Raw genomic sequence first — 136,402 nt, 5'->3', positions numbered from 1 at the left:
TCACAAAGTCTTTGTTCTACCTGCGTGTCACAAACTCTTTTTCCCACGTGCGTGTCACAAAGTCTTTGTTCTGCCTGCGTGTCACAAAGTCTTTGTTCTGCCTGGTTGTCACAAAGTCTTTTTCCCGCGTGCGTGTCACACAGTCTTTGTTCTGCCTGCGTGTCCCAAACTCTTTTTCCCGCGTGCGTGTCACAAAGTCTTTTTCCGCACGCGTGTCACAAAGTCTTTGTTCAGCCTGCGTGTCACAAAGTCTTTCTTCTACCTGCGTGTCACAAAGTCTTTTTCCCGCGCGCATGTCACAAAGTCTTTGTTCTGCCTGCGTGTCACAAAGTCTTTGTTCTGCCTACGTGTCACAAAGTCTTTTTTACCGTGCGTGTCACAAAGTCTTTTTCCCGCGCGCATGTCACAAAGTCTTTCTTCTGCCTGCGTGTCACAAAGTCTTTTTCCCGCGCGCGTGTCACATAGTCTTTTTCCCGCGCGCGTGTCACAAAGTCTTTGTTCTGCATGCGTGTCACAAAGTCTTTGTTCTGCCTGCGTGTTACAAAGTCTTTGTTCAACCTGCGTGTCACAAAGTCTTTGTTCTGCCTGCTTGTAACAAAGTCTTTTTCCCGCGCGCATGTCACAAAGTCTTTGTTCTGCCTGCGTGTCACAAAGTCTTTGTTCTGCCTACGTGTCACAAAGTCTTTTTTACCGTGCGTGTCACAAAGTCTTTTTCCCGCGCGCATGTCACAAAGTCTTTCTTCTGCCTGCGTGTCACAAAGTCTTTTTCCCGCGCGCGTGTCACAAAGTCTTTTTCCCGCGCGCGTGTCACAAAGTCTTTGTTCTGCCTGCGTGTCACAAAGTCTTTGTTCTTCCTAGTTGTAAAAAAAGTCTTTTTCCCGCGCGCGTCACAGTCTTATTCTGCCTGCGTGTCACAAAGTCTTGTTCTGCCTGCGTGTCACAACGTCTTTGTTCTGCCTGCGTGTCCCAAACTCTTTTTCCCGCGTGCGTGTCACAAAGTCTTTGTTCTGCCTGCGTGTCACAAAGTCTTTGTTCTGCCTGCGTGTCACAAAGTCTTTTTACCGTGCGTGTCACAAAGTCTTTGTTCTGCCTGTGTTTCACACAGTCTTTGTTCTGCCTGCATGTCCCAAACTCTTTTTCCCGCGTGCGTGTCACAAAGTCTTTGTTCTGCCTGCGTGTCACAAAGTCTTTGTTCTGCCTGCGTGTCACAAAGTCTTTTTGCCGCGCGCATTTCACAAAGTCTTTGTTCTGCCTGCGTGTCACAAAGTCTTTTTACTGCGTGCGTGTCACAAAGTCTTTGTTCTGCCTGCGTGTCACAAAGTCTTTGTTCTGCCTGCGTGTCACAAACTCTTTTTACTGCGTGCGTGTCACAAAGTCTTTGTTCTGCCTGCGTGTCACAAAGTCTTTGTTCTGCCTGCGTGTCACAAAGTCTTTTTCCCACACGCGTGTCACAAAGTCTTTGTTCAGCCTGCGTGTCACAAAGTCTTTGTTGTGCCTGCGTGTCACAAAGTCTTTGTTGTGCCTGCGTGTCACAAAGTCTTTGTTCTACCTGCGTGTCACAAAGTCTTTTTCCGCACGCGTGTCACAAAGTCTTTGTTGTGCCTGCGTGTCACAAAGTCTTTGTTCTACCTGCGTGTCACAAAGTCTTTTTCCCGCGCGCATGTCACAAAGTCTTTGTTCTGCCTGCGTGTCACAAAGTCTTTGTTCTGCCTACGTGTCACAAAGTCTTTTTTACCGTGCGTGTCACAAAGTCTTTTTCCCGCGCGCATGTCACAAAGTCTTTCTTCTGCCTGCGTGTCACAAAGTCTTTTTCCCGCGCGCGTGTCACATAGTCTTTTTCCCGCGCGCGTGTCACAAAGTCTTTGTTCTGCATGCGTGTCACAAAGTCTTTGTTCTGCCTGCGTGTTACAAAGTCTTTGTTCAACCTGCGTGTCACAAAGTCTTTGTTCTGCCTGCTTGTAACAAAGTCTTTTTCCCGCGCGCATGTCACAAAGTCTTTGTTCTGCCTGCGTGTCACAAAGTCTTTGTTCTGCCTACGTGTCACAAAGTCTTTTTTACCGTGCGTGTCACAAAGTCTTTTTCCCGCGCGCATGTCACAAAGTCTTTCTTCTGCCTGCGTGTCACAAAGTCTTTTTCCCGCGCGCGTGTCACAAAGTCTTTTTCCCGCGCGCATATCACAAAGTCTTATTCTGTCTGCGTGTCACAAAGTCTTGTTCTGCCTGCGTGTCACAAACTCTTTTTACTGCGTGCGTGTCACAAAGTCTTTGTTCAGCCTGCGTGTCACAAAGTCTTTGTTCTGCCTGCGTGTCACAAAGTCTTTTTCCCACACGCGTGTCACAAAGTCTTTGTTGTGCCTGCGTGTCACAAAGTCTTTGTTGTGCCTGCGTGTCACAAAGTCTTTGTTCTACCTGCGTGTCACAAAGTCTTTTTACCGTGCGTGTCACAAAGTCTTTGTTCTGCCTGCGTGTCACAAAGTCTTTGTTCTGCCTACGTGTCACAAAGTCTTTTTACCGTGCGTGTCACAAAGTCTTTTTCCCGCGCGCGTGTCACAAAGTCTTTGTTCTGCATGCGTGTCACAAAGTCTTTTTCCCGCGCGCGTCACAAAGTCTTTGTTCTGCCTGCGTGTCACAAAGTCTTTGTTCTGCCTGCGTGTCACAAAGTCTTTGTTCTGCCTGCGTGTCACAAAGTCTTTTTCATGCACGCGTGTCACAAAGTCTTTGTTCTGCCTGCGTGTCACAAAGTCTTTGTTCTGCCTGCGTGTCACAAAGTCTTTTTCCCGCGTGCTTGTTACACAGTCTTTGTTCTGCCTGCGTGTCACAAAGTCTTTTTACCGTGCTTGTCACAAAGTCTTTGTTCTGCCTGCGTTTCACACAGTCTTTGTTCTGCCTGCCTGTCCCAAACTCTTTTTCCCGCGTGCGTGTCACAAAGTCTTTGTTCTACCTGCGTGTCACAAAGTCTTTGTTCTGCCTGCGTTTCACACAGTCTTTGTTCTGCCTGCCTGTCCCAAACTCTTTTTCCCGCGTGCGTGTCACAAAGTCTTTGTTCTGCCTGCGTGTCACAAAGTCTTTGTTCTACCTGCTTGTCACAAAGTCTTTGTTCTGCCTGCTTGTAACAAAGTCTTTTTCCCGCGCGCATGTCACAAAGTCTTTGTTCTGCCTGCGTGTCACAAAGTCTTTTTCCCGCACGCGTGTCACAAAGTCTTTGTTCTGCCTGCGTGTCACAAAGTCTTTGTTCTGCCTGCGTGTCACAAAGTCTTTTTCCCGCGTGCGTGTCACAAAGTCTTTGTTCTACCTGCGTGTCACAAACTCTTTTTCCCACGTGCGTGTCACAAAGTCTTTGTTCTGCCTGCGTGTCACAAAGTCTTTGTTCTGCCTGGTTGTCACAAAGTCTTTTTCCCGCGTGCGTGTCACACAGTCTTTGTTCTGCCTGCGTGTCCCAAACTCTTTTTCCCGCGTGCGTGTCACAAAGTCTTTTTCCGCACGCGTGTCACAAAGTCTTTGTTCAGCCTGCGTGTCACAAAGTCTTTCTTCTACCTGCGTGTCACAAAGTCTTTTTCCCGCGCGCATGTCACAAAGTCTTTGTTCTGCCTGCGTGTCACAAAGTCTTTGTTCTGCCTACGTGTCACAAAGTCTTTTTTACCGTGCGTGTCACAAAGTCTTTTTCCCGCGCGCATGTCACAAAGTCTTTCTTCTGCCTGCGTGTCACAAAGTCCTTTTCCCGCGCGCGTGTCACATAGTCTTTTTCCCGCGCGCGTGTCACAAAGTCTTTGTTCTGCATGCGTGTCACAAAGTCTTTGTTCTGCCTGCGTGTTACAAAGTCTTTGTTCTGCCTGCTTGTAACAAAGTCTTTTTCCCGCGCGCATGTCACAAAGTCTTTGTTCTGCCTGCGTGTCACAAAGTCTTTTTTACCGTGCGTGTCACAAAGTCTTTTTCCCGCGCGCATGTCACAAAGTCTTTCTTCTGCCTGCGTGTCACAAAGTCTTTTTCCCGCGCGCGTGTCACAAAGTCTTTTTCCCGCGCGCGTGTCACAAAGTCTTTGTTCTGCCTGCGTGTCACAAAGTCTTTGTTCTTCCTAGTTGTAAAAAAAGTCTTTTTCCCGCGCGCGTCACAGTCTTATTCTGCCTGCGTGTCACAAAGTCTTGTTCTGCCTGCGTGTCACAACGTCTTTGTTCTGCCTGCGTGTCCCAAACTCTTTTTCCCGCGTGCGTGTCACAAAGTCTTTGTTCTGCCTGCGTGTCACAAAGTCTTTGTTCTGCCTGCGTGTCACAAAGTCTTTTTACCGTGCGTGTCACAAAGTCTTTGTTCTGCCTGTGTTTCACACAGTCTTTGTTCTGCCTGCATGTCCCAAACTCTTTTTCCCGCGTGCGTGTCACAAAGTCTTTGTTCTGCCTGCGTGTCACAAAGTCTTTGTTCTGCCTGCGTGTCACAAAGTCTTTTTGCCGCGCGCATTTCACAAAGTCTTTGTTCTGCCTGCGTGTCACAAAGTCTTTTTACTGCGTGCGTGTCACAAAGTCTTTGTTCTGCCTGCGTGTCACAAAGTCTTTGTTCTGCCTGCGTGTCACAAACTCTTTTTACTGCGTGCGTGTCACAAAGTCTTTGTTCTGCCTGCGTGTCACAAAGTCTTTGTTCTGCCTGCGTGTCACAAAGTCTTTTTCCCACACGCGTGTCACAAAGTCTTTGTTCAGCCTGCGTGTCACAAAGTCTTTGTTGTGCCTGCGTGTCACAAAGTCTTTGTTGTGCCTGCGTGTCACAAAGTCTTTGTTCTACCTGCGTGTCACAAAGTCTTTTTCCGCACGCGTGTCACAAAGTCTTTGTTGTGCCTGCGTGTCACAAAGTCTTTGTTCTACCTGCGTGTCACAAAGTCTTTTTCCCGCGCGCATGTCACAAAGTCTTTGTTCTGCCTGCGTGTCACAAAGTCTTTGTTCTGCCTACGTGTCACAAAGTCTTTTTTACCGTGCGTGTCACAAAGTCTTTTTCCCGCGCGCATGTCACAAAGTCTTTCTTCTGCCTGCGTGTCACAAAGTCTTTTTCCCGCGCGCGTGTCACATAGTCTTTTTCCCGCGCGCGTGTCACAAAGTCTTTGTTCTGCATGCGTGTCACAAAGTCTTTGTTCTGCCTGCGTGTTACAAAGTCTTTGTTCAACCTGCGTGTCACAAAGTCTTTGTTCTGCCTGCTTGTAACAAAGTCTTTTTCCCGCGCGCATGTCACAAAGTCTTTGTTCTGCCTGCGTGTCACAAAGTCTTTGTTCTGCCTACGTGTCACAAAGTCTTTTTTACCGTGCGTGTCACAAAGTCTTTTTCCCGCGCGCATGTCACAAAGTCTTTCTTCTGCCTGCGTGTCACAAAGTCTTTTTCCCGCGCGCGTGTCACAAAGTCTTTTTCCCGCGCGCATATCACAAAGTCTTATTCTGTCTGCGTGTCACAAAGTCTTGTTCTGCCTGCGTGTCACAAACTCTTTTTACTGCGTGCGTGTCACAAAGTCTTTGTTCAGCCTGCGTGTCACAAAGTCTTTGTTCTGCCTGCGTGTCACAAAGTCTTTTTCCCACACGCGTGTCACAAAGTCTTTGTTCAGCCTGCGTGTCACAAAGTCTTTGTTGTGCCTGCGTGTCACAAAGTCTTTGTTGTGCCTGCGTGTCACAAAGTCTTTGTTCTACCTGCGTGTCACAAAGTCTTTTTACCGTGCGTGTCACAAAGTCTTTGTTCTGCCTGCGTGTCACAAAGTCTTTGTTGTGCCTGCGTGTCACAAAGTCTTTGTTCTACCTGCGTGTCACAAAGTCTTTTTCCGCACGCGTGTCACAAAGTCTTTGTTGTGCCTGCGTGTCACAAAGTCTTTGTTCTACCTGCGTGTCACAAAGTCTTTTTCCCGCGCGCATGTCACAAAGTCTTTGTTCTGCCTGCGTGTCACAAAGTCTTTGTTCTGCCTACGTGTCACAAAGTCTTTTTTACCGTGCGTGTCACAAAGTCTTTTTCCCGCGCGCATGTCACAAAGTCTTTCTTCTGCCTGCGTGTCACAAAGTCTTTTTCCCGCGCGCGTGTCACATAGTCTTTTTCCCGCGCGCGTGTCACAAAGTCTTTGTTCTGCATGCGTGTCACAAAGTCTTTGTTCTGCCTGCGTGTTACAAAGTCTTTGTTCAACCTGCGTGTCACAAAGTCTTTGTTCTGCCTGCTTGTAACAAAGTCTTTTTCCCGCGCGCATGTCACAAAGTCTTTGTTCTGCCTGCGTGTCACAAAGTCTTTGTTCTGCCTACGTGTCACAAAGTCTTTTTTACCGTGCGTGTCACAAAGTCTTTTTCCCGCGCGCATGTCACAAAGTCTTTCTTCTGCCTGCGTGTCACAAAGTCTTTTTCCCGCGCGCGTGTCACAAAGTCTTTTTCCCGCGCGCATATCACAAAGTCTTATTCTGTCTGCGTGTCACAAAGTCTTGTTCTGCCTGCGTGTCACAAACTCTTTTTACTGCGTGCGTGTCACAAAGTCTTTGTTCAGCCTGCGTGTCACAAAGTCTTTGTTCTGCCTGCGTGTCACAAAGTCTTTTTCCCACACGCGTGTCACAAAGTCTTTGTTCAGCCTGCGTGTCACAAAGTCTTTGTTGTGCCTGCGTGTCACAAAGTCTTTGTTGTGCCTGCGTGTCACAAAGTCTTTGTTCTACCTGCGTGTCACAAAGTCTTTTTACCGTGCGTGTCACAAAGTCTTTGTTCTGCCTGCGTGTCACAAAGTCTTTGTTCTGCCTACGTGTCACAAAGTCTTTTTACCGTGCGTGTCACAAAGTCTTTTTCCCGCGCGCGTGTCACAAAGTCTTTGTTCTGCATGCGTGTCACAAAGTCTTTTTCCCGCGCGCGTCACAAAGTCTTTGTTCTGCCTGCGTGTCACAAAGTCTTTGTTCTGCCTGCGTGTCACAAAGTCTTTGTTCTGCCTGCGTGTCACAAAGTCTTTTTCATGCACGCGTGTCACAAAGTCTTTGTTCTGCCTGCGTGTCACAAAGTCTTTGTTCTGCCTGCGTGTCACAAAGTCTTTTTCCCGCGTGCTTGTTACACAGTCTTTGTTCTGCCTGCGTGTCACAAAGTCTTTTTACCGTGCTTGTCACAAAGTCTTTGTTCTGCCTGCGTTTCACACAGTCTTTGTTCTGCCTGCCTGTCCCAAACTCTTTTTCCCGCGTGCGTGTCACAAAGTCTTTGTTCTACCTGCGTGTCACAAAGTCTTTGTTCTGCCTGCGTTTCACACAGTCTTTGTTCTGCCTGCCTGTCCCAAACTCTTTTTCCCGCGTGCGTGTCACAAAGTCTTTGTTCTGCCTGCGTTTCACAAAGTCTTTGTTCTACCTGCTTGTCACAAAGTCTTTGTTCTGCCTGCTTGTAACAAAGTCTTTTTCCCGCGCGCATGTCACAAAGTCTTTGTTCTGCCTGCGTGTCACAAAGTCTTTTTCCCGCACGCGTGTCACAAAGTCTTTGTTCTGCCTGCGTGTCACAAAGTCTTTGTTCTGCCTGCGTGTCACAAAGTCTTTTTCCCGCGTGCGTGTCACAAAGTCTTTGTTCTACCTGCGTGTCACAAACTCTTTTTCCCACGTGCGTGTCACAAAGTCTTTGTTCTGCCTGCGTGTCACAAAGTCTTTGTTCTGCCTGGTTGTCACAAAGTCTTTTTCCCGCGTGCGTGTCACACAGTCTTTGTTCTGCCTGCGTGTCCCAAACTCTTTTTCCCGCGTGCGTGTCACAAAGTCTTTTTCCGCACGCGTGTCACAAAGTCTTTGTTCAGCCTGCGTGTCACAAAGTCTTTCTTCTACCTGCGTGTCACAAAGTCTTTTTCCCGCGCGCATGTCACAAAGTCTTTGTTCTGCCTGCGTGTCACAAAGTCTTTGTTCTGCCTACGTGTCACAAAGTCTTTTTTACCGTGCGTGTCACAAAGTCTTTTTCCCGCGCGCATGTCACAAAGTCTTTCTTCTGCCTGCGTGTCACAAAGTCTTTTTCCCGCGCGCGTGTCACATAGTCTTTTTCCCGCGCGCGTGTCACAAAGTCTTTGTTCTGCATGCGTGTCACAAAGTCTTTGTTCTGCCTGCGTGTTACAAAGTCTTTGTTCAACCTGCGTGTCACAAAGTCTTTGTTCTGCCTGCTTGTAACAAAGTCTTTTTCCCGCGCGCATGTCACAAAGTCTTTGTTCTGCCTGCGTGTCACAAAGTCTTTGTTCTGCCTACGTGTCACAAAGTCTTTTTTACCGTGCGTGTCACAAAGTCTTTTTCCCGCGCGCATGTCACAAAGTCTTTCTTCTGCCTGCGTGTCACAAAGTCTTTTTCCCGCGCGCGTGTCACAAAGTCTTTTTCCCGCGCGCGTGTCACAAAGTCTTTGTTCTGCCTGCGTGTCACAAAGTCTTTGTTCTTCCTAGTTGTAAAAAAAGTCTTTTTCCCGCGCGCGTCACAGTCTTATTCTGCCTGCGTGTCACAAAGTCTTGTTCTGCCTGCGTGTCACAACGTCTTTGTTCTGCCTGCGTGTCCCAAACTCTTTTTCCCGCGTGCGTGTCACAAAGTCTTTGTTCTGCCTGCGTGTCACAAAGTCTTTGTTCTGCCTGCGTGTCACAAAGTCTTTTTACCGTGCGTGTCACAAAGTCTTTGTTCTGCCTGTGTTTCACACAGTCTTTGTTCTGCCTGCATGTCCCAAACTCTTTTTCCCGCGTGCGTGTCACAAAGTCTTTGTTCTGCCTGCGTGTCACAAAGTCTTTGTTCTGCCTGCGTGTCACAAAGTCTTTTTGCCGCGCGCATTTCACAAAGTCTTTGTTCTGCCTGCGTGTCACAAAGTCTTTGTTCTGCCTACGTGTCACAAAGTCTTTTTACCGTGCGTGTCACAAAGTCTTTTTCCCGCGCGCAAGTCACAAAGTCTTTCTTCTGCCTGCGTGTCACAAAGTCTTTTTCCCGCGCGCGTGTCACAAAGTCTTTTTCCCGCGCGCGTGTCACAAAGTCTTTGTTCTGCATGCGTGTCACAAAGTCTTTGTTCTGCCTGCGTGTCAGAAAGTCTTTGTTCTACCTGCGTGTCACAAAGTCTTTTTTCTGCCTGCTTGTAACAAAGTCTTTTTCCCGCGCGCATGTCACAAAGTCTTTGTTCTGCCTGCGTGTCACAAAGTCTTTGTTCTGCCTGCGTGTCACAAAGTCTTTGTTCTGCCTGCGTGTCACAAAGTCTTTTTCCTGCACGCGTGTCACAAAGTCTTTGTTCTGCCTGCGTGTCACAAAGTCTTTGTTCTGCCTGCGTGTCACAAAGTCTTTTTCCCGCGTGCTTGTTACACAGTCTTTGTTCTGCCTGCGTGTCACAAAGTCTTTTTACCGTGCTTGTCACAAAGTCTTTGTTCTGCCTGCGTTTCACACAGTCTTTGTTCTGCCTGCCTGTCCCAAACTCTTTTTCCCGCGTGCGTGTCACAAAGTCTTTGTTCTACCTGCGTGTCACAAAGTCTTTGTTCTGCCTGCGTTTCACACAGTCTTTGTTCTGCCTGCCTGTCCCAAACTCTTTTTCCCGCGTGCGTGTCACAAAGTCTTTGTTCTACCTGCGTGTCACAAAGTCTTTGTTCTGCCTGCGTGTCACAAAGTCTTTTTCCCGCGTGCGTGTCACAAAGTCTTTGTTCTGCCTGCGTGTCACAAAGTCTTTGTTCTGCCTCCGTGTCCCAAACTCTTTTTCCCGCGTGCGTGTCACAAAGTCTTTGTTCTGCCTGCGTGTCACAAAGTCTTTGTTCTACCTGCTTGTCACAAAGTCTTTGTTCTGCCTGCTTGTAACAAAGTCTTTTTCCCGCGCGCATGTCACAAAGTCTTTGTTCTGCCTGCGTGTCACAAAGTCTTTTTCCCGCACGCGTGTCACAAAGTCTTTGTTCTGCCTGCGTGTCACAAAGTCTTTGTTCTGCCTGCGTGTCACAAAGTCTTTTTCCCGCGTGCGTGTCACAAAGTCTTTGTTCTACCTGCGTGTCACAAACTCTTTTTCCCACGTGCGTGTCACAAAGTCTTTGTTCTGCCTGCGTGTCACAAAGTCTTTGTTCTGCCTGGTTGTCACAAAGTCTTTTTCCCGCGTGCGTGTCACACAGTCTTTGTTCTGCCTGCGTGTCCCAAACTCTTTTTCCCGCGTGCGTGTCACAAAGTCTTTTTCCGCACGCGTGTCACAAAGTCTTTGTTGTGCCTGCGTGTCACAAAGTCTTTGTTCTACCTGCGTGTCACAAAGTCTTTTTCCCGCGCGCATGTCACAAAGTCTTTGTTCTGCCTGCGTGTCACAAAGTCTTTGTTCTGCCTACGTGTCACAAAGTCTTTTTTACCGTGCGTGTCACAAAGTCTTTTTCCCGCGCGCGTGTCACAAAGTCTTTGTTCTGCATGCGTGTCACAAAGTCTTTGTTCTGCCTGCGTGTTACAAAGTCTTTGTTCAACCTGCGTGTCACAAAGTCTTTGTTCTGCCTGCTTGTAACAAAGTCTTTTTCCCGCGCGCATGTCACAAAGTCTTTGTTCTGCCTGCGTGTCACAAAGTCTTTGTTCTGCCTACGTGTCACAAAGTCTTTTTTACCGTGCGTGTCACAAAGTCTTTTTCCCGCGCGCATGTCACAAAGTCTTTCTTCTGCCTGCGTGTCACAAAGTCTTTTTCCCGCGCGCGTGTCACAAAGTCTTTTTCCCGCGCGCATATCACAAAGTCTTATTCTGTCTGCGTGTCACAAAGTCTTGTTCTGCCTGCGTGTCACAAACTCTTTTTACTGCGTGCGTGTCACAAAGTCTTTGTTCTGCCTGCGTGTCACAAAGTCTTTGTTCTGCCTGCGTGTCACAAAGTCTTTTTCCCACACGCGTGTCACAAAGTCTTTGTTCAGCCTGCGTGTCACAAAGTCTTTGTTGTGCCTGCGTGTCACAAAGTCTTTGTTGTGCCTGCGTGTCACAAAGTCTTTGTTCTACCTGCGTGTCACAAAGTCTTTTTCCGCACGCGTGTCACAAAGTCTTTGTTGTGCCTGCGTGTCACAAAGTCTTTGTTCTACCTGCGTGTCACAAAGTCTTTTTCCCGCGCGCATGTCACAAAGTCTTTGTTCTGCCTGCGTGTCACAAAGTCTTTGTTCTGCCTACGTGTCACAAAGTCTTTTTTACCGTGCGTGTCACAAAGTCTTTTTCCCGCGCGCATGTCACAAAGTCTTTCTTCTGCCTGCGTGTCACAAAGTCTTTTTCCCGCGCGCGTGTCACATAGTCTTTTTCCCGCGCGCGTGTCACAAAGTCTTTGTTCTGCATGCGTGTCACAAAGTCTTTGTTCTGCCTGCGTGTTACAAAGTCTTTGTTCAACCTGCGTGTCACAAAGTCTTTGTTCTGCCTGCTTGTAACAAAGTCTTTTTCCCGCGCGCATGTCACAAAGTCTTTGTTCTGCCTGCGTGTCACAAAGTCTTTGTTCTGCCTACGTGTCACAAAGTCTTTTTTACCGTGCGTGTCACAAAGTCTTTTTCCCGCGCGCATGTCACAAAGTCTTTCTTCTGCCTGCGTGTCACAAAGTCTTTTTCCCGCGCGCGTGTCACAAAGTCTTTTTCCCGCGCGCATATCACAAAGTCTTATTCTGTCTGCGTGTCACAAAGTCTTGTTCTGCCTGCGTGTCACAAACTCTTTTTACTGCGTGCGTGTCACAAAGTCTTTGTTCTGCCTGCGTGTCACAAAGTCTTTGTTCTGCCTGCGTGTCACAAAGTCTTTTTCCCACACGCGTGTCACAAAGTCTTTGTTCAGCCTGCGTGTCACAAAGTCTTTGTTGTGCCTGCGTGTCACAAAGTCTTTGTTGTGCCTGCGTGTCACAAAGTCTTTGTTCTACCTGCGTGTCACAAAGTCTTTTTACCGTGCGTGTCACAAAGTCTTTGTTCTGCCTGCGTGTCACAAAGTCTTTGTTCTGCCTACGTGTCACAAAGTCTTTTTACCGTGCGTGTCACAAAGTCTTTTTACCGTGCGTGTCACAAAGTCTTTGTTCTGCATGCGTGTCACAAAGTCTTTTTCCCGCGCGCGTCACAAAGTCTTTGTTCTGCCTGCGTGTCACAAAGTCTTTGTTCTGCCTGCGTGTCACAAAGTCTTTGTTCTGCCTGCGTGTCACAAAGTCTTTTTCATGCACGCGTGTCACAAAGTCTTTGTTCTGCCTGCGTGTCACAAAGTCTTTGTTCTGCCTGCGTGTCACAAAGTCTTTTTCCCGCGTGCTTGTTACACAGTCTTTGTTCTGCCTGCGTGTCACAAAGTCTTTTTACCGTGCTTGTCACAAAGTCTTTGTTCTGCCTGCGTTTCACACAGTCTTTGTTCTGCCTGCCTGTCCCAAACTCTTTTTCCCACGTGCGTGTCACAAAGTCTTTGTTCTACCTGCGTGTCACAAAGTCTTTGTTCTGCCTGCGTTTCACACAGTCTTTGTTCTGCCTGCCTGTCCCAAACTCTTTTTCCCGCGTGCGTGTCACAAAGTCTTTGTTCTGCCTGCGTGTCACAAAGTCTTTGTTCTACCTGCTTGTCACAAAGTCTTTGTTCTGCCTGCTTGTAACAAAGTCTTTTTCCCGCGCGCATGTCACAAAGTCTTTGTTCTGCCTGCGTGTCACAAAGTCTTTTTCCCGCACGCGTGTCACAAAGTCTTTGTTCTGCCTGCGTGTCACAAAGTCTTTGTTCTGCCTGCGTGTCACAAAGTCTTTTTCCCGCGTGCGTGTCACAAAGTCTTTGTTCTACCTGCGTGTCACAAACTCTTTTTCCCACGTGCGTGTCACAAAGTCTTTGTTCTGCCTGCGTGTCACAAAGTCTTTGTTCTGCCTGGTTGTCACAAAGTCTTTTTCCCGCGTGCGTGTCACACAGTCTTTGTTCTGCCTGCGTGTCCCAAACTCTTTTTCCCGCGTGCGTGTCACAAAGTCTTTTTCCGCACGCGTGTCACAAAGTCTTTGTTCAGCCTGCGTGTCACAAAGTCTTTGTTCTACCTGCGTGTCACAAAGTCTTTTTCCCGCGCGCATGTCACAAAGTCTTTGTTCTGCCTGCGTGTCACAAAGTCTTTGTTCTGCCTACGTGTCACAAAGTCTTTTTTACCGTGCGTGTCACAAAGTCTTTTTCCCGCGCGCATGTCACAAAGTCTTTCTTCTGCCTGCGTGTCACAAAGTCTTTTTCCCGCGCGCGTGTCACATAGTCTTTTTCCCGCGCGCGTGTCACAAAGTCTTTGTTCTGCATGCGTGTCACAAAGTCTTTGTTCTGCCTGCGTGTTACAAAGTCTTTGTTCAACCTGCGTGTCACAAAGTCTTTGTTCTGCCTGCTTGTAACAAAGTCTTTTTCCCGCGCGCATGTCACAAAGTCTTTGTTCTGCCTGCGTGTCACAAAGTCTTTGTTCTGCCTACGTGTCACAAAGTCTTTTTTACCGTGCGTGTCACAAAGTCTTTTTCCCGCGCGCATGTCACAAAGTCTTTCTTCTGCCTGCGTGTCACAAAGTCTTTTTCCCGCGCGCGTGTCACAAAGTCTTTTTCCCGCGCGCGTGTCACAAAGTCTTTGTTCTGCCTGCGTGTCACAAAGTCTTTGTTCTTCCTAGTTGTAAAAAAAGTCTTTTTCCCGCGCGCGTCACAGTCTTATTCTGCCTGCGTGTCACAAAGTCTTGTTCTGCCTGCGTGTCACAACGTCTTTGTTCTGCCTGCGTGTCCCAAACTCTTTTTCCCGCGTGCGTGTCACAAAGTCTTTGTTCTGCCTGCGTGTCACAAAGTCTTTGTTCTGCCTGCGTGTCACAAAGTCTTTTTACCGTGCGTGTCACAAAGTCTTTGTTCTGCCTGTGTTTCACACAGTCTTTGTTCTGCCTGCATGTCCCAAACTCTTTTTCCCGCGTGCGTGTCACAAAGTCTTTGTTCTGCCTGCGTGTCACAAAGTCTTTGTTCTGCCTGCGTGTCACAAAGTCTTTGTTCTGCCTACGTGTCACAAAGTCTTTTTACCGTGCGTGTCACAAAGTCTTTTTCCCGCACGCATGTCACAAAGTCTTTCTTCTGCCTGCGTGTCACAAAGTCTTTTTCCCGCGCGCGTGTCACAAAGTCTTTTTCCCGCGCGCGTGTCACAAAGTCTTTGTTCTGCCTGCGTGTCACAAAGTCTTGTTCTGCCTGCGTGTCACAACGTCTTTGTTCTGCCTGCGTGTCCCAAACTCTTTTTCCCGCGTGCGTGTCACAAAGTCTTTGTTCTGCCTGCGTGTCACAAAGTCTTTGTTCTGCCTGCGTGTCACAAAGTCTTTTTACCGTGCGTGTCACAAAGTCTTTGTTCTGCCTGTGTTTCACACAGTCTTTGTTCTGCCTGCATGTCCCAAACTCTTTTTCCCGCGTGCGTGTCACAAAGTCTTTGTTCTGCCTGCGTGTCACAAAGTCTTTGTTCTGCCTGCGTGTCACAAAGTCTTTGTTCTGCCTACGTGTCACAAAGTCTTTTTACCGTGCGTGTCACAAAGTCTTTCTTCTGCCTGCGTGTCACAAAGTCTTTTTCCCGCGCGCGTGTCACAAAGTCTTTTTCCCGCGCGCGTGTCACAAAGTCTTTTTCCCGCACGCATGTCACAAAGTCTTTCTTCTGCCTGCGTGTCACAAAGTCTTTTTCCCGCGCGCGTGTCACAAAGTCTTTTTCCCGCGCGCGTGTCACAAAGTCTTTGTTCTGCATGCGTGTCACAAAGTCTTTGTTCTGCCTGCGTGTCACAAAGTCTTTGTTCTACCTGCGTGTCACAAAGTCTTTTTTCTGCCTGCTTGTAACAAAGTCTTTTTCCCGCGCGCATGTCACAAAGTCTTTGTTCTGCCTCCGTGTCACAAAGTCTTTGTTCTGCCTGCGTGTCACAAAGTCTTTGTTCTGCCTGCGTGTCACAAAGTCTTTTTCCTGCACGCGTGTCACAAAGTCTTTGTTCTGCCTGCGTGTCACAAAGTCTTTGTTCTGCCTGCGTGTCACAAAGTCTTTGTTCTGCCTGCGTGTCACAAAGTCTTTTTCCCGCGTGCTTGTCACACAGTCTTTGTTCTGCCTGCGTGTCCCAAACTCTTTTTCCCGCGTGCGTGTCACAAAGTCTTTGTTCTGCCTGCGTGTCACAAAGTCTTTTTACCGTGCTTGTCACAAAGTCTTTGTTCTGCCTGCGTTTCACACAGTCTTTGTTCTGCCTGCGTGTCCCAAACTCTTTTTCCCGCGTGCGTGTCACAAAGTCTTTGTTCTACCTGCGCGTCACAAAGTCTTTGTTCTGCCTGCGTTTCACACAGTCTTTGTTCTGCCTGCCTGTCCCAAACTCTTTTTCCCGCGTGCGTGTCACAAAGTCTTTGTTCTACCTCCGTGTCACAAAGTCTTTGTTCTGCCTGCGTGTCACAAAGTCTTTTTCCCGCACGCGTGTCACAAAGTCTTTGTTCTGCCTGCGTGTCACAAAGTCTTTGTTCTGCCTCCGTGTCCCAAACTCTTTTTCCCGCGTGCGTGTCACAAAGTCTTTGTTCTGCCTGCGTGTCACAAAGTCTTTGTTCTGCCTGCTTGTAACAAAGTCTTTTTCCCGCGCGCATGTCACAAAGTCTTTGTTCTGCCTGCGTGTCACAAAGTCTTTTTCCCGCACGCGTGTCACAAAGTCTTTTTCCCGCGCGCGTGTCACAAAGTCTTTGTTCTGCCTGCGTGTCACAAAGTCTTTGTTCTTCCTAGTTGTAACAAAGTCTTTTTCCCGCGCGCGTCACAGTCTTATTCTGCCTGCGTGTCACAAAGTCTTGTTCTGCCTGCGTGTCACAAACTCTTTTTACTGCGTGCGTGTCACAAAGTCTTTGTTCTGCCTGCGTGTCACAAAGTCTTTGTTCTGCCTGCGTGTCACAAAGTCTTTTTCCCACACGCGTGTCACAAAGTCTTTGTTCAGCCTGCGTGTCACAAAGTCTTTGTTGTGCCTGCGTGTCACAAAGTCTTTGTTGTGCCTGCGTGTCACAAAGTCTTTGTTCTGCCTGCGTGTCACAAAGTCTTTTTCCCGTGCGTGTCACAAAGTCTTTGTTCTGCCTGCGTGTCACAAAGTCTTTGTTCTGCCTACGTGTCAGAAAGTCTTTTTACCGTGCGTGTCACAAAGTCTTTTTCCCGCGCGCGTGTCACAAAGTCTTTGTTCTGCATGCGTGTCACAAAGTCTTTTTCCCGCGCGCGTCACAAAGTCTTTGTTCTGCCTGCGTGTCACAAAGTCTTTGTTCTGCCTGCGTGTCACAAAGTCTTTGTTCTACCTGCGTGTCACAAAGTCTTTTTCCCGCACGCGTGTCACAAAGTCTTTGTTCTGCCTGCGTGTCACAAAGTCTTTGTTCTGCCTGCGTGTCACAAAGTCTTTTTCCCGCGTGCCACAAAGTCTTTGTTCTGCCTGCGTGTCACAACGTCTTTGTTCTGCCTGCGTGTCCCAAACTCTTTTTCCCGCGTGCGTGTCACAAAGTCTTTGTTCTGCCTGCGTGTCACAAAGTCTTTGTTCTGCCTGCGTGTCACAAAGTCTTTTTACCGTGCGTGTCACAAAGTCTTTGTTCTGCCTGTGTTTCACACAGTCTTTGTTCTGCCTGCATGTCCCAAACTCTTTTTCCCGCGTGCGTGTCACAAAGTCTTTGTTCTGCCTGCGTGTCACAAAGTCTTTGTTCTGCCTGCGTGTCACAAAGTCTTTTTCCCGCGCGCATTTCACAAAGTCTTTGTTCTGCCTGCGTGTCACAAAGTCTTTGTTCTGCCTACGTGTCACAAAGTCTTTTTACCGTGCGTGTCACAAAGTCTTTTTCCCGCGCGCATGTCACAAAGTCTTTCTTCTGCCTGCGTGTCACAAAGTCTTTTTCCCGCGCGCGTGTCACAAAGTCTTTTTCCCGCGCGCGTGTCACAAAGTCTTTGTTCTGCATGCGTGTCACAAAGTCTTTGTTCTGCCTGCGTGTCAGAAAGTCTTTGTTCTACCTGCGTGTCACAAAGTCTTTTTTCTGCCTGCTTGTAACAAAGTCTTTTTCCCGCGCGCATGTCACAAAGTCTTTGTTCTGCCTGCGTGTCACAAAGTCTTTGTTCTGCCTGCGTGTCACAAAGTCTTTGTTCTGCCTGCGTGTCACAAAGTCTTTTTCCTGCACGCGTGTCACAAAGTCTTTGTTCTGCCTGCGTGTCACAAAGTCTTTGTTCTGCCTGCGTGTCACAAAGTCTTTTTCCCGCGTGCTTGTTACACAGTCTTTGTTCTGCCTGCGTGTCACAAAGTCTTTTTACCGTGCTTGTCACAAAGTCTTTGTTCTGCCTGCGTTTCACACAGTCTTTGTTCTGCCTGCCTGTCCCAAACTCTTTTTCCCGCGTGCGTGTCACAAAGTCTTTGTTCTACCTGCGTTTCACAAAGTCTTTGTTCTGCCTGCGTTTCACACAGTCTTTGTTCTGCCTGCCTGTCCCAAACTCTTTTTCCCGCGTGCGTGTCACAAAGTCTTTGTTCTACCTGCGTGTCACAAAGTCTTTGTTCTGCCTGCGTGTCACAAAGTCTTTTTCCCGCGTGCGTGTCACAAAGTCTTTGTTCTGCCTGCGTGTCACAAAGTCTTTTTCCCGCGTGCGTGTCACAAAGTCTTTGTTCTACCTGCGTGTCACAAAGTCTTTGTTCTGCCTGCGTGTCACAAAGTCTTTTTCCCGCGTGCGTGTCACAAAGTCTTTGTTCTGCCTGCGTGTCACAAAGTCTTTGTTCTACCTGCGTGTCACAAAGTCTTTGTTCTGCCTGCTTGTAACAAAGTCTTTTTCCCGCGCGCATGTCACAAAGTCTTTGTTCTGCCTGCGTGTCACAAAGTCTTTTTCCCGCACGCGTGTCACAAAGTCTTTGTTCTGCCTGCGTGTCACAAAGTCTTTGTTCATCCTGCGTGTCACAAAGTCTTTTTCCCGCGTGCGTGTCACAAAGTCTTTGTTCTACCTGCGTGTCACAAACTCTTTTTCCCACGTGCGTGTCACAAAGTCTTTGTTCTGCCTGCGTGTCACAAAGTCTTTGTTCTGCCTGGTTGTCACAAAGTCTTTTTCCCGCGTGCGTGTCACACAGTCTTTGTTCTGCCTGCGTGTCCCAAACTCTTTTTCCCGCGTGCGTGTCACAAAGTCTTTTTCCGCACGCGTGTCACAAAGTCTTTGTTCAGCCTGCGTGTCACAAAGTCTTTGTTCTACCTGCGTGTCACAAAGTCTTTTTCCCGCGCGCATGTCACAAAGTCTTTGTTCTGCCTGCGTGTCACAAAGTCTTTGTTCTGCCTACGTGTCACAAAGTCTTTTTTACCGTGCGTGTCACAAAGTCTTTTTCCCGCGCGCATGTCACAAAGTCTTTCTTCTGCCTGCGTGTCACAAAGTCTTTTTCCCGCGCGCGTGTCACATAGTCTTTTTCCCGCGCGCGTGTCACAAAGTCTTTGTTCTGCATGCGTGTCACAAAGTCTTTGTTCTGCCTGCGTGTTACAAAGTCTTTGTTCAACCTGCGTGTCACAAAGTCTTTGTTCTGCCTGCTTGTAACAAAGTCTTTTTCCCGCGCGCATGTCACAAAGTCTTTGTTCTGCCTGCGTGTCACAAAGTCTTTGTTCTGCCTACGTGTCACAAAGTCTTTTTTACCGTGCGTGTCACAAAGTCTTTTTCCCGCGCGCATGTCACAAAGTCTTTCTTCTGCCTGCGTGTCACAAAGTATTTTTCCCGCGCGCGTGTCACAAAGTCTTTTTCCCGCGCGCATATCACAAAGTCTTATTCTGTCTGCGTGTCACAAAGTCTTGTTCTGCCTGCGTGTCACAAACTCTTTTTACTGCGTGCGTGTCACAAAGTCTTTGTTCTGCCTGCATGTCACAAAGTCTTTGTTCTGCCTGCGTGTCACAAAGTCTTTTTCCCACACGCGTGTCACAAAGTCTTTGTTCAGCCTGCGTGTCACAAAGTCTTTGTTGTGCCTGCGTGTCACAAAGTCTTTGTTGTGCCTGCGTGTCACAAAGTCTTTGTTCTACCTGCGTGTCACAAAGTCTTTTTACCGTGCGTGTCACAAAGTCTTTGTTCTGCCTGCGTGTCACAAAGTCTTTGTTCTGCCTACGTGTCACAAAGTCTTTTTACCGTGCGTGTCACAAAGTCTTTTTCCCGCGCGCGTGTCACAAAGTCTTTGTTCTGCCTGCGTGTCACAAAGTCTTTGTTCTGCCTGCGTGTCACAAAGTCTTTGTTCTGCCTGCGTGTCACAAAGTCTTTGTTCTACCTGCGTGTCACAAAGTCTTTTTCCCGCACGCGTGTCACAAAGTCTTTTTCCTAACTGCGTGTCACAAAGTCTTTGTTCTGCCTGCGTGTCACAAAGTCTTTTTCCCGCGTGCGTGTCACAAAGTCTTTGTTCTGCCTGCGTGTCACAACGTCTTTGTTCTGCCTGCGTGTCCCAAACTCTTTTTCCCGCGTGCGTGTCACAAAGTCTTTGTTCTGCCTGCGTGTCACAAAGTTTTTGTTCTGCCTGCGTGTCACAAAGTCTTTTTACCGTGCGTTTCACAAAGTCTTTGTTCTGCCTGCGTGTCACAACGTCTTTGTTCTGCCTGCGTGTCCCAAACTCTTTTTCCCGCGCGCATGTCACAAAGTCTTTGTTCTGCCTGCGTGTCACAAAGTCTTTTTCCCGCACGCGTGTCACAAAGTCTTTTTCCCGCGCGCGTGTCACAAAGTCTTTGTTCTGCATGCGTGTCACAAAGTCTTTTTCCCGCGCGCGTCACAAAGTCTTTGTTCTGCCTGCGTGTCACAAAGTCTTTGTTCTGCCTGCGTGTCACAAAGTCTTTGTTCTACCTGCGTGTCACAAAGTCTTTTTCCCGCACGCGTGTCACAAAGTCTTTGTTCTGCCTGCGTGTCACAAAGTCTTTGTTCTGCCTGCGTGTCACAAAGTCTTTTTCCCGCGTGCGTGTCACAAAGTCTTTCTTCTGCCTGCGTGTCACAACGTCTTTGTTCTGCCTGCGTGTCCCAAACTCTTTTACCCGCGTGCGTGTCACAAAGTCTTTGTTCTGCCTGCGTGTCACAAAGTCTTTGTTCTGCCTGCGTGTCACAAAGTCTTTTTACCGTGCGTGTCACAAAGTCTTTGTTCTGCCTGTGTTTCACACAGTCTTTGTTCTGCCTGCATGTCCCAAACTCTTTTTCCCGCGTGCGTGTCACAAAGTCTTTGTTCTGCCTGCGTGTCACAAAGTCTTTGTTCTGCCTGCGTGTCACAAAGTCTTTTTCCCGCGCGCATTTCACAAAGTCTTTGTTCTGCCTGCGTGTCACAAAGTCTTTGTTCTGCCTACGTGTCACAAAGTCTTTTTACCGTGCGTGTCACAAAGTCCTTTTCCCGCGCGCATGTCACAAAGTCTTTCTTCTGCCTGCGTGTCACAAAGTCTTTTTCCCGCGCGCGTGTCACAAAGTCTTTTTCCCGCGCGCGTGTCACAAAGTCTTTGTTCTGCATGCGTGTCACAAAGTCTTTGTTCTGCCTGCGTGTCAGAAAGTCTTTGTTCTACCTGCGTGTCACAAAGTCTTTTTTCTGCCTGCTTGTAACAAAGTCTTTTTCCCGCGCGCATGTCACAAAGTCTTTGTTCTGCCTGCGTGTCACAAAGTCTTTGTTCTGCCTGCGTGTCACAAAGTCTTTGTTCTGCCTGCGTGTCACAAAGTCTTTTTCCTGCACGCGTGTCACAAAGTCTTTGTTCTGCCTGCGTGTCACAAATTCTTTGTTCTGCCTGCGTGTCACAAAGTCTTTTTCCCGCGTGCTTGTTACACAGTCTTTGTTCTGCCTGCGTGTCACAAAGTCTTTTTACCGTGCTTGTCACAAAGTCTTTGTTCTGCCTGCGTTTCACACAGTCTTTTTTCTGCCTGCCTGTCCCAAACTCTTTTTCCCGCGTGCGTGTCACAAAGTCTTTGTTCTACCTGCGTGTCACAAAGTCTTTGTTCTGCCTGCGTTTCACACAGTCTTTGTTCTGCCTGCCTGTCCCAAACTCATTTTCCCGCGTGCGTGTCACAAAGTCTTTGTTCTACCTGCGTGTCACAAAGTCTTTGTTCTGCCTGCGTGTCACAAAGTCTTTTTCCCGCGTGCGTGTCACAAAGTCTTTGTTCTGCCTGCGTGTCACAAAGTCTTTGTTCTACCTGCTTGTCACAAAGTCTTTGTTCTGCCTGCTTGTAACAAAGTCTTTTTCCCGCGCGCATGTCACAAAGTCTTTGTTCTGCCTGCGTGTCACAAAGTCTTTTTCCCGCACGCGTGTCACAAAGTCTTTGTTCTGCCTGCGTGTCACAAAGTCTTTGTTCTGCCTGCGTGTCACAAAGTCTTTTTCCCGCGTGCGTGTCACAAAGTCTTTGTTCTACCTGCGTGTCACAAACTCTTTTTCCCACGTGCGTGTCACAAAGTCTTTGTTCTGCCTGCGTGTCACAAAGTCTTTGTTCTGCCTGGTTGTCACAAAGTCTTTTTCCCGCGTGCGTGTCACACAGTCTTTGTTCTGCCTGCGTGTCCCAAACTCTTTTTCCCGCGTGCGTGTCACAAAGTCTTTTTCCGCACGCGTGTCACAAAGTCTTTGTTGTGCCTGCGTGTCACAAAGTCTTTGTTCTACCTGCGTGTCACAAAGTCTTTTTCCCGCGCGCATGTCACAAAGTCTTTGTTCTGCCTGCGTGTCACAAAGTCTTTGTTCTGCCTACGTGTCACAAAGTCTTTTTTACCGTGCGTGTCACAAAGTCTTTTTCCCGCGCGCATGTCACAAAGTCTTTCTTCTGCCTGCGTGTCACAAAGTCTTTTTCCCGCGCGCGTGTCACATAGTCTTTTTCCCGCGCGCGTGTCACAAAGTCTTTGTTCTGCATGCGTGTCACAAAGTCTTTGTTCTGCCTGCGTGTTACAAAGTCTTTGTTCAACCTGCGTGTCACAAAGTCTTTGTTCTGCCTGCTTGTAACAAAGTCTTTTTCCCGCGCGCATGTCACAAAGTCTTTGTTCTGCCTGCGTGTCACAAAGTCTTTGTTCTGCCTACGTGTCACAAAGTCTTTTTTACCGTGCGTGTCACAAAGTCTTTTTCCCGCGCGCATGTCACAAAGTCTTTCTTCTGCCTGCGTGTCACAAAGTCTTTTTCCCGCGCGCGTGTCACAAAGTCTTTTTCCCGCGCGCATATCACAAAGTCTTATTCTGTCTGCGTGTCACAAAGTCTTGTTCTGCCTGCGTGTCACAAAGTCTTTGTTCTGCCTACGTGTCACAAAGTCTTTTTACCGTGCGTGTCACAAAGTCTTTTTCCCGCGCGCATGTCACAAAGTCTTTCTTCTGCCTGCGTGTCACAAAGTCTTTTTCCCGCGCGCGTGTCACAAAGTCTTTTTCCCGCGCGCGTGTCACAAAGTCTTTGTTCTGCATGCGTGTCACAAAGTCTTTGTTCTGCCTGCGTGTCAGAAAGTCTTTGTTCTACCTGCGTGTCACAAAGTCTTTTTTCTGCCTGCTTGTAACAAAGTCTTTTTCCCGCGCGCATGTCACAAAGTCTTTGTTCTGCCTGCGTGTCACAAAGTCTTTGTTCTGCCTGCGTGTCACAAAGTCTTTGTTCTGCCTGCGTGTCACAAAGTCTTTTTCCTGCACGCGTGTCACAAAGTCTTTGTTCTGCCTGCGTGTCACAAAGTCTTTGTTCTGCCTGCGTGTCACAAAGTCTTTTTCCCGCGTGCTTGTTACACAGTCTTTGTTCTGCCTGCGTGTCACAAAGTCTTTTTACCGTGCTTGTCACAAAGTCTTTGTTCTGCCTGCGTTTCACACAGTCTTTGTTCTGCCTGCCTGTCCCAAACTCTTTTTCCCGCGTGCGTGTCACAAAGTCTTTGTTCTACCTGCGTGTCACAAAGTCTTTGTTCTGCCTGCGTTTCACACAGTCTTTGTTCTGCCTGCCTGTCCCAAACTCTTTTTCCCGCGTGCGTGTCACAAAGTCTTTGTTCTACCTGCGTGTCACAAAGTCTTTGTTCTGCCTGCGTGTCACAAAGTCTTTTTCCCGCGTGCGTGTCACAAAGTCTTTGTTCTGCCTGCGTGTCACAAAGTCTTTGTTCTGCCTCCGTGTCCCAAACTCTTTTTCCCGCGTGCGTGTCACAAAGTCTTTGTTCTACCTGCGTGTCACAAAGTCTTTGTTCTGCCTGCGTGTCACAAAGTCTTTTTCCCGCGTGCGTGTCACAAAGTCGTTGTTCTGCCTGCGTGTCACAAAGTCTTTTTCCCGCGTGCGTGTCACAAAGTCTTTGTTCTACCTGCGTGTCACAAAGTCTTTGTTCTGCCTGCGTGTCACAAAGTCTTTTTCCCGCGTGTGTGTCACAAAGTCTTTGTTCTGCCTGCGTGTCACAAAGTCTTTGTTCTACCTGCGTGTCACAAAGTCTTTGTTCTGCCTGCTTGTAACAAAGTCTTTTTCCCGCGCGCATGTCACAAAGTCTTTGTTCTGCCTGCGTGTCACAAAGTCTTTTTCCCGCACGCGTGTCACAAAGTCTTTGTTCTGCCTGCGTGTCACAAAGTCTTTGTTCATCCTGCGTGTCACAAAGTCTTTTTCCCGCGTGCGTGTCACAAAGTCTTTGTTCTACCTGCGTGTCACAAACTCTTTTTCCCACGTGCGTGTCACAAAGTCTTTGTTCTGCCTGCGTGTCACAAAGTCTTTGTTCTGCCTGGTTGTCACAAAGTCTTTTTCCCGCGTGCGTGTCACACAGTCTTTGTTCTGCCTGCGTGTCCCAAACTCTTTTTCCCGCGTGCGTGTCACAAAGTCTTTTTCCGCACGCGTGTCACAAAGTCTTTGTTCAGCCTGCGTGTCACAAAGTCTTTGTTCTACCTGCGTGTCACAAAGTCTTTTTCCCGCGCGCATGTCACAAAGTCTTTGTTCTGCCTGCGTGTCACAAAGTCTTTGTTCTGCCTACGTGTCACAAAGTCTTTTTTACCGTGCGTGTCACAAAGTCTTTTTCCCGCGCGCATGTCACAAAGTCTTTCTTCTGCCTGCGTGTCACAAAGTCTTTTTCCCGCGCGCGTGTCACATAGTCTTTTTCCCGCGCGCGTGTCACAAAGTCTTTGTTCTGCATGCGTGTCACAAAGTCTTTGTTCTGCCTGCGTGTTACAAAGTCTTTGTTCAACCTGCGTGTCACAAAGTCTTTGTTCTGCCTGCTTGTAACAAAGTCTTTTTCCCGCGCGCATGTCACAAAGTCTTTGTTCTGCCTGCGTGTCACAAAGTCTTTGTTCTGCCTACGTGTCACAAAGTCTTTTTTACCGTGCGTGTCACAAAGTCTTTTTCCCGCGCGCATGTCACAAAGTCTTTCTTCTGCCTGCGTGTCACAAAGTATTTTTCCCGCGCGCGTGTCACAAAGTCTTTTTCCCGCGCGCATATCACAAAGTCTTATTCTGTCTGCGTGTCACAAAGTCTTGTTCTGCCTGCGTGTCACAAACTCTTTTTACTGCGTGCGTGTCACAAAGTCTTTGTTCTGCCTGCATGTCACAAAGTCTTTGTTCTGCCTGCGTGTCACAAAGTCTTTTTCCCACACGCGTGTCACAAAGTCTTTGTTCAGCCTGCGTGTCACAAAGTCTTTGTTGTGCCTGCGTGTCACAAAGTCTTTGTTGTGCCTGCGTGTCACAAAGTCTTTGTTCTACCTGCGTGTCACAAAGTCTTTTTACCGTGCGTGTCACAAAGTCTTTGTTCTGCCTGCGTGTCACAAAGTCTTTGTTCTGCCTGCGTGTCACAAAGTCTTTGTTCTGCCTGGTTGTCACAAAGTCTTTTTCCCGCGTGCGTGTCACACAGTCTTTGTTCTGCCTGCGTGTCCCAAACTCTTTTTCCCGCGTGCGTGTCACAAAGTCTTTTTCCGCACGCGTGTCACAAAGTCTTTGTTCAGCCTGCGTGTCACAAAGTCTTTGTTCTACCTGCGTGTCACAAAGTCTTTTTCCCGCGCGCATGTCACAAAGTCTTTGTTCTGCCTGCGTGTCACAAAGTCTTTGTTCTGCCTACGTGTCACAAAGTCTTTTTTACCGTGCGTGTCACAAAGTCTTTTTCCCGCGCGCATGTCACAAAGTCTTTCTTCTGCCTGCGTGTCACAAAGTCTTTTTCCCGCGCGCGTGTCACATAGTCTTTTTCCCGCGCGCGTGTCACAAAGTCTTTGTTCTGCATGCGTGTCACAAAGTCTTTGTTCTGCCTGCGTGTTACAAAGTCTTTGTTCAACCTGCGTGTCACAAAGTCTTTGTTCTGCCTGCTTGTAACAAAGTCTTTTTCCCGCGCGCATGTCACAAAGTCTTTGTTCTGCCTGCGTGTCACAAAGTCTTTGTTCTGCCTACGTGTCACAAAGTCTTTTTTACCGTGCGTGTCACAAAGTCTTTTTCCCGCGCGCATGTCACAAAGTCTTTCTTCTGCCTGCGTGTCACAAAGTATTTTTCCCGCGCGCGTGTCACAAAGTCTTTTTCCCGCGCGCATATCACAAAGTCTTATTCTCTCTGCGTGTCACAAAGTCTTGTTCTGCCTGCGTGTCACAAACTCTTTTTACTGCGTGCGTGTCACAAAGTCTTTGTTCTGCCTGCATGTCACAAAGTCTTTGTTCTGCCTGCGTGTCACAAAGTCTTTTTCCCACACGCGTGTCACAAAGTCTTTGTTCAGCCTGCGTGTCACAAAGTCTTTGTTGTGCCTGCGTGTCACAAAGTCTTTGTTGTGCCTGCGTGTCACAAAGTCTTTGTTCTACCTGCGTGTCACAAAGTCTTTTTACCGTGCGTGTCACAAAGTCTTTGTTCTGCCTGCGTGTCACAAAGTCTTTGTTCTGCCTACGTGTCACAAAGTCTTTTTACCGTGCGTGTCACAAAGTCTTTTTCCCGCGCGCGTGTCACAAAGTCTTTGTTCTGCGTGCGTGTCACAAAGTCTTTTTCCCGCGCGCGTCACAAAGTCTTTGTTCTGCCTGCGTGTCACAAAGTCTTTGTTCTGCCTGCGTGTCACAAAGTCTTTGTTCTGCCTGCGTGTCACAAAGTCTTTGTTCTACCTGCGTGTCACAAAGTCTTTTTCCCGCACGCGTGTCACAAACTCTTTTTCCTAACTGCGTGTCACAAAGTCTTTGTTCTGCCTGCGTGTCACAAAGTCTTTTTCCCGCGTGCGTGTCACAAAGTCTTTGTTCTGCCTGCGTGTCACAACGTCTTTGTTCTGCCTGCGTGTCCCAAACTCTTTTTCCCGCGTGCGTGTCACAAAGTCTTTGTTCTGCCTGCGTGTCACAAAGTTTTTGTTCTGCCTGCGTGTCACAAAGTCTTTTTACCGTGCGTTTCACAAAGTCTTTGTTCTGCCTGCGTGTCACAACGTCTTTGTTCTGCCTGCGTGTCCCAAACTCTTTTTCCCGCGCGCATGTCACAAAGTCTTTGTTCTGCCTGCGTGTCACAAAGTCTTTTTCCCGCACGCGTGTCACAAAGTCTTTTTCCCGCGCGCGTGTCACAAAGTCTTTGTTCTGCATGCGTGTCACAAAGTCTTTTTCCCGCGCGCGTCACAAAGTCTTTGTTCTGCCTGCGTGTCACAAAGTCTTTGTTCTGCCTGCGTGTCACAAAGTCTTTGTTCTACCTGCGTGTCACAAAGTCTTTTTCCCGCACGCGTGTCACAAAGTCTTTGTTCTGCCTGCGTGTCACAAAGTCTTTGTTCTGCCTGCGTGTCACAAAGTCTTTTTCCCGCGTGCGTGTCACAAAGTCTTTCTTCTGCCTGCGTGTCACAACGTCTTTGTTCTGCCTGCGTGTCCCAAACTCTTTTACCCGCGTGCGTGTCACAAAGTCTTTGTTCTGCCTGCGTGTCACAAAGTCTTTGTTCTGCCTGCGTGTCACAAAGTCTTTTTACCGTGCGTGTCACAAAGTCTTTGTTCTGCCTGTGTTTCACACAGTCTTTGTTCTGCCTGCATGTCCCAAACTCTTTTTCCCGCGTGCGTGTCACAAAGTCTTTGTTCTGCCTGCGTGTCACAAAGTCTTTGTTCTGCCTGCGTGTCACAAAGTCTTTTTCCCGCGCGCATTTCACAAAGTCTTTGTTCTGCCTGCGTGTCACAAAGTCTTTGTTCTGCCTACGTGTCACAAAGTCTTTTTACCGTGCGTGTCACAAAGTCTTTTTCCCGCGCGCATGTCACAAAGTCTTTCTTCTGCCTGCGTGTCACAAAGTCTTTTTCCCGCGCGCGTGTCACAAAGTCTTTTTCCCGCTCGCGTGTCACAAAGTCTTTGTTCTGCATGCGTGTCACAAAGTCTTTGTTCTGCCTGCGTGTCAGAAAGTCTTTGTTCTACCTGCGTGTCACAAAGTCTTTTTTCTGCCTGCTTGTAACAAAGTCTTTTTCCCGCGCGCATGTCACAAAGTCTTTGTTCTGCCTGCGTGTCACAAAGTCTTTGTTCTGCCTGCGTGTCACAAAGTCTTTGTTCTGCCTGCGTGTCACAAAGTCTTTTTCCTGCACGCGTGTCACAAAGTCTTTGTTCTGCCTGCGTGTCACAAATTCTTTGTTCTGCCTGCGTGTCACAAAGTCTTTTTCCCGCGTGCTTGTTACACAGTCTTTGTTCTGCCTGCGTGTCACAAAGTCTTTTTACCGTGCTTGTCACAAAGTCTTTGTTCTGCCTGCGTTTCACACAGTCTTTGTTCTGCCTGCCTGTCCCAAACTCTTTTTCCCGCGTGCGTGTCACAAAGTCTTTGTTCTACCTGCGTGTCACAAAGTCTTTGTTCTGCCTGCGTTTCACACAGTCTTTGTTCTGCCTGCCTGTCCCAAACTCATTTTCCCGCGTGCGTGTCACAAAGTCTTTGTTCTACCTGCGTGTCACAAAGTCTTTGTTCTGCCTGCGTGTCACAAAGTCTTTTTCCCGCGTGCGTGTCACAAAGTCTTTGTTCTGCCTGCGTGTCACAAAGTCTTTGTTCTGCCTCCGTGTCCCAAACTCTTTTTCCCGCGTGCGTGTCACAAAGTCTTTGTTCTGCCTGCGTGTCACAAAGTCTTTGTTCTACCTGCTTGTCACAAATTCTTTTTTCTGCCTGCTTGTAACAAAGTCTTTTTCCCGCGCGCATGTCACAAAGTCTTTGTTCTGCCTGCGTGTCACAAAGTCTTTTTCCCGCACGCGTGTCACAAAGTCTTTGTTCTGCCTGCGTGTCACAAAGTCTTTGTTCTGCCTGCGTGTCACAAAGTCTTTTTCCCGCGTGCGTGTCACAAAGTCTTTGTTCTACCTGCGTGTCACAAACTCTTTTTCCCACGTGCGTGTCACAAAGTCTTTGTTCTGCCTGCGTGTCACAAAGTCTTTGTTCTGCCTGGTTGTCACAAAGTCTTTTTCCCGCGTGCGTGTCACACAGTCTTTGTTCTGCCTGCGTGTCCCAAACTCTTTTTCCCGCGTGCGTGTCACAAAGTCTTTTTCCGCACGCGTGTCACAAAGTCTTTGTTGTGCCTGCGTGTCACAAAGTCTTTGTTCTACCTGCGTGTCACAAAGTCTTTTTCCCGCGCGCATGTCACAAAGTCTTTGTTCTGCCTGCGTGTCACAAAGTCTTTGTTCTGCCTACGTGTCACAAAGTCTTTTTTACCGTGCGTGTCACAAAGTCTTTTTCCCGCGCGCATGTCACAAAGTCTTTCTTCTGCCTGCGTGTCACAAAGTCTTTTTCCCGCGCGCGTGTCACATAGTCTTTTTCCCGCGCGCGTGTCACAAAGTCTTTGTTCTGCATGCGTGTCACAAAGTCTTTGTTCTGCCTGCGTGTTACAAAGTCTTTGTTCAACCTGCGTGTCACAAAGTCTTTGTTCTGCCTGCTTGTAACAAAGTCTTTTTCCCGCGCGCATGTCACAAAGTCTTTGTTCTGCCTGCGTGTCACAAAGTCTTTGTTCTGCCTACGTGTCACAAAGTCTTTTTTACCGTGCGTGTCACAAAGTCTTTTTCCCGCGCGCATGTCACAAAGTCTTTCTTCTGCCTGCGTGTCACAAAGTCTTTTTCCCGCGCGCGTGTCACAAAGTCTTTTTCCCGCGCGCATATCACAAAGTCTTATTCTGTCTGCGTGTCACAAAGTCTTGTTCTGCCTGCGTGTCACAAACTCTTTTTACTGCGTGCGTGTCACAAAGTCTTTGTTCTGCCTGCGTGTCACAAAGTCTTTGTTCTGCCTGCGTGTCACAAAGTCTTTTTCCCACACGCGTGTCACAAAGTCTTTGTTCAGCCTGCGTGTCACAAAGTCTTTGTTGTGCCTGCGTGTCACAAAGTCTTTGTTGTGCCTGCGTGTCACAAAGTCTTTGTTCTACCTGCGTGTCACAAAGTCTTTTTACCGTGCGTGTCACAAAGTCTTTGTTCTGCCTGCGTGTCACAAAGTCTTTGTTCTGCCTACGTGTCACAAAGTCTTTTTACCGTGCGTGTCACAAAGTCTTTTTCCCGCGCGCGTGTCACAAAGTCTTTGTTCTGCATGCGTGTCACAAAGTCTTTTTCCCGCGCGCGTCACAAAGTCTTTGTTCTGCCTGCGTGTCACAAAGTCTTTGTTCTGCCTGCGTGTCACAAAGTCTTTGTTCTGCCTGCGTGTCACAAAGTCTTTTTCATGCACGCGTGTCACAAAGTCTTTGTTCTGCCTGCGTGTCACAAAGTCTTTTTACCGTGCTTGTCACAAAGTCTTTGTTCTGCCTGCGTTTCACACAGTCTTTGTTCTGCCTGCCTGTCCCAAACTCTTTTTCCCGCGTGCGTGTCACAAAGTCTTTGTTCTACCTGCGTGTCACAAAGTCTTTGTTCTGCCTGCGTTTCACACAGTCTTTGTTCTGCCTGCCTGTCCCAAACTCTTTTTCCCGCGTGCGTGTCAGAAAGTCTTTGTTCTACCTGCGTGTCACAAAGTCTTTGTTCTGCCTGCGTGTCACAAAGTCTTTGTTCTGCCTGCGTGTCACAAAGTCTTTGTTCTGCCTGCGTGTCACAAAGTCTTTGTTCTACCTGCGTGTCACAAAGTCTTTTTCCCGCACGCGTGTCACAAACTCTTTTTCCTAACTGCGTGTCACAAAGTCTTTGTTCTGCCTGCGTGTCACAAAGTCTTTTTCCCGCGTGCGTGTCACAAAGTCTTTGTTCTGCCTGCGTGTCACAAAGTCTTTGTTCTGCCTGCGTGTCCCAAACTCTTTTTCCCGCGTGCGTGTCACAAAGTCTTTGTTCTGCCTGCGTGTCACAAAGTTTTTGTTCTGCCTGCGTGTCACAAAGTCTTTTTACCGTGCGTTTCACAAAGTCTTTGTTCTGCCTGCGTGTCACAACGTCTTTGTTCTGCCTGCGTGTCCCAAACTCTTTTTCCCGCGCGCATGTCACAAAGTCTTTGTTCTGCCTGCGTGTCACAAAGTCTTTTTCCCGCACGCGTGTCACAAAGTCTTTTTCCCGCGCGCGTGTCACAAAGTCTTTGTTCTGCATGCGTGTCACAAAGTCTTTTTCCCGCGCGCGTCACAAAGTCTTTGTTCTGCCTGCGTGTCACAAAGTCTTTGTTCTGCCTGCGTGTCACAAAGTCTTTGTTCTACCTGCGTGTCACAAAGTCTTTTTCCCGCACGCGTGTCACAAAGTCTTTGTTCTGCCTGCGTGTCACAAAGTCTTTGTTCTGCCTGCGTGTCACAAAGTCTTTTTCCCGCGTGCGTGTCACAAAGTCTTTCTTCTGCCTGCGTGTCACAACGTCTTTATTCTGCCTGCGTGTCCCAAACTCTTTTACCCGCGTGCGTGTCACAAAGTCTTTGTTCTGCCTGCGTGTCACAAAGTCTTTGTTCTGCCTGCGTGTCACAAAGTCTTTTTACCGTGCGTGTCACAAAGTCTTTGTTCTGCCTGTGTTTCACACAGTCTTTGTTCTGCCTGCATGTCCCAAACTCTTTTTCTCGCGTGCGTGTCACAAAGTCTTTGTTCTGCCTGCGTGTCACAAAGTCTTTGTTCTGCCTGCGTGTCACAAAGTCTTTTTCCCGCGCGCATTTCACAAAGTCTTTGTTCTGCCTGCGTGTCACAAAGTCTTTGTTCTGCCTACGTGTCACAAAGTCTTTTTACCGTGCGTGTCACAAAGTCTTTTTCCCGCGCGCATGTCACAAAGTCTTTCTTCTGCCTGCGTGTCACAAAGTCTTTTTCCCGCGCGCGTGTCACAAAGTCTTTTTCCCGCGCGCGTGTCACAAAGTCTTTGTTCTGCATGCGTGTCACAAAGTCTTTGTTCTGCCTGCGTGTCAGAAAGTCTTTGTTCTACCTGCGTGTCACAAAGTCTTTTTTCTGCCTGCTTGTAACAAAGTCTTTTTCCCGCGCGCATGTCACAAAGTCTTTGTTCTGCCTGCGTGTCACAAAGTCTTTGTTCTGCCTGCGTGTCACAAAGTCTTTGTTCTGCCTGCATGTCACAAAGTCTTTTTCCTGCACGCGTTTCACAAAGTCTTTGTTCTGCCTGCGTGTCACAAATTCTTTGTTCTGCCTGCGTGTCACAAAGTCTTTTTCCCGCGTGCTTGTTACACAGTCTTTGTTCTGCCTGCGTGTCACAAAGTCTTTTTACCGTGCTTGTCACAAAGTCTTTGTTCTGCCTGCGTTTCACACAGTCTTTGTTCTGCCTGCCTGTCCCAAACTCTTTTTCCCGCGTGCGTGTCACAAAGTCTTTGTTCTACCTGCGTGTCACAAAGTCTTTGTTCTGCCTGCGTTTCACACAGTCTTTGTTCTGCCTGCCTGTCCCAAACTCATTTTCCCGCGTGCGTGTCACAAAGTCTTTGTTCTACCTGCGTGTCACAAAGTCTTTGTTCTGCCTGCGTGTCACAAAGTCTTTTTCCCGCGTGCGTGTCACAAAGTCTTTGTTCTGCCTGCGTGTCACAAAGTCTTTGTTCTGCCTCCGTGTCCCAAACTCTTTTTCCCGCGTGCGTGTCACAAAGTCTTTGTTCTGCCTGCGTGTCACAAAGTCTTTGTTCTACCTGCTTGTCACAAAGTCTTTGTTCTGCCTGCTTGTAACAAAGTCTTTTTCCCGCGCGCATGTCACAAAGTCTTTGTTCTGCCTGCGTGTCACAAAGTCTTTTTCCCGCACGCGTGTCACAAAGTCTTTGTTCTGCCTGCGTGTCACAAAGTCTTTGTTCTGCCTGCGTGTCACAAAGTCTTTTTCCCGCGTGCGTGTCACAAAGTCTTTGTTCTACCTGCGTGTCACAAACTCTTTTTCCCACGTGCGTGTCACAAAGTCTTTGTTCTGCCTGCGTGTCACAAAGTCTTTGTTCTGCCTGGTTGTCACAAAGTCTTTTTCCCGCGTGCGTGTCACACAGTCTTTGTTCTGCCTGCGTGTCCCAAACTCTTTTTCCCGCGTGCGTGTCACAAAGTCTTTTTCCGCACGCGTGTCACAAAGTCTTTGTTGTGCCTGCGTGTCACAAAGTCTTTGTTCTACCTGCGTGTCACAAAGTCTTTTTCCCGCGCGCATGTCACAAAGTCTTTGTTCTGCCTGCGTGTCACAAAGTCTTTGTTCTGCCTACGTGTCACAAAGTCTTTTTTACCGTGCGTGTCACAAAGTCTTTTTCCCGCGCGCATGTCACAAAGTCTTTCTTCTGCCTGCGTGTCACAAAGTCTTTTTCCCGCGCGCGTGTCACATAGTCTTTTTCCCGCGCGCGTGTCACAAAGTCTTTGTTCTGCATGCGTGTCACAAAGTCTTTGTTCTGCCTGCGTGTTACAAAGTCTTTGTTCAACCTGCGTGTCACAAAGTCTTTGTTCTGCCTGCTTGTAACAAAGTCTTTTTCCCGCGCGCATGTCACAAAGTCTTTGTTCTGCCTGCGTGTCACAAAGTCTTTGTTCTGCCTACGTGTCACAAAGTCTTTTTTACCGTGCGTGTCACAAAGTCTTTTTCCCGCGCGCATGTCACAAAGTCTTTCTTCTGCCTGCGTGTCACAAAGTCTTTTTCCCGCGCGCGTGTCACAAAGTCTTTTTCCCGCGCGCATATCACAAAGTCTTATTCTGTCTGCGTGTCACAAAGTCTTGTTCTGCCTGCGTGTCACAAACTCTTTTTACTGCGTGCGTGTCACAAAGTCTTTGTTCTGCCAGCGTGTCACAAAGTCTTTGTTCTGCCTGCGTGTCACAAAGTCTTTTTCCCACACGCGTGTCACAAAGTCTTTGTTCAGCCTGCGTGTCACAAAGTCTTTGTTGTGCCTGCGTGTCACAAAGTCTTTGTTGTGCCTGCGTGTCACAAAGTCTTTGTTCTACCTGCGTGTCACAAAGTCTTTTTACCGTGCGTGTCACAAAGTCTTTGTTCTGCCTGCGTGTCACAAAGTCTTTGTTCTGCCTACGTGTCACAAAGTCTTTTTACCGTGCGTGTCACAAAGTCTTTTTCCCGCGCGCGTGTCACAAAGTCTTTGTTCTGCATGCGTGTCACAAAGTCTTTTTCCCGCGCGCGTCACAAAGTCTTTGTTCTGCCTGCGTGTCACAAAGTCTTTGTTCTGCCTGCGTGTCACAAAGTCTTTGTTCTGCCTGCGTGTCACAAAGTCTTTTTCATGCACGCGTGTCACAAAGTCTTTGTTCTGCCTGCGTGTCACAAAGTCTTTGTTCTGCCTGCGTGTCACAAAGTCTTTTTCCCGCGTGCTTGTTACACAGTCTTTGTTCTGCCTGCGTGTCACAAAGTCTTTTTACCGTGCTTGTCACAAAGTCTTTGTTCTGCCTGCGTTTCACACAGTCTTTGTTCTGCCTGCCTGTCCCAAACTCTTTTTCCCGCGTGCGTGTCACAAAGTCTTTGTTCTACCTGCGTGTCACAAAGTCTTTGTTCTGCCTGCGTTTCACACAGTCTTTGTTCTGCCTGCCTGTCCCAAACTCTTTTTCCCGCGTGCGTGTCACAAAGTCTTTGTTCTACCTGCGTGTCACAAAGTCTTTGTTCTGCCTGCGTGTCACAAAGTCTTTTTCCCGCGTGCGTGTCACAAAGTCTTTGTTCTGCCTGCGTGTCACAAAGTCTTTGTTCTGCCTCCGTGTCCCAAACTCTTTTTCCCGCGTGCGTGTCACAAAGTCTTTGTTCTGCCTGCGTGTCACAAAGTCTTTGTTCTACCTGCTTGTCACAAAGTCTTTGTTCTGCCTGCTTGTAACAAAGTCTTTTTCCCGCGCGCATGTCACAAAGTCTTTCTTCTGCCTGCGTGTCACAAAGTCTTTTTCCCGCGCGCGTGTCACAAAGTCTTTTTCCCGCGCGCGTGTCACAAAGTCTTTGTTCTGCATGCGTGTCACAAAGTCTTTGTTCTGCCTGCGTGTCACAAAGTCTTTGTTCTACCTGCGTGTCACAAAGTCTTTTTTCTGCCTGCTTGTAACAAAGTCTTTTTCCCGCGCGCATGTCACAAAGTCTTTGTTCTGCCTCCGTGTCACAAAGTCTTTGTTCTGCCTGCGTGTCACAAAGTCTTTGTTCTGCCTGCGTGTCACAAAGTCTTTTTCCTGCACGCGTGTCACAAAGTCTTTGTTCTGCCTGCGTGTCACAAAGTCTTTGTTCTGCCTGCGTGTCACAAAGTCTTTGTTCTGCCTGCGTGTCACAAAGTCTTTTTCCCGCGTGCTTGTCACACAGTCTTTGTTCTGCCTGCGTGTCCCAAACTCTTTTTCCCGCGTGCGTGTCACAAAGTCTTTGTTCTGCCTGCGTGTCACGAAGTCTTTTTACCGTGCTTGTCACAAAGTCTTTGTTCTGCCTGCGTTTCACACAGTCTTTGTTCTGCCTGCGTGTCCCAAACTCTTTTTCCCGCGTGCGTGTCACAAAGTCTTTGTTCTACCTGCGCGTCACAAAGTCTTTGTTCTGCCTGCGTTTCACACAGTCTTTGTTCTGCCTGCCTGTCCCAAACTCTTTTTCCCGCGTGCGTGTCACAAAGTCTTTGTTCTACCTCCGTGTCACAAAGTCTTTGTTCTGCCTGCGTGTCACAAAGTCTTTTTCCCGCACGCGTGTCACAAAGTCTTTGTTCTGCCTGCGTGTCACAAAGTCTTTGTTCTACCTGCTTGTCACAAAGTCTTTGTTCTGCCTGCTTGTAACAAAGTCTTTTTCCCGCGCGCATGTCACAAAGTCTTTCTTCTGCCTGCGTGTCACAAAGTCTTTTTCCCGCGCGCGTGTCACAAAGTCTTTTTCCCGCGCGCGTGTCACAAAGTCTTTGTTCTGCCTGCGTGTCACAAAGTCTTTGTTCTGCCTACGTGTCACAAAGTCTTTTTACCGTGCGTGTCACAAAGTCTTTTTCCCGCGCGCTTGTCACAAAGTCTTTGTTCTGCATGCGTGTCACAAAGTCTTTTTCCCGCGCGCGTCACAAAGTCTTTGTTCTGCCTGCGTGTCACAAAGTCTTTGTTCTGCCTGCGTGTCACAAAGTCTTTGTTCTGCCTGCGTGTCACAAAGTCTTTTTCATGCACGCGTGTCACAAAGTCTTTGTTCTGCCTGCGTGTCACAAAGTCTTTGTTCTGCCTGCGTGTCACAAAGTCTTTTTCCCGCGTGCTTGTTACACAGTCTTTGTTCTGCCTGCGTGTCACAAAGTCTTTTTACCGTGCTTGTCACAAAGTCTTTGTTCTGCCTGCGTTTCACACAGTCTTTGTTCTGCCTGCCTGTCCCAAACTCTTTTTCCCGCGTGCGTGTCACAAAGTCTTTGTTCTACCTGCGTGTCACAAAGTCTTTGTTCTGCCTGCGTTTCACACAGTCTTTGTTCTGCCTGCCTGTCCCAAACTCTTTTTCCCGCGTGCGTGTCACAAAGTCTTTGTTCTACCTGCGTGTCACAAAGTCTTTGTTCTGCCTGCGTGTCACAAAGTCTTTTTCCCGCGTGCGTGTCACAAAGTCTTTGTTCTGCCTGCGTGTCACAAAGTCTTTGTTCTGCCTCCGTGTCCCAAACTCTTTTTCCCGCGTGCGTGTCACAAAGTCTTTGTTCTGCCTGCGTGTAACAAAGTCTTTGTTCTACCTGCTTGTCACAAAGTCTTTGTTCTGCCTGCTTGTAACAAAGTCTTTTTCCCGCGCGCATGTCACAAAGTCTTTCTTCTGCCTGCGTGTCACAAAGTCTTTTTCCCGCGCGCGTGTCACAAAGTCTTTTTCCCGCGCGCGTGTCACAAAGTCTTTGTTCTGCATGCGTGTCACAAAGTCTTTGTTCTGCCTGCGTGTCACAAAGTCTTTGTTCTACCTGCGTGTCACAAAGTCTTTTTTCTGCCTGCTTGTAACAAAGTCTTTTTCCCGCGCGCATGTCACAAAGTCTTTGTTCTGCCTCCGTGTCACAAAGTCTTTGTTCTGCCTGCGTGTCACAAAGTCTTTGTTCTGCCTGCGTGTCACAAAGTCTTTTTCCTGCACGCGTGTCACAACGTCTTTGTTCTGCCTGCGTGTCACAAAGTCTTTGTTCTGCCTGCGTGTCACAAAGTCTTTGTTCTGCCTGCGTGTCACAAAGTCTTTTTCCCGCGTGCTTGTCACACAGTCTTTGTTCTGCCTGCGTGTCCCAAACTCTTTTTCCCGCGTGCGTGTCACAAAGTCTTTGTTCTGCCTGCGTGTCACGAAGTCTTTTTACCGTGCTTGTCACAAAGTCTTTGTTCTGCCTGCGTTTCACACAGTCTTTGTTCTGCCTGCGTGTCCCAAACTCTTTTTCCCGCGTGCGTGTCACAAAGTCTTTGTTCTACCTGCGCGTCACAAAGTCTTTGTTCTGCCTGCGTTTCACACAGTCTTTGTTCTGCCTGCCTGTCCCAAACTCTTTTTCCCGCGTGCGTGTCACAAAGTCTTTGTTCTACCTCCGTGTCACAAAGTCTTTGTTCTGCCTGCGTGTCACAAAGTCTTTTTCCCGCACGCGTGTCACAAAGTCTTTGTTCTGCCTGCGTGTCACAAAGTCTTTGTTCTACCTGCTTGTCACAAAGTCTTTGTTCTGCCTGCTTGTAACAAAGTCTTTTTCCCGCGCGCATGTCACAAAGTCTTTCTTCTGCCTGCGTGTCACAAAGTCTTTTTCCCGCGCGCGTGTCACAAAGTCTTTTTCCCGCGCGCGTGTCACAAAGTCTTTGTTCTGCATGCGTGTCACAAAGTCTTTGTTCTGCCTGCGTGTCACAAAGTATTTGTTCTACCTGCGTGTCACAAAGTCTTTTTTCTGCCTGCTTGTAACAAAGTCTTTTTCCCGCGCGCATGTCACAAAGTCTTTGTTCTGCCTCCGTGTCACAAAGTCTTTGTTCTGCCTGCGTGTCACAAAGTCTTTGTTCTGCCTGCGTGTCACAAAGTCTTTTTCCTGCACGCGTGTCACAAAGTCTTTGTTCTGCCTGCGTGTCACAAAGTCTTTGTTCTGCCTGCGTGTCACAAAGTCTTTGTTCTGCCTGCGTGTCACAAAGTCTTTTTCCCGCGTGCTTGTCACACAGTCTTTGTTCTGCCTGCGTGTCCCAAACTCTTTTTCCCGCGTGCGTGTCACAAAGTCTTTGTTCTGCCTGCGTGTCACGAAGTCTTTTTACCGTGCTTGTCACAAAGTCTTTGTTCTGCCTGCGTTTCACACAGTCTTTGTTCTGCCTGCGTGTCCCAAACTCTTTTTCCCGCGTGCGTGTCACAAAGTCTTTGTTCTACCTGCGCGTCACAAAGTCTTTGTTCTGCCTGCGTTTCACACAGTCTTTGTTCTGCCTGCCTGTCCCAAACTCTTTTTCCCGCGTGCGTGTCACAAAGTCTTTGTTCTACCTCCGTGTCACAAAGTCTTTGTTCTGCCTGCGTGTCACAAAGTCTTTTTCCCGCACGCGTGTCACAAAGTCTTTGTTCTGCCTGCGTGTCACAAAGTCTTTGTTCTGCCTCCGTGTCCCAAACTCTTTTTCCCGCGTGCGTGTCACAAAGTCTTTGTTCTGCCTGCGTGTCACAAAGTCTTTGTTCTGCCTGCTTGTAACAAAGTCTTTTTCCCGCGCGCATGTCACAAAGTCTTTGTTCTGCCTGCGTGTCACAAAGTCTTTTTCCCGCACGCGTGTCACAAAGTCTTTTTCCCGCGCGCGTGTCACAAAGTCTTTGTTCTGCCTGCGTGTCACAAAGTCTTTGTTCTTCCTAGTTGTAACAAAGTCTTTTTCCCGCGCGCGTCACAGTCTTATTCTGCCTGCGTGTCACAAAGTCTTGTTCTGCCTGCGTGTCACAAACTCTTTTTACTGCGTGCGTGTCACAAAGTCTTTGTTCTGCCTGCGTGTCACAAAGTCTTTGTTCTGCCTGCGTGTCACAAAGTCTTTTTCCCACACGCGTGTCACAAAGTCTTTGTTCAGCCTGCGTGTCACAAAGTCTTTGTTGTGCCTGCGTGTCACAAAGTCTTTGTTGTGCCTGCGTGTCAAAAAGTCTTTGTTCTACCTGCTTGTCACAAAGTCTTTTTACCGTGCGTGTCACAAAGTCTTTGTTCTGCCTGCGTGTCACAAAGTCTTTGTTCTGCCTACGTGTCAGAAAGTCTTTTTACCGTGCGTGTCACAAAGTCTTTTTCCCGCGCGCGTGTCACAAAGTCTTTGTTCTGCATGCGTGTCACAAAGTCTTTTTCCCGCGCGCGTCACAAAGTCTTTGTTCTGCCTGCGTGTCACAAAGTCTTTGTTCTGCCTGCGTGTCACAAAGTCTTTGTTCTACCTGCGTGTCACAAAGTCTTTTTCCCGCACGCGTGTCACAAAGTCTTTGTTCTGCCTGCGTGTCACAAAGTCTTTGTTCTGCCTGCGTGTCACAAAGTCTTTTTCCCGCGTGCGTGTCACAAAGTCTTTGTTCTGCCTGCGTGTCACAACGTCTTTGTTCTGCCTGCGTGTCCCAAACTCTTTTTCCCGCGTGCGTGTCACAAAGTCTTTGTTCTGCCTGCGTGTCACAAAGTCTTTGTTCTGCCTGCGTGTCACAAAGTCTTTTTACCGTGCGTGTCACAAAGTCTTTGTTCTGCCTGTGTTTCACACAGTCTTTGTTCTGCCTGCATGTCCCAAACTCTTTTTCCCGCGTGCGTGTCACAAAGTCTTTGTTCTGCCTGCGTGTCACAAAGTCTTTGTTCTGCCTGTTTGTCACAAAGTCTTTTTCCCGCGCGCATTTCACAAAGTCTTTGTTCTGCCTGCGTGTCACAAAGTCTTTGTTCTGCCTACGTGTCACAAAGTCTTTTTACCGTGCGTGTCACAAAGTCTTTTTCCCGCGCGCATGTCACAAAGTCTTTCTTCTGCCTGCGTGTCACAAAGTCTTTTTCCCGCGCGCGTGTCACAAAGTCTTTTTCCCGCGCGCGTGTCACAAAGTCTTTGTTCTGCATGCGTGTCACAAAGTCTTTGTTCTGCCTGCGTGTCAGAAAGTCTTTGTTCTACCTGCGTGTCACAAAGTCTTTTTTCTGCCTGCTTGTAACAAAGTCTTTTTCCCGCGCGCATGTCACAAAGTCTTTGTTCTGCCTGCGTGTCACAAAGTCTTTGTTCTGCCTGCGTGTCACAAAGTCTTTTTCCTGCACGCGTGTCACAAAGTCTTTGTTCTGCCTGCGTGTCACAAAGTCTTTGTTCTGCCTGCGTGTCACAAAGTCTTTTTCCCGCGTGCTTGTTACACAGTCTTTGTTCTGCCTGCGTGTCACAAAGTCTTTTTACCGTGCTTGTCACAAAGTCTTTGTTCTGCCTGCGTTTCACACAGTCTTTGTTCTGCCTGCCTGTCCCAAACTCTTTTTCCCGCGTGCGTGTCACAAAGTCTTTGTTCTACCTGCGTGTCACAAAGTCTTTGTTCTGCCTGCGTTTCACACAGTCTTTGTTCTGCCTGCCTGTCCCAAACTCTTTTTCCCGCGTGCGTGTCACAAAGTCTTTGTTCTACCTGCGTGTCACAAAGTCTTTGTTCTGCCTGCGTGTCACAAAGTCTTTTTCCCGCGTGCGTGTCACAAAGTCTTTGTTCTGCCTGCGTGTCACAAAGTCTTTGTTCTACCTGCGTGTCACAAAGTCTTTGTTCTGCCTGCTTGTAACAAAGTCTTTTTCCCGCGCGCATGTCACAAAGTCTTTGTTCTGCCTGCGTGTCACAAAGTCTTTTTCCCGCACGCGTGTCACAAAGTCTTTGTTCTCCCTGCGTGTCACAAAGTCTTTGTTCTGCCTGCGTGTCACAAAGTCTTTGTTCTGCCTGGTTGTCACAAAGTCTTTTTCCCGCGTGCGTGTCACACAGTCTTTGTTCTGCCTGCGTGTCCCAAACTCTTTTTCCCGCGTGCGTGTCACAAAGTCTTTTTCCGCACGCGTGTCACAAAGTCTTTGTTCAGCCTGCGTGTCACAAAGTCTTTGTTCTACCTGCGTGTCACAAAGTCTTTTTCCCGCGCGCATGTCACAAAGTCTTTGTTCTACCTGCGTGTCACAAAGTCTTTGTTCTGCCTACGTGTCACAAAGTCTTTTTTACCGTGCGTGTCACAAAGTCTTTTTCCCGCGCGCATGTCACAAAGTCTTTCTTCTGCCTGCGTGTCACAAAGTCTTTTTCCCGCGCGCGTGTCACATAGTCTTTTTCCCGCGCGCGTGTCACAAAGTCTTTGTTCTGCATGCGTGTCACAAAGTCTTTGTTCTGCCTGCGTGTTACAAAGTCTTTGTTCAACCTGCGTGTCACAAAGTCTTTGTTCTGCCTGCTTGTAACAAAGTCTTTTTCCCGCGCGCATGTCACAAAGTCTTTGTTCTGCCTGCGTGTCACAAAGTCTTTGTTCTGCCTACGTGTCACAAAGTCTTTTTTACCGTGCGTGTCACAAAGACTTTTTCCCGCGCGCATGTCACAAAGTCTTTCTTCTGCCTGCGTGTCACAAAGTATTTTTCCCGCGCGCGTCACAAAGTCTTTTTCCCGCGCGCATATCACAAAGTCTTATTCTGTCTGCGTGTCACAAAGTCTTGTTCTGCCTGCGTGTCACAAACTCTTTTTACTGCGTGCGTGTCACAAAGTCTTTGTTCTGCCTGCGTGTCACAAAGTCTTTGTTCTGCCTGCGTGTCACAAAGTCTTTTTCCCACACGCGTGTCACAAAGTCTTTGTTCTGCCTGCGTGTCACAAAGTCTTTGTTCTGCCTGTGTGTCACAAAGTCTTTGTTGTGCATGCGTGTCACAAAGTCTTTTTCCCGCGTGTGTCACAAAGTCTTTGTTCTGCCTGCGTGTCACAAAGTCTTTTTCCCGCACGCGTGTCACAAAGTCTTTGTTCTGCCTGCGTGTCACAAAGTCTTTGTTCTGCCTCCGTGTCCCAAACTCTTTTCCTGCCTGCGTGTCACAAAGTATTTGTTCTGCCTGCATGTCACAAAGTCTTTGTTCTGCCTGCGTGTCACAAAGTCTTTTTCCGGCACGCGTGTCACAAAGTCTTTGTTCTGCCTGCGTGTCACAAAGTCTTTTTCCCGCGTGCGTGTCACAAAGTCTTTGTTCTGCCTGCGTGTCACAACGTCTTTGTTCTCCCTGCGTGTCCCAAACTCTTTTTCCCGCGTGCGTGTCACAAAGTCTTTGTTCTGCCTGCGTGTCACAAAGTCTTTGTTCTGCCTGCGTGTCACAAAGTCTTTTTACCGTGCGTGTCACAAAGTCTTTGTTCTGCCTGCGTTTCACACAGTCTTTGTTCTGCTTGCATGTCCAAAACTCTTTTTCCCGCGTGCGTGTGACAAAGTCTTTGTTTTGCCTGCGTGTCACAAAGTCTTTGTTCTGCCGGCGTGTCACAAAGTCTTTGTTCTGCCTGCGTGTCACAAAGTCTTTTTCCCGCGTGCTTGTCACACAGTCTTTGTTCTGCCTGCGTGTCCCAAACTCTTTTTCCCGCGTGTGTGTCACAAAGTCTTTGTTCTGCCTGCGTGTCACAAAGTCTTTGTTCTGCCTGCGTGTCACAAAGTCTTTTTACCGTGCGTGTCACAAAGTCTTTGTTCTGCCTGCGTTTCACACAGTCTTTGTTCTGCCTGCGTGTCCCAAACTCTTTTTCCCGCGTGCGTGTGACAAAGTCTTTGTTTTGCCTGCGTGTCACAAAGTCTTTGTTCTGCCTGCGTGTCACAAAGTCTTTTTACCGTGCGTGTCACAAACTCTTTGTTCTGCCTGCGTTACACAAAGTCTTTGTTCTGCCTGCGTGTCACAAAGTCTTTTTCCCCGCGCGCGTTTCTCAAAGTCTTTGTTCTGCCTGCGTGTCACAAAGTCTTTGTTCTGCCTGCTTGTAACAAAGTCTTTTTCCTGCGCGCATGTCACAAAGTCTTTGTTCTACCTGCGTGTCACAAAGTCTTTGTTCTACCTGCGTGTCACAAAGTCTTTGTTCTGCTTGCTTGTAACAAAGTCTTTTTCCCGCGTGCATGTCACAAAGTCTTTGTTCTGCCTGCGTGTCACAAAGTCTTTGTTCTGCCTGCGTGTCACAAAGTCTTTTTCCCGCACGCATGTCACAAAGTCTTTGTTCAGCCTGCGTGTCACAAAGTCTTTGTTGTGCCTACGTGTCACAAAGTCTTTGTTCTGCCTGCGTGTCACAAAGTCTTTGTTGTGCCTGCGTGTCACAAAGTCTTTGTTCTACCTGCGTGTCACAAAGTCTTTGTTCTGCCTACGTGTCACAAAGTCTTTTTACCGTGCGTGTCACAAAGTCTTTTTCCCGCGCGCGTGTCACAAAGTCTTTGTTCTGCATGCGTGTCACAAAGTCTTTTTCCCGCGCGCGTCACAAAGTCTTTGTTCTGCCTGCGTGTCACAAAGTCTTTGTTCTGCCTGCTTTTAACAAAGTCTTTTTCCACGCGCATGTCACAAAGTCTTTGTTCTACCTGCGTGTCACAAAGTCTTTGTTCTGCCTGCTTTTAACAAAGTCTTTTTCCACGCGCATGTCACAAAGTCTTTGTTCTGCCTGCGTGTCACAAAGTCTTTTTCCGGCACGCGTGTCACAAAGTCTTTGTTCTGCCTGCGTGTCACAAAGTCTTTGTTCTGCCTGCGTGTCACAAAGTCTTTTTCCCGCGTGCGTGTCACAAAGTCTTTGTTCTGCCTGCGTGTCACAACGTCTTTGTTCTGCCTGCGTGTCCCAAACTCTTTTTCCCGCGTGCGTGTCACAAAGTCTTTGTTCTGCCTGCGTGTCACAAAGTCTTTGTTCTGCCTGCGTGTCACAAAGTCTTTTTACCGTGCGTGTCACAAAGTCTTTGTTCTGCCTGCGTTTCACAAAGTCTTTGTTCTACCTGCGTGTCCCAAACTCTTTTTACTGCGTGCGTGTCACAAAGTCTTTGTTCTGCCTGCGTGTCCCAAACTCTTTTTACTGCGTGCGTGTCACAAAGTCTTTGTTCTGCCTGCGTGTCACAAAGTCTTTGTTCTGCCTGCGTGTCACAAAGTCTTTTTCCCGCACGCGTGTCACAAAGTCTTTGTTCAGCCTGCGTGTCACAAAGTCTTTGTTCTGCCTGCGTGTCACAAAGTCTTTGTTCTGCCTACGTGTCACAAAGTCTTTGTACCGTGCGTGTCACAAAGTCTTTTTCCCGCGCGCGTGTCACAAAGTCTTTGTTCAGCCTGCGTGTCACAAAGTCTTTGTTGTGCCTACGTGTCACAAAGTCTTTGTTCTGCCTGCGTGTCACAAAGTCTTTGTTGTGCCTGCGTGTCACAAAGTCTTTGTTCTACCTGCGTGTCACAAAGTCTTTTTACCGTGCGTGTCACAAAGTCTTTGTTCTGCCTGCGTGTCACAAAGTCTTTGTTCTGCCTACGTGTCACAAAGTCTTTTTACCGTGCGTGTCACAAAGTCTTTTTCCTGCGCGCGTGTCACAAAGTCTTTGTTCTGCATGCGTGTCACAAAGTCTTTGTTCTGCCTGCTTTTAACAAAGTCTTTTTCCCACGCGCATGTCACAAAGTCTTTGTTCTGCCTGCGTGTCACAAAGTCTTTGTTCTACCTACGTGTCACAAAGTCTTTTTCACGCGCGCATGTCACAAAGTCTTTCTTCTGCCTGCGTGTCAGAAAGTCTTTTTCCCGCGCGCGTGTCACAAAGTCTTTTTCCCGCGCGCGTGTCACAAAGTCTTTGTTCTGCATGCGTGTCACAAAGTCTTTGTTCTGCCTGCGTGTCACAAAGTCTTTGTTCTACCTGCGTGTCACAAAGTCTTTGTTCTACCTGCGTGTCACAAAGTCTTTGTTCTGCCTGCTTGTAACAAAGTCTTTTTCCCGCGCGCATGTCACAAAGTCTTTGTTCTGCCTGCGTGTCACAAAGTCTTTGTTCTGCCTGCGTGTCACAAAGTCTTTGTTCTGCCTGCATGTCACAAAGTCTTTTTCCCGCGTGCTTGTCACACAGTCTTTGTTCTGCCTGCGTGTCCCAAACTCTTTTTCCCGCGTGCGTGTCACAAAGTCTTTGTTCTGCCTGCGTGTCACAAATTCTTTGTTCTGCCTGCGTGTCACAAAGTCTTTTTACCGTGCGTGTCACAAAGTCTTTGTTTTGCCTGCGTGTCACAAAGTCTTTTTACCGTGCGTGTCACAAAGTCTTTGTTCTGCCTGCGTGTCACAAAGTCTTTTTCCCGCGTGCTTGTCACACAGTCTTTGTTCTGCCTGCGTGTCACAAACTCTTTGTTCTATCTGCGTGTCACAAAGTCTTTGTTCTGCCTGCTTGTAACAAAGTCTTTTTCCCGCGCGCGTGTCACAAAGTCTTTCTTCTGCCTGCGTGTCACAAAGTCTTTGTTCTGCCTCCGTGTCACAAAGTCTTTGTTCTACCTGCGTGTCACAAAGGCTTTGTTCTGCCTGCTTGTAACAAAGTCTTTTTCCCGCGCGCATGTCACAAAGTCTTTGTTCTGCCTGCGTGTCACAAAGTCTTTTTCCCGCACGCGTGTCACAAAGTCTTTGTTCTGCCTGCGTGTCACAAAGTCTTTGTTCTGCCTCCGTGTCCCAAACTCTTTTTCCCGCGTGCGTGTCACAAAGTCTTTGTTCTGCCTGCGTGTCACAAAGTCTTTGTTCTACCTGCGTGTCACAGTCTTTTTTACCGTACGTGTCACAAAGTCTTTGTTCTGCCTGCGTGTCACAAAGTCTTTTTCCCCCACGCGTGTCACAAAGTCTTTGTTCTACCTGCGTGTCACAAAGTCTTTGTTCTGCCTGTGTGTCACAAAGTCTTTGTTGTGCATGCGTGTCACAAAGTCTTTTTCCCGCGTGTGTCACAAAGTCTTTGTTCTGCCTGCGTGTCACAAAGTCTTTTTCCCGCACGCGTGTCACAAAGTCTTTGTTCTGCCTGCGTGTCACAAAGTCTTTGTTCTGCCTCCGTGTCCCAAACTCTTTTTCTGCCTGCGTGTCACAAACTCTTTTTCCTGCCTGCGTGTCACAAAGTATTTGTTCTGCCTGCGTGTCACAAAGTCTTTGTTCTGCCTGCTTTTAACAAAGTCTTTTTCCACGCGCATGTCACAAAGTCTTTGTTCTGCCTGCGTGTCACAAAGTCTTTTTCCGGCACGCGTGTCACAAAGTCTTTGTTCTGCCTGCGTGTCACAAAGTCTTTTTCCCGCGTGCGTGTCACAAAGTCTTTGTTCTGCCTGCGTGTCACAACGTCTTTGTTCTGCCTGCGTGTCCCAAACTCTTTTTCCCACGTGCGTGTCACAAAGTCTTTGTTCTGCCTGCGTGTCACAAAGTCTTTGTTCTGCCTGCGTGTCACAAAGTCTTTTTACCGTGCGTGTCACAAAGTCTTTGTTCTGCCTGCTTTTCACACAGTCTTTCTTCTGCCTGCATGTCCAAAACTCTTTTTCCCGCGTGCGTGTGACAAAGTCTTTGTTTTGCCTGCGTGTCACAAAGTCTTTGTTCTGCCTGCGTGTCACAAAGTCTTTGTTCTGCCTGCGTGTCACAAAGTCTTTTTCCCGCGTGCTTGTCACACAGTCTTTGTTCTGCCTGCGTGTCCCAAACTCTTTTTCCCGCGTGCGTGTCACAAAGTCTTTGTTCTGCCTGCGTGTCACAAAGTCTTTGTTCTGCCTGCGTGTCACAAAGTCTTTTTACCGTGCGTGTCACAAAGTCTTTGTTCTGCCTGCGTTTCACACAGTCTTTGTTCTGCCTGCGTGTCCCAAACTCTTTTTCCCGCGTGCGTGTGACAAAGTCTTTGTTTTGCCTGCGTGTCACAAAGTCTTTGTTCTGCCTGCGTGTCACAAAGTCTTTTTACCGTGCGTGTCACAAACTCTTTGTTCTGCCTGCGTTACACAAAGTCTTTGTTCTGCCTGCGTGTCACAAAGTCTTTGTTCTACCTGCGTGTCACAAAGTCTTTGTTCTGCCTGCTTGTAACAAAGTCTTTTTCCTGCGCACATGTCACAAAGTCTTTGTTCTGCCTGCGTGTCACAAAGTCTTTGTTCTACCTGCGTGTCACAAAGTCTTTGTTCTGCTTGCTTGTAACAAAGTCTTTTTCCCGCGTGCATGTCACAAAGTCTTTGTTCTGCCTGCGTGTCACAAAGTCTTTGTTCTGCCTGCGTGTCACAAAGTCTTTGTTCTGCCTGCGTGTCACAAAGTCTTTTTCCCGCACGCGTGTCACAAAGTCTTTGTTCAGCCTGCGTGTCACAAAGTCTTTGTTGTGCCTACGTGTCACAAAGTCTTTGTTCTGCCTGCGTGTCACAAAGTCTTTGTTGTGCCTGCGTGTCACAAAGTCTTTGTTCTACCTGCGTGTCACAAAGTCTTTTTACCGTGCGTGTCACAAAGTCTTTGTTCTGCCTGCGTGTCACAAAGTCTTTGTTCTGCCTACGTGTCACAAAGTCTTTTTACCGTGCGTGTCACAAAGTCTTTGTTGTGCCTACGTGTCACAAAGTCTTTGTTCTGCCTGCGTGTCACAAAGTCTTTGTTGTGCCTGCGTGTCACAAAGTCTTTGTTCTACCTGCGTGTCACAAAGTCTTTTTACCGTGCGTGTCACAAAGTCTTTGTTCTGCCTGCGTGTCCCAAACTCTTTTTACTGCGTGCGTGTCACAAAGTCTTTGTTCTGCCTGCGTGTCACAAAGTCTTTGTTCTGCCTGCGTGTCACAAAGTCTTTTTCCCGCACGCGTGTCACAAAGTCTTTTTCCCGCGCGCGTGTCACAAAGTCTTTGTTCTGCCTGCGTGTCACAAAGTCTTTGTTCTGCCTACGTGTCACAAAGTCTTTGTACCGTGCGTGTCACAAAGTCTTTTTCCCGCGCGCGTGTCACAAAGTCTTTGTTAAGCCTGCGTGTCACAAAGTCTTTGTTGTGCCTACGTGTCACAAAGTCTTTGTTCTGCCTGCGTGTCACAAAGTCTTTGTTGTGCCTGCGTGTCACAAAGTCTTTGTTCTACCTGCGTGTCACAAAGTCTTTTTACCGTGCGTGTCACAAAGTCTTTGTTCTGCCTGCGTGTCACAAAGTCTTTGTTCTGACTACGTGTCACAAAGTCTTTTTACCGTGCGTGTCACAAAGTCTTTTTCCTGCGCGCGTGTCACAAAGTCTTTGTTCTGCATGCGTGTCACAAAGTCTTTGTTCTACCTGCTTTTAACAAAGTCTTTTCCCACGCGCATGTCACAAAGTCTTTGTTCTGCCTGCGTGTCACAAAGTCTTTGTTCTACCTGCGTGTCACAAAGTCTTTTTCCCGCGCGCATGTCACAAAGTCTTTCTTCTGCCTGCGTGTCACAAAGTCTTTTTCCCGCGTGCGTGTCACAAAGTCTTTTTCCCGCGCGCGTGTCACAAAGTCTTTGTTCTGCATGCGTGTCACAAAGTCTTTGTTCTGCCTGCGTGTCACAAAGTCTTTGTTCTACCTGCGTGTCACAAAGTCTTTGTTCTACCTGCGTGTCACAAAGTCTTTGTTCTGCCTGCTTGTAACAAAGTCTTTTTCCCGCGCGCATGTCACAAAGTCTTTGTTCTGCCTGCGTGTCACAAAGTCTTTGTTCTGCCTGCGTGTCACAAAGTCTTTGTTCTGCCTGCGTGTCACAAAGTCTTTGTTCTGCCTACGTGTCACAAAGTCTTTTTACCGTGCGTGTCACAAAGTCTTTTTCCTGCGCGCGTGTCACAAAGTCTTTGTTCTGCATGCGTGTCACAAAGTCTTTGTTCTGCCTGCTTTTAACAAAGTCTTTTTCCCACGCGCATGTCACAAAGTCTTTGTTCTGCCTGCGTGTCACAAAGTCTTTGTTCTACCTGCGTGTCACAAAGTCTTTTTCCCGCGCGCATGTCACAAAGTCTTTCTTCTGCCTGCGTGTCACAAAGTCTTTTTCCCGCGCGCGTGTCACAAAGTCTTTTTCCCGCGCGCGTGTCACAAAGTCTTTGTTCTGCATGCGTGTCACAAAGTCTTTGTTCTGCCTGCGTGTCACAAAGTCTTTGTTCTACCTGCGTGTCACAAAGTCTTTGTTCTACCTGCGTGTCACAAAGTCTTTGTTCTGCCTGCTTGTAACAAAGTCTTTTTCCCGCGCGCATGTCACAACGTCTTTGTTCTGCCTGCGTGTCACAAAGTCTTTGTTCTGCCTGCGTGTCACAAAGTCTTTGTTCTGCCTGCGTGTCACAAAGTCTTTTTCCCGCGTGCTTGTCACACAGTCTTTGTTCTGCCTGCGTGTCCCAAACTCTTTTTCCCGCGTGCGTGTCACAAAGTCTTTGTTCTGCCTGCGTGTCACAAAGTCTTTGTTCTGCCTGCGTGTCACAAAGTCTTTTTACCGTGCGTGTCACAAAGTCTTTGTTTTGCCTGCGTGTCACAAAGTCTTTTTACCGTGCGTGTCACAAAGTCTTTGTTCTGCCTGCTATTCACAAAGTCTTTGTTCTGCCTCCGTGTCACAAAGTCTTTTTCCCCGCGCGCGTTTCACAAAGTCTTTCTTCTGCCTGCGTGTCACAAAGTCTTTGTTCTGCCTCCGTGTCACAAAGTCTTTGTTCTACCTGCGTGTCACAAAGGCTTTGTTCTGCCTGCTTGTAACAAAGTCTTTTTCCCGCGCGCATGTCACAAAGTCTTTGTTCTGCCTGCGTGTCACAAAGTCTTTTTCCCGCACGCGTGTCACAAAGTCTTTGTTCTGCCTGCGTGTCACAAAGTCTTTGTTCTGCCTCCGTGTCCCAAACTCTTTTTCCCGCGTGCGTGTCACAAAGTCTTTGTTCTGCCTGCGTGTCACAAAGTCTTTGTTCTACCTGCGTGTCACAGTCTTTTTTACCGTACGTGTCACAAAGTCTTTGTTCTGCCTGCGTGTCACAAAGTCTTTTTCCCCCACGCGTGTCACAAAGTCTTTGTTCTACCTGCGTGTCACAAAGTCTTTGTTCTGCCTGTGTGTCACAAAGTCTTTGTTGTGCATGCGTGTCACAACGTCTTTTTCCCGCGCGTGTCACAAAGTCTTTGTTCTGCCTGCGTGTCACAAAGTCTTTTTCCCGCACGCGTGTCACAAAGTCTTTGTTCTGCCTGCGTGTCACAAAGTCTTTGTTCTGCCTCCGTGTCCCAAACTCTTTTTCTGCCTGCGTGTCACAAACTCTTTTTCCTGCCTGCGTGTCACAAAGTATTTGTTCTGCCTACGTGTCACAAAGTCTTTGTTCTGCCTTCTTGTAACAAACTCTTTTTCCCGCGTGCGTGTCACAAAGTCTTTGTTCTGCCTGCGTGTCACAAAGTCTTTGTTCTGCCTGCGTGTCACAAAGTCTAGTTCTGCCTGCGTGTCACAAAGTCTTTTTCTGCCTGCGTGTCACAAACTCTTTTTCCCGCGTGCGTGTCACAAAGTATTTGTTCTCCCTACGTGTCACAAAGTCTTTGTTCTGCCTGCTTGTAACAAAGTCTTTTTCCCGCGCGCGTGGCACAAAGTCTTTTTCCCGCGCGCGTGTCACAAAGTCTTTGTTCTGCATGCGTGTCACAAAGTCTTTTTCCCCCGCGCGTGTCACAAATTCTTTCTTCTGCCTGCGTGTCACAAAGTCTTTGTTCTACCTGCGTGTCACAAAGTCTTTCTTCTGCCTGCTTGTAACAAAGTCTTTTTCCCGCACGCGTGTCACAAAGTCTTTGTTCTGCCTGCGTGTCACAAAGTCTTTGTTCTGCCTCCGTGTCCCAAACTCTTTTTCCCGCGTGCGTGTCACAAACTCTTTTTTTTCTGCCTGCATGTCACAAAGTCTTTGTTCTACCTCCGTGTCACAAAGTCTAGTTCTGCCTGCGTGTCACAAAGTCTTTTTCTGCCTGCGTGTCACAAACTCTTTTTCCCGCGTGCGTGTCACAAAGTATTTGTTCTCCCTACGTGTCACAAAGTCTTTGTTCTGCCTGCTTGTAACAAAGTCTTTTTCCCGCGCGCGTGGCACAAAGTCTTTTTCCCGCGCGCGTGTCACAAAGTCTTTGTTCTACCTGCGTGTCACAAAGTCTTTTTACCGTGCGTGTCACAAACTCTTTTTTTTCTGCCTGCGTGTCACAAAGTCTTTGTTCTACCTCCGTGTCACAAAGTCTAGTTCTGCCTGCGTGTCACAAAGTCTTTTTCTGCCTGCGTGTCACAAACTCTTTTTCCCGCGTGCGTGTCACAAAGTATTTGTTCTCCCTACGTGTCACAAAGTCTTTGTTCTGCCTGCTTGTAACAAAGTCTTTTTCCCGCGCGCGTGGCACAAAGTCTTTTTCCCGCGCGCGTGTCACAAAGTCTTTGTTCTGCATGCGTGTCACAAAGTCTTTTTCCCCCGCGCGTGTCACAAATTCTTTCTTCTGCCTGCGTGTCACAAGGTCTTTGTTCTACCTACGTGTCACAAAGTCTTTCTTCTGCCTGCTTGTAACAAAGTCTTTTTCCCGCACGCGTGTCACAAAGTCTTTGTTCTGCCTGCGTGTCACAAAGTCTTTGTTCTGCCTCCGTGTCCCAAACTCTTTTTCCCGCGTGTGTCACAAAGTCTTTGTTCTGCCTGCGTGTCACAAAGTCTTTGTTCTACCTGCGTGTCACAAAGTCTTTGTTCTGCCTGCTTGTAACAAAGTCTTTTTCCCGCACGCGTGTCACAAAGTCTTTGTTCTGCCTGCGTGTCACAAAGTCTTTGTTCTACCTGCGTGTCACAAAGTCTTTCTTCTGCCTGCTTGTAACAAAGTCTTTTTCCCGCACGCGTGTCACAAAGTCTTTGTTCTGCCTGCGTGTCACAAAGTCTTTGTTCTGCCTCCGTGTCCCAAACTCTTTTTCCCGCGTGCGTGTCACAAACTCTTTTTTTTCTGCCTGCATGTCACAAAGTCTTTGTTCTACCTCCGTGTCACAAAGTCTAGTTCTGCCTGCGTGTCACAAAGTCTTTTTCTGCCTGCGTGTCACAAACTCTTTTTCCCGCGTGCGTGTCACAAAGTATTTGTTCTCCCTACGTGTCACAAAGTCTTTGTTCTGCCTGCTTGTAACAAAGTCTTTTTCCCGCGCGCGTGGCACAAAGTCTTTTTCCCGCGCGCGTGTCACAAAGTCTTTGTTCTACCTGCGTGTCACAAAGTCTTTTTACCGTGCGTGTCACAAACTCTTTTTTTTCTGCCTGCGTGTCACAAAGTCTTTGTTCTACCTCCGTGTCACAAAGTCTAGTTCTGCCTGCGTGTCACAAAGTCTTTTTCTGCCTGCGTGTCACAAACTCTTTTTCCCGCGTGCGTGTCACAAAGTATTTGTTCTCCCTACGTGTCACAAAGTCTTTGTTCTGCCTGCTTGTAACAAAGTCTTTTTCCCGCGCGCGTGGCACAAAGTCTTTTTCCCGCGCGCGTGTCACAAAGTCTTTGTTCTGCATGCGTGTCACAAAGTCTTTTTCCCCCGCGCGTGTCACAAATTCTTTCTTCTGCCTGCGTGTCACAAGGTCTTTGTTCTACCTACGTGTCACAAAGTCTTTCTTCTGCCTGCTTGTAACAAAGTCTTTTTCCCGCACGCGTGTCACAAAGTCTTTGTTCTGCCTGCGTGTCACAAAGTCTTTGTTCTGCCTCCGTGTCCCAAACTCTTTTTCCCGCGTGTGTCACAAAGTCTTTGTTCTGCCTGCGTGTCACAAAGTCTTTGTTCTACCTGCGTGTCACAAAGTCTTTGTTCTGCCTGCTTGTAACAAAGTCTTTTTCCCGCACGCGTGTCACAAAGTCTTTGTTCTGCCTGCGTGTCACAAAGTCTTTGTTCTGCCTGCGTGTCACAAAGTCTTTTTCCCGCGTGCGTGTCACAAAGTCTTTGTTCTGCCTGCGTGTCACAAACTCTTTTTCCCACGTGCGTGTCACAAAGTCTTTGTTCTGCCTGCGTGTCACAAAGTCTTTGTTCTGCCTGGTTGTCACAAAGTCTTTTTCCCGCGTGCGTGTCACACAGTCTTTGTTCTGCCTGCGTGTCACAAAGTCTTTGTTCTGCCTGCGTGTCACAAAGTCTTTTTACCGTGCGTGTCACAAAGTCTTTGTTCTGCCTGCGTTTCACAAAGTCTTTGTTCTGCCTAGTTGTAACAAAGTCTTTTTCCCGCGCGCATGTCACAAAGTCTTGTTCTGCCTGCGTGTCACAAAGTCTTTGTTCTGCCTGCGTGTCCCAAACTCTTTTTCCTGCGTGCGTGTAACAGTCTTTGTTCTACCTGCGTGTCACAAAGTCTTTGTTCTGCCTGCGTGTCACAAAGTCTTTTTCCGCACGCGTGTCAAAAAGTCTTTGTTCAGCCTGCTTGTCACAAAGTCTTTGTTCTACCTGCGTGTCACAAAGTCTTTTTACCGTGCGTGTCACAAAGTCTTTGTTCTGCCTGCGTGTCACAAAGTCTTTGTTCTGCCTACGTGTCACAAAGTCTTTTTACCGTGCGTGTCACAAAGTCTTTTTCCCGCGCGCATGTCACAAAGTCTTTCTTCTGCCTGCGTGTCACAAAGTCTTTTTCCCGCGCGCGTGTCACAAAGTCTTTTTCCCGCGCGCATGTCACTAAGTCTTTGTTCTGCCTGCTTGTAACAAAGTCTTTTTCCCGCACGCGTGTCGCAAAGTCTTTGTTGTGCCTGCGTGTCACAAAGTCTTTGTTCTACCTGCGTGTCACAAAGTCTTTGTTCTGCCTGCGTGTCACAAAGTCTTTGTTCTACCTGCGTGTCACAAAGTCTTTGTTCTGCCTGCTTGTAACAAAGTCTTTTTCCCGCGCGCATGTCACAACGTCTTTGTTCTGCCTGCGTGTCCCAAACTCTTTTTCCCGCGTGCGTGTCACAAAGTCTTTGTTCTGCCTGCATGTCACAAAGTCTTTGTTCTGCCTGCGTGTCACAAAGTCTTTTTCCCGCGTGCGTGTCACAAAGTCTTTGTTCTGCCTGGTTGTCACAAAGTCTTTTTCCCGCGTGCGTGTCACACAGTCTTTGTTCTGCCTGCGTGTCACAAAGTCTTTGTTCTGCCTGCGTGTCACAAAGTCTTTGTTCTGCCTGCGTGTCACAAAGTCTTTTTACCGTGCGTGTCACAAACTCTTTGTTCTGCCTGCGTTTCACAAAGTCTTTGTTCTGCCTAGTTGTAACAAAGTCTTTTTCCCGTGCGCGTGTCACAAAGTCTTGTTCTGCCTGCGTGTCACAAAGTCTTTGTTCTGCCTGCGTGTCACAAAGTCTTTTTCCGCACGCGTGTCACAAAGTCTTTGTTCAGCCTGCGTGTCACAAAGTCTTTGTTCTACCTGCGTGTCACAAAGTCTTTTTACCGTGCGTGTCACAAAGTCTTTGTTCTGCCTGCGTGTCACAAAGTCTTTGTTCTGCCTACGTGTCACAAAGTCTTTTTACCGTGCGTGTCACAAAGTCTTTTTCCCGCGCGCATGTCACGAAGTCTTTCTTCTGCCTGCGTGTCACAAAGTCTTTTTCCCGCGCGCGTGTCACAAAGTCTTTTTCCCGCGCGCGTGTCACAAAGTCTTTGTTCTGCATGCGTGTCACAAAGTCTTTGTTCTGCCTGCGTGTCACAAAGTCTTTGTTCTACCTGCGTGTCACAAAGTCTTTGTTCTGCCTGCTTGTAACAAAGTCTTTTTCCCACGTGCATGTCACAAAGTCTTTGTTCTGCCTGCGTGTCACAAAGTCTTTGTTCTGCCTGCGTGTCACAAAGTCTTTTTACCGTGCGTGTCACAAACTCTTTGTTCTGCCTGCGTTTCACAAAGTCTTTGTTCAGCCTGCGTGTCACAAAGTCTTTTTCCCCGCGCGCGTTTCACAAAATCTTTGTTCTGCCTGCGTGTCACAAAGTCTTTCTTCTACCTGCGTGTCACAAAGTCTTTGTTCTGCCTGCTTGTAACAAAGTCTTTTTCCTGCGCGCGTTTCACAAAGTCTTTGTTCTGCCTGCGTGTCACAAAGTCTTTGTTCTACCTGCGTGTCACAAAGTCTTTGTTCTGCCTGCTTGTAACAAAGTCTTTTTCCCGCGTGCATGTCACAAAGTCTTTGTTCTGCCTGCGTGTAACAAAGTCTTTGTTCTGCCTGCGTGTCACAAAGTCTTTTTCCCGCGTGCGTGTCACACAGTCTTTGTTCTGCCTGCGTGTCCCAAACTCTTTTTCCCGCGTGCGTGTCACAAAATCTTTGTTCTGCCTGCGTGTCACAAAGTCTTTGTTCTGCCTACGTGTCACAAAGTCTTTGTTCTGCCTGCGTGTCACAAAGTCTTTGTTCTGCCTGCGTGTCACAAAGTCTTTGTTCTGCCTAGGTGTAACAAAGTCTTTTTCCCGCGCGCATATCACAAAGTCTTATTCTGCCTGCGTGTCCCAAACTCTTTTTACTGCGTGCGTGTCACAAAGTCTTTGTTCTGCCTGCGTGTCACAAAGTCTTTGTTCTACCTAGTTGTAACAAAGTCTTTTTCCCGCGCGCATATCACAAAGTCTTTGTTCTTCCTGCGTGTCCCAAACTCTTTTTACTGCGTGCGTGTCACAAAGTCTTTGTTCTGCCAGCGTGTCACAAAGTCTTTGTTCTGCCTGCGTGTCACAAAGTCTTTTTCCCGCACGCGTGTCACAAAGTCTTTGTTCAGCCTGCTTGTAACAAAGTCTTTTTCCCACGTGCATGTCACAAAGTCTTTGTTCTGCCTGCGTGTCACAAAGTCTTTGTTCTGCCTGCGTGTCACAAAGTCTTTGTTCTGCCTGCGTGTCACAAAGTCTTTTTACCGTGCGTGTCACAAACTCTTTGTTCTGCCTGCGTTTCACAAAGTCTTTGTTCAGCCTGCGTGTCACAAAGTTTTTTCCCCGCGCGCGTTTCACAAAATCTTTGTTCTGCCTGCGTGTCACAAAGTCTTTCTTCTACCTGCGTGTCACAAAGTCTTTGTTCTGCCTGCTTGTAACAAAGTCTTTTTCCTGCGCGCGTTTCACAAAGTCTTTGTTCTGCCTGCGTGTCACAAAGTCTTTGTTCTACCTGCGTGTCACAAAGTCTTTGTTCTGCCTGCGTGTCACAAAGTCTTTGTTCTGCCTAGTTGTAACAAAGTCTTTTTCCCGCACGCGTGTCACAAAGTCTTTGTTCTACCTGCGTGTCACAAAGTCTTTGTTCTGCCTGCTTGTAACAAAGTCTTTTTCCCACGTGCATGTCACAAAGTCTTTGTTCTGCCTGCGTGTCACAAAGTCTTTGTTCTGCCTGCGTGTCACAAAGTCTTTGTTCTGCCTGCGTGTCACAAAGTCTTTTTACCGTGCGTGTCACAAACTCTTTGTTCTGCCTGCGTTTCACAAAGTCTTTGTTCAGCCTGCGTGTCACAAAGTCTTTTTCCCCGCGCGCGTTTCACAAAATCTTTGTTCTGCCTGCGTGTCACAAAGTCTTTGTTCTGCCTGCTTGTAACAAAGTCTTTTTCCTGCGCGCGTTTCACAAAGTCTTTGTTCTGCCTGCGTGTCACAAAGTCTTTGTTCTACCTGCGTGTCACAAAGTCTTTGTTCTGCCTGCTTGTAACAAAGTCTTTTTCCCGCGTGCATGTCACAAAGTCTTTGTTCTGCCTGCGTGTAACAAAGTCTTTGTTCTGCCTGCGTGTCACAAAGTCTTTTTCCCGCGTGCGTGTCACACAGTCTTTGTTCTGCCTGCGTGTCCCAAACTCTTTTTCCCGCGTGCGTGTCACAAAATCTTTGTTCTGCCTGCGTGTCACAAAGTCTTTGTTCTGCCTACGTGTCACAAAGTCTTTGTTCTGCCTGCGTGTCACAAAGTCTTTGTTCTGCCTGCGTGTCACAAAGTCTTTGTTCTGCCTAGGTGTAACAAAGTCTTTTTCCCGCGCGCATATCACAAAGTCTTATTCTGCCTGCGTGTCCCAAACTCTTTTTACTGCGTGCGTGTCACAAAGTCTTTGTTCTGCCTGCGTGTCACAAAGTCTTTGTTCTACCTAGTTGTAACAAAGTCTTTTTCCCGCGCGCATATCACAAAGTCTTTGTTCTTCCTGCGTGTCCCAAACTCTTTTTACTGCGTGCGTGTCACAAAGTCTTTGTTCTGCCAGCGTGTCACAAAGTCTTTGTTCTGCCTGCGTGTCACAAAGTCTTTTTCCCGCACGCGTGTCACAAAGTCTTTGTTCAGCCTGCTTGTAACAAAGTCTTTTTCCCACGTGCATGTCACAAAGTCTTTGTTCTGCCTGCGTGTCACAAAGTCTTTGTTCTGCCTGCGTGTCACAAAGTCTTTGTTCTGCCTGCGTGTCACAAAGTCTTTTTACCGTGCGTGTCACAAACTCTTTGTTCTGCCTGCGTTTCACAAAGTCTTTGTTCAGCCTGCGTGTCACAAAGTTTTTTCCCCGCGCGCGTTTCACAAAATCTTTGTTCTGCCTGCGTGTCACAAAGTCTTTCTTCTACCTGCGTGTCACAAAGTCTTTGTTCTGCCTGCTTGTAACAAAGTCTTTTTCCTGCGCGCGTTTCACAAAGTCTTTGTTCTGCCTGCGTGTCACAAAGTCTTTGTTCTACCTGCGTGTCACAAAGTCTTTGTTCTGCCTGCGTGTCACAAAGTCTTTGTTCTGCCTAGTTGTAACAAAGTCTTTTTCCCGCACGCGTGTCACAAAGTCTTTGTTCAGCCTGCTTGTAACAAAGTCTTTTTCCCACGTGCATGTCACAAAGTCTTTGTTCTGCCTGCGTGTCACAAACTCTTTGTTCTGCCTGCGTGTCACAAAGTCTTTGTTCTACCTGCGTGTCACAAAGTCTTTGTTCTGCTTGCTTGTAACAAAGTCTTTTTCCCGCGTGCATGTCACAAAGTCTTTGTTCTGCCTGCGTGTCACAAAGTCTTTGTTCTGCCTGCGTGTCACAAAGTCTTTTTCCCGCACGCGTGTCACAAAGTCTTTGTTCTACCTGCGTGTCACAAAGTCTTTGTTCTGCCTGCTTGTAACAAAGTCTTTTTCCCACGTGCATGTCACAAAGTCTTTGTTCTGCCTGCGTGTCACAAAGTCTTTGTTCTGCCTGCGTGTCACAAAGTCTTTGTTCTGCCTGCGTGTCACAAAGTCTTTTTACCGTGCGTGTCACAAACTCTTTGTTCTGCCTGCGTTTCACAAAGTCTTTGTTCAGCCTGCGTGTCACAAAGTCTTTTTCCCCGCGCGCGTTTCACAAAATCTTTGTTCTGCCTGCGTGTCACAAAGTCTTTCTTCTACCTGCGTGTCACAAAGTCTTTGTTCTGCCTGCTTGTAACAAAGTCTTTTTCCTGCGCGCGTTTCACAAAGTCTTTGTTCTGCCTGCGTGTCACAAAGTCTTTGTTCTACCTGCGTGTCACAAAGTCTTTGTTCTGCCTGCTTGTAACAAAGTCTTTTTCCCGCGTGCATGTCACAAAGTCTTTGTTCTGCCTGCGTGTAACAAAGTCTTTGTTCTGCCTGCGTGTCACAAAGTCTTTTTCCCGCGTGCGTGTCACACAGTCTTTGTTCTGCCTGCGTGTCCCAAACTCTTTTTCCCGCGTGCGTGTCACAAAATCTTTGTTCTGCCTGCGTGTCACAAAGTCTTTGTTCTGCCTACGTGTCACAAAGTCTTTGTTCTGCCTGCGTGTCACAAAGTCTTTGTTCTGCCTGCGTGTCACAAAGTCTTTGTTCTGCCTAGGTGTAACAAAGTCTTTTTCCCGCGCGCATATCACAAAGTCTTATTCTGCCTGCGTGTCCCAAACTCTTTTTACTGCGTGCGTGTCACAAAGTCTTTGTTCTGCCTGCGTGTCACAAAGTCTTTGTTCTACCTAGTTGTAACAAAGTCTTTTTCCCGCGCGCATATCACAAAGTCTTTGTTCTTCCTGCGTGTCCCAAACTCTTTTTACTGCGTGCGTGTCACAAAGTCTTTGTTCTGCCAGCGTGTCACAAAGTCTTTGTTCTGCCTGCGTGTCACAAAGTCTTTTTCCCGCACGCGTGTCACAAAGTCTTTGTTCAGCCTGCGTGTCACAAAGTCTTTGTTGTGCCTACGTGTCACAAAGTCTTTGTTCTGCCTGCGTGTCACAAAGTCTTTGTTGTTCCTGCGTGTCACAAAGTCTTTGTTCTACCTACGTGTCACAAAGTGTTTTTACCGTGCGTGTCACAAAGTCTTTGTTCTGCCTGCGTGTCACAAAGTCTTTGTTCTACCTGCGTGTCACAAAGTCTTTTTACAGTGCGTGTCACAAAGTCTTTGTTCTGCCTGCGTGTCACAAAGTCTTTGTTCTGCCTACGTGTCACAAAGTCTTTTTACCGTGCGTGTCACAAAGTCTTTTTCCCGGGCGCATGTCACAAAGTCTTTCTTCTGCCTGCGTGTCACAAAGTCTTTTTCCCGCGCGCGTGTCACAAAGTCTTTTTCCCGCGCGCATGTCACTAAGTCTTTGTTCTGCCTGCTTGTAACAAAGTCTTTTTCCCGCACGCGTGTCACAAAGTCTTTGTTGTGCCTGCGTGTCACAAAGTCTTTGTTCTACCTGCGTGTCACAAAGTCTTTGTTCTGCCTGCGTGTCACAAAGTCTTTGTTCTACCTGCGTGTCACAAAGTCTTTGTTCTGCCTGCTTGTAACAAAGTCTTTTTCCCGCGCGCATGTCACAACGTCTTTGTTCTGCCTGCGTTTCCCAAACTCTTTTTCCCGTGTGCGTGTCACAAAGTCTTTGTTCTGCCTGCATGTCACAAAGTCTTTGTTCTACCTGCGTGTCACAAAGTCTTTGTTCTGCCTGCTTGTAACAAAGTCTTTTTCCCGCGCGCATGTCACAAAGTCTTTGTTCTGCCTGCGTGTCACAAAGTGTTTTTCCCGCACGCGTGTCACAAAGTCTTTGTTCTGCCTGCGTGTCACAAAGTCTTTGTTCTGCCTGCGTGTCACAAAGTCTTTTTCCCGCGTGCGTGTCACAAAGTCTTTTTCCCCGCGCGCGTTTCACAAAGTCTGTGTTCTGCCTGCGTGTCACAAAGTCTTTCTTCTACCTGCGTGTCACAAAGTCTTTGTTCTGCCTGCTTGTAACAAAGTCTTTTTCCTGCGCGCATGTCACAAAGTCTTTGTTCTGCCTGCGTGTCACAAAGTCTTTGTTCTACCTGCGTGTCACAAAGTCTTTGTTCTGCCTGCTTGTAACAAAGTCTTTTTCCCGCGTGCATGTCACAAAGTCTTTGTTCTGCCTGCGTGTAACAAAGTCTTTGTTCTGCCTGCGTGTCACAAAGTCTTTTTCCCGCGTGCGTGTCACACAGTCTTTGTTCTGCCTGCGTGTCCCAAACTCTTTTTCCCGCGTGCGTGTCACAAAATCTTTGTTCTGCCTGCGTGTCACAAAGTCTTTGTTCTGCCTGCGTGTCACAAAGTCTTTTTACCGTGCGTGTCACAAACTCTTTGTTCTGCCTGCGTTTCACAAAGTCTTTGTTCTGCCTGCGTGTCACAAAGTCTTTGTTCTGCCTGCGTGTCACAAAGTCTTTGTTCTGCCTGCGTGTCACAAAGTCTTTGTTCTGCCTAGTTGTAACAAAGTCTTTTTCCCGCGCGCATATCACAAAGTCTTATTCTGCCTGCGTGTCCCAAACTCTTTTTACTGCGTGCGTGTCACAAAGTTTTTTGTTCTGCCTGCGTGTCACAAAGTCTTTGTTCTACCTAGTTGTAACAAAGTCTTTTTCCCGCGCGCATATCACAAAGTCTTTGTTCTTCCTGCGTGTCCCAAACTCTTTTTACTGCCTGCGTGTCACAAAGTCTTTGTTCTGCCTGCGTGTCACAAAGTCTTTGTTCTACCTGCGTGTCACAAAGTCTTTTTACAGTGCGTGTCACAAAGTCTTTGTTCTGCCTGCGTGTCACAAAGTCTTTGTTCTGCCTACGTGTCACAAAGTCTTTTTACCGTGCGTGTCACAAAGTCTTTTTCCCGCGCGCATGTCACAAAGTCTTTCTTCTGCCTGCGTGTCACAAAGTCTTTTTCCCGCGCGCGTGTCACAAAGTCTTTTTCCCGCGCGCATGTCACTAAGTCTTTGTTCTGCCTGCTTGTAACAAAGTCTTTTTCCCGCACGCGTGTCACAAAGTCTTTGTTGTGCCTGCGTGTCACAAAGTCTTTGTTCTACCTGCGTGTCATAAAGTCTTTGTTCTGCCTGCGTGTCACAAAGTCTTTGTTCTACCTGCGTGTCACAAAGTCTTTGTTCTGCCTGCTTGTAACAAAGTCTTTTTCCCGCGCGCATGTCACAACGTCTTTGTTCTGCCTGCGTTTCCCAAACTCTTTTTCCCGCGTGCGTGTCACAAAGTCTTTGTTCTGCCTGCATGTCACAAAGTCTTTGTTCTACCTGCGTGTCACAAAGTCTTTGTTCTGCCTGCTTGTAACAAAGTCTTTTTCCCGCGCGCATGTCACAAAGTCTTTGTTCTGCCTGCGTGTCACAAAGTGTTTTTCCCGCACGCGTGTCACAAAGTCTTTTTTTCTGCCTGCGTGTCACAAAGTCTTTGTTCTGCCTGCGTGTCACAAAGTCTTTTTCCCGCGTGCGTGTCACAAAGTCTTTGTTCTGCCTGGTTGTCACAAAGTCTTTTTCCCGCGTGCGTGTCACACAGTCTTTGTTCTGCCTGCGTGTCACAAAGTCTTTGTTCTGCCTGTGTGTCACAAAGTCTTTGTTCTGCCTGCGTGTCACAAAGTCTTTTTACCGTGCGTGTCACAAACTCTTTGTTCTGCCTGCGTTTCACAAAGTCTTTGTTCTGCCTAGTTGTAACAAAGTCTTTTTCCCGTGCGCGTGTCACAAAGTCTTGTTCTGCCTGCGTGTCACAAAGTCTTTGTTCTGCCTGCACGCGTGTCACAAAGTCTTTTTCCGCACGCGTGTCACAAAGTCTTTGTTCAGCCTGCGTGTCACAAAGTCTTTGTTCTACCTGCGTGTCACAAAGTCTTTTTACCGTGCGTGTCACAAAGTCTTTGTTCTGCCTGCGTGTCACAAAGTCTTTCTTCTGCCTGCGTGTCACAAAGTCTTTTTCCCGCGCACGTGTCACAAAGTCTTTTTCCCGCGCGCGTGTCACAAAGTCTTTGTTCTGCCTGCGTGTCACAAAGTCTTTGTTCTACCTGCGTGTCACAAAGTCTTTGTTCTGCCTGCTTGTAACAAAGTCTTTTTCCCGCGCGCATGTCACAAAGTCTTTGTTCTGCCTGCGTGTCACAAAGTCTTTGTTCTGCCTGCGTGTCACAAAGTCTTTGTTCTGCCTGCGTGTCACAAAGTCTTTTTACCGTGCGTGTCACAAACTCTTTGTTCTGCCTGCGTTTCACAAAGTCTTTGTTCAGCCTGCGTGTCACAAAGTCTTTGTTCTGCCTGCGTGTCACAAAGTCTTTTTCCCCGCGCGCGTTTCACAAAGTCTTTGTTCTGCCTGCGTGTCACAAAGTCTTTCTTCTACCTGCGTGTCACAAAGTCTTTGTTCTGCCTGCTTGTAACAAAGTCTTTTTCCTGCGCGCATGTCACAAAGTCTTTGTTCTGCCTGCGTGTCACAAAGTCTTTGTTCTACCTGCGTGTCACAAAGTCTTTGTTCTGCCTGCTTGTAACAAAGTCTTTTTCCCGCGTGCATGTCACAAAGTCTTTGTTCTGCCTGCGTGTAACAAAGTCTTTGTTCTGCCTGCGTGTCACAAAGTCTTTTTCCCGCGTGCGTGTCACACAGTCTTTGTTCTGCCTGCGTGTCCCAAACTCCTTTTCCCGCGTGCGTGTCACAAAATCTTTGTTCTGCCTGCGTGTCACAAAGTCTTTGTTCTGCCTGCGTGTCACAAAGTCTTTTTACCGTGCGTGTCACAAACTCTTTGTTCTGCCTGCGTTTCACAAACTCTTTGTTCTGCCTGCGTGTCACAAAGTCTTTGTTCTGCCTGCGTGTCACAAAGTCTTTGTTCTGCCTGCGTGTCACAAAGTCTTTGTTCTGCCTAGTTGTAACAAAGTCTTTTTCCCGCGCGCATATCACAAAGTCTTATTCTGCCTGCGTGTCACAAAGTCTTTGTTCTTCCTGCGTGTCCCAAACTCTTTTTACTGCGTGCGTGTCACAAAGTGTTTGTTCTGCCAGCGTGTCACAAAGTCTTTGTTCTGCCTGCGTGTCACAAAGTCTTTTTCCCGCACGCGTGTCACAAAGTCTTTGTTCAGCCTGCGTGTCACAAAGTCTTTGTTGTGCCTACGTGTCACAAAGTCTTTGTTCTGCCTGCGTGTCACAAAGTCTTTTTTGTTTCTGTGTGTCACAAAGTCTTTGTTCTACCTACGTGTCACAAAGTCTTTTTACCGTGCGTGTCACAAAGTCTTTGTTCTGCCTGCGTGTCACAAAGTCTTTGTTCTGCCTACGTGTCACAAAGTCTTTTTACCGTGCGTGTCACAAAGTCTTTTTCCCGCGCGCGTGTCACAAAGTCTTTGTTCTGCCTGCGTGTCACAAAGTCTTTGTTCAGCCTGCGTGTCACAAAGTCTTTGTTGTGCCTACGTGTCACAAAGTCTTTGTTCTGCCTGCGTGTCACAAAGTCTTTTTTGTTCCTGCGTGTCACAAAGTCTTTGTTCTACCTACGTGTCACAAAGTCTTTTTACCGTGCGTGTCACAAAGTCTTTGTTCTGCCTGCGTGTCACAAAGTCTTTGTTCTGCCTACGTGTCACAAAGTCTTTTTACCGTGCGTGTCACAAAGTCTTTTTCCCGCGCGCGTGTCACAAAGTCTTTGTTCTGCCTGCGTGTCACAAAGTCTTTGTTCTGCCTGCGTGTCACAAAGTCTTTGTTCTACCTGCGTGTCACAAAGTCTTTGTTCTGCCTGCGTGTCCCAAACTCTTTTTCCTGCGTGCGTGTCACAGTCTTTGTTCTGCCTGCGTGTCACAAAGTCTTTGTTCTGCCTGCGTGTCACAAAGTCTTTTTCCGCACGCGTGTCACAAAGTCTTTGTTCAGCCTGCGTGTCACAAAGTCTTTGTTCTACCTGCGTGTCACAAAGTCTTTTCCCGCGTGCGTGTCACAAAATCTTTGTTCTGCCTGCGTGTCACAAAGTCTTTGTTCTGCCTGCGTGTCACAAAGTCTTTTTACCGTGCGTGTCACAAACTCTTTGTTCTGCCTGCGTTTCACAAACTCTTTGTTCTGCCTGCGTGTCACAAAGTCTTTGTTCTGCCTGCGTGTCACAAAGTCTTTGTTCTGCCTGCGTGTCACAAAGTCTTTGTTCTGCCTAGTTGTAACAAAGTCTTTTTCCCGCGCGCATATCACAAAGTCTTATTCTGCCTGCGTGTCACAAAGTCTTTGTTCTTCCTGCGTGTCCCAAACTCTTTTTACTGCGTGCGTGTCACAAAGTGTTTGTTCTGCCAGCGTGTCACAAAGTCTTTGTTCTGCCTGCGTGTCACAAAGTCTTTTTCCCGCACGCGTGTCACAAAGTCTTTGTTCAGCCTGCGTGTCACAAAGTCTTTGTTGTGCCTACGTGTCACAAAGTCTTTGTTCTGCCTGCGTGTCACAAAGTCTTTTTTGTTTCTGTGTGTCACAAAGTCTTTGTTCTACCTACGTGTCACAAAGTCTTTTTACCGTGCGTGTCACAAAGTCTTTGTTCTGCCTGCGTGTCACAAAGTCTTTGTTCTGCCTACGTGTCACAAAGTCTTTTTACCGTGCGTGTCACAAAGTCTTTTTCCCGCGCGCGTGTCACAAAGTCTTTGTTCTGCCTGCGTGTCACAAAGTCTTTGTTCAGCCTGCGTGTCACAAAGTCTTTGTTGTGCCTACGTGTCACAAAGTCTTTGTTCTGCCTGCGTGTCACAAAGTCTTTTTTGTTCCTGCGTGTCACAAAGTCTTTGTTCTACCTACGTGTCACAAAGTCTTTTTACCGTGCGTGTCACAAAGTCTTTGTTCTGCCTGCGTGTCACAAAGTCTTTGTTCTGCCTACGTGTCACAAAGTCTTTTTACCGTGCGTGTCACAAAGTCTTTGTTCTGCCTGCGTGTCACAAAGTCTTTGTTCTGCCTGCGTGTCACAAAGTCTTTGTTCTACCTGCGTGTCACAAAGTCTTTGTTCTGCCTGCGTGTCCCAAACTCTTTTTCCTGCGTGCGTGTCACAGTCTTTGTTCTGCCTGCGTGTCACAAAGTCTTTGTTCTGCCTGCGTGTCACAAAGTCTTTTTCCGCACGCGTGTCACAAAGTCTTTGTTCAGCCTGCGTGTCACAAAGTCTTTGTTCTACCTGCGTGTCACAAAGTCTTTTTACCGTGCGTGTCACAAAGTCTTTGTTCTGCCTGCGTGTCACAAAGTCTTTGTTCTGCCTACGTGTCACAAAGTCTTTTTACCGTGCGTGTCACAAAGTCTTTTTCCCGCGCGCATGTCACAAAGTCTTTCTTCTGCCTGCGTGTCACAAAGTCTTTTTTCCCGCGCGCATGTCACAAAGTCTTTGTTCTGCCTACGTGTCACAAAGTCTTTTTACCGTGCGTGTCACAAAGTCTTTTTCCCGCGCGCATGTCACAAAGTCTTTGTTCTGCCTGCTTGTAACAAAGTCTTTTTCCCGCGCGCATGTCACAAAGTCTTTGTTCTGCCTGCGTGTCACAAAGTCTTTTTCCCGCGTGCTTGTCACACAGTCTTTGTTCTGCCTGCGTGTCCCAAACTCTTTTTCCCGCGTGCGTGTCACAAAGTCTTTGTTCTGCCTGCGTGTCACAAAGTCTTTGTTCTGCCTGCGTGTCACAAAGTCTTTGTTTTGCCTGCGTGTCACAAAGTCTTTGTTCTACCTGCGTGTCACAAAGTCTTTGTTCTGCCTGCGTGTCCCAAACTCTTTTTCCTGCGTGCGTGTCACAGTCTTTGTTCTGCCTGCGTGACACAAAGTCTTTGTTCTGCTTGCGTGTCACAAAGTCTTTTTCCGCACGCGTGTCACAAAGTCTTTGTTCAGCCTGCGTGTCACAAAGTCTTTGTTCTACCTGCGTGTCACAAAGTCTTTTTACCGTGCGTGTCACAAAGTCTTTGTTCTGCTTGCGTGTCACAAAGTCTTTGTTCTGCCTGCGTGTCCCAAACTCTTTTTCCCGCGTGCGTGTCACAAAGTCTTTGTTCTGCCTGCGTGTCACAAAGTCTTTGTTCTGCCTGCTTGTAACAAAGTCTTTTTCCCGCGTGCATGTCACAAAGTCTTTGTTCTGCCTGCGTGTCACAAAGTCTTTGTTCTGCCTGCATGTCACAAAGTCTTTTTCCCGCGTGCGTGTCACACAGTCTTTGTTCTGGCTGCGTGTCCCAAACTCTTTTTCCCGCGTGCGTGTCACAAAATCTTTGTTCTGCCTGCGTGTCACAAAGTCTTTGTTCTGCCTAGTTGTAACAAAGTCTTTTTCCCGCGCGCATATCACAAAGTCTTATTCTGCCTGCGTGTCACAAAGTCTTTGTTCTTCCTGCGTGTCCCAAACTCTTTTTACTGCGTGCGTGTCACAAAGTCTTTGTTCTGCCAGCGTGTCACAAAGTCTTTGTTCTGCCTGCGTGTCACAAAGTCTTTTTCCCGCACGCGTGTCACAAAGTCTTTGTTCAGCCTGCGTGTCACAAAGTCTTTGTTGTGCCTGCGTGTCACAAAGTCTTTGTTCTGCCTGCGTGTCACAAAGTCTTTGTTGTTCCTGCGTGTCACAAAGTCTTTGTTCTGCCTGCGTGTCACAAAGTCTTTTTTCTGCCTGCGTGTCACAAAGTCTTTGTTCTGCCTAGTTGTAACAAAGTCTTTTTCCCGCGCGCATATCACAAAGTCTTATTCTGCCTGCGTGTCACAAAGTCTTTGTTCTTCCTGCGTGTCCCAAACTCTTTTTACTGCGTGCGTGTCACAAAGTCTTTGTCCTGCCTGCGTGTCACAAAGTCTTTGTTCTGCCTGCGTGTCACAAAGTCTTTTTCCCGCACGCGTGTCACAAAGTCTTTGTTCAGCCTGCGTGTCACAAAGTCTTTGTTGTGCCTACGTGTCACAAAGTCTTTGTTCTGCCTGCGTGTCACAAAGTCTTTGTTGTTCCTGCGTGTCACAAAGTCTTTGTTCTACCTGCGTGTCACAAAGTCTTTGTTCTGCCTGCGTGTCCCAAACTCTTTTTCCCGCGTGCGTGTCACAAAATCTTTGTTCTCCCTGCGTGTCACAAAGTCTTTGTTCTGCCTGCGTGTCACAAAGTCTTTTTACCGTGCGTGTCACAAACTCTTTGTTCTGCCTGCGTTTCACAAAGTCTTTGTTCTGCCTGCGTGTCACAAAGTCTTTGTTCTGCCTGCGTGTCACAAAGTCTTTGTTCTGCCTAGTTGTAACAAAGTCTTTTTCCCGCGCGCATATCACAAAGTCTTATTCTGCCTGCGTGTCACAAAGTCTTTGTTCTTCCTGCGTGTCCCAAACTCTTTTTACTGCGTGCGTGTCACAAAGTCTTTGTTCTGCCAGCGTGTCACAAAGTCTTTGTTCTGCCTGCGTGTCACAAAGTCTTTTTCCCGCACGCGTGTCACAAAGTCTTTGTTCAGCCTGCGTGTCACAAAGTCTTTGTTGTGCCTGCGTGTCACAAAGTCTTTGTTCTGCCTGCGTGTCACAAAGTCTTTGTTGTTCCTGCGTGTCACAAAGTCTTTGTTCTACCTACGTGTCACAAAGTCTTTTTACCGTGCGTGTCACAAAGTCTTTGTTCTGCCTGCGTGTCACAAAGTCTTTGTTCTGCCTACGTGTCACAAAGTCTTTTTACCGTGCGTGTCACAAAGTCTTTTTCCCGCGCGCGTGTCACAAAGTCTTTGTTCTGCCTGCGTGTCACAAAGTCTTTGTTCTGCCTGCGTGTCACAAAGTCTTTGTTCTACCTGCGTGTCACAAAGTCTTTGTTCTGCCTGCGTGTCCCAAACTCTTTTTCCTGCGTGCGTGTCACAGTCTTTGTTCTGCCTGCGTGTCACAAAGTCTTTGTTCTGCCTGCGTGTCACAAAGTCTTTTTCCGCACCCGTGTCACAAAGTCTTTGTTCAGCCTGCGTGTCACAAAGTCTTTGTTCTACCTGCGTGTCACAAAGTCTTTTTACCGTGCGTGTCACAAAGTCTTTGTTCTGCCTGCGTGTCACAAAGTCTTTGTTCTGCCTACGTGTCACAAAGTCTTTTTACCGCGCATGTCACAAAGTCTTTCTTCTGCCTGCGTGTCACAAAGTCTTTTTTCCCGCGCGCGTGTCACAAAGTCTTTTTCCCGCGCGCGTGTCACAAAGTCTTTGTTCTGCATGCGTGTCACAAAGTCTTTGTTCTGCCTGCGTGTCACAAAGTCTTTGTTCTACCTGCGTGTCACAAAGTCTTTGTTCTGCCTGCTTGTAACAAAGTCTTTTTCCCGCGCGCATGTCACAAAGTCTTTGTTCTGCCTGCGTGTCACAAAGTCTTTTTCCCGCGTGCTTGTCACACAGTCTTTGTTCTGCCTGCGTGTCCCAAAGTCTTTTTACCGTGCGTGTCACAAAGTCTTTGTTCTGCCTGCGTTTCACACAGTCTTTGTTCTGCCTGCGTGTCCCAAACTCTTTTTCCCGCGTGCGTGTCACAAAGTCTTTGTTTTGCCTGCGTGTCACAAAGTCTTTGTTCTACCTGCGTGTCACAAAGTCTTTGTTCTGCCTGCGTGTCACAAAGTCTTTGTTCTGCTTGCGTGTCACAAAGTCTTTTTCCGCACGCGTGTCACAAAGTCTTTGTTCTGCCTGCGTGTCACAAAGTCTTTGTTCTACCTGCGTGTCACAAAGTCTTTTTCCGCACGCGTGTGACAAAGTCTTTGTTCAGCCTGCGTGTCACAAAGTCTTTGTTCTACCTGCGTGTCACAAAGTCTTTTTACCGTGCGTGTCACAAAGTCTTTGTTCTGCCTGCGTGTCACAAAGTCTTTGTTCTGCCTGCGTGTCCCAAACACTTTTTCCCGCGTGCGTGTCACAAAGTCTTTGTTCTGCCTGCGTGTCACAAAGTCTTTGTTCTGCCTGCTTGTAACAAAGTCTTTTTCCCGCGTGCATGTCACAAAGTATTTGTTCTGCCTGCGTGTCACAAAGTCTTTGTTCTGCCTGCATGTCACAAAGTCTTTTTCCCGCGTGCGTGTCACACAGTCTTTGTTCTGCCTGCGTGTCCCAAACTCTTTTTCCCGTGTGCGTGTCACAAAATCTTTGTTCTGCCTGCGTGTCACAAAGTCTTTGTTCTGCCTGCGTGTCACAAAGTCTTTTTCCCGCGCGCGTGTCACAAAGTCTTTTTCCCGCGCGCGTGTCACAAAGTCTTTGTTCTACCTGCGTGTCACAAAGTCTTTGTTCTGCCTGCGTTTCACAAAGTCTTTGTTCTGCCTGCGTGTCACAAAGTCTTTTTTCTGCCTGCGTGTCACAAAGTCTTTGTTCTGCCTAGTTGTAACAAAGTCTTTTTACTTCGTGCGTGTCACAAAGTCTTTGTCCTGCCTGCGTGTCACAAAGTCTTTGTTCTGCCTGCGTGTCACAAAGTCTTTGTTGTGCCTACGTGTCACAAAGTCTTTGTTCTGCCTGCGTGTCACAAAGTCTTTGTTCTGCCTAGTTGTAACAAAGTCTTTTTCCCGCGCGCATATCACAAAGTCTTATTCTGCCTGCGTGTCCCAAACTCTTTTTACTGCGTGCGTGTCACAAAGTCTTTGTTCTGCCTGCGTGTCACAAAGTCTTTGTTCTACCTAGTTGTAACAAAGTCTTTTTCCCGCGCGCATATCACAAAGTCTTTGTTCTTCCTGCGTGTCCCAAACTCTTTTTACTGCGTGCGTGTCACAAAGTCTTTGTTCTGCCAGCGTGTCACAAAGTCTTTGTTCTGCCTGCGTGTCACAAAGTCTTTTTCCCGCACGCGTGTCACAAAGTCTTTGTTCAGCCTGCGTGTCACAAAGTCTTTGTTGTGCCTACGTGTCACAAAGTCTTTGTTCTGCCTGCGTGTCACAAAGTCTTTGTTGTTCCTGCGTGTCACAAAGTCTTTGTTCTACCTACGTGTCACAAAGTGTTTTTACCGTGCGTGTCACAAAGTCTTTGTTCTGCCTGCGTGTCACAAAGTCTTTGTTCTACCTGCGTGTCACAAAGTCTTTTTACAGTGCGTGTCACAAAGTCTTTGTTCTGCCTGCGTGTCACAAAGTCTTTGTTCTGCCTACGTGTCACAAAGTCTTTTTACCGTGCGTGTCACAAAGTCTTTTTCCCGCGCGCATGTCACAAAGTCTTTCTTCTGCCTGCGTGTCACAAAGTCTTTTTCCCGCGCGCGTGTCACAAAGTCTTTTTCCCGCGCGCATGTCACTAAGTCTTTGTTCTGCCTGCTTGTAACAAAGTCTTTTTCCCGCACGCGTGTCACAAAGTCTTTGTTGTGCCTGCGTGTCACAAAGTCTTTGTTCTACCTGCGTGTCACAAAGTCTTTGTTCTGCCTGCGTGTCACAAAGTCTTTGTTCTACCTGCGTGTCACAAAGTCTTTGTTCTGCCTGCTTGTAACAAAGTCTTTTTCCCGCGCGCATGTCACAACGTCTTTGTTCTGCCTGCGTTTCCCAAACTCTTTTTCCCGCGTGCGTGTCACAAAGTCTTTGTTCTGCCTGCATGTCACAAAGTCTTTGTTCTACCTGCGTGTCACAAAGTCTTTGTTCTGCCTGCTTGTAACAAAGTCTTTTTCCCGCGCGCATGTCACAAAGTCTTTGTTCTGCCTGCGTGTCACAAAGTGTTTTTCCCGCACGCGTGTCACAAAGTCTTTGTTCTGCCTGCGTGTCACAAAGTCTTTGTTCTGCCTGCGTGTCACAAAGTCTTTTTCCCGCGTGCGTGTCACAAAGTCTTTGTTCTGCCTGGTTGTCACAAAGTCTTTTTCCCGCGTGCGTGTCACACAGTCTTTGTTCTGCCTGCGTGTCACAAAGTCTTTGTTCTGCCTGTGTGTCACAAAGTCTTTGTTCTGCCTGCGTGTCACAAAGTCTTTTTACCGTGCGTGTCACAAACTCTTTGTTCTGCCTGCGTTTCACAAAGTCTTTGTTCTGCCTAGTTGTAACAAAGTCTTTTTCCCGTGCGCGTGTCACAAAGTCTTGTTCTGCCTGCGTGTCACAAAGTCTTTGTTCTGCCTGCACGCGTGTCACAAAGTCTTTTTCCGCACGCGTGTCACAAAGACTTTGTTCAGCCTGCGTGTCACAAAGTCTTTGTTCTACCTGCGTGTCACAAAGTCTTTTTACCGTGCGTGTCACAAAGTCTTTGTTCTGCCTGCGTGTCACAAAGTCTTTCTTCTGCCTGCGTGTCACAAAGTCTTTTTCCCGCGCACGTGTCACAAAGTCTTTTTCCCGTGCGCGTGTCACAAAGTCTTTGTTCTGCCTGCGTGTCACAAAGTCTTTGTTCTACCTGCGTGTCACAAAGTCTTTGTTCTGCCTGCTTGTAACAAAGTCTTTTTCCCGCGCGCATGTCACAAAGTCTTTGTTCTGCCTGCGTGTCACAAAGTCTTTGTTCTGCCTGCGTGTCACAAAGTCTTTGTTCTGCCTGCGTGTCACAAAGTCTTTTTACCGTGCGTGTCACAAACTCTTTGTTCTGCCTGCGTTTCACAAAGTCTTTGTTCAGCCTGCGTGTCACAAAGTCTTTGTTCTGCCTGCGTGTCACAAAGTCTTTTTCCCCGCGCGCGTTTCACAAAGTCTTTGTTCTGCCTGCGTGTCACAAAGTCTTTCTTCTACCTGCGTGTCACAAAGTCTTTGTTCTGCCTGCTTGTAACAAAGTCTTTTTCCTGCGCGCATGTCACAAAGTCTTTGTTCTGCCTGCGTGTCACAAAGTCTTTGTTCTACCTGCGTGTCACAAAGTCTTTGTTCTGCCTGCTTGTAACAAAGTCTTTTTCCCGCGTGCATGTCACAAAGTCTTTGTTCTGCCTGCGTGTAACAAAGTCTTTGTTCTGCCTGTGTGTCACAAAGTCTTTGTTCTGCCTGCGTGTCACAAAGTCTTTTTACCGTGCGTGTCACAAACTCTTTGTTCTGCCTGCGTTTCACAAAGTCTTTGTTCTGCCTAGTTGTAACAAAGTCTTTTTCCCGTGCGCGTGTCACAAAGTCTTGTTCTGCCTGCGTGTCACAAAGTCTTTGTTCTGCCTGCACGCGTGTCACAAAGTCTTTTTCCGCACGCGTGTCACAAAGACTTTGTTCAGCCTGCGTGTCACAAAGTCTTTGTTCTACCTGCGTGTCACAAAGTCTTTTTACCGTGCGTATCACAAAGTCTTTGTTCTGCCTGCGTGTCACAAAGTCTTTCTTCTGCCTGCGTGTCACAAAGTCTTTTTCCCGCGCACGTGTCACAAAGTCTTTTTCCCGCGCGCGTGTCACAAAGTCTTTGTTCTGCCTGCGTGTCACAAAGTCTTTGTTCTACCTGCGTGTCACAAAGTCTTTGTTCTGCCTGCTTGTAACAAAGTCTTTTTCCCGCGCGCATGTCACAAAGTCTTTGTTCTGCCTGCGTGTCACAAAGTCTTTGTTCTGCCTGCGTGTCACAAAGTCTTTGTTCTGCCTGCGTGTCACAAAGTCTTTTTACCGTGCGTGTCACAAACTCTTTGTTCTGCCTGCGTTTCACAAAGTCTTTGTTCAGCCTGCGTTTCACAAAGTCTTTGTTCAGCCTACGTGTCACAAAGTCTTTGTTCTGCCTGCGTGTCACAAAGTCTTTTTCCCCGCGCGCGTTTCACAAAGTCTTTGTTCTGCCTGCGTGTCACAAAGTCTTTCTTCTACCTGCGTGTCACAAAGTCTTTGTTCTGCCTGCTTGTAACAAAGTCTTTTTCCTGCGCGCATGTCACAAAGTCTTTGTTCTGCCTGCGTGTCACAAAGTCTTTGTTCTACCTGCGTGTCACAAAGTCTTTGTTCTGCCTGCTTGTAACAAAGTCTTTTTCCCGCGTGCATGTCACAAAGTCTTTGTTCTGCCTGCGTGTAACAAAGTCTTTGTTCTGCCTGCGTGTCACAAAGTCTTTTTCCCGCGTGCGTGTCACACAGTCTTTGTTCTGCCTGCGTGTCCCAAACTCCTTTTCCCGCGTGCGTGTCACAAAATCTTTGTTCTGCCTGCGTGTCACAAAGTCTTTGTTCTGCCTGCGTGTCACAAAGTCTTTTTACCGTGCGTGTCACAAACTCTTTGTTCTGCCTGCGTTTCACAAACTCTTTGTTCTGCCTGCGTGTCACAAAGTCTTTGTTCTGCCTGCGTGTCACAAAGTCTTTGTTCCGCCTGCGTGTCACAAAGTCTTTGTTCTGCCTAGTTGTAACAAACTCTTTTTCCCGCGCGCATATCACAAAGTCTTATTCTGCCTGCGTGTCACAAAGTCTTTGTTCTTCCTGCGTGTCCCAAACTCTTTTTACTGCGTGCGTGTCACAAAGTGTTTGTTCTGCCAGCGTGTCACAAAGTCTTTGTTCTGCCTGCGTGTCACAAAGTCTTTTTCCCGCACGCGTGTCACAAAGTCTTTGTTCAGCCTGCGTGTCACAAAGTCTTTGTTGTGCCTACGTGTCACAAAGTCTTTGTTCTGCCTGCGTGTCACAAAGTCTTTGTTGTTCCTGCGTGTCACAAAGTCTTTGTTCTACCTACGTGTCACAAAGTCTTTTTACCGTGCGTGTCACAAAGTCTTTGTTCTGCCTGCGTGTCACAAAGTCTTTGTTCTGCCTACGTGTCACAAAGTCTTTTTACCGTGCGTGTCACAAAGTCTTTTTCCCGCGCGCGTGTCACAAAGTCTTTGTTCTGCCTGCGTGTCACAAAGTCTTTGTTCTGCCTGCGTGTCACAAAGTCTTTGTTCTACCTGCGTGTCACAAAGTCTTTGTTCTGCCTGCGTGTCCCAAACTCTTTTTCCTGCGTGCGTGTCACAGTCTTTGTTCTGCCTGCGTGTCACAAAGTCTTTGTTCTGCCTGCGTGTCACAAAGTCTTTTTCCGCACGCGTGTCACAAAGTCTTTGTTCTGCCTGCGTGTCACAAAGTCTTTGTTCTGCCTGCATGTCACAAAGTCTTTTTCCCGCGTGCGTGTCACACAGTCTTTGTTCTGGCTGCGTGTCCCAAACTCTTTTTCCCGCGTGCGTGTCACAAAATCTTTGTTCTGCCTGCGTGTCACAAAGTCTTTGTTCTGCCTGCGTGTCACAAAGTCTTTTTCCCGCGCGCGTGTCACAAAGTCTTTTTCCCGCGCGCGTCACAAAGTCTTTGTTCTGCCTGCGTTTCACAAAGTCTTTGTTCTGCCTGCGTGTCACAAACTCTTTGTTCTGCCTGCGTTTCACAAAGTCTTTGTTCTGCCTGCGTGTCACAAACTCTTTTTTCTGCCTGCGTGTCACAAAGTCTTTGTTCTGCCTAGTTGTAACAAAGTCTTTTTCCCGCGCGCATATCACAAAGTCTTATTCTGCCTGCGTGTCACAAAGTCTTTGTTCTTCCTGCGTGTCCCAAACTCTTTTTACTGCGTGCGTGTCACAAAGTCTTTGTCCTGCCTGCGTGTCACAAAGTCTTTGTTCTGCCTGCGTGTCACAAAGTCTTTTTCCCGCACGCGTGTCACAAAGTCTTTGTTCAGCCTGCGTGTCACAAAGTCTTTGTTGTGCCTACGTGTCACAAAGTCTTTGTTCTGCCTGCGTGTCACAAAGTCTTTGTTGTTCCTGCGTGTCACAAAGTCTTTGTTCTACCTGCGTGTCACAAAGTCTTTGTTCTGCCTGCGTGTCCCAAACTCTTTTTCCCGCGTGCGTGTCACAAAATCTTTGTTCTCCCTGCGTGTCACAAAGTCTTTGTTCTGCCTGCGTGTCACAAAGTCTTTTTACCGTGCGTGTCACAAACTCTTTGTTCTGCCTGCGTTTCACAAAGTCTTTGTTCTGCCTGCGTGTCACAAAGTCTTTGTTCTGCCTGCGTGTCACAAAGTCTTTGTTCTGCCTAGTTGTAACAAAGTCTTTTTCCCGCGCGCATATCACAAAGTCTTATTCTGCCTGCGTGTCACAAAGTCTTTGTTCTTCCTGCGTGTCCCAAACTCTTTTTACTGCGTGCGTGTCACAAAGTCTTTGTTCTGCCAGCGTGTCACAAAGTCTTTGTTCTGCCTGCGTGTCACAAAGTCTTTTTCCCGCACGCGTGTCACAAAGTCTTTGTTCAGCCTGCGTGTCACAAAGTCTTTGTTGTGCCTGCGTGTCACAAAGTCTTTGTTCTGCCTGCGTGTCACAAAGTCTTTGTTGTTCCTGCGTGTCACAAAGTCTTTGTTCTGCCTGCGTGTCACAAAGTCTTTTTTCTGCCTGCGTGTCACAAAGTCTTTGTTCTGCCTAGTTGTAACAAAGTCTTTTTCCCGCGCGCATATCACAAAGTCTTTGTTCTGCCTGCGTGTCACAAAGTCTTTGTTCTGCCTACGTGTCACAAAGTCTTTTTACCGTGCGTGTCACAAAGTCTTTTTCCCGCGCGCGTGTCACAAAGTCTTTGTTCTGCCTGCGTGTCACAAAGTCTTTGTTCTGCCTGCGTGTCACAAAGTCTTTGTTCTACCTGCGTGTCACAAAGTCTTTGTTCTGCCTGCGTGTCCCAAACTCTTTTTCCTGCGTGCGTGTCACAGTCTTTGTTCTGCCTGCGTGTCACAAAGTCTTTGTTCTGCCTGCGTGTCACAAAGTCTTTTTCCGCACGCGTGTCACAAAGTCTTTGTTCAGCCTGCGTGTCACAAAGTCTTTGTTCTACCTGCGTGTCACAAAGTCTTTTTACCGTGCGTGTCACAAAGTCTTTGTTCTGCCTGCGTGTCACAAAGTCTTTGTTCTGCCTACGTGTCACAAAGTCTTTTTACCGCGCATGTCACAAAGTCTTTCTTCTGCCTGCGTGTCACAAAGTCTTTTTTCCCGCGCGCGTGTCACAAAGTCTTTTTCCCGCGCGCGTGTCACAAAGTCTTTGTTCTGCATGCGTGTCACAAAGTGTTTGTTCTGCCTGCGTGTCACAAAGTCTTTGTTCTACCTGCGTGTCACAAAGTCTTTGTTCTGCCTGCTTGTAACAAAGTCTTTTTCCCGCGCGCATGTCACAAAGTCTTTGTTCTGCCTGCGTGTCACAAAGTCTTTTTCCCGCGTGCTTGTCACACAGTCTTTGTTCTGCCTGCGTGTCCCAAAGTCTTTTTACCGTGCGTGTCACAAAGTCTTTGTTCTGCCTGCGTTTCACACAGTCTTTGTTCTGCCTGCGTGTCCCAAACTCTTTTTCCCGCGTGCGTGTCACAAAGTCTTTGTTTTGCCTGCGTGTCACAAAGTCTTTGTTCTACCTGCGTGTCACAAAGTCTTTGTTCTGCCTGCGTGTCACAAAGTCTTTGTTCTGCTTGCGTGTCACAAAGTCTTTTTCCGCACGCGTGTCACAAAGTCTTTGTTCTGCCTGCGTGTCACAAAGTCTTTGTTCTACCTGCGTGTCACAAAGTCTTTTTCTGCACGCGTGTCACAAAGTCTTTGTTCAGCCTGCGTGTCACAAAGTCTTTGTTCTACCTGCGTGTCACAAAGTCTTTTTACCGTGCGTGTCACAAAGTCTTTGTTCTGCCTGCGTGTCACAAAGTCTTTGTTCTGCCTGCGTGTCCCAAACACTTTTTCCCGCGTGCGTGTCACAAAGTCTTTGTTCTGCCTGCGTGTCACAAAGTCTTTGTTCTGCCTGCTTGTAACAAAGTCTTTTTCCCGCGTGCATGTCACAAAGTATTTGTTCTGCCTGCGTGTCACAAAGTCTTTGTTCTGCCTGCATGTCACAAAGTCTTTTTCCCGCGTGCGTGTCACACAGTCTTTGTTCTGCCTGCGTGTCCCAAACTCTTTTTCCCGCGTGCGTGTCACAAAATCTTTGTTCTGCCTGCGTGTCACAAAGTCTTTGTTCTGCCTGCGTGTCACAAAGTCTTTTTCCCGTACGTGTCACAAAGTCTTTTTCCCGCGCGCGTGTCACAAAGTCTTTGTTCTACCTGCGTGTCACAAAGTCTTTGTTCTGCCTGCGTTTCACAAAGTCTTTGTTCTGCCTGCGTGTCACAAAGTCTTTTTTCTGCCTGCGTGTCACAAAGTCTTTGTTCTGCCTAGTTGTAACAAAGTCTTTTTCCCGCGCGCATATCACAAAGTCTTATTCTGCCTGCGTGTCACAAAGTCTTTGTTCTTCCTGCGTGTCCCAAACTCTTTTTACTGCGTGCGTGTCACAAAGTCTTTGTCCTGCCTGCGTGTCACAAAGTCTTTGTTCTGCCTGCGTGTCACAAAGTCTTTTTCCCGCACGCGTGTCACAAAGTCTTTGTTCAGCCTGCGTGTCACAAAGTCTTTGTTGTGCCTACGTGTCACAAAGTCTTTGTTCTGCCTGCGTGTCACAAAGTCTTTGTTGTTCCTGCGTGTCACAAAGTCTTTGTTCTACCTGCGTGTCACAAAGTCTTTTTACCGTGCGTGTCACAAAGTCTTTGTTCTGCCTGCGTGTCACAAAGTCTTTGTTCTGCCTACGTGTCACAAAGTCTTTTTACCGTGCGTGTCACAAAGTCTTTTTCCCGCGCGCGTGTCACAAAGTCTTTGTTCTGCCTGCGTGTCACAAAGTCTTTGTTCTGCCTGCGTGTCACAAAGTCTTTGTTCTGCCTGCGTGTCACAAAGTCTTTGTTCTGCCTGCTTTTAACAAAGTCTTTTTCCCACGCGCATGTCACAAAGTCTTTGTTCTGCCTGCGTGTCACAAAGTCTTTTTCCCGCACGCGTGTCACAAAGTCTTTTTCCCGCACGCGTGTCACAAAGTCTTTGTTCAGCCTGCGTGTCACAAAGTCTTTGTTGTGCCTGCGTGTCACAAAGTCTTTGTTCTGCCTGCGTGTCACAAAGTCTTTGTTGTGCCTGCGTGTCACAAAGTCTTGGTTCTACCTGCGTGTCACAAAGTCTTTTTACCGTGCGTGTCACAAAGTCTTTGTTCTGCCTGCGTGTCACAAAGTCTTTGTTCTGCCTACGTGTCACAAAGTCTTTTTACCGTGCGTGTCACAAAGTCTTTTTCCCGCGCGTGTCACAAAGTCTTTGTTCTGCATGCGTGTCACAAAGTCTTTTTCCCGCGCGCGTCACAAAGTCTTTGTTCTGCCTGCGTGTCACAAAATCTTTATTCTACCTGCGTGTCACAAAGTCTTTGTTCTGCCTGCTTTTAACAAAAGTCTTTTTCCCGTGCGCATGTCACAAAGTCTTTGTTCTGCCTGCGTGTCACAAAGTCTTTGTTCTGCCTGCGTGTCACAAAGTCTTTGTTCTGCCTGCTTTTAACAAAAGTCTTTTTCCCGTGCGCATGTCACAAAGTCTTTGTTCTGCCTGCGTGTCACAAAATCTTTGTTCTACCTGCGTGTCACAAAGTCTTTGTTCTGCCTGCTTTTAACAAAAGTCTTTTTCCCGTGCGCATGTCACAAAGTCTTTGTTCTGCCTGCGTGTCACAAAGTCTTTGTTCTGCCTGCGTGTCACAAAGTCTTTGTTCTGCCTGCTTTTAACAACAGTCTTTTTCCCGTGCGCATGTCACAAAGTCTTTGTTCTGCCTACGTGTCACAAAGTCTTTTTCCCGCGCGCGTGTCACAAAGTCTTTTTCCCGCGCGCGTGTCACAAAGTCTTTGTTGTGCCTGCGTGTCACAAAGTCTTTGTTCTACCTGCGTTTCCCAAACTCTTTTTCCCGTGTGCGTGTCACAAAGTCTTTGTTCTGCCTGCATGTCACAAAGTCTTTGTTCTACCTGCGTGTCACAAAGTCTTTGTTCTGCCTGCTTGTAACAAAGTCTTTTTCCCGCGCGCATGTCACAAAGTCTTTGTTCTGCCTGCGTGTCACAAAGTGTTTTCCCGCACGCGTGTCACAAAGTCTTTGTTCTGCCTGCGTGTCACAAAGTCTTTGTTCTGCCTGCGTGTCACAAAGTCTTTTTCCCGCGTGCGTGTCACAAAGTCTTTTTCCCCGCGCGCGTTTCACAAAGTCTTTGTTCTGCCTGCGTGTCACAAAGTCTTTCTTCTACCTGCGTGTCACAAAGTCTTTGTTCTGCCTGCTTGTAACAAAGTCTTTTTCCTGCGCGCATGTCACAAAGTCTTTGTTCTGCCTGCGTGTCACAAAGTCTTTGTTCTACCTGCGTGTCACAAAGTCTTTGTTCTGCCTGCTTGTAACAAAGTCTTTTTCCCGCGTGCATGTCACAAAGTCTTTGTTCTGCCTGCGTGTAACAAAGTCTTTGTTGTGCCTGCGTGTCACAAAGTCTTTGTTCTGCCTGCGTGTCACAAAGTCTTTGTTCTGCCTGCGTGTCACAAAGTCTTTGTTCTGCCTGCGTGTCACAAAGTCTTTTTTCTGCCTGCGTGTCACAAAGTCTTTGTTCTGCCTAGTTGTAACAAAGTCTTTTTCCCGCGCGCATATCACAAAGTCTTTGTTCTGCCTGCGTGTCACAAAGTCTTTGTTCTGCCTACGTGTCACAAAGTCTTTTTACCGTGCGTGTCACAAAGTCTTTTTCCCGCGCGCGTGTCACAAAGTCTTTGTTCTGCCTGCGTGTCACAAAGTCTTTGTTCTGCCTGCGTGTCACAAAGTCTTTGTTCTACCTGCGTGTCACAAAGTCTTTGTTCTGCCTGCGTGTCCCAAACTCTTTTTCCTGCGTGCGTGTCACAGTCTTTGTTCTGCCTGCGTGTCACAAAGTCTTTGTTCTGCCTGCGTGTCACAAAGTCTTTTTCCGCACGCGTGTCACAAAGTCTTTGTTCAGCCTGCGTGTCACAAAGTCTTTGTTCTACCTGCGTGTCACAAAGTCTTTTTACCGTGCGTGTCACAAAGTCTTTGTTCTGCCTGCGTGTCACAAAGTCTTTGTTCTGCCTACGTGTCACAAAGTCTTTTTACCGCGCATGTCACAAAGTCTTTCTTCTGCCTGCGTGTCACAAAGTCTTTTTTCCCGCGCGCGTGTCACAAAGTCTTTTTCCCGCGCGCGTGTCACAAAGTCTTTGTTCTGCATGCGTGTCACAAAGTCTTTGTTCTGCCTGCGTGTCACAAAGTCTTTGTTCTACCTGCGTGTCACAAAGTCTTTGTTCTGCCTGCTTGTAACAAAGTCTTTTTCCCGCGCGCATGTCACAAAGTCTTTGTTCTGCCTGCGTGTCACAAAGTCTTTTTCCCGCGTGCTTGTCACACAGTCTTTGTTCTGCCTGCGTGTCCCAAAGTCTTTTTACCGTGCGTGTCACAAAGTCTTTGTTCTGCCTGCGTTTCACACAGTCTTTGTTCTGCCTGCGTGTCCCAAAGTCTTTTTCCCGCGTGCGTGTCACAAAGTCTTTGTTTTGCCTGCGTGTCACAAAGTCTTTGTTCTACCTGCGTGTCACAAAGTCTTTGTTCTGCCTGCGTGTCACAAAGTCTTTGTTCTGCTTGCGTGTCACAAAGTCTTTTTCCGCACGCGTGTCACAAAGTCTTTGTTCTGCCTGCGTGTCACAAAGTCTTTGTTCTACCTGCGTGTCACAAAGTCTTTTTACCGTGCGTGTCACAAAGTCTTTGTTCTGCCTGCGTGTCACAAAGTCTTTGTTCTGCCTACGTGTCACAAAGTCTTTTTACCGCGCATGTCACAAAGTCTTTCTTCTGCCTGCGTGTCACAAAGTCTTTTTTCCCGCGCGCGTGTCACAAAGTCTTTTTCCCGCGCGCGTGTCACAAAGTCTTTGTTCTGCATGCGTGTCACAAAGTCTTTGTTCTGCCTGCGTGTCACAAAGTCTTTGTTCTACCTGCGTGTCACAAAGTCTTTGTTCTGCCTGCTTGTAACAAAGTCTTTTTCCCGCGCGCATGTCACAAAGTCTTTGTTCTGCCTGCGTGTCACAAAGTCTTTTTCCCGCGTGCTTGTCACAAAGTCTTTGTTCTGCCTGCGTGTCCCAAAGTCTTTTTACCGTGCGTGTCACAAAGTCTTTGTTCTGCCTGCGTTTCACACAGTCTTTGTTCTGCCTGCGTGTCCCAAACTCTTTTTCCCGCGTGCGTGTCACAAAGTCTTTGTTTTGCCTGCGTGTCACAAAGTCTTTGTTCTACCTGCGTGTCACAAAGTCTTTGTTCTGCCTGCGTGTCACAAAGTCTTTGTTCTGCTTGCGTGTCAAAAAGTCTTTTTCCGCACGCGTGTCACAAAGTCTTTGTTCTGCCTGCGTGTCACAAAGTCTTTGTTCTACCTGCGTGTCACAAAGTCTTTTTCCGCACGCGTGTCACAAAGTCTTTGTTCAGCCTGCGTGTCACAAAGTCTTTGTTCTACCTGCGTGTCACAAAGTCTTTTTACCGTGCGTGTCACAAAGTCTTTGTTCTGCCTGCGTGTCACAAAGTCTTTGTTCTGCCTGCGTGTCCCAAACACTTTTTCCCGCGTGCGTGTCACAAAGTCTTTGTTCTGCCTGCGTGTCACAAAGTCTTTGTTCTGCCTGCTTGTAACAAAGTCTTTTTCCCGCGTGCATGTCACAAAGTATTTGTTCTGCCTGCGTGTCACAAAGTCTTTGTTCTGCCTGCATGTCACAAAGTCTTTTTCCCGCGTGCGTGTCACACAGTCTTTGTTCTGCCTGCGTGTCCCAAACTCTTTTTCCCGCGTGCGTGTCACAAAATCTTTGTTCTGCCTGCGTGTCACAAAGTCTTTGTTCTGCCTGCGTGTCACAAAGTCTTTTTCCCGCGCGCGTGTCACAAAGTCTTTTTCCCGCGCGCGTGTCACAAAGTCTTTGTTCTACCTGCGTGTCACAAAGTCTTTGTTCTGCCTGCGTTTCACAAAGTCTTTGTTCTGCCTGCGTGTCACAAAGTCTTTTTTCTGCCTGCGTGTCACAAAGTCTTTGTTCTGCCTAGTTGTAACAAAGTCTTTTTCCCGCGCGCATATCACAAAGTCTTATTCTGCCTGCGTGTCACAAAGTCTTTGTTCTTCCTGCGTGTCCCAAATTCTTTTTACTGCGTGCGTGTCACAAAGTCTTTGTCCTGCCTGCGTGTCACAAAGTCTTTGTTCTGCCTGCGTGTCACAAAGTCTTTTTCCCGCACGCGTGTCACAAAGTCTTTGTTCAGCCTGCGTGTCACAAAGTCTTTGTTGTGCCTACGTGTCACAAAGTCTTTGTTCTGCCTGCGTGTCACAAAGTCTTTGTTGTTCCTGCGTGTCACAAAGTCTTTGTTCTACCTGCGTGTCACAAAGTCTTTTTACCGTGCGTGTCACAAAGTCTTTGTTCTGCCTGCGTGTCACAAAGTCTTTGTTCTGCCTACGTGTCACAAAGTCTTTTTACCGTGCGTGTCACAAAGTCTTTTTACCGTGCGTGTCACAAAGTCTTTTTCCCGCGCGCGTGTCACAAAGTCTTTGTTCTGCCTGCGTGTCACAAAGTCTTTGTTCTGCCTGCGTGTCACAAAGTCTTTGTTCTGCCTGCTTTTAACAAAGTCTTTTTCCCACGCGCATGTCACAAAGTCTTTGTTCTGCCTGCGTGTCACAAAGTCTTTTTCCCGCACGCGTGTCACAAAGTCTTTGTTCTGCCTGCGTGTCACAAAGTCTTTTTACCGTGCGTGTCACAAAGTCTTTGTTCTGCCTGCCTGTCACAAAGTCTTTGTTCTGCCTACGTGTCACAAAGTCTTTTTCCCGCGCGCATATCACAAAGTCTAATTCTGCCTGCGTGTCACAAAGTCTTTGTTCTGCCTGCGTGTCCCAAACTCTTTTTACTGCGTGCGTGTCACAAAGTCTTTGTTCTGCCTGCGTGTCACAAAGTCTTTGTTCTGCCTGCGTGTCACAAAGTCTTTTTCCCGCACGCGTGTCACAAAGTCTTTGTTCAGCCTGCGTGTCACAAAGTCTTTGTTGTGCCTGCGTGTCACAAAGTCTTTGTTCTGCCTGCGTGTCACAAAGTCTTTGTTGTGCCTGCGTGTCACAAAGTCTTGGTTCTACCTGCGTGTCACAAAGTCTTTTTACCGTGCGTGTCACAAAGTCTTTGTTCTGCCTGCGTGTCACAAAGTCTTTGTTCTGCCTACGTGTCACAAAGTCTTTTTACCGTGCGTGTCACAAAGTCTTTTTCCCGCGCGCGTGTCACAAAGTCTTTGTTCTGCATGCGTGTCACAAAGTCTTTTTCCCGCGCGCGTCACAAAGTCTTTGTTCTGCCTGCGTGTCACAAAATCTTTATTCTACCTGCGTGTCACAAAGTCTTTGTTCTGCCTGCTTTTAACAAAAGTCTTTTTCCCGTGCGCATGTCACAAAGTCTTTGTTCTGCCTGCGTGTCACAAAGTCTTTGTTCTGCCTGCGTGTCACAAAGTCTTTGTTCTGCCTGCTTTTAACAAAAGTCTTTTTCCCGTGCGCATGTCACAAAGTCTTTGTTCTGCCTGCGTGTCACAAAATCTTTGTTCTACCTGCGTGTCACAAAGTCTTTGTTCTGCCTGCTTTTAACAAAAGTCTTTTTCCCGTGCGCATGTCACAAAGTCTTTGTTCTGCCTGCGTGTCACAAAGTCTTTGTTCTGCCTGCGTGTCACAAAGTCTTTGTTCTGCCTGCTTTTAACAAAAGTCTTTTTCCCGTGCGCATGTCACAAAGTCTTTGTTCTGCCTACGTGTCACAAAGTCTTTTTCCCGCGCGCGTGTCACAAAGTCTTTTTCCCGCGCGCGTGTCACAAAGTCTTTGTTGTGCCTGCGTGTCACAAAGTCTTTGTTCTACCTGCGTTTCCCAAACTCTTTTTCCCGTGTGCGTGTCACAAAGTCTTTGTTCTGCCTGCATGTCACAAAGTCTTTGTTCTACCTGCGTGTCACAAAGTCTTTGTTCTGCCTGCTTGTAACAAAGTCTTTTTCCCGCGCGCATGTCACAAAGTCTTTGTTCTGCCTGCGTGTCACAAAGTGTTTTTCCCGCACGCGTGTCACAAAGTCTTTGTTCTGCCTGCGTGTCACAAAGTCTTTGTTCTGCCTGCGTGTCACAAAGTCTTTTTCCCGCGTGCGTGTCACAAAGTCTTTTTCCCCGCGCGCGTTTCACAAAGTCTTTGTTCTGCCTGCGTGTCACAAAGTCTTTCTTCTACCTGCGTGTCACAAAGTCTTTGTTCTGCCTGCTTGTAACAAAGTCTTTTTCCTGCGCGCATGTCACAAAGTCTTTGTTCTGCCTGCGTGTCACAAAGTCTTTGTTCTACCTGCGTGTCACAAAGTCTTTGTTCTGCCTGCTTGTAACAAAGTCTTTTTCCCGCGTGCATGTCACAAAGTCTTTGTTCTGCCTGCGTGTAACAAAGTCTTTGTTCTGCCTGCGTGTCACAAAGTCTTTTTCCCGCGTGCGTGTCACACAGTCTTTGTTCTGCCTGCGTGTCCCAAACTCTTTTTCCCGCGTGCGTGTCACAAAATCTTTGTTCTGCCTGCGTGTCACAAAGTCTTTGTTCTGCCTGCGTGTCACAAAGTCTTTTTACCGTGCGAGTCACAAACTCTTTGTTCTGCCTGCGTTTCACAAAGTCTTTGTTCTGCCTGCGTGTCACAAAGTCTTTGTTCTGCCTGCGTGTCCCAAACTCTTTTTACTGCGTGCGTGTCACAAAGTCTTTGTTCTGCCTGCGTGTCACAAAGTCTTTGTTCTACCTAGTTGTAACAAAGTCTTTTTCCCGCGCGCATATCACAAAGTCTTTGTTCTTCCTGCGTGTCCCAAACTCTTTTTACTGCGTGCGTGTCACAAAGTCTTTGTTCTGCCAGCGTGTCACAAAGTCTTTGTTCTGCCTGCGTGTCACAAAGTCTTTTTCCCGCACGCGTGTCACAAAGTCTTTGTTCAGCCTGCGTGTCACAAAGTCTTTGTTGTGCCTACGTGTCACAAAGTCTTTGTTCTGCCTGCGTGTCACAAAGTCTTTTTCCGCACGCGTGTCACAAAGTCTTTGTTCAGCCTGCGTGTCACAAAGTCTTTGTTCTACCTGCGTGTCACAAAGTCTTTTTACCGTGCGTGTCACAAAGTCTTTGTTCTGCCTGCGTGTCACAAAGTCTTTGTTCTGCCTACGTGTCACAAAGTCTTTTTACCGCGCATGTCACAAAGTCTTTCTTCTGCCTGCGTGTCACAAAGTCTTTTTTCCCGCGCGCGTGTCACAAAGTCTTTTTCCCGCGCGCGTGTCACAAAGTCTTTGTTCTGCATGCGTGTCACAAAGTCTTTGTTCTGCCTGCGTGTCACAAAGTCTTTGTTCTACCTGCGTGTCACAAAGTCTTTGTTCTGCCTGCTTGTAACAAAGTCTTTTTCGCGCGCATGTCACAAAGTCTTTGTTCTGCCTGCGTGTCACAAAGTCTTTTTCCCGCGTGCTTGTCACACAGTCTTTGTTCTGCCTGCGTGTCCCAAAGTCTTTTTACCGTCCGTGTCACAAAGTCTTTGTTCTGCCTGCGTTTCACACAGTCTTTGTTCTGCCTGCGTGTCCCAAACTCTTTTTCCCGCGTGCGTGTCACAAAGTCTTTGTTTTGCCTGCGTGTCACAAAGTCTTTGTTCTACCTGCGTGTCACAAAGTCTTTGTTCTGCCTGCGTGTCACAAAGTCTTTGTTCTGCTTGCGTGTCACAAAGTCTTTTTCCGCACGCGTGTCACAAAGTCTTTGTTCTGCCTGCGTGTCACAAAGTCTTTGTTCTACCTGCGTGTCACAAAGTCTTTTTACCGTGCGTGTCACAAAGTCTTTGTTCTGCCTGGGTGTCACAAAGTCTTTGTTCTGCCTACGTGTCACAAAGTCTTTTTACCGCGCATGTCACAAAGTCTTTCTTCTGCCTGCGTGTCACAAAGTCTTTTTTCCCGCGCGCGTGTCACAAAGTCTTTTTCCCGCGCGCGTGTCACAAAGTCTTTGTTCTGCATGCGTGTCACAAAGTCTTTGTTCTGCCTGCGTGTCACAAAGTCTTTGTTCTACCTGCGTGTCACAAAGTCTTTGTTCTGCCTGCTTGTAACAAAGTCTTTTTCCCGCGCGCATGTCACAAAGTCTTTGTTCTGCCTGCGTGTCACAAAGTCTTTTTCCCGCGTGCTTGTCACACAGTCTTTGTTCTGCCTGCGTGTCCCAAAGTCTTTTTACCGTGCGTGTCACAAAGTCTTTGTTCTGCCTGCGTTTCACACAGTCTTTGTTCTGCCTGCGTGTCCCAAACTCTTTTTCCCGCGTGCGTGTCACAAAGTCTTTGTTTTGCCTGCGTGTCACAAAGTCTTTGTTCTACCTGCGTGTCACAAAGTCTTTGTTCTGCCTGCGTGTCACAAAGTCTTTGTTCTGCTTGCGTGTCACAAAGTCTTTTTCCGCACGCGTGTCACAAAGTCTTTGTTCTGCCTGCGTGTCACAAAGTCTTTGTTCTACCTGCGTGTCACAAAGTCTTTTTCCGCACGCGTGTCACAAAGTCTTTGTTCAGCCTGCGTGTCACAAAGTCTTTGTTCTACCTGCGTGTCACAAAGTCTTTTTACCGTGCGTGTCACAAAGTCTTTGTTCTGCCTGCGTGTCACAAAGTCTTTGTTCTGCCTGCGTGTCCCAAACACTTTTTCCCGCGTGCGTGTCACAAAGTCTTTGTTCTGCCTGCGTGTCACAAAGTCTTTGTTCTGCCTGCTTGTAACAAAGTCTTTTTCCCGCGTGCATGTCACAAAGTATTTGTTCTGCCTGCGTGTCACAAACTCTTTGTTCTGCCTGCATGTCACAAAGTCTTTTTCCCGCGTGCGTGTCACACAGTCTTTGTTCTGCCTGCGTGTCCCAAACTCTTTTTCCCGCGTGCGTGTCACAAAATCTTTGTTCTGCCTGCGTGTCACAAAGTCTTTGTTCTGCCTGCGTGTCACAAAGTCTTTTTCCCGCGCGCGTGTCACAAAGTCTTTTTCCCGCGCGCGTGTCACAAAGTCTTTGTTCTACCTGCGTGTCACAAAGTCTTTGTTCTGCCTGCGTTTCACAAAGTCTTTGTTCTGCCTGCGTGTCACAAAGTCTTTTTTCTGCCTGCGTGTCACAAAGTCTTTGTTCTGCCTAGTTGTAACAAAGTCTTTTTCCCGCGCGCATATCACAAAGTCTTATTCTGCCTGCGTGTCACAAAGTCTTTGTTCTTCCTGCGTGTCCCAAATTCTTTTTACTGCGTGCGTGTCACAAAGTCTTTGTCCTGCCTGCGTGTCACAAAGTCTTTGTTCTGCCTGCGTGTCACAAAGTCTTTTTCCCGCACGCGTGTCACAAAGTCTTTGTTCAGCCTGCGTGTCACAAAGTCTTTGTTGTGCCTACGTGTCACAAAGTCTTTGTTCTGCCTGCGTGTCACAAAGTCTTTGTTGTTCCTGCGTGTCACAAAGTCTTTGTTCTACCTGCGTGTCACAAAGTCTTTTTACCGTGCGTGTCACAAAGTCTTTGTTCTGCCTGCGTGTCACAAAGTCTTTGTTCTGCCTACGTGTCACAAAGTCTTTTTACCGTGCGTGTCACAAAGTCTTTTTCCCGCGCGCGTGTCACAAAGTCTTTGTTCTGCCTGCGTGTCACAAAGTCTTTGTTCTGCCTGCGTGTCACAAAGTCTTTGTTCTGCCTGCTTTTAACAAAGTCTTTTTCCCACGCGCATGTCACAAAGTCTTTGTTCTGCCTGCGTGTCACAAAGTCTTTTTCCCGCACGCGTGTCACAAAGTCTTTGTTCTGCCTGCGTGTCACAAAGTCTTTTTACCGTGCGTGTCACAAAGTCTTTGTTCTGCCTGCCTGTCACAAAGTCTTTGTTCTGCCTACGTGTCACAAAGTCTTTTTCCCGCGCGCATATCACAAAGTCTAATTCTGCCTGCGTGTCACAAAGTCTTTGTTCTGCCTGCGTGTCCCAAACTCTTTTTACTGCGTGCGTGTCACAAAGTCTTTGTTCTGCCTGCGTGTCACAAAGTCTTTGTTCTGCCTGCGTGTCACAAAGTCTTTTTCCCGCACGCGTGTCACAAAGTCTTTGTTCAGCCTGCGTGTCACAAAGTCTTTGTTGTGCCTGCGTGTCACAAAGTCTTTGTTCTGCCTGCGTGTCACAAAGTCTTTGTTGTGCCTGCGTGTCACAAAGTCTTGGTTCTACCTGCGTGTCACAAAGTCTTTTTACCGTGCGTGTCACAAAGTCTTTGTTCTGCCTGCGTGTCACAAAGTCTTTGTTCTGCCTACGTGTCACAAAGTCTTTTTACCGTGCGTGTCACAAAGTCTTTTTCCCGCGCGCGTGTCACAAAGTCTTTGTTCTGCATGCGTGTCACAAAGTCTTTTTCCCGCGCGCGTCACAAAGTCTTTGTTCTGCCTGCGTGTCACAAAATCTTTATTCTACCTGCGTGTCACAAAGTCTTTGTTCTGCCTGCTTTTAACAAAAGTCTTTTTCCCGTGCGCATGTCACAAAGTCTTTGTTCTGCCTGCGTGTCACAAAGTCTTTGTTCTGCCTGCGTGTCACAAAGTCTTTGTTCTGCCTGCTTTTAACAAAAGTCTTTTTCCCGTGCGCATGTCACAAAGTCTTTGTTCTGCCTGCGTGTCACAAAATCTTTGTTCTACCTGCGTGTCACAAAGTCTTTGTTCTGCCTGCTTTTAACAAAAGTCTTTTTCCCGTGCGCATGTCACAAAGTCTTTGTTCTGCCTGCGTGTCACAAAGTCTTTGTTCTGCCTGCGTGTCACAAAGTCTTTGTTCTGCCTGCTTTTAACAAAAGTCTTTTTCCCGTGCGCATGTCACAAAGTCTTTGTTCTGCCTACGTGTCACAAAGTCTTTTTCCCGCGCGCGTGTCACAAAGTCTTTTTCCCGCGCGCGTGTCACAAAGTCTTTTTTGTGCCTGCGTGTCACAAAGTCTTTGTTCTACCTGCGTTTCCCAAACTCTTTTTCCCGTGTGCGTGTCACAAAGTCTTTGTTCTGCCTGCATGTCACAAAGTCTTTGTTCTACCTGCGTGTCACAAAGTCTTTGTTCTGCCTGCTTGTAACAAAGTCTTTTTCCCGCGCGCATGTCACAAAGTCTTTGTTCTGCCTGCGTGTCACAAAGTGTTTTTCCCGCACGCGTGTCACAAAGTCTTTGTTCTGCCTGCGTGTCACAAAGTCTTTGTTCTGCCTGCGTGTCACAAAGTCTTTTTCCCGCGTGCGTGTCACAAAGTCTTTTTCCCCGCGCGCGTTTCACAAAGTCTTTGTTCTGCCTGCGTGTCACAAAGTCTTTCTTCTACCTGCGTGTCACAAAGTCTTTGTTCTGCCTGCTTGTAACAAAGTCTTTTTCCTGCGCGCATGTCACAAAGTCTTTGTTCTGCCTGCGTGTCACAAAGTCTTTGTTCTACCTGCGTGTCACAAAGTCTTTGTTCTGCCTGCTTGTAACAAAGTCTTTTTCCCGCGTGCATGTCACAAAGTCTTTGTTCTGCCTGCGTGTAACAAAGTCTTTGTTCTGCCTGCGTGTCACAAAGTCTTTTTCCCGCGTGCGTGTCACACAGTCTTTGTTCTGCCTGCGTGTCCCAAACTCTTTTTCCCGCGTGCGTGTCACAAAATCTTTGTTCTGCCTGCGTGTCACAAAGTCTTTGTTCTGCCTGCGTGTCACAAAGTCTTTTTACCGTGCGAGTCACAAACTCTTTGTTCTGCCTGCGTTTCACAAAGTCTTTGTTCTGCCTGCGTGTCACAAAGTCTTTGTTCTGCCTGCGTGTCCCAAACTCTTTTTACTGCGTGCGTGTCACAAAGTCTTTGTTCTGCCTGCGTGTCACAAAGTCTTTGTTCTACCTAGTTGTAACAAAGTCTTTTTCCCGCGCGCATATCACAAAGTCTTTGTTCTTCCTGCGTGTCCCAAACTCTTTTTACTGCGTGCGTGTCACAAAGTCTTTGTTCTGCCAGCGTGTCACAAAGTCTTTGTTCTGCCTGCGTGTCACAAAGTCTTTTTCCCGCACGCGTGTCACAAAGTCTTTGTTCAGCCTGCGTGTCACAAAGTCTTTGTTGTGCCTACGTGTCACAAAGTCTTTGTTCTGCCTGCGTGTCACAAAGTCTTTGTTGTTCCTGCGTGTCACAAAGTCTTTGTTCTACCTACGTGTCACAAAGTGTTTTTACCGTGCGTGTCACAAAGTCTTTGTTCTGCCTGCGTGTCACAAAGTCTTTGTTCTACCTGCGTGTCACAAAGTCTTTTTACAGTGCGTGTCACAAAGTCTTTGTTCTGCCTGCGTGTCACAAAGTCTTTGTTCTGCCTACGTGTCACAAAGTCTTTTTACCGTGCGTGTCACAAAGTCTTTTTCCCGCGCGCATGTCACAAAGTCTTTCTTCTGCCTGCGTGTCACAAAGTCTTTTTCCCGCGCGCGTGTCACAAAGTCTTTTTCCCGCGCGCATGTCACTAAGTCTTTGTTCTGCCTGCTTGTAACAAAGTCTTTTTCCCGCACGCTTGTCACAAAGTCTTTGTTGTGCCTGCGTGTCACAACGTCTTTGTTCTACCTGCGTGTCACAAAGTCTTTGTTCTGCCTGCGTGTCACAAAGTCTTTGTTCTACCTGCGTGTCACAAAGTCTTTGTTCTGCCTGCTTGTAACAAAGTCTTTTTCCCGCGCGCATGTCACAACGTCTTTGTTCTGCCTGCGTTTCCCAAACTCTTTTTCCCGCGTGCGTGTCACAAAGTCTTTGTTCTGCCTGCATTTCACAAAGTCTTTGTTCTACCTGCGTGTCACAAAGTCTTTGTTCTGCCTGCTTGTAACAAAGTCTTTTTCCCGCGCGCATGTCACAAAGTCTTTGTTCTGCCTGCGTGTCACAAAGTGTTTTTCCCGCACGCGTGTCACAAAGTCTTTGTTCTGCCTGCGTGTCACAAAGTCTTTGTTCTGCCTGCGTGTCACAAAGTCTTTTTCCCGCGTGCGTGTCACAAAGTCTTTGTTCTGCCTGGTTGTCACAAAGTCTTTTTCCCGCGTGCGTGTCACACAGTCTTTGTTCTGCCTGCGTGTCACAAAGTCTTTGTTCTGCCTGTGTGTCACAAAGTCTTTGTTCTGCCTGCGTGTCACAAAGTCTTTTTACCGTGCGTGTCACAAACTCTTTGTTCTGCCTGCGTTTCACAAAGTCTTTGTTCTGCCTAGTTGTAACAAAGTCTTTTTCCCGTGCGCGTGTCACAAAGTCTTGTTCTGCCTGCGTGTCACAAAGTCTTTGTTCTGCCTGCACGCGTGTCACAAAGTCTTTTTCCGCACGCGTGTCACAAAGTCTTTGTTCAGCCTGCGTGTCACAAAGTCTTTGTTCTACCTGCGTGTCACAAAGTCTTTTTACCGTGCGTGTCACAAAGTCTTTGTTCTGCCTGCGTGTCACAAAGTCTTTCTTCTGCCTGCGTGTCACAAAGTCTTTTTCCCGCGCGCGTGTCACAAAGTCTTTTTCCCGCGCGCGTGTCACAAAGTCTTTGTTCTGCCTGCATGTCACAAAGTCTTTGTTCTACCTGCGTGTCACAAAGTCTTTGTTCTGCCTGCTTGTAACAAAGTCTTTTTCCCGCGCGCATGTCACAAAGTTTTTGTTCTGCCTGCGTGTCACAAAGTCTTTGTTCTGCCTGCGTGTCACAAAGTCTTTGTTCTGCCTGCGTGTCACAAAGTCTTTTTACCGTGCGTGTCACAAACTCTTTGTTCTGCCTGCGTTTCACAAAGTCTTTGTTCAGCCTGCGTGTCACAAAGTCTTTGTTCTGCCTGCGTGTCACAAAGTCTTTTTCCCCGCGCGCGTTTCACAAAGTCTTTGTTCTGCCTGCGTGTCACAAAGTCTTTGTTCTGCCTGCGTGTCACAAAGTCTTTGTTCTGCCTGCTTGTAACAAAGTCTTTTTCCTGCGCGCATGTCACAAAGTCTTTGTTCTGCCTGCGTGTCACAAAGTCTTTGTTCTACCTGCGTGTCACAAAGTCTTTGTTCTGCCTGCTTGTAACAAAGTCTTTTTCCCGCGTGCATGTCACAAAGTCTTTGTTCTGCCTGCGTGTAACAAAGTCTTTGTTCTGCCTGCGTGTCACAAAGTCTTTTTCCCGCGTGCGTGTCACACAGTCTTTGTTCTGCCTGCGTGTCCCAAACTCCTTTTCCCGCGTGCGTGTCACAAAATCTTTGTTCTGCCTGCGTGTCACAAAGTCTTTGTTCTGCCTGCGTGTCACAAAGTCTTTTTACCGTGCGTGTCACAAACTCTTTGTTCTGCCTGCGTTTCACAAACTCTTTGTTCTGCCTGCGTGTCACAAAGTCTTTGTTCTGCCTGCGTGTCACAAAGTCTTTGTTCTTCCTGCGTGTCCCAAACCCTTTTTACTGCGTGCGTGTCACAAAGTGTTTGTTCTGCCAGCGTGTCACAAAGTCTTTGTTCTGCCTGCGTGTCACAAAGTCTTTTTCCCGCACGCGTGTCACAAAGTCTTTGTTCAGCCTGCGTGTCACAAAGTCTTTGTTGTGCCTACGTGTCACAAAGTCTTTGTTCTGCCTGCGTGTCACAAAGTCTTTGTTGTTCCTGCGTGTCACAAAGTCTTTGTTCTACCTACGTGTCACAAAGTCTTTTTACCGTGCGTGTCACAAAGTCTTTGTTCTGCCTGCGTGTCACAAAGTCTTTGTTCTGCCTACGTGTCACAAAGTCTTTTTACCGTGCGTGTCACAAAGTCTTTTTCCCGCGCGCGTGTCACAAAGTCTTTGTTCTGCCTGCGTGTCACAAAGTCTTTGTTCTGCCTGCGGGTCACAAAGTCTTTGTTCTACCTGCGTGTCACAAAGTCTTTGTTCTGCCTGCGTGTCCCAAACTCTTTTTCCTGCGTGCCTGTCACAGTCTTTGTTCTGCCTGCGTGTCACAAAGTCTTTGTTCTGCCTGCGTGTCACAAAGTCTTTTTCCGCACGCGTGTCACAAAGTCTTTGTTCAGCCTGCGTGTCACAAAGTCTTTGTTCTACCTGCGTGTCACAAAGTCTTTTTACCGTGCGTGTCACAAAGTCTTTGTTCTGCCTGCGTGTCACAAAGTCTTTGTTCTGCCTACGTGTCACAAAGTCTTTTTACCGTGCGTGTCACAAAGTCTTTTTCCCGCGCGCATGTCACAAAGTCTTTCTTCTGCCTGCGTGTCACAAAGTCTTTTTTCCCGCGCGCGTTTCACAAAGTCTTTTTCCCGCGCGCGTGTCACAAAGTCTTTGTTCTGCATGCGTGTCACAAAGTCTTTGTTCTGCCTGCGTGTCACAAAGTCTTTGTTCTACCTGCGTGTCACAAAGTCTTTGTTCTGCCTGCTTGTAACAAAGTCTTTTTCCCGCGCTCATGTCACAAAGTCTTTGTTCTGCCTGCGTGTCACAAAGTCTTTTTCCCGCGTGCTTGTCACACAGTCTTTGTTCTGCCTGCGTGTCCCAAACTCTTTTTCCCGCGTGCGTGTCACAAAGTCTTTGTTCTGCCTGCGTGTCACAAAGTCTTTGTTCTGCCTGCGTGTCACAAAGTCTTTGTTTTGCCTGCGTGTCACAAAGTCTTTGTTCTACCTGCGTGTCACAAAGTCTTTGTTCTGCCTGCGTGTCCCAAACTCTTTTTCCTGCGTGCGTGTCACAGTCTTTGTTCTGCCTGCGTGTCACAAAGTCTTTGTTCTGCTTGCGTGTCACAAAGTCTTTGTTCAGCCTGCGTGTCACAAAGTCTTGGTTCTACCTGCGTGTCACAAAGTCTTTTTACCGTGCGTGTCACAAAGTCTTTGTTCTGCCTGCGTGTCACAAAGTCTTTGTTCTGCCTACGTGTCACAAAGTCTTTTTACCGTGCGTGTCACAAAGTCTTTTTCCCGCGCGCGTGTCACAAAGTCTTTGTTCTGCATGCGTGTCACAAAGTCTTTTTCCCGCGCGCGTCACAAAGTCTTTGTTCTGCCTGCGTGTCACAAAATCTTTATTCTACCTGCGTGTCACAAAGTCTTTGTTCTGCCTGCTTTTAACAAAAGTCTTTTTCCCGTGCGCATGTCACAAAGTCTTTGTTCTGCCTGCGTGTCACAAAGTCTTTGTTCTGCCTGCTTTTAACAAAAGTCTTTTTCCCGTGCGCATGTCACAAAGTCTTTGTTCTGCCTGCGTGTCACAAAATCTTTGTTCTACCTGCGTGTCACAAAGTCTTTGTTCTGCCTGCTTTTAACAAAAGTCTTTTTCCCGTGCGCATGTCACAAAGTCTTTGTTCTGCCTGCGTGTCACAAAGTCTTTGTTCTGCCTGCGTGTCACAAAGTCTTTGTTCTGCCTGCTTTTAACAAAAGTCTTTTTCCCGTGCGCATGTCACAAAGTCTTTGTTCTGCCTACGTGTCACAAAGTCTTTTTCCCGCGCGCGTGTCACAAAGTCTTTTTCCCGCGCGCGTGTCACAAAGTCTTTGTTGTGCCTGCGTGTCACAAAGTCTTTGTTCTACCTGCGTTTCCCAAACTCTTTTTCCCGTGTGCGTGTCACAAAGTCTTTGTTCTGCCTGCATGTCACAAAGTCTTTGTTCTACCTGCGTGTCACAAAGTCTTTGTTCTGCCTGCTTGTAACAAAGTCTTTTTCCCGCGCGCATGTCACAAAGTCTTTGTTCTGCCTGCGTGTCACAAAGTGTTTTTCCCGCACGCGTGTCACAAAGTCTTTGTTCTGCCTGCGTGTCACAAAGTCTTTGTTCTGCCTGCGTGTCACAAAGTCTTTTTCCCGCGTGCGTGTCACAAAGTCTTTTTCCCCGCGCGCGTTTCACAAAGTCTTTGTTCTGCCTGCGTGTCACAAAGTCTTTCTTCTACCTGCGTGTCACAAAGTCTTTGTTCTGCCTGCTTGTAACAAAGTCTTTTTCCTGCGCGCATGTCACAAAGTCTTTGTTCTGCCTGCGTGTCACAAAGTCTTTGTTCTACCTGCGTGTCACAAAGTCTTTGTTCTGCCTGCTTGTAACAAAGTCTTTTTCCCGCGTGCATGTCACAAAGTCTTTGTTCTGCCTGCGTGTAACAAAGTCTTTGTTCTGCCTGCGTGTCACAAAGTCTTTTTCCCGCGTGCGTGTCACACAGTCTTTGTTCTGCCTGCGTGTCCCAAACTCTTTTTCCCGCGTGCGTGTCACAAAATCTTTGTTCTGCCTGCGTGTCACAAAGTCTTTGTTCTGCCTGCGTGTCACAAAGTCTTTTTACCGTGCGAGTCACAAACTCTTTGTTCTGCCTGCGTTTCACAAAGTCTTTGTTCTGCCTGCGTGTCACAAAGTCTTTGTTCTGCCTGCGTGTCCCAAACTCTTTTTACTGCGTGCGTGTCACAAAGTCTTTGTTCTGCCTGCGTGTCACAAAGTCTTTGTTCTACCTAGTTGTAACAAAGTCTTTTTCCCGCGCGCATATCACAAAGTCTTTGTTCTTCCTGCGTGTCCCAAACTCTTTTTACTGCGTGCGTGTCACAAAGTCTTTGTTCTGCCAGCGTGTCACAAAGTCTTTGTTCTGCCTGCGTGTCACAAAGTCTTTTTCCCGCACGCGTGTCACAAAGTCTTTGTTCAGCCTGCGTGTCACAAAGTCTTTGTTGTGCCTACGTGTCACAAAGTCTTTGTTCTGCCTGCGTGTCACAAAGTCTTTGTTGTTCCTGCGTGTCACAAAGTCTTTGTTCTACCTACGTGTCACAAAGTGTTTTTACCGTGCGTGTCACAAAGTCTTTGTTCTGCCTGCGTGTCACAAAGTCTTTGTTCTACCTGCGTGTCACAAAGTCTTTTTACAGTGCGTGTCACAAAGTCTTTGTTCTGCCTGCGTGTCACAAAGTCTTTGTTCTGCCTACGTGTCACAAAGTCTTTTTACCGTGCGTGTCACAAAGTCTTTTTCCCGCGCGCATGTCACAAAGTCTTTCTTCTGCCTGCGTGTCACAAAGTCTTTTTCCCGCGCGCGTGTCACAAAGTCTTTTTCCCGCGCGCATGTCACTAAGTCTTTGTTCTGCCTGCTTGTAACAAAGTCTTTTTCCCGCACGCGTGTCACAAAGTCTTTGTTGTGCCTGCGTGTCACAACGTCTTTGTTCTACCTGCGTGTCACAAAGTCTTTGTTCTGCCTGCGTGTCACAAAGTCTTTGTTCTACCTGCGTGTCACAAAGTCTTTGTTCTGCCTGCTTGTAACAAAGTCTTTTTCCCGCGCGCATGTCACAACGTCTTTGTTCTGCCTGCGTTTCCCAAACTCTTTTTCCCGCGTGCGTGTCACAAAGTCTTTGTTCTGCCTGCATTTCACAAAGTCTTTGTTCTACCTGCGTGTCACAAAGTCTTTGTTCTGCCTGCTTGTAACAAAGTCTTTTTCCCGCGCGCATGTCACAAAGTCTTTGTTCTGCCTGCGTGTCACAAAGTGTTTTTCCCGCACGCGTGTCACAAAGTCTTTGTTCTGCCTGCGTGTCACAAAGTCTTTGTTCTGCCTGCGTGTCACAAAGTCTTTTTCCCGCGTGCGTGTCACAAAGTCTTTGTTCTGCCTGGTTGTCACAAAGTCTTTTTCCCGCGTGCGTGTCACACAGTCTTTGTTCTGCCTGCGTGTCACAAAGTCTTTGTTCTGCCTGTGTGTCACAAAGTCTTTGTTCTGCCTGCGTGTCACAAAGTCTTTTTACCGTGCGTGTCACAAACTCTTTGTTCTGCCTGCGTTTCACAAAGTCTTTGTTCTGCCTAGTTGTAACAAAGTCTTTTTCCCGTGCGCGTGTCACAAAGTCTTGTTCTGCCTGCGTGTCACAAAGTCTTTGTTCTGCCTGCACGCGTGTCACAAAGTCTTTTTCCGCACGCGTGTCACAAAGTCTTTGTTCAGCCTGCGTGTCACAAAGTCTTTGTTCTACCTGCGTGTCACAAAGTCTTTTTACCGTGCGTGTCACAAAGTCTTTGTTCTGCCTGCGTGTCACAAAGTCTTTCTTCTGCCTGCGTGTCACAAAGTCTTTTTCCCGCGCGCGTGTCACAAAGTCTTTTTCCCGCGCGCGTGTCACAAAGTCTTTGTTCTGCCTGCGTGTCACAAAGTCTTTGTTCTACCTGCGTGTCACAAAGTCTTTGTTCTGCCTGCTTGTAACAAAGTCTTTTTCCCGCGCGCATGTCACAAAGTTTTTGTTCTGCCTGCGTGTCACAAAGTCTTTGTTCTGCCTGCGTGTCACAAAGTCTTTGTTCTGCCTGCGTGTCACAAAGTCTTTTTACCGTGCGTGTCACAAACTCTTTGTTCTGCCTGCGTTTCACAAAGTCTTTGTTCAGCCTGCGTGTCACAAAGTCTTTGTTCTGCCTGCGTGTCACAAAGTCTTTTTCCCCGCGCGCGTTTCACAAAGTCTTTGTTCTGCCTGCGTGTCACAAAGTCTTTCTTCTACCTGCGTGTCACAAAGTCTTTGTTCTGCCTGCTTGTAACAAAGTCTTTTTCCTGCGCGCATGTCACAAAGTCTTTGTTCTGCCTGCGTGTCACAAAGTCTTTGTTCTACCTGCGTGTCACAAAGTCTTTGTTCTGCCTGCTTGTAACAAAGTCTTTTTCCCGCGTGCATGTCACAAAGTCTTTGTTCTGCCTGCGTGTAACAAAGTCTTTCTTCTGCCTGCGTGTCACAAAGTCTTTTTCCCGCGTGCGTGTCACACAGTCTTTGTTCTGCCTGCGTGTCCCAAACTCCTTTTCCCGCGTGCGTGTCACAAAATCTTTGTTCTGCCTGCGTGTCACAAAGTCTTTGTTCTGCCTGCGTGTCACAAAGTCTTTTTACCGTGCGTGTCACAAACTCTTTGTTCTGCCTGCGTTTCACAAACTCTTTGTTCTGCCTGCGTGTCACAAAGTCTTTGTTCTGCCTGCGTGTCACAAAGTCTTTGTTCTTCCTGCGTGTCCCAAACCCTTTTTACTGCGTGCGTGTCACAAAGTGTTTGTTCTGCCAGCGTGTCACAAAGTCTTTGTTCTGCCTGCGTGTCACAAAGTCTTTTTCCCGCACGCGTGTCACAAAGTCTTTGTTCAGCCTGCGTGTCACAAAGTCTTTGTTGTGCCTACGTGTCACAAAGTCTTTGTTCTGCCTGCGTGTCACAAAGTCTTTGTTGTTCCTGCGTGTCACAAAGTCTTTGTTCTACCTACGTGTCACAAAGTCTTTTTACCGTGCGTGTCACAAAGTCTTTGTTCTGCCTGCGTGTCACAAAGTCTTTGTTCTGCCTACGTGTCACAAAGTCTTTTTACCGTGCGTGTCACAAAGTCTTTTTCCCGCGCGCGTGTCACAAAGTCTTTGTTCTGCCTGCGTGTCACAAAGTCTTTGTTCTGCCTGCGTGTCACAAAGTCTTTGTTCTACCTGCGTGTCACAAAGTCTTTGTTCTGCCTGCGTTTCCCAAACTCTTTTTCCTGCGTGCCTGTCACAGTCTTTGTTCTGCCTGCGTGTCACAAAGTCTTTGTTCTGCCTGCGTGTCACAAAGTCTTTTTCCGCACGCGTGTCACAAAGTCTTTGTTCAGCCTGCGTGTCACAAAGTCTTTGTTCTACCTGCGTGTCACAAAGTCTTTTTACCGTGCGTGTCACAAAGTCTTTGTTCTGCCTGCGTGTCACAAAGTCTTTGTTCTGCCTACGTGTCACAAAGTCTTTTTACCGTGCGTGTCACAAAGTTTTTTTCCCGCGCGCATGTCACAAAGTCTTTCTTCTGCCTGCGTGTCACAAAGTCTTTTTTCCCGCGCGCGTTTCACAAAGTCTTTTTCCCGCGCGCGTGTCACAAAGTCTTTGTTCTGCATGCGTGTCACAAAGTCTTTGTTCTGCCTGCGTGTCACAAAGTCTTTGTTCTACCTGCGTGTCACAAAGTCTTTGTTCTGCCTGCGTGTCACAAAGTCTTTTTCCCGCGTGCTTGTCACACAGTCTTTGTTCTGCCTGCGTGTCCCAAACTCTTTTTCCCGCGTGCGTGTCACAAAGTCTTTGTTCTGCCTGCGTGTCACAAAGTCTTTGTTTTGCCTGCGTGTCACAAAGTCTTTGTTCTACCTGCGTGTCACAAAGTCTTTGTTCTGCCTGCGTGTCCCAAACTCTTTTTCCTGCGTGCGTGTCACAGTCTTTGTTCTGCCTGCGTGTCACAAAGTCTTTGTTCTGCTTGCGTGTCACAAAGTCTTTGTTCAGCCTGCGTGTCACAAAGTCTTTGTTCTACCTGCGTGTCACAAAGTCTTTTTACCGTGCGTGTCACAAAGTCTTTGTTCTGCTTGCGTGTCACAAAGTCTTTGTTCTGCCTGCGTGTCCCAAACTCTTTTTCCCGCGTGCGTGTCACAAAGTCTTTGTTCTGCCTGCGTGTCACAAAGTCTTTGTTCTGCCTGCTTGTAACAAAGTCTTTTTCCCGCGTGCATGTCACAAAGTCTTTGTTCTGCCTGCGTGTCACAAAGTCTTTGTTCTGCCTGCATGTCACAAAGTCTTTTACCCGCGTGCGTGTCACACAGTCTTTGTTCTGGCTGCGTGTCCCAAACTCTTTTTCCCGCGTGCGTGTCACAAAATCTTTGTTCTGCCTGCGTGTCACAAAGTCTTTGTTCTGCCTGCGTGTCACAAAGTCTTTTTCCCGCGCGCGTGTCACAAAGTCTTTTTCCCGCGCGCGTCACAAAGTCTTTGTTCTGCCTGCGTTTCACAAAGTCTTTGTTCTGCCTGCGTGTCACAAACTCTTTGTTCTGCCTGCGTTTCACAAAGTCTTTGTTCTGCCTGCGTGTCACAAAGTCTTTTTTCTGCCTGCGTGTCACAAAGTCTTTGTTCTGCCTGCGTGTAACAAAGTCTTTTTCCCGCGCGCATATCACAAAGTCTTATTCTGCCTGCGTGTCACAAAGTCTTTGTTCTGCCTGCGTGTCCCAAACTCTTTTTCCCGCGTGCGTGTCACAAAATCTTTGTTCTCCCTGCGTGTCACAAAGTCTTTGTTCTGCCTGCGTGTCACAAAGTCTTTTTACCGTGCGTGTCACAAACTCTTTGTTCTGCCGGCGTTTCACAAAGTCTTTGTTCTGCCTGCGTGTCACAAAGTCTTTTTTCTGCCTGCGTGTCACAAAGTCTTTGTTCTGCCTGCGTGTAACAAAGTCTTTTTCCCGCGCGCATATCACAAAGTCTTATTCTGCCTGCGTGTCACAAAGTCTTTGTTCTGCCTGCGTGTCCCAAACTCTTTTTCCCGCGTGCGTGTCACAAAATCTTTGTTCTCCCTGCGTGTCACAAAGTCTTTGTTCTGCCTGCGTGTCACAAAGTCTTTTTACCGTGCGTGTCACAAACTCTTTGTTCTGCCGGCGTTTCACAAAGTCTTTGTTCTGCCTGCGTGTCACAAAGTCTTTGTTCTGCCTGCGTGTCACAAAGTCTTTGTTCTGCCTAGTTGTAACAAAGTCTTTTTCCCGCGCGCATATCACAAAGTCTTATTCTGCCTGCGTGTCACAAAGTCTTTGTTCTGCCTACGTGTCACAAAGTCTTTTTACCGTGCGTGTCACAAAGTCTTTTTCCCGCGCGCGTGTCACAAAGTCTTTGTTCTGCCTGCGTGTCACAAAGTCTTTGTTCTGCCTGCGTGTCACAAAGTCTTTGTTCTGCCTGCGTGTCCCAAACTCTTTTTCCTGCGTGCGTGTCACAGTCTTTGTTCTGCCTGCGTGTCACAAAGTCTTTGTTCTGCCTGCGTGTCACAAAGTCTTTTTCCGCACGCGTGTCACAAAGTCTTTGTTCAGCCTGCGTGTCACAAAGTCTTTGTTCTACCTGCGTGTCACAAAGTCTTTTTACCGTGCGTGTCACAAAGTCTTTGTTCTGCCTGCGTGTCACAAAGTCTTTGTTCTGCCTGCGTGTCACAAAGTTTTTGTACCGTGCGTGTCACAAAGTCTTTGTTCTGCCTGCGTGTCACAAAGTCTTTGTTCTGCCTACGTGTCACAAAGTCTTTTTCCCGCGCGCGTGTCACAAACTCTTTGTTCTGCATGCGTGTCACAAAGTCTTTGTTCTGCCTGCGTGTCACAAAGTCTTTGTTCTACCTGCGTGTCACAAAGTCTTTGTTCTGCCTGCTTGTAACAAAGTCTTTTTCCCGCGCGCATGTCACAAAGTCTTTGTTCTGCCTGCGTGTCACAAAGTCTTTTTCCCGCGTGCTTGTCACACAGTCTTTGTTCTGCCTGCGTGTCCCAAAGTCTTTTTACCGTGCGTGTCACAAAGTCTTTGTTCTGCCTGCATTTCACACAGTCTTTGTTCTGCCTGCGTGTCCCAAACTCTTTTTCCCGCGTGCGTGTCACAAAGTCTTTGTTCTGCCTGCGTGTCACAAAGTCTTTGTTCTACCTGCGTGTCACAAAGTCTTTGTTCTGCCTGCTTGTAACAAAGTCTTTTTCCCGCGCGCATGTCACAAAGTCTTTGTTCTGCCTGCGTGTCACAAAGTCTTTTTCCCGCGTGCTTGTCACACAGTCTTTGTTCTGCCTGCGTGTCCCAAACTCTTTTTCCCGCGTGCGTGTCACAAAGTCTTTGTTCTGCCTGCGTGTCACAAAGTCTTTGTTCTGCCTGCGTGTCACAAAGTCTTTGTTTTGCCTGCGTGTCACAAAGTCTTTGTTCTACCTGCGTGTCACAAAGTCTTTGTTCTGCCTGCGTGTCCCAAACTCTTTTTCCTGCGTGCGTGTCACAGTCTTTGTTCTGCCTGCGTGTCACAAAGTCTTTTTCCGCACGCGTGTCACAAAGTCTTTGTTCAGCCTGCGTGTCACAAAGTCTTTGTTCTACCTGCGTGTCACAAAGTCTTTTTACCGTGCGTGTCACAAAGTCTTTGTTCTGCTTGCGTGTCACAAAGTCTTTGTTCTGCCTGCATGTCCCAAACTCTTTTTCCCGCGTGCGTGTCACAAAGTCTTTGTTCTGCCTGCGTGTCACAAAGTCTTTGTTCTGCCTGCTTGTAACAAAGTCTTTTTCCCGCGTGCATGTCACAAAGTCTTTGTTCTGCCTGCGTGTCACAAAGTCTTTGTTCTGCCTGCATGTCACAAAGTCTTTTACCCGCGTGCGTGTCACACAGTCTTTGTTCTGGCTGCGTGTCCCAAACTCTTTTTCCCACGTGCGTGTCACAAAATCTTTGTTCTGCCTGCGTGTCACAAAGTCTTTGTTCTGCCTGCGTGTCACAAAGTCTTTTTCCCGCGCGCGTGTCACAAAGTCTTTTTCCCGCGCGCGTCACAAAGTCTTTGTTCTGCCTGCGTTTCACAAAGTCTTTGTTCTGCCTGCGTGTCACAAACTCTTTGTTCTGCCTGCGTTTCACAAAGTCTTTGTTCTGCCTGCGTGTCACAAAGTCTTTTTTCTGCCTGCGTGTCACAAAGTCTTTGTTCTGCCTGCGTGTAACAAAGTCTTTTTCCCGCGCGCATATCACAAAGTCTTATTCTGCCTGCGTGTCACAAAGTCTTTGTTCTTCCTGCGTGTCCCAAACTCTTTTTACTGCGTGCGTGTCACAAAGTCTTTGTCCTGCCTGCGTGTCACAAAGTCTTTGTTCTGCCTGCGTGTCACAAAGTCTTTTTCCCGCATGCGTGTCACAAAGTCTTTGTTCAGCCTGCGTGTCACAAAGTCTTTGTTGTGCCTACGTGTCACAAAGTCTTTGTTCTGCCTGCGTGTCACAAAGTCTTTGTTGTTCCTGCGTGTCACAAAGTCTTTGTTCTACCTGCGTGTCACAAAGTCTTTGTTCTGCCTGCGTGTCCCAAACTCTTTTTCCCGCGTGCGTGTCACAAAATCTTTGTTCTCCCTGCGTGTCACAAAGTCTTTGTTCTGCCTGCGTGTCACAAAGTCTTTGTTCTGCCTAGTTGTAACAAAGTCTTTTTCCCGCGCGCATATCACAAAGTCTTATTCTGCCTGCGTGTCACAAAGTCTTTGTTCTGCCTGCGTGTCCCAAACTCTTTTTCCCGCGTGCGTGTCACAAAGTCTTTGTTCTGCCTGCGTGTCACAAAGTCTTTGTTCTACCTGCGTGTCACAAAGTCTTTGTTCTGCCTGCTTGTAACAAAGTCTTTTTCCCGCGCGCATGTCACAAAGTCTTTGTTCTGCCTGCGTGTCACAAAGTCTTTTTCCCGCGTGCTTGTCACACAGTCTTTGTTCTGCCTGCGTGTCCCAAACTCTTTTTCCCGCGTGCGTGTCACAAAGTCTTTGTTCTGCCTGCGTGTCACAAAGTCTTTGTTCTGCCTGCGTGTCACAAAGTCTTTGTTTTGCCTGCGTGTCACAAAGTCTTTGTTCTACCTGCGTGTCACAAAGTCTTTGTTCTGCCTGCGTGTCCCAAACTCTTTTTCCTGCGTGCGTGTCACAGTCTTTGTTCTGCCTGCGTGTCACAAAGTCTTTGTTCTGCTTGCGTGTCACAAAGTCTTTTTCCGCACGCGTGTCACAAAGTCTTTGTTCAGCCTGCGTGTCACAAAGTCTTTGTTCTACCTGCGTGTCACAAAGTCTTTTTACCGTGCGTGTCACAAAGTCTTTGTTCTGCTTGCGTGTCACAAAGTCTTTGTTCTGCCTGCGTGTCCCAAACTCTTTTTCCCGCGTGCGTGTCACAAAGTCTTTGTTCTGCCTGCATGTCACAAAGTCTTTGTTCTGCCTGCTTGTAACAAAGTCTTTTTCCCGCGTGCATGTCACAAAGTCTTTGTTCTGCCTGCGTGTCACAAAGTCTTTGTTCTGCCTGCATGTCACAAAGTCTTTTACCCGCGTGCGTGTCACACAGTCTTTGTTCTGGCTGCGTGTCCCAAACTCTTTTTCCCGCGTGCGTGTCACAAAATCTTTGTTCTGCCTGCGTGTCACAAAGTCTTTGTTCTGCCTGCGTGTCACAAAGTCTTTTTCCCGCGCGCGTGTCACAAAGTCTTTTTCCCGCGCGCGTCACAAAGTCTTTGTTCTGCCTGCGTGTCACAAAGTCTTTGTTCTGCCTGCGTGTCACAAAGTCTTTGTTGTTCCTGCGTGTCACAAAGTCTTTGTTCTGCCTGCGTGTCAAAAAGTCTTTTTTCTGCCTGCGTGTCACAAAGTCTTTGTTCTGCCTAGTTGTAACAAAGTCTTTTTCCCGCGCGCATATCACAAAGTCTTATTCTGCCTGCGTGTCACAAAGTCTTTGTTCTTCCTGCGTGTCCCAAACTCTTTTTACTGCGTGCGTGTCACAAAGTCTTTGTCCTGCCTGCGTGTCACAAAGTCTTTGTTCTGCCTGCGTGTCACAAAGTCTTTTTCCCGCACGCGTGTCACAAAGTCTTTGTTCAGCCTGCGTGTCACAAAGTCTTTGTTGTGCCTACGTGTCACAAAGTCTTTGTTCTGCCTGCGTGTCACAAAGTCTTTGTTGTTCCTGCGTGTCACAAAGTCTTTGTTCTACCTGCGTGTCACAAAGTCTTTGTTCTGCCTGCGTGTCCCAAACTCTTTTTCCCGCGTGCGTGTCACAAAATCTTTGTTCTCCCTGCGTGTCACAAAGTCTTTGTTCTGCCTGCGTGTCACAAAGTCTTTTTACCGTGCGTGTCACAAACTCTTTGTTCTGCCGGCGTTTCACAAAGTCTTTGTTCTGCCTGCGTGTCACAAAGTCTTTGTTCTGCCTGCGTGTCACAAAGTCTTTGTTCTGCCTAGTTGTAACAAAGTCTTTTTCCCGCGCGCATATCACAAAGTCTTATTCTGCCTGCGTGTCACAAAGTCTTTGTTCTTCCTGCGTGTCCCAAACTCTTTTTACTGCGTGCGTGTCACAAAGTCTTTGTTCTGCCAGCGTGTCACAAAGTCTTTGTTCTGCCTGCGTGTCACAAAGTCTTTTTCCCGCACGCGTGTCACAAAGTCTTTGTTCAGCCTGCGTGTCACAAAGTCTTTGTTGTGCCTGCGTGTCACAAAGTCTTTGTTCTGCCTGCGTGTCACAAAGTCTTTGTTGTTCCTGCGTGTCACAAAGTCTTTGTTCTACCTACGTGTCACAAAGTCTTTTTACCGTGCGTGTCACAAAGTCTTTGTTCTGCCTGCGTGTCACAAAGTCTTTGTTCTGCCTACGTGTCACAAAGTCTTTTTACCGTGCGTGTCACAAAGTCTTTGTTCTGCCTGCGTGTCACAAAGTCTTTGTTCTGCCTGCGTGTCCCAAACTCTTTTTCCTGCGTGCGTGTCACAGTCTTTGTTCTGCCTGCGTGTCACAAAGTCTTTGTTCTGCCTGCGTGTCACAAAGTCTTTTTCCGCACGCGTGTCACAAAGTCTTTGTTCAGCCTGCGTGTCACAAAGTCTTTGTTCTACCTGCGTGTCACAAAGTCTTTTTACCGTGCGTGTCACAAAGTCTTTGTTCTGCCTGCGTGTCACAAAGTCTTTGTTCTGCCTGCGTGTCACAAAGTCTTTGTTCTGCCTACGTGTCACAAAGTCTTTTTCCCGCGCGCGTGTCACAAAGTCTTTGTTCTGCATGCGTGTCACAAAGTCTTTGTTCTGCCTGCGTGTCACAAAGTCTTTGTTCTACCTGCGTGTCACAAAGTCTTTGTTCTGCCTGCTTGTAACAAAGTCTTTTTCCCGCGCGCATGTCACAAAGTCTTTGTTCTGCCTGCGTGTCACAAAGTCTTTTTCCCGCGTGCTTGTCACACAGTCTTTGTTCTGCCTGCGTGTCCCAAAGTCTTTTTACCGTGCGTGTCACAAAGTCTTTGTTCTGCCTGCGTTTCACACAGTCTTTGTTCTGCCTGCGTGTCCCAAACTCTTTTTCCCGCGTGCGTGTCACAAAGTCTTTGTTTTGCCTGCGTGTCACAAAGTCTTTGTTCTACCTGCGTGTCACAAAGTCTTTGTTCTGCCTGCGTGTCACAAAGTCTTTGTTCTGCTTGCGTGTCACAAAGTATTTGTTCTGCCTGCGTGTCCCAAACACTTTTTCCCGTGTGCGTGTCACAAAGTCTTTGTTCTGCCTGCGTGTCACAAAGTCTTTGTTCTGCCTGCTTGTAACAAAGTCTTTTTCCCGCGTGCATGTCACAAAGTATTTGTTCTGCCTGCGTGTCACAAAGTCTTTGTTCTGCCTGCATGTCACAAAGTCTTTTTCCCGCGTGCGTGTCACACAGTCTTTGTTCTGCCTGCGTGTCCCAAACTCTTTTTCCCGCGTGCGTGTCACAAAATCTTTGTTCTGCCTGCGTGTCACAAAGTCTTTGTTCTGCCTGCGTGTCACAAAGTCTTTTTCCCGCACGCGTGTCACAAAGTCTTTTTCCCGCGCGCGTGTCACAAAGTCTTTGTTCTACCTGCGTGTCACAAAGTCTTTGTTCTGCCTGCGTTTCACAAAGTCTTTGTTCTGCCTGCGTGTCACAAAGTCTTTTTTCTGCCTGCGTGTCACAAAGTCTTTGTTCTGCCTAGTTGTAACAAAGTCTTTTTCCCGCGCGCATATCACAAAGTCTTATTCTGCCTGCGTGTCCCAAACTCTTTTTACTGCGTGCGTGTCACAAAGTCTTTGTCCTGCCTGCGTGTCACAAAGTCTTTGTCCTGCCTGCGTGTCACAAAGTCTTTGTTCTGCCTGCGTGTCACAAAGTCTTTTTCCCGCACGCGTGTCACAAAGTCTTTGTTCAGCCTGCGTGTCACAAAGTCTTTGTTGTGCCTACGTGTCACAAAGTCTTTGTTCTGCCTGCGTGTCACAAAGTCTTTGTTGTTCCTGCGTGTCACAAAGTCTTTGTTCTACCTGCGTGTCACAAAGTCTTTTTACCGTGCGTGTCACAAAGTCTTTGTTCTGCCTGCGTGTCACAAAGTCTTTGTTCTGCCTACGTGTCACAAAGTCTTTTTACCGTGCGTGTCACAAAGTCTTTTTCCCGCGCGCGTGTCACAAAGTCTTTGTTCTGCCTGCGTGTCACAAAGTCTTTGTTCTGCCTGCGTGTCACAAAGTCTTTGTTCTACCTGCGTGTCACAAAGTCTTTGTTCTGCCTGCTTTTAACAAAGTCTTTTTCCCACGCGCATGTCACAAAGTCTTTGTTCTGCCTGCGTGTCACAAAGTCTTTTTCCCGCACGCGTGTCACAAAGTCTTTGTTCTGCCTGCGTGTCACAAAGTCTTTTTACCGTGCATGTCACAAAGTCTTTGTTCTGCCTGCCTGTCACAAAGTCTTTGTTCTGCCTACGTGTCACAAAGTCTTTTTCCCGCGCGCATATCACAAAGTCTAATTCTGCCTGCGTGTCACAAAGTCTTTGTTCTGCCTGCGTGTCCCAAACTCTTTTTACTGCGTGCGTGTCACAAAGTCTTTGTTCTGCCTGCGTGTCACAAAGTCTTTGTTCTGCCTGCGTGTCACAAAGTCTTTTTCCCGCACGCGTGTCACAAAGTCTTTGTTCAGCCTGCGTGTCACAAAGTCTTTGTTGTGCCTGCGTGTCACAAAGTCTTTGTTCTGCCTGCGTGTCACAAAGTCTTTGTTGTGCCTGCGTGTCACAAAGTCTTGGTTCTACCTGCGTGTCACAAAGTCTTTTTACCGTACGTGTCACAAAGTCTTTGTTCTGCCTGCGTGTCACAAAGTCTTTGTTCTGCCTACGTGTCACAAAGTCTTTTTACCGTGCGTGTCACAAAGTCTTTTTCCCGCGCGCGTGTCACAAAGTCTTTGTTCTGCATGCGTGTCACAAAGTCTTTTTCCCGCGCGCGTCACAAAGTCTTTGTTCTGCCTGCGTGTCACAAAATCTTTATTCTACCTGCGTGTCACAAAGTCTTTGTTCTGCCTGCTTTTAACAAAAGTCTTTTTCCCGTGCGCATGTCACAAAGTCTTTGTTCTGCCTGCGTGTCACAAAATCTTTGTTCTACCTGCGTGTCACAAAGTCTTTGTTCTGCCTGCTTTTAACAAAAGTCTTTTTCCCGTGCGCATGTCACAAAGTCTTTGTTCTGCCTGCGTGTCACAAAGTCTTTGTTCTGCCTGCGTGTCACAAAGTCTTTGTTCTGCCTGCGTGTCACAAAGTCTTTTTCCCGCACGCGTGTCACAAAGTCTTTTTCCCGCGCGCGTGTCACAAAGTCTTTGTTCTACCTGCGTGTCACAAAGTCTTTGTTCTGCCTGCGTTTCACAAAGTCTTTGTTCTGCCTGCGTGTCACAAAGTCTTTTTTCTGCCTGCGTGTCACAAAGTCTTTGTTCTGCCTAGTTGTAACAAAGTCTTTTTCCCGCGCGCATATCACAAAGTCTTATTCTGCCTGCGTGTCCCAAACTCTTTTTACTGCGTGCGTGTCACAAAGTCTTTGTCCTGCCTGCGTGTCACAAAGTCTTTGTCCTGCCTGCGTGTCACAAAGTCTTTGTTCTGCCTGCGTGTCACAAAGTCTTTTTCCCGCACGCGTGTCACAAAGTCTTTGTTCAGCCTGCGTGTCACAAAGTCTTTGTTGTGCCTACGTGTCACAAAGTCTTTGTTCTGCCTGCGTGTCACAAAGTCTTTGTTGTTCCTGCGTGTCACAAAGTCTTTGTTCTACCTGCGTGTCACAAAGTCTTTTTACCGTGCGTGTCACAAAGTCTTTGTTCTGCCTGCGTGTCACAAAGTCTTTGTTCTGCCTACGTGTCACAAAGTCTTTTTACCGTGCGTGTCACAAAGTCTTTTTCCCGCGCGCGTGTCACAAAGTCTTTGTTCTGCCTGCGTGTCACAAAGTCTTTGTTCTGCCTGCGTGTCACAAAGTCTTTGTTCTACCTGCGTGTCACAAAGTCTTTGTTCTGCCTGCTTTTAACAAAGTCTTTTTCCCACGCGCATGTCACAAAGTCTTTGTTCTGCCTGCGTGTCACAAAGTCTTTTTCCCGCACGCGTGTCACAAAGTCTTTGTTCTGCCTGCGTGTCACAAAGTCTTTTTACCGTGCATGTCACAAAGTCTTTGTTCTGCCTGCCTGTCACAAAGTCTTTGTTCTGCCTACGTGTCACAAAGTCTTTTTCCCGCGCGCATATCACAAAGTCTAATTCTGCCTGCGTGTCACAAAGTCTTTGTTCTGCCTGCGTGTCCCAAACTCTTTTTACTGCGTGCGTGTCACAAAGTCTTTGTTCTGCCTGCGTGTCACAAAGTCTTTGTTCTGCCTGCGTGTCACAAAGTCTTTTTCCCGCACGCGTGTCACAAAGTCTTTGTTCAGCCTGCGTGTCACAAAGTCTTTGTTGTGCCTGCGTGTCACAAAGTCTTTGTTCTGCCTGCGTGTCACAAAGTCTTTGTTGTGCCTGCGTGTCACAAAGTCTTGGTTCTACCTGCGTGTCACAAAGTCTTTTTACCGTACGTGTCACAAAGTCTTTGTTCTGCCTGCGTGTCACAAAGTCTTTGTTCTGCCTACGTGTCACAAAGTCTTTTTACCGTGCGTGTCACAAAGTCTTTTTCCCGCGCGCGTGTCACAAAGTCTTTGTTCTGCATGCGTGTCACAAAGTCTTTTTCCCGCGCGCGTCACAAAGTCTTTGTTCTGCCTGCGTGTCACAAAATCTTTATTCTACCTGCGTGTCACAAAGTCTTTGTTCTGCCTGCTTTTAACAAAAGTCTTTTTCCCGTGCGCATGTCACAAAGTCTTTGTTCTGCCTGCGTGTCACAAAGTCTTTGTTCTGCCTGCGTGTCACAAAGTCTTTGTTCTGCCTGCTTTTAACAAAAGTCTTTTTCCCGTGCGCATGTCACAAAGTCTTTGTTCTGCCTGCGTGTCACAAAATCTTTGTTCTACCTGCGTGTCACAAAGTCTTTGTTCTGCCTGCTTTTAACAAAAGTCTTTTTCCCGTGCGCATGTCACAAAGTCTTTGTTCTGCCTGCGTGTCACAAAGTCTTTGTTCTGCCTGCGTGTCACAAAGTCTTTGTTCTGCCTGCTTTTAACAAAAGTCTTTTTCCCGTGCGCATGTCACAAAGTCTTTGTTCTGCCTACGTGTCACAAAGTCTTTTTACCGTGCGTGTCACAAAGTCTTTTTCCCGCGCGCGTGTCACAAAGTCTTTGTTCTGCATGCGTGTCACAAAGTCTTTTTCCCGCGCGCGTCACAAAGTCTTTGTTCTGCCTGCGTGTCACAAAATCTTTGTTCTACCTGCGTGTCACAAAGTCTTTGTTCTGCCTGCTTGTAACAAAAGTCTTTTTCCCGTGCGCATGTCACAAAGTCTTTGTTCTGCCTGCGTGTCACAAAGTCTTTGTTCTGCCTGCTTTTAACAAAAGTCTTTTTCCCGTGCGCATGTCACAAAGTCTTTGTTCTGCCTGCGTGTCACAAAGTCTTTTTCCCGCACGCGTGTCACAAAGTCTGTGTTCTGCCTGCGTGTCACAAAGTCTTTGTTCTGCCTGCGTGTCACAAAGTCTTTTTACCGTGCGTGTCACAAAGTCTTTGTTCTGCCTGCGTTTCACACAGTCTTTGTTCTGCCTGCGTGTCCCAAACTCTTTTTCCCGCGTGCGTGTCACAAAGTCTTTGTTCTGCCTGCGTGTCACAAAGTCTTTGTTCTTCCTGCGTGTCACAAAGTCTTTTTACCAAGCGTGTCACAAACTCTTTGTTCTGCCTGCGTTTCACAAAGTCTTTGTTCTGCCTGCGTGTCACAAAGTCTTTGTTCTGCCTGCGTGTCAGAAAGTCTTTGTTCTGCCTAGTTGTAACAAAGTCTTTTTCCCGCGCGCATATCACAAAGTCTTATTCTGCCTGCGTGTCACAAAGTCTTTGTTCTGCCTGCGTGTCCCAAACTCTTTTTACTGCCTGCGTGTCACAAAGTCTTTGTTCTGCCTGCGTGTCACAAAGTCTTTGTTCTGCCTGCGTGTCACAAAGTCTTTGTTTTGCCTGCGTGTCACAAAGTCTTTGTTCTACCTGCATGTCACAAAGTCTTTTTACCCTGCGTGTCACAAAGTCTTTGTTCTGCCTGGTTGTCACAAAGTCTTTGTTCTGCCTATGTGTCACAAAGTCTTTTTACCGTGCGTGTCACAAAGTCTTTTTCCCGCGCGCGTGTCACAAAGTCTGTGTTCTGCATGCGTGTCACAAAGTCTTTTTCCCGCGCGCGTCACAAAGTCTTTGTTGTGCCTGCGTCTCACAAAGTCTTTGTTCTGCCTGCGTGTCACAAAGTCTTTGTTCTACCTGCGTGTCACAAAGTCTTTTTACCGTGCGTGTCACAAAGTCTTTGTTCTGCCTGCGTGTCACAAAGTCTTTTTTCTCCCTACGTGTCACAAAGTCTTTTTCCCGCGCGCGTGTCACAAAGTCTTTTTCCCGCGTGCGTGTCACAAAGTCTTTGTTCGGCCTGCGTGTCACAACGTCTTTGTTCTGCCTGCGTGTCCCAAACTCTTTTTCCCGCGTGCGTGTCACAAAGTCTTTGTTCTGCCTGCGTGTCACAAAGTCTTTTTACCGTGCGTGTCACAAAGTCTTTTTCCCGCGCGCGTGTCACAAAGTCTTTGTTCTGCATGCGTGTCACAAAGTCTTTTTCCCGCGCGCGTCACAAAGTCTTTGTTCTGCCTGCGTGTCACAAAATCTTTGTTCTACCTGCGTGTCACAAAGTCTTTGTTCTGCCTGCTTTTAACAAAAGTCTTTTTCCCGTGCACATGTCACAAAGTCTTTGTTCTGCCTTCGTGTCACAAAGTCTTTTTCCCGCACGCGTGTCACAAAGTCTTTGTTCTGCCTGCGTGTCACAAAGTCTTTGTTCTGCCTGCTTTTAACAAAAGTCTTTTTCCCGTGCGCATGTCACAAAGTCTTTGTTCTGCCTGCGTGTCACAAAGTCTTTTTCCCGCACGCGTGTCACAAAGTCTTTGTTCTGCCTGCGTGTCACAAAGTCTTTTTCCCGCGCGCATGTCACAAAGTCTTTGTTCTGCCTGCGTGTCACAAAGTCTTTTTCCCGCGCGCATGTCACAAAGTCTTTGTTCTGCCTGCGTGTCACAAAGTCTTTGTTCTGCCTGCGTGTCACAAAGTCTTTGTTCTGCCTGCGTGTCACAAAGTCTTTTTCCCGCCTGCGTGTCACAAAGTCTTTCTTCTGCATGCGTGTCACAAAGTCTTTGTTCTGCCTGCGTGTCACAAAGTCTTTTTTCCCGCACGCGTGTCACAAAGTCTTTGTTCTGCCTGCGTGTCACAAAGTCTTTGTTCTGCCTGCGTGTCACAGTCTTTGTTCTGCCTGCGTGTCATAAAGTCTTTTTTCTGCCTGCGTGTCACAAAGTCTTTTTCCCGCACGCGTGTCATAAAGTCTTTGTTCTGCCTGCGTGTCACAAAGTCTTTTTCCCGCGTGCGTGTCACAAAGTCTTTGTTCTGCCTGCGTGTCACAAAGTCTTTGTTCTGCCTCCGTGTCACAAAGTCTTCTTACCGTGCGTGTCACAAACTCTTTTTTTTCTGCCTGCGTGTCACAAAGTCTTTGTTCTGCCTGCGTGTCACACAGTCTTTGTTCTACCTGCGTGTCACAAAGTCTAGTTCTGCCTGCGTGTCACAAAGTATTTGTTCTGCCTACGTGTCACAAAGTCTTTGTTCTGCCTGCTTGTAACAAAGTCTAGTTCTGCCTGCGTGTCACAAAGTCTTTTTCTGCCTGCGTGTCACAAACTCTTTTTCCCGCGTGCGTGTCACAAAGTATTTGTTCTGCCTACGTGTCACAAAGTCTTTGTTCTGCCTGCTTGTAACAAACTCTTTTTCCCGCGTGCGTGTCACAAAGTCTTTGTTCTGCCTGCGTGTCACAAAGTCTTTTTACCGTTCGTGTCACAAACTCTTTTTTTTCTGCCTGCGTGTCACAAAGTCTTTGTTCTCCCTGCGTGTCACAAAGTCTTTGTTCTACCTGCGTGTCACAAAGTCTAGTTCTGCCTGCGTGTCACAAAGTCTTTGTTCTGCCTGCTTGTAACAAAGTCTTTTTCCCGCGCGCGTGTCACAAAGTCTTTTTCCCGCGCGCGTGTCACAAAGTCTTTGTTCTGCCTGCGTGTCACAAAGTCTTTGTTCTGCCTGCGTGTCACAAAGTCTTTTTCCCGCACGCGTGTCACAAAGTCTTTGTTCTGCCTGCGTGTCACAAAGTCTTTGTTCTGCCTGCGTGTCACAAAGTCTTTTTCCCGCACGCGTGTCACAAAGTCTTTGTTCTGCCTGCGTGTCACAAAGTCTTTGTTCTGCCTGCGTGTCACAAAGTCTTTTTCCCGCACGCGTGTCACAAAGTCTTTGTTCTGCCTGCGTGTCACAAAGTCTTTGTTCTACCTGCGTGTCACAGTCTTTTTTACCGTGCGTGTCACAAAGTCTTTGTTCTGCCTGCGTGTCACAAAGTCTTTGTTCTACCTGCGTGTCACAAAGTCTTTGTTCTACCTGCGTGTCACAAAGTCTTTGTTGTGCCTGCGATTCACAAAGTCTTTTTCCCGCGTGCGTGTCACAAAGTATTTGTTCTGCCTACGTGTCACAAAGTCTTTGTTCTGCCTGCTTGTAACAAACTCTTTTTCCCGCGTGCGTGTCACAAAGTCTTTGTTCTGCCTGCGTGTCACAAAGTCTTTTTACCGTTCGTGTCACAAACTCTTTTTTTTCTGCCTGCGTGTCACAAAGTCTTTGTTCTCCCTGCGTGTCACAAAGTCTTTGTTCTACCTGCGTGTCACAAAGTCTAGTTCTGCCTGCGTGTCACAAAGTCTTTGTTCTGCCTGCTTGTAACAAAGTCTTTTTCCCGCGCGCGTGTCACAAAGTCTTTTTCCCGCGCGCGTGTCACAAAGTCTTTGTTCTGCCTGCGTGTCACAAAGTCTTTGTTCTGCCTGCGTGTCACAAAGTCTTTTTCCCGCACGCGTGTCACAAAGTCTTTGTTCTGCCTGCGTGTCACAAAGTCTTTGTTCTGCCTGCGTGTCACAAAGTCTTTTTCCCGCACGCGTGTCACAAAGTCTTTGTTCTGCCTGCGTGTCACAAAGTCTTTGTTCTGCCTGCGTGTCACAAAGTCTTTTTCCCGCACGCGTGTCACAAAGTCTTTGTTCTGCCTGCGTGTCACAAAGTCGTTGTTCTACCTGCGTGTCACAGTCTTTTTTACCGTGCGTGTCACAAAGTCTTTGTTCTGCCTGCGTGTCACAAAGTCTTTGTTCTACCTGCGTGTCACAAAGTCTTTGTTCTACCTGCGTGTCACAAAGTCTTTGTTGTGCCTGCGATTCACAAAGTCTTTTTCCCGCGTGCGTGTCACAAAGTCTTTGTTCTGCCTGCGTGTCACAAAGTCTTTTTCCCGCACGCGTGTCACAAAGTCTTTGTTCTGCCTGCGTGTCACAAAGTCTTTGTTCTGCCTCCGTGTCCCAAACTCTTTTTCCCGCGTGCGTGTCACAAAGTCTTTGTTCTGCCTGCGTGTCACAAAGTCTTTGTTCTACCTGCGTGTCACAAAGTCTAGTTCTGCCTGCGTGTCACAAAGTCTTTGTTCTGCCTGCGTGTCACAAACTCTTTTTCCCGCGTGCGTGTCACAAAGTCTTTGTTCTGCCTACGTGTCACAAAGTCTTTGTTCTGCCTGCGTGTCAAAAAGTCTTTGTTCTGCCTGCGTGTCACAAAGTCTTTGTTCTACCTGCGTGTCACAAAGTCTAGTTCCGCCTGCGTGTCACAAAGTCTTTTTCTGCCTGCGTGTCACAAACTCTTTTTCCCGCGTGCGTGTCACAAAGTATTTGTTCTGCCTACGTGTCACAAAGTCTTTGTTCTGCCTGCTTGTAACAAAGTCTTTTTCCCGCGCGCGTGTCACAAAGGCTTTTTCCCGCGCGCGTGTCACAAAGTCTTTGTTCTGCCTGCGTGTCACAAAGTCTTTGTTCTACCTGCGTGTCACAAAGTCTAGTTCTGCCTGCGTGTCACAAAGTCTTTGTTCTGCCTGCGTGTCACAAACTCTTTTTCCCGCGTGCGTGTCACAAAGTATTTGTTCTGCCTACGTGTCACAAAGTCTTTGTTCTGCCTGCGTGTCAAAAAGTCTTTGTTCTGCCTGCGTGTCACAAACTCTTTTTCCCGCGTGCGTGTCACAAAGTCTTTGTTCTGCCTACGTGTCACAAAGTCTTTGTTCTGCCTGCTTGTAACAAAGTCTTTTTCCCGCGCGCGTGTCACAAAGGCTTTTTCCCGCGCGCGTGTCACAAAGTCTTTGTTCTGCCTGCGTGTCACAAAGTCTTTGTTCTACCTGCGTGTCACAAAGTCTAGTTCTGCCTGCGTGTCACAAAGTCTTTGTTCTGCCTGCGTGTCACAAAGTCTTTTTCCCGCGTGCGTGTCACAAAGTCTTTGTTCTGCCTGCGTGTCAAAAAGTCTTTGTTCTGCCTGCGTGTCACAAAGTCTTTATTCTACCTGCGTGTCACAAAGTCTAGTTCTGCCTGCGTGTCACAAAGTCTTTTTCTGCCTGCGTGTCACAAACTCTTTTTCCCGCGTGCGTGTCACAAAGTATTTGTTCTGCCTACGTGTCACAAAGTCTTTGTTCTGCCTGCGTGTCACAAAGTCTTTGTTCTGCCTGCGTGTCACAAAGTCTTTGTTCTGCCTGCGTGTCACAAACTCTTTTTCCCGCGTGCGTGTCACAAAGTATTTGTTCTGCCTTCGTGTCACAAAGTCTTTGTTCTGCCTGCTTGTAAAAAAGTCTTTTTCCCGCGCGCGTGTCACAAAGGCTTTTTCCCGCGCGCGTGTCACAAAGTCTTTGTTCTGCCTGCGTGTCACAAAGTCTTTGTTCTACCTGCGTGTCACAAAGTCTAGTTCTGCCTGCGTGTCACAAAGTCTTTGTTTTGCCTGCGTGTCACAAACTCTTTTTCCCGCGTGCGTGTCACAAAGTATTTGTTCTGCCTACGTGTCACAAAGTCTTTGTTCTGCCTGCTTGTAACAAAGTCTTTTTCCCGCGCGCGTGTCACAAAGGCTTTTTCCTGCGCGCGTGTCACAAAGTCTTTGTTCTGCATGCGTGTCACAAAGTCTTTTTCCCGCAAGCGTGTCACAAAGTCTTTCTTCTGCCTGCATGTCACAAAGTCTTTGTTCTGCCTGCGTGTCACAAAGTCTTTGTTCTACCTGCGTGTCCCAAACTCTTTGTTCTGCCTGCGTGTCACAAAGTCTTTTTCCCGCGCGCGTGTCACAAAGTCTTTGTTCTGCCTGCGTGTCACAAAGTCTTTTTCCCGCGCGCGTGTCACAAAGTCTTTGTTCTGCCTGCGTGTCACAAAGTCTTTGTTCTGCCTGCGTGTCACAAAGTCTTTGTTCCGCCTGCGTGTCACAAAATCTTTGTTCTGCCTGCGTGTCACAAAGTCTTTTTCCCGTGCACGTGTCACAAAGTCTTTGTTCTGCCTGCGTGTCACAAAGTCTTTGTTCTGCCTAGTTGTAACAAAGTCTTTTTCCCGCGCGCATATCACAAAGTCTTATTCTGCCTGCGTGTCACAAAGTCTTTGTTCTGCCTGCGTGTCCCAAACTCTTTTTACTGCGTGTGTGTCACAAAGTCTTTGTTCTGCCTGCGTGTCACAAAGTCTTTGTTCTGCCTGCGTGTCACAAAGTCTTTTTCCCGCACGCTTGTCACAAAGTCTTTGTTCAGCCTGCGTGTCACAAAGTCTTTGTTGTGCCTGCGTGTCACAAAGTCTTTGTTCTGCCTGCGTGTCACAAAGTCTTTTTCCCGCACGCGTGTCACAAAGTCTTTGTTCTACCTGCGTGTCACAAAGTCTTTGTTGTGCCTGCGATTCACAAAGTCTTTTTCCCGCGTGCGTGTCACAAAGTCTTTGTTCTGCCTGCGTGTCACAAAGTCTTTTTCCCGCACGCGTGTCACAAAGTCTTTGTTCTGCCTGCGTGTCACAAAGTCTTTGTTCTGCCTCCGTGTCCCAAACTCTTTTTCCCGCGTGCGTGTCACAAAGTCTTTGTTCTGCCTGCGTGTCACAAAGTCTTTGTTCTACCTGCGTGTCACAAAGTCTAGTTCTGCCTGCGTGTCACAAAGTCTTTGTTCTGCCTGCGTGTCACAAACTCTTTTTCCCGCGTGCGTGTCACAAAGTCTTTGTTCTGCCTACGTGTCACAAAGTCTTTGTTCTGCCTGCGTGTCAAAAAGTCTTTGTTCTGCCTGCGTGTCACAAAGTCTTTGTTCTACCTGCGTGTCACAAAGTCTAGTTCCGCCTGCGTGTCACAAAGTCTTTTTCTGCCTGCGTGTCACAAACTCTTTTTCCCGCGTGCGTGTCACAAAGTATTTGTTCTGCCTACGTGTCACAAAGTCTTTGTTCTGCCTGCTTGTAACAAAGTCTTTTTCCCGCGCGCGTGTCACAAAGGCTTTTTCCCGCGCGCGTGTCACAAAGTCTTTGTTCTGCCTGCGTGTCACAAAGTCTTTGTTCTACCTGCGTGTCACAAAGTCTAGTTCTGCCTGCGTGTCACAAAGTCTTTGTTCTGCCTGCGTGTCACAAACTCTTTTTCCCGCGTGCGTGTCACAAAGTATTTGTTCTGCCTACGTGTCACAAAGTCTTTGTTCTGCCTGCGTGTCAAAAAGTCTTTGTTCTGCCTGCGTGTCACAAACTCTTTTTCCCGCGTGCGTGTCACAAAGTCTTTGTTCTGCCTACGTGTCACAAAGTCTTTGTTCTGCCTGCTTGTAACAAAGTCTTTTTCCCGCGCGCGTGTCACAAAGGCTTTTTCCCGCGCGCGTGTCACAAAGTCTTTTTTCTGCCTGCGTGTCACAAAGTCTTTGTTCTACCTGCGTGTCACAAAGTCTAGTTCTGCCTGCGTGTCACAAAGTCTTTGTTCTGCCTGCGTGTCACAAAGTCTTTTTCCCGCGTGCGTGTCACAAAGTCTTTGTTCTGCCTGCGTGTCAAAAAGTCTTTGTTCTGCCTGCGTGTCACAAAGTCTTTATTCTACCTGCGTGTCACAAAGTCTAGTTCTGCCTGCGTGTCACAAAGTCTTTTTCTGCCTGCGTGTCACAAACTCTTTTTCCCGCGTGCGTGTCACAAAGTATTTGTTCTGCCTACGTGTCACAAAGTCTTTGTTCTGCCTGCGTGTCACAAAGTCTTTGTTCTGCCTGCGTGTCACAAAGTCTTTGTTCTGCCTGCGTGTCACAAACTCTTTTTCCCGCGTGCGTGTCACAAAGTATTTGTTCTGCCTACGTGTCACAAAGTCTTTGTTCTGCCTGCTTGTAAAAAAGTCTTTTTCCCGCGCGCGTGTCACAAAGGCTTTTTCCCGCGCGCGTGTCACAAAGTCTTTGTTCTGCCTGCGTGTCACAAAGTCTTTGTTCTACCTGCGTGTCACAAAGTCTAGTTCTGCCTGCGTGTCACAAAGTCTTTGTTCTGCCTGCGTGTCACAAACTCTTTTTCCCGCGTGCGTGTCACAAAGTATTTGTTCTGCCTACGTGTCACAAAGTCTTTGTTCTGCCTGCTTGTAACAAAGTCTTTTTCCCGCGCGCGTGTCACAAAGGCTTTTTCCTGCGCGCGTGTCACAAAGTCTTTGTTCTGCATGCGTGTCACAAAGTCTTTTTCCCGCAAGCGTGTCACAAAGTCTTTCTTCTGCCTGCATGTCACAAAGTCTTTGTTCTGCCTGCGTGTCACAAAGTCTTTGTTCTACCTGCGTGTCACAAAGTCTTTGTTCTGCCTGCGTGTCACAAAGTCTTTTTCCCGCGCGCGTGTCACAAAGTCTTTGTTCTGCCTGCGTGTCACAAAGTCTTTTTCCCGCGCGCGTGTCACAAAGTCTTTGTTCTGCCTGCGTGTCACAAAGTCTTTGTTCTGCCTGCGTGTCACAAAGTCTTTGTTCCGCCTGCGTGTCACAAAATCTTTGTTCTGCCTGCGTGTCACAAAGTCTTTTTCCCGTGCACGTGTCACAAAGTCTTTGTTCTGCCTGCGTGTCACAAAGTCTTTTTCCCGCGCACGTGTCACAAACTCTTTGTTCTGCCTGCGTTTCACAAAGTCTTTGTTCTGCCTGCGTGTCACAAAGTCGTTGTTCTGCCTGCGTGTCACAAAGTCTTTGTTCTGCCTAGTTGTAACAAAGTCTTTTTCCCGCGCGCATATCACAAAGTCTTATTCTGCCTGCGTGTCACAAAGTCTTTGTTCTGCCTACGTGTCCCAAACTCTTTTTACTGCGTGCGTGTCACAAAGTCTTTGTTCTGCCTGCGTGTCACAAAGTCTTTGTTCTGCCTGCGTGTCACAAAGTCTTTTTCCCGCACGCTTGTCACAAAGTCTTTGTTCAGCCTGCGTGTCACAAAGTCTTTGTTGTGCCTGCGTGTCACAAAGTCTTTGTTCTGCCTGCGTGTCACAAAGTCTTTGTTCTGCCTGCGTGTCACAAAGTCTTTGTTCTACCTGCGTGTCACAAAGTCTTTTTACCGTGCGTGTCACAAAGTCTTTGTTCTGCCTGCGTGTCACAAAGTCTTTGTTCTGCCTACGTGTCACAAAGTCTTTTTCCCGCGCGCATATCACAAAGTCTTATTCTGCCTGCGTGTCACAAAGTCTTTGTTCTGCCTGCGTGTCCCAAACTCTTTTTATTGCGTGCGTGTCACAAAGTCTTTGTTGTGCCTGCGTGTCACAAAGTCTTTGTTCTGCCTGCGTGTCACAAAGTCTTTTTCCCGCACGCGTGTCTAAAAGTCTTTGTTCTGCCTGCGTGTCACAAAGTCTTTGTTCTGCCTGCGTGTCCCAAACTCTTTTTCCCGCGTGCGTGTCACAAAGTCTTTGTTCTGCCTGCGTGTCACAAAGTCTTTGTTCTACCTGCGTGTCACAAAGTCTAGTTCTGCCTGCGTGTCACAAAGTCTTTGTTCTGCCTGCGTGTCACAAACTCTTTTTCCCGCGTGCGTGTCACAAAGTATTTGTTCTGCCTACGTGTCACAAAGTCTTTGTTCTACCTGCGTGTCACAAAGTCTAGTTCTGCCTGCGTGTCACAAAGTCTTTTTCTGCCTGCGTGTCACAAACTCTTTTTCCCGCATGCGTGTCACAAAGTCTTTGTTCTGCCTACGTGTCACAAAGTCTGTGTTTTGCCTGCTTGTAACAAAGTCTTTTTCCCGCGCGCGTGTCACAAAGTCTTTGTTCTGCATGCGTGTCACAAAGTCTTTTTTCCGCGCGCGTGTCACAAAGTCTTTGTTCAGCCTGCGTGTCACAAAGTCTTTGTTGTGCCTGCGTGTCACAACGTCTTTGTTCTGCCTGCGTGTCACAAAGTCTTTGTTGTGCCTGCGTGTCACAAAGTCTTTGTTCTACCTGCGTGTCACAAAGTCTTTTTACCGTGCGTGTCACAAAGTCTTTGTTCTGCCTGCGTGTCACAAAGTCTTTGTTCTGCCTGCGTGTCACAAAGTCTTTGTTCTACCTGCTTGTCACAAAGTCTTTGTTCTGCCTGCGTGTCACAAACTCTTTTTCCCATGTGCGTGTCACAAAGTCTTTGTTCTGCCTGCGTGTCACAAAGTCTTTGTTCTGCCTGCGTGTCACAAAGTCTTTGTTCTGCCTGCGTGTCACAAAGTCTTTTTCCCGCCTGCGTGTCACAAAGTCTTTCTTCTGCATGCGTGTCACAAAGTCTTTGTTCTGCCTGCGTGTCACAAAGTCTTTTTTCCCGCACGCGTGTCACAAAGTCTTTGTTCTGCCTGCGTGTCACAAAGTCTTTGTTCTGCCTGCGTGTCACAAAGTCTTTGTTCTGCCTGCGTGTCACAGTCTTTGTTCTGCCTGCGTGTCATAAAGTCTTTTTCCCGCACGCGTGTCATAAAGTCTTTGTTCTGCCTGCGTGTCACAAAGTCTTTTTCCCGCGTGCGTGTCACAAAGTCTTTGTTCTGCCTGCGTGTCACAAAGTCTTTGTTCTGCCTCCGTGTCACAAAGTCTTTTTACCGTGCGTGTCACAAACTCTTTTTTTTCTGCCTGCGTGTCACAAAGTCTTTGTTCTGCCTGCATGTCACACAGTCTTTGTTCTACCTGCGTGTCACAAAGTCTAGTTCTGCCTGCGTGTCACAAAGTATTTGTTCTGCCTACGTGTCACAAAGTCTTTGTTCTGCCTGCTTGTAACAAAGTCTAGTTCTGCCTGCGTGTCACAAAGTCTTTTTCTGCCTGCGTGTCACAAACTCTTTTTCCCGTGTGCGTGTCACAAAGTATTTGTTCTGCCTACGTGTCACAAAGTCTTTGTTCTGCCTGCTTGTAACAAACTCTTTTTCCCGCGTGCGTGTCACAAAGTCTTTGTTCTGCCTGCGTGTCACAAAGTCTTTTTACCGTTCGTGTCACAAACTCTTTTTTTTCTGCCTGCGTGTCACAAAGTCTTTGTTCTCCCTGCGTGTCACAAAGTCTTTGTTCTACCTGCGTGTCACAAAGTTTAGTTCTGCCTGCGTTTCACAAAGTCTTTGTTCTGCCTGCTTGTAACAAAGTCTTTTTCCCGCGCGCGTGTCACAAAGTCTTTTTCCCGCGCGCGTGTCACAAAGTCTTTGTTCTGCCTGCGTGTCACAAAGTCTTTGTTCTGCCTGCGTGTCACAAAGTCTTTTTCCCGCACGCGTGTCACAAAGTCTTTGTTCTGCCTGCGTGTCACAAAGTCTTTGTTCTGCCTGCGTGTCACAAAGTCTTTTTCTGCCTGCGTGTCACAAAGTCTTTTTCCCGCGTGCGTGTCACAAAGTATTTGTTCTGCCTACGTGTCACAAAGTCTTTGTTCTGCCTGCTTGTAACAAACTCTTTTTCCCGCGTGCGTGTCACAAAGTCTTTGTTCTGCCTGCGTGTCACAAAGTCTTTTTACCGTTCGTGTCACAAACTCTTTTTTTTCTGCCTGCGTGTCACAAAGTCTTTGTTCTCCCTGCGTGTCACAAAGTCTTTGTTCTACCTGCGTGTCACAAAGTCTAGTTCTGCCTGCGTTTCACAAAGTCTTTGTTCTGCCTGCTTGTAACAAAGTCTTTTTCCCGCGCGCGTGTCACAAAGTCTTTTTCCCGCGCGCGTGTCACAAAGTCTTTGTTCTGCCTGCGTGTCACAAAGTCTTTGTTCTGCCTGCGTGTCACAAAGTCTTTTTCCCGCACGCGTGTCACAAAGTCTTTGTTCTGCCTGCGTGTCACAAAGTCTTTGTTCTGCCTGCGTGTCACAAAGTCTTTTTCCCGCACGCGTGTCACAAAGTCTTTGTTCTGCCTGCGTGTCACAAAGTCTTTGTTCTGCCTCCGTGTCCCAAACTCTTTTTCCCGCGTGCGTGTCACAAAGTCTTTGTTCTGCCTGCGTGTCACAAAGTCTTTGTTCTACCTGCGTGTCACAGTCTTTTTTACCGTGCGTGTCACAAAGTCTTTGTTCTGCCTGCGTGTCACAAAGTCTTTTTCCCGCACGCGTGTCACAAAGTCTTTGTTCTACCTGCGTGTCACAAAGTCTTTGTTCTGCCTGCGTTTCACAAAGTCTTTTTCCCGCGTGCGTGTCACAAAGTCTTTGTTCTGCCTCCGTGTCACAGTCTTTTTACCGTGCGTTTCACAAACTCTTTTTTTTCTGCCTGCGTGTCACAAAGTCTTTGTTCTGCCTGCGTGTCACACAGTCTTTGTTCTACCTGCGTGTCACAAAGTCTAGTTCTGCCTGCGTGTCACAAAGTATTTGTTCTGCCTACGTGTCACAAAGTCTTTGTTCTGCCTGCTTGTAACAAAGTCTAGTTCTGCCTGCGTGTCACAAAGTCTTTTTCTGCCTGCGTGTCACAAACTCTTTTTCCCGCGTGCGTGTCACAAAGTATTTGTTCTGCCTACGTGTCACAAAGTCTTTGTTCTGCCTGCTTGTAACAAACTCTTTTTCCCGCGTGCGTGTCACAAAGTCTTTGTTCTGCCTGCTTGTAACAAACTCTTTTTCCCGCGTGCGTGTCACAAAGTCTTTTTACCGTTCGTGTCACAAACTCTTTTTTTTCTGCCTGCGTGTCACAAAGTCTTTGTTCTCCCTGCGTGTCACAAAGTCTTTGTTCTACCTGCGTGTCACAAAGTCTAGTTCTGCCTGCGTTTCACAAAGTCTTTGTTCTGCCTGCTTGTAACAAAGTCTTTTTCCCGCGCGCGTGTCACAAAGTCTTTTTCCCGCGCGCGTGTCACAAAGTCTTTGTTCTGCCTGCGTGTCACAAAGTCTTTTTCCCGCACGCGTGTCACAAAGTCTTTGTTCTGCCTGCGTGTCACAAAGTCTTTGTTCTGCCTGCGTGTCACAAAGTCTTTTTCCCGCACGCGTGTCACAAAGTCTTTGTTCTGCCTGCGTGTCACAAAGTCTTTGTTCTGCCTGCGTGTCACAAAGTCTTTTTCCCGCACGCGTGTCACAAAGTCTTTGTTCTGCCTGCGTGTCACAAAGTCTTTGTTCTGCCTCCGTGTCCCAAACTCTTTTTCCCGCGTGCGTGTCACAAAGTCTTTGTTCTGCCTGCGTGTCACAAAGTCTTTTTCCCGCACGCGTGTCACAAAGTCTTTGTTCTACCTGCGTGTCACAAAGTCTTTCTTCTGCATGCGTGTCACAAAGTCTTTGTTCTGCCTGCGTGTCACAAAGTCTTTTTTCCCACACGCGTGTCACAAAGTCTTTGTTCTGCCTGCGTGTCACAAAGTCTTTGTTCTGCCTGCGTGTCACAAAGTCTTTGTTCTGCCTGCGTGTCACAGTCTTTGTTCTGCCTGCGTGTCATAAAGTCTTTTTCCCGCACGCGTGTCACAAAGTCTTTGTTCTGCCTGCTTGTAACAAACTCTTTTTCCCGCGTGCGTGTCACAAAGTCTTTGTTCTGCCTGCTTGTAACAAACTCTTTTTCCCGCGTGCGTGTCACAAAGTCTTTTTACCGTTCGTGTCACAAACTCTTTTTTTTCTGCCTGCGTGTCACAAAGTCTTTGTTCTCCCTGCGTGTCACAAAGTCTTTGTTCTACCTGCGTGTCACAAAGTCTAGTTCTGCCTGCGTTTCACAAAGTCTTTGTACTGCCTGCTTGTAACAAAGTCTTTTTCCCGCGCGCGTGTCACAAAGTCTTTGTTCTGCCTGCGTGTCACAAAGTCTTTTTCCCGCACGCGTGTCACAAAGTCTTTGTTCTGCCTGCGTGTCACAAAGTCTTTGTTCTGCCTGCGTGTCACAAAGTCTTTTTCCCGCACGCGTGTCACAAAGTCTTTGTTCTGCCTGCGTGTCACAAAGTCTTTGTTCTGCCTGCGTGTCACAAAGTCTTTTTCCCGCACGCGTGTCACAAAGTCTTTGTTCTGCCTGCGTGTCACAAAGTCTTTGTTCTGCCTCCGTGTCCCAAACTCTTTTTCCCGCGTGCGTGTCACAAAGTCTTTGTTCTGCCTGCGTGTCACAAAGTCTTTGTTCTACCTGCGTGTCACAAAGTCTAGTTCTGCCTGCGTGTCACAAAGTCTTTGTTCTGCCTGCGTGTCACAAAGTCTTTTTCCCGCGTTCGTGTCACAAAGTATTTGTTCTGCCTACGTGTCACAAAGTCTTTGTTCTGCCTGCGTGTCAAAAAGTCTTTGTTCTGCCTGCGTGTCACAAAGTCTTTGTTCTACCTGCGTGTCACAAAGTCTAGTTCTGCCTGCGTGTCACAAAGTCTTTTTCTGCCTGCGTGTCACAAAGTCTTATTCTGCCTGCGTGTCACAAAGTCTTTGTTCTGCCTGCGTGTCCCAAACTCTTTTTATTGCGTGCGTGTCACAAAGTCTTTGTTCTGCCTGCGTGTCACAAAGTCTTTGTTCTACCTGCGTGTCACAAAGTCTTTCTTCTGCATGCGTGTCACAAAGTCTTTGTTCTGCCTGCGTGTCACAAAGTCTTTTTTCCCGCACGCGTGTCACAAAGTCTTTGTTCTGCCTGCGTGTCACAAAGTCTTTGTTCTGCCTGCGTGTCACAAAGTCTTTGTTCTACCTGCGTGTCACAAAGTCTTTGTTCTACCTGCGTGTCACAAAGTCTTTGTTCTGCCTGCGTGTCACAAATTCTTTTTCCCGCGCGCGTGTCACAAAGTCTTTCTTCTGCCTGCATGTCACAAAGTCTTTGTTCTACCTGCGTGTCACAAAGTCTTTGTTCTGCCTGCGTGTCACAAAGTCTTTGTTCCGCCTGCGTGTCACAAAATCTTTGTTCTGCCTGCGTGTCACAAAGTCTTTTTCCCGTGCACGTGTCACAAAGTCTTTGTTCTGCCTGCGTGTCACAAAGTCTTTTTCCCGCGCACGTGTCACAAACTCTTTGTTCTGCCTGCGTTTCACAAAGTCTTTGTTCTGCCTGCGTGTCACAAAGTCTTTGTTCTGCCTGCGTGTCACAAAGTCTTTGTTCTGCCTAGTTGTAACAAAGTCTTTTTCCCGCGCGCATATCACAAAGTCTTATTCTGCCTGCGTGTCACAAAGTCTTTGTTCTGCCTGCGTGTCCGAAACTCTTTTTACTGCGTGCGTGTCACAAAGTCTTTGTTCTGCCTGCGTGTCACAAAGTCTTTGTTCTGCCTGCGTGTCACAAAGTCTTTGTTGTGCCTGCGTGTCACAAAGTCTTTGTTCTGCCTGTGTGTCACAAAGTCTTTGTTCTGCCTGCGTGTCACAAAGTCTTTGTTCTACCTGCGTGTCACAAAGTGTTTTTACCGTGCGTGTCACAAAGTCTTTGTTCTGCCTGCGTGTCACAAAGTCTTTCTTCTGCCTACGTGTCACAAAGTCTTTTTCCCGCGCGCATATCACAAAGTCTTATTCTGCCTGCGTGTCACAAAGTCTTTGTTCTGCCTGCGTGTCCCAAACTCTTTTTATTGCGTGCGTGTCACAAAGTCTTTGTTCTGCCTGCGTGTCACAAAGTCTTTGTTCTGCCTGCGTGTCACAAAGTCTTTTTCCCGCACGCGTTTCACAAAGTCTTTGTTCTGCCTGCGTGTCACAAAGTCTTTGTTCTGCCTCCGTGTCCCAAACTCTTTTTCCCGCGTGCGTGTCACAAAGTCTTTGTTCTGCCTGCGTGTCACAAAGTCTAGTTCTGCCTGCGTGTCACAAAGTCTTTGTTCTGCCTGCGTGTCACAAACTCTTTTTCCCGCGTGCGTGTCACAAAGTATTTGTTCTGCCTACGTGTCACAAAGTCTTTGTTCTACCTGCGTGTCACAAAGTATTAGTTCTGCCTGCGTGTCACAAAGTCTTTTTCTGCCTGCGTGTCACAAACTCTTTTTCCCGCGTGCGTGTCACAAAGTCTTTGTTCTGCCTGCGTGTCACAAAGTCTTTGTTCTGCCTCCGTGTCCCAAACTCTTTTTCCCGCGTGCGTGTCACAAAGTCTTTGTTCTGCCTGCGTGTCACAAAGTCTTTGTTCTACCTGCGTGTCACAGTCTTTTTTACCGTGCGTGTCACAAAGTCTTTGTTCTGCCTGCGTGTCACAAAGTCTTTGTTCTGCCTGCGTGTCACAAAGTCTTTGTTCTACCTGCGTGTCACAAAGTCTTTGTTCTGCCTGCTTGTAACAAAGTCTTTTTCCCGCGCGCGTGTCACAAAGTCTTTGTTCAGCCTGCGTGTCACAAAGTCTTTGTTCTGCCTGCGTGTCACAAAGTCTTTGTTGTGCCTGCGTGTCACAAAGTCTTTGTTCTACCTGCGTGTCACAAAGTCTTTTTACCGTGCGTGTCACAAAGTCTTTGTTCTGCCTGCGTTTCACAAAGTCTTTGTTCTGCCTGCGTGTCACAAAGTCTTTTTTCTACCTGCTTGTAACAAACTCTTTTTCCCGCGTGCGTGTCACAAAGTCTTTTTACCGTTCGTGTCACAAACTCTTTTTTTTCTGCCTGCGTGTCACAAAGTCTTTGTTCTCCCTGCGTGTCACAAAGTCTTTGTTCTACCTGCGTGTCACAAAGTCTAGTTCTGCCTGCGTTTCACAAAGTCTTTGTTCTGCCTGCTTGTAACAAAGTCTTTTTCCCGCGCGCGTGTCACAAAGTCTTTTTCCCGCGCGCGTGTCACAAAGTCTTTGTTCTGCCTGCGTGTCACAAAGTCTTTGTTCTGCCTGCGTCTCACAAAGTCTTTGTTCTGCCTGCGTGTCACAAAGTCTTTTTCCCGCCTGCGTGTCACAAAGTCTTTCTTCTGCATGCGTGTCACAAAGTCTTTGTTCTGCCTGCGTGTCACAAAGTCTTTTTTCCCTTACGCGTGTCACAAAGTCTTTGTTCTGCCTGCGTGTCACAAAGTCTTTGTTCTGCCTGCGTGTCACAAAGTCTTTGTTCTACCTGCGTGTCACAAAGTCTAGTTCTGCCTGCGTGTCACAAAGTCTTTGTTCTGCCTGCGTGTCACAAACTCTTTTTCCCGCGTTCGTGTCACAAAGTATTTGTTCTGCCTACGTGTCACAAAGTCTTTGTTCTGCCTGCGTGTCAAAAAGTCTTTGTTCTGCCTGCGTGTCACAAAGTCTTTGTTCTACCTGCGTGTCACAAAGTCTAGTTCTGCCTGCGTGTCACAAAGTCTTTTTCTGCCTGCGTGTCACAAACTCTTTTTCCCGCGTGCGTGTCACAAAGTATTTGTTCTGCCTACGTGTCACAAAGTCTTTGTTCTGCCTGCGTGTCCCAAACTCTTTTTATTGCGTGCGTGTCACAAAGTCTTTGTTCTGCCTGCGTGTCACAAAGTCTTTGTTCTGCCTGCGTGTCACAAAGTCTTTTTCCCGCACGCGTTTCACAAAGTCTTTGTTCTGCCTGCGTGTCACAAAGTCTTTGTTCTGCCTCCGTGTCCCAAACTCTTTTTCCCGCGTGCGTGTCACAAAGTCTTTGTTCTGCCTGCGTGTCACAAAGTCTAGTTTTGCCTGCGTGTCACAAAGTCTTTGTTCTGCCTGCGTGTCACAAACTCTTTTTCCCGCGTGCGTGTCACAAAGTATTTGTTCTGCCTACGTGTCACAAAGTCTTTGTTCTACCTGCGTGTCACAAAGTATTAGTTCTGCCTGCGTGTCACAAAGTCTTTTTCTGCCTGCGTGTCACAAACTCTTTTTCCCGCGTGCGTGTCACAAAGTCTTTGTTCTGCCTGCGTGTCACAAAGTCTTTGTTCTGCCTCCGTGTCCCAAACTCTTTTTCCCGCGTGCGTGTCACAAAGTCTTTGTTCTGCCTGCGTGTCACAAAGTCTTTGTTCTACCTGCGTGTCACAGTCTTTTTTACCGTGCGTGTCACAAAGTCTTTGTTCTGCCTGCGTGTCACAAAGTCTTTGTTCTGCCTGCGTGTCACAAAGTCTTTGTTCTACCTGCGTGTCACAAAGTCTTTGTTCTGCCTGCTTGTAACAAAGTCTTTTTCCCGCGCGCGTGTCACAAAGTCTTTGTTCAGCCTGCGTGTCACAAAGTCTTTGTTCTGCCTGCGTGTCACAAAGTCTTTGTTCTGCCTGCGTTTCACAAAGTCTTTGTTCTGCCTGCGTGTCACAAAGTCTTTTTTCTACCTGCTTGTAACAAACTCTTTTTCCCGCGTGCGTGTCACAAAGTCTTTTTACCGTTCGTGTCACAAACTCTTTTTTTTCTGCCTGCGTGTCACAAAGTCTTTGTTCTCCCTGCGTGTCACAAAGTCTTTGTTCTACCTGCGTGTCACAAAGTCTAGTTCTGCCTGCGTTTCACAAAGTCTTTGTTCTGCCTGCTTGTAACAAAGTCTTTTTCCCGCGCGCGTGTCACAAAGTCTTTTTCCCGCGCGCGTGTCACAAAGTCTTTGTTCTGCCTGCGTGTCACAAAGTCTTTGTTCTGCCTGCGTCTCACAAAGTCTTTGTTCTGCCTGCGTGTCACAAAGTCTTTTTCCCGCCTGCGTGTCACAAAGTCTTTCTTCTGCATGCGTGTCACAAAGTCTTTGTTCTGCCTGCGTGTCACAAAGTCTTTTTTCCCTTACGCGTGTCACAAAGTCTTTGTTCTGCCTGCGTGTCACAAAGTCTTTGTTCTGCCTGCGTGTCACAAAGTCTTTGTTCTACCTGCGTGTCACAAAGTCTAGTTCTGCCTGCGTGTCACAAAGTCTTTGTTCTGCCTGCGTGTCACAAACTCTTTTTCCCGCGTTCGTGTCACAAAGTATTTGTTCTGCCTACGTGTCACAAAGTCTTTGTTCTGCCTGCGTGTCAAAAAGTCTTTGTTCTGCCTGCGTGTCACAAAGTCTTTGTTCTACCTGCGTGTCACAAAGTCTAGTTCTGCCTGCGTGTCACAAAGTCTTTTTCTGCCTGCGTGTCACAAACTCTTTTTCCCGCGTGCGTGTCACAAAGTATTTGTTCTGCCTACGTGTCACAAAGTCTTTGTTCTGCCTGCTTGTAACAAAGTCTTTTTCCCGCGCGCGTGTCACAAAGGCTTTTTCCCGCGCGCGTGTCACAAAGTCTTTGTTCTGCCTGCGTGTCACAAAGTCTTTGTTCTACCTGCGTGTCACAAACTCTTTTTCCCGCGTGCGTGTCACAAAGTCTAGTTCTGCCTGCGTGTCACAAAGTCTTTGTTCTGCCTGCGTGTCACAAACTCTTTTTCCCGCGTGCGTGTCACAAAGTATTTGTTCTGCCTACGTGTCACAAAGTCTTTTTTCTGCCTGCTTGTAACAAAGTCTTTTTCCCTCGCGCGTGTCACAAAGGCTTTTTCCCGCGCGCGTGTCACAAAGTCTTTGTTCTGCATGCGTGTCACAAAGTCTTTTTCCCGCGCGCGTGTCACAAAGTCTTTCTTCTGCCTGCATGTCACAAAGTCTTTGTTCTGCCTGCGTGTCACAAAGTCTTTGTTCTGCCTGCGTGTCACAAAGTCTTTTTCCCGCGCGCGTGTCACAAAGTCTTTCTTCTGCCTGCATGTCACAAAGTCTTTGTTCTGCCTGCGTGTCACAAAGTCTTTGTTCTGCCTGCGTGTCACAAAGTCTTTGTTCCGCCTGCGTGTCACAAAATCTTTGTTCTGCCTGCGTGTCACAAAGTCTTTTTCCCGTGCACGTGTCACAAAGTCTTTGTTCTGCCTGCGTGTCACAAAGTCTTTTTCCCGCGCACGTGTCACAAACTCTTTGTTCTGCCTGCGTTTCACAAAGTCTTTGTTCTGCCTGCGTGTCACAAAGTCTTTGTTCTGCCTGCGTGTCACAAAGTCTTTGTTCTGCCTAGTTGTAACAAAGTCTTTTTCCCGCGCGCATATCACAAAGTCTTATTCTGCCTGCGTGTCACAAAGTCTTTGTTCAGCCTGCGTGTCCCAAACTCTTTTTACTGCGTGCGTGTCACAAAGTCTTTGTTCTGCCTGCGTGTCACAAAGTCTTTGTTCTGCCTGCGTGTCACAAAGTCTTTTTCCCGCACGCGTGTCACAAAGTCTTTGTTCAGCCTGCGTGTCACAAAGTCTTTGTTGTGCCTGCGTGTCACAAACTCTTTGTTCTGCCTGTGTGTCACAAAGTCTTTGTTCTGCCTGCGTGTCACAAAGTCTTTGTTCTACCTGCGTGTCACAAAGTCTTTTTACCGTGCGTGTCACAAAGTCTTTGTTCTGCCTGCGTGTCACAAAGTCTTTGTTCTGCCTACGTGTCACAAAGTCTTTTTCCCGCGCGCATATCACAAAGTCTTATTCTGCCTGCGTGTCACAAAGTCTTTGTTCTGCCTGCGTGTCCCAAACTCTTTTTATTGCGTGCGTGTCACAAAGTCTTTGTTCTGCCTGCGTGTCACAAAGTCTTTGTTCTGCCTGCGTGTCACAAAGTCTTTTTCCCGCACGCGTTTCACAAAGTCTTTGTTCTGCCTGCGTGTCACAAAGTCTTTGTTCTGCCTCCGTGTCCCAAACTCTTTTTCCCGCGTGCGTGTCACAAAGTCTTTGTTCTGCCTGCGTGTCACAAAGTCTAGTTCTGCCTGCGTGTCACAAAGTCTTTGTTCTGCCTGCGTGTCACAAACTCTTTTTCCCGCGTGCGTGTCACAAAGTATTTGTTCTGCCTACGTGTCACAAAGTCTTTGTTTTGCCTGCTTGTAACAAAGTCTTTTTCCCGCGCGTGTCACAAAGTCTTTTTCCCGCGCGCGTGTCACAAAGTCTTTGTTCAGCCTGCGTGTCACAAAGTCTTTGTTGTGCCTGCGTGTCACAAAGTCTTTGTTCTGCCTGCGTGTCACAAAGTCTTTGTTGTGCCTGCGTGTCACAAAGTCTTTGTTCTACCTGCGTGTCACAAAGTCTTTTTACCGTGCGTGTCACAAAGTCTTTGTTCTGCCTGCGTGTCACAAAGTCTTTGTTCTGCCTGCGTGTCACAAAGTCTTTTTTCTACCTGCTTGTAACAAACTCTTTTTCCCGCGTGCGTGTCACAAAGTCTTTTTACCGTTCGTGTCACAAACTCTTTTTTTTCTGCCTGCGTGTCACAAAGTCTTTGTTCTCCCTGCGTGTCACAAAGTCTTTGTTCTACCTGCGTGTCACAAAGTCTAGTTCTGCCTGCGTTTCACAAAGTCTTTGTTCTGCCTGCTTGTAACAAAGTCTTTTTCCCGCGCGCGTGTCACAAAGTCTTTTTCCCGCGCGCGTGTCACAAAGTCTTTGTTCTGCCTGCGTGTCACAAAGTCTTTGTTCTGCCTGCGTGTCACAAAGTCTTTGTTCTGCCTGCGTGTCACAAAGTCTTTTTCCCGCCTGCGTGTCACAAAGTCTTTCTTCTGCATGCGTGTCACAAAGTCTTTGTTCTGCCTGCGTGTCACAAAGTCTTTTTTCCCGCACGCGTGTCACAAAGTCTTTGTTCTGCCTGCGTGTCACAAAGTCTTTGTTCTGCCTGCGTGTCACAAAGTCTTTGTTCTGCCTGCGTGTCACAGTCTTTGTTCTGCCTGCGTGTCATAAAGTCTTTTTTCTGCCTGCGTGTCACAAAGTCTTTTTCCCGCACGCGTGTGATAAAGTCTTTGTTCTGCCTGCGTGTCACAAAGTCTTTTTCCCGCGTGCGTGTCACAAAGTCTTTGTTCTGCCTGCGTGTCACAAAGTCTTTGTTCTGCCTCCGTGTCACAAAGTCTTTTTACCGTGCGTGTCACAAACTCTTTTTTTTCTGCCTGCGTGTCACAAAGTCTTTGTTCTGCCTGCGTGTCACACAGTCTTTGTTCTACCTGCGTGTCACAAAGTCTAGTTCTGCCTGCGTGTCACAAAGTAGTTGTTCTGCCTACGTGTCACAAAGTCTTTGTTCTGCCTGCTTGTAACAAAGTCTAGTTCTGCCTGCGTGTCACAAAGTCTTTTTCTGCCTGCGTGTCACAAACTCTTTTTCCCGCGTGCGTGTCACAAAGTATTTGTTCTGCCTACGTGTCACAAAGTCTTTGTTCTGCCTGCTTGTAACAAACTCTTTTTCCCGCGTGCGTGTCACAAAGTCTTTGTTCTGCCTGCGTGTCACAAAGTCTTTTTACCGTTCGTGTCACAAACTCTTTTTTTTCTGCCTGCGTGTCACAAAGTCTTTGTTCTCCCTGCGTGTCACAAAGTCTTTGTTCTACCTGCGTGTCACAAAGTCTAGTTCTGCCTGCGTTTCACAAAGTCTTTGTTCTGCCTGCTTGTAACAAAGTCTTTTTCCCGCGCGCGTGTCACAAAGTCTTTTTCCCGCGCGCGTGTCACAAAGTCTTTGTTCTGCCTGCGTGTCACAAAGTCTTTGTTCTGCCTGCGTCTCACAAAGTCTTTGTTCTGCCTGCGTGTCACAAAGTCTTTTTCCCGCCTGCGTGTCACAAAGTCTTTCTTCTGCATGCGTGTCACAAAGTCTTTGTTCTGCCTGCGTGTCACAAAGTCTTTTTTCCCTTACGCGTGTCACAAAGTCTTTGTTCTGCCTGCGTGTCACAAAGTCTTTGTTCTGCCTGCGTGTCACAAAGTCTTTGTTCTACCTGCGTGTCACAAAGTCTAGTTCTGCCTGCGTGTCACAAAGTCTTTGTTCTGCCTGCGTGTCACAAACTCTTTTTCCCGCGTTCGTGTCACAAAGTATTTGTTCTGCCTACGTGTCACAAAGTCTTTGTTCTGCCTGCGTGTCAAAAAGTCTTTGTTCTGCCTGCGTGTCACAAAGTCTTTGTTCTACCTGCGTGTCACAAAGTCTAGTTCTGCCTGCGTGTCACAAAGTCTTTTTCTGCCTGCGTGTCACAAACTCTTTTTCCCGCGTGCGTGTCACAAAGTATTTGTTCTGCCTACGTGTCACAAAGTCTTTGTTCTGCCTGCTTGTAACAAAGTCTTTTTCCCGCGCGCGTGTCACAAAGGCTTTTTCCCGCGCGCGTGTCACAAAGTCTTTGTTCTGCCTGCGTGTCACAAAGTCTTTGTTCTACCTGCGTGTCACAAACTCTTTTTCCCGCGTGCGTGTCACAAAGTCTAGTTCTGCCTGCGTGTCACAAAGTCTTTGTTCTGCCTGCGTGTCACAAACTCTTTTTCCCGCGTGCGTGTCACAAAGTATTTGTTCTGCCTACGTGTCACAAAGTCTTTTTTCTGCCTGCTTGTAACAAAGTCTTTTTCCCTCGCGCGTGTCACAAAGGCTTTTTCCCGCGCGCGTGTCACAAAGTCTTTGTTCTGCATGCGTGTCACAAAGTCTTTTTCCCGCGCGCGTGTCACAAAGTCTTTCTTCTGCCTGCATGTCACAAAGTCTTTGTTCTGCCTGCGTGTCACAAAGTCTTTGTTCTGCCTGCGTGTCACAAAGTCTTTTTCCCGCGCGCGTGTCACAAAGTCTTTCTTCTGCCTGCATGTCACAAAGTCTTTGTTCTGCCTGCGTGTCACAAAGTCTTTGTTCTGCCTGCGTGTCACAAAGTCTTTGTTCCGCCTGCGTGTCACAAAATCTTTGTTCTGCCTGCGTGTCACAAAGTCTTTTTCCCGTGCACGTGTCACAAAGTCTTTGTTCTGCCTGCGTGTCACAAAGTCTTTTTCCCGCGCACGTGTCACAAACTCTTTGTTCTGCCTGCGTTTCACAAAGTCTTTGTTCTGCCTGCGTGTCACAAAGTCTTTGTTCTGCCTGCGTGTCACAAAGTCTTTGTTCTGCCTAGTTGTAACAAAGTCTTTTTCCCGCGCGCATATCACAAAGTCTTATTCTGCCTGCGTGTCACAAAGTCTTTGTTCAGCCTGCGTGTCCCAAACTCTTTTTACTGCGTGCGTGTCACAAAGTCTTTGTTCTGCCTGCGTGTCACAAAGTCTTTGTTCTGCCTGCGTGTCACAAAGTCTTTTTCCCGCACGCGTGTCACAAAGTCTTTGTTCAGCCTGCGTGTCACAAAGTCTTTGTTGTGCCTGCGTGTCACAAACTCTTTGTTCTGCCTGTGTGTCACAAAGTCTTTGTTCTGCCTGCGTGTCACAAAGTCTTTGTTCTACCTGCGTGTCACAAAGTCTTTTTACCGTGCGTGTCACAAAGTCTTTGTTCTGCCTGCGTGTCACAAAGTCTTTGTTCTGCCTGCGTGTCACAAAGTCTTTTTCCCGCGCGCATATCACAAAGTCTTATTCTGCCTGCGTGTCACAAAGTCTTTGTTCTGCCTGCGTGTCCCAAACTCTTTTTATTGCGTGCGTGTCACAAAGTCTTTGTTCTGCCTGCGTGTCACAAAGTCTTTGTTCTGCCTGCGTGTCACAAAGTCTTTTTCCCGCACGCGTTTCACAAAGTCTTTGTTCTGCCTGCGTGTCACAAAGTCTTTGTTCTGCCTCCGTGTCCCAAACTCTTTTTCCCGCGTGCGTGTCACAAAGTCTTTGTTCTGCCTGCGTGTCACAAAGTCTAGTTCTGCCTGCGTGTCACAAAGTCTTTGTTCTGCCTGCGTGTCACAAACTCTTTTTCCCGCGTGCGTGTCACAAAGTATTTGTTCTGCCTACGTGTCACAAAGTCTTTGTTTTGCCTGCTTGTAACAAAGTCTTTTTCCCGCGCGTGTCACAAAGTCTTTTTCCCGCGCGCGTGTCACAAAGTCTTTGTTCAGCCTGCGTGTCACAAAGTCTTTGTTGTGCCTGCGTGTCACAAAGTCTTTGTTCTGCCTGCGTGTCACAAAGTCTTTGTTGTGCCTGCGTGTCACAAAGTCTTTGTTCTACCTGCGTGTCACAAAGTCTTTTTACCGTGCGTGTCACAAAGTCTTTGTTCTGCCTGCGTGTCACAAAGTCTTTGTTCTGCCTGCGTGTCACAAAGTCTTTTTTCTACCTGCTTGTAACAAACTCTTTTTCCCGCGTGCGTGTCACAAAGTCTTTTTACCGTTCGTGTCACAAACTCTTTTTTTTCTGCCTGCGTGTCACAAAGTCTTTGTTCTCCCTGCGTGTCACAAAGTCTTTGTTCTACCTGCGTGTCACAAAGTCTAGTTCTGCCTGCGTTTCACAAAGTCTTTGTTCTGCCTGCTTGTAACAAAGTCTTTTTCCCGCGCGCGTGTCACAAAGTCTTTTTCCCGCGCGCGTGTCACAAAGTCTTTGTTCTGCCTGCGTGTCACAAAGTCTTTGTTCTGCCTGCGTGTCACAAAGTCTTTGTTCTGCCTGCGTGTCACAAAGTCTTTTTCCCGCCTGCGTGTCACAAAGTCTTTCTTCTGCATGCGTGTCACAAAGTCTTTGTTCTGCCTGCGTGTCACAAAGTCTTTTTTCCCGCACGCGTGTCACAAAGTCTTTGTTCTGCCTGCGTGTCACAAAGTCTTTGTTCTGCCTGCGTGTCACAAAGTCTTTGTTCTGCCTGCGTGTCACAGTCTTTGTTCTGCCTGCGTGTCATAAAGTCTTTTTTCTGCCTGCGTGTCACAAAGTCTTTTTCCCGCACGCGTGTGATAAAGTCTTTGTTCTGCCTGCGTGTCACAAAGTCTTTTTCCCGCGTGCGTGTCACAAAGTCTTTGTTCTGCCTGCGTGTCACAAAGTCTTTGTTCTGCCTCCGTGTCCCAAACTCTTTTTCCCGCGTGCGTGTCACAAAGTCTTTGTTCTGCCTGCGTGTCACAAAGTCTTTGTTCTACCTGCGTGTCACAGTCTTTTTTACCGTGCGTGTCACAAAGTCTTTGTTCTGCCTGCGTGTCACAAAGTCTTTGTTCTGCCTGCGTGTCACAAAGTCTTTGTTCTACCTGCGTGTCACAAAGTCTTTGTTCTGCCTGCTTGTAACAAAGTCTTTTTCCCGCGCGCGTGTCACAAAGTCTTTGTTCAGCCTGCGTGTCACAAAGTCTTTGTTCTGCCTGCGTGTCACAAAGTCTTTGTTGTGCCTGCGTGTCACAAAGTCTTTGTTCTACCTGCGTGTCACAAAGTCTTTTTACCGTGCGTGTCACAAAGTCTTTGTTCTGCCTGCGTTTCACAAAGTCTTTGTTCTGCCTGCGTGTCACAAAGTCTTTTTTCTACCTGCTTGTAACAAACTCTTTTTCCCGCGTGCGTGTCACAAAGTCTTTTTACCGTTCGTGTCACAAACTCTTTTTTTTCTGCCTGCGTGTCACAAAGTCTTTGTTCTCCCTGCGTGTCACAAAGTCTTTGTTCTACCTGCGTGTCACAAAGTCTAGTTCTGCCTGCGTTTCACAAAGTCTTTGTTCTGCCTGCTTGTAACAAAGTCTTTTTCCCGCGCGCGTGTCACAAAGTCTTTTTCCCGCGCGCGTGTCACAAAGTCTTTGTTCTGCCTGCGTGTCACAAAGTCTTTGTTCTGCCTGCGTCTCACAAAGTCTTTGTTCTGCCTGCGTGTCACAAAGTCTTTTTCCCGCCTGCGTGTCACAAAGTCTTTCTTCTGCATGCGTGTCACAAAGTCTTTGTTCTGCCTGCGTGTCACAAAGTCTTTTTTCCCTTACGCGTGTCACAAAGTCTTTGTTCTGCCTGCGTGTCACAAAGTCTTTGTTCTGCCTGCGTGTCACAAAGTCTTTGTTCTACCTGCGTGTCACAAAGTCTAGTTCTGCCTGCGTGTCACAAAGTCTTTGTTCTGCCTGCGTGTCACAAACTCTTTTTCCCGCGTTCGTGTCACAAAGTATTTGTTCTGCCTACGTGTCACAAAGTCTTTGTTCTGCCTGCGTGTCAAAAAGTCTTTGTTCTGCCTGCGTGTCACAAAGTCTTTGTTCTACCTGCGTGTCACAAAGTCTAGTTCTGCCTGCGTGTCACAAAGTCTTTTTCTGCCTGCGTGTCACAAACTCTTTTTCCCGCGTGCGTGTCACAAAGTATTTGTTCTGCCTACGTGTCACAAAGTCTTTGTTCTGCCTGCGTGTCCCAAACTCTTTTTATTGCGTGCGTGTCACAAAGTCTTTGTTCTGCCTGCGTGTCACAAAGTCTTTGTTCTGCCTGCGTGTCACAAAGTCTTTTTCCCGCACGCGTTTCACAAAGTCTTTGTTCTGCCTGCGTGTCACAAAGTCTTTGTTCTGCCTCCGTGTCCCAAACTCTTTTTCCCGCGTGCGTGTCACAAAGTCTTTGTTCTGCCTGCGTGTCACAAAGTCTAGTTTTGCCTGCGTGTCACAAAGTCTTTGTTCTGCCTGCGTGTCACAAACTCTTTTTCCCGCGTGCGTGTCACAAAGTATTTGTTCTGCCTACGTGTCACAAAGTCTTTGTTCTACCTGCGTGTCACAAAGTATTAGTTCTGCCTGCGTGTCACAAAGTCTTTTTCTGCCTGCGTGTCACAAACTCTTTTTCCCGCGTGCGTGTCACAAAGTCTTTGTTCTGCCTGCGTGTCACAAAGTCTTTGTTCTGCCTCCGTGTCCCAAACTCTTTTTCCCGCGTGCGTGTCACAAAGTCTTTGTTCTGCCTGCGTGTCACAAAGTCTTTGTTCTACCTGCGTGTCACAGTCTTTTTTACCGTGCGTGTCACAAAGTCTTTGTTCTGCCTGCGTGTCACAAAGTCTTTGTTCTGCCTGCGTGTCACAAAGTCTTTGTTCTACCTGCGTGTCACAAAGTCTTTGTTCTGCCTGCTTGTAACAAAGTCTTTTTCCCGCGCGCGTGTCACAAAGTCTTTGTTCAGCCTGCGTGTCACAAAGTCTTTGTTCTGCCTGCGTGTCACAAAGTCTTTGTTCTGCCTGCGTTTCACAAAGTCTTTGTTCTGCCTGCGTGTCACAAAGTCTTTTTTCTACCTGCTTGTAACAAACTCTTTTTCCCGCGTGCGTGTCACAAAGTCTTTTTACCGTTCGTGTCACAAACTCTTTTTTTTCTGCCTGCGTGTCACAAAGTCTTTGTTCTCCCTGCGTGTCACAAAGTCTTTGTTCTACCTGCGTGTCACAAAGTCTAGTTCTGCCTGCGTTTCACAAAGTCTTTGTTCTGCCTGCTTGTAACAAAGTCTTTTTCCCGCGCGCGTGTCACAAAGTCTTTTTCCCGCGCGCGTGTCACAAAGTCTTTGTTCTGCCTGCGTGTCACAAAGTCTTTGTTCTGCCTGCGTCTCACAAAGTCTTTGTTCTGCCTGCGTGTCACAAAGTCTTTTTCCCGCCTGCGTGTCACAAAGTCTTTCTTCTGCATGCGTGTCACAAAGTCTTTGTTCTGCCTGCGTGTCACAAAGTCTTTTTTCCCTTACGCGTGTCACAAAGTCTTTGTTCTGCCTGCGTGTCACAAAGTCTTTGTTCTGCCTGCGTGTCACAAAGTCTTTGTTCTACCTGCGTGTCACAAAGTCTAGTTCTGCCTGCGTGTCACAAAGTCTTTGTTCTGCCTGCGTGTCACAAACTCTTTTTCCCGCGTTCGTGTCACAAAGTATTTGTTCTGCCTACGTGTCACAAAGTCTTTGTTCTGCCTGCGTGTCAAAAAGTCTTTGTTCTGCCTGCGTGTCACAAAGTCTTTGTTCTACCTGCGTGTCACAAAGTCTAGTTCTGCCTGCGTGTCACAAAGTCTTTTTCTGCCTGCGTGTCACAAACTCTTTTTCCCGCGTGCGTGTCACAAAGTATTTGTTCTGCCTACGTGTCACAAAGTCTTTGTTCTGCCTGCTTGTAACAAAGTCTTTTTCCCGCGCGCGTGTCACAAAGGCTTTTTCCCGCGCGCGTGTCACAAAGTCTTTGTTCTGCCTGCGTGTCACAAAGTCTTTGTTCTACCTGCGTGTCACAAACTCTTTTTCCCGCGTGCGTGTCACAAAGTCTAGTTCTGCCTGCGTGTCACAAAGTCTTTGTTCTGCCTGCGTGTCACAAACTCTTTTTCCCGCGTGCGTGTCACAAAGTATTTGTTCTGCCTACGTGTCACAAAGTCTTTTTTCTGCCTGCTTGTAACAAAGTCTTTTTCCCTCGCGCGTGTCACAAAGGCTTTTTCCCGCGCGCGTGTCACAAAGTCTTTGTTCTGCATGCGTGTCACAAAGTCTTTTTCCCGCGCGCGTGTCAC

This window comes from Perissodus microlepis, chromosome 12, assembly GCF_051167445.1.
Source record: "Perissodus microlepis isolate ML-2025 ecotype Zambia chromosome 12, ASM5116744v1, whole genome shotgun sequence".
Lineage (NCBI taxonomy): Eukaryota > Metazoa > Chordata > Actinopteri > Cichliformes > Cichlidae > Perissodus > Perissodus microlepis.
This window is presented reverse-complemented; position numbering follows the sequence as displayed.